At 37.6% G+C, this 117,491-nt stretch overlaps 10 protein-coding genes and 3 long non-coding RNA genes across 43 annotated transcripts; 4 read left to right on the plus strand and 9 right to left on the minus strand.

The window, feature by feature from the left end:
- Positions 1-14,106: 14,106 nt before the first annotated feature.
- Positions 14,107-58,735, plus strand: LOC126633534 (disease resistance protein RUN1-like). Of its 28 annotated transcripts, none has more exons than XR_007627086.1 (8): positions 14,107-14,708; positions 15,481-16,579; positions 16,662-16,961; positions 17,148-17,996; positions 18,087-18,693; positions 18,810-19,059; positions 29,630-29,660; positions 43,835-43,870. XR_007627086.1 is itself a non-coding variant. In XM_050304175.1 (8 exons), exons 1-8 carry the CDS (start codon positions 14,197-14,199, stop codon positions 58,577-58,579), a joined length of 3,555 nt encoding a protein of 1,184 aa, XP_050160132.1. In that variant the 5' UTR covers positions 14,107-14,196; the 3' UTR covers positions 58,580-58,735. The 28 variants fall into 28 exon arrangements, 24 of the variants coding, with proteins under 24 accessions (XP_050160132.1, XP_050160136.1, XP_050160137.1 ...); XR_007627088.1 differs by having other exon boundaries at positions 18,810-18,895; positions 29,466-29,660; XM_050304175.1 differs by lacking the exons at positions 29,630-29,660; positions 43,835-43,870 and adding exons at positions 43,641-43,686; positions 58,524-58,735 and having other exon boundaries at positions 18,810-18,895.
- LOC126633542 (uncharacterized) lies at positions 34,692-35,395 on the minus strand. Its single transcript, XR_007627091.1, has 3 exons — positions 35,289-35,395; positions 34,941-35,053; positions 34,692-34,811 (listed from the first exon to the last, which is right to left on the minus strand). It is a non-coding gene; the product is annotated as an uncharacterized LOC126633542 (long non-coding RNA).
- On the plus strand, positions 36,513-38,581 carry LOC126633539 (SH3 domain-containing protein 2-like). 2 transcript variants are annotated; one of them, XM_050304191.1, is made up of 6 exons: positions 36,513-36,687; positions 37,085-37,207; positions 37,292-37,361; positions 37,456-37,607; positions 37,884-37,975; positions 38,069-38,581. In XM_050304191.1, the coding sequence occupies exons 1-5, from the start codon at positions 36,640-36,642 to the stop codon at positions 37,890-37,892; spliced, it is 402 nt and encodes a 133-aa protein (XP_050160148.1). In that variant the 5' UTR covers positions 36,513-36,639; the 3' UTR covers positions 37,893-37,975; positions 38,069-38,581. The 2 variants fall into 2 exon arrangements, with proteins under 2 accessions (XP_050160148.1, XP_050160147.1); XM_050304190.1 differs by having other exon boundaries at positions 38,072-38,581.
- On the minus strand, positions 42,775-57,967 carry LOC126633540 (uncharacterized). The gene is made up of 2 exons (XR_007627089.1): positions 57,820-57,967; positions 42,775-42,983 (listed from the first exon to the last, which is right to left on the minus strand). It is a non-coding gene; the product is annotated as an uncharacterized LOC126633540 (long non-coding RNA).
- Positions 44,080-45,089, minus strand: LOC126633541 (uncharacterized). Its single transcript, XR_007627090.1, has 2 exons — positions 44,794-45,089; positions 44,080-44,403 (listed from the first exon to the last, which is right to left on the minus strand). It is a non-coding gene; the product is annotated as an uncharacterized LOC126633541 (long non-coding RNA).
- On the plus strand, positions 47,184-49,598 carry LOC126633537 (disease resistance protein RUN1-like). 2 transcript variants are annotated; one of them, XM_050304188.1, is made up of 3 exons: positions 47,184-47,398; positions 47,633-48,174; positions 48,563-49,598. In XM_050304188.1, the coding sequence occupies exons 1-3, from the start codon at positions 47,351-47,353 to the stop codon at positions 49,482-49,484; spliced, it is 1,512 nt and encodes a 503-aa protein (XP_050160145.1). In that variant the 5' UTR covers positions 47,184-47,350; the 3' UTR covers positions 49,485-49,598. The 2 variants fall into 2 exon arrangements, with proteins under 2 accessions (XP_050160145.1, XP_050160144.1); XM_050304187.1 differs by having other exon boundaries at positions 47,623-48,174; positions 48,563-49,595.
- Positions 58,736-60,645: 1,910 nt separating the features above from the next.
- Positions 60,646-63,586, plus strand: LOC126633538 (SH3 domain-containing protein 2-like). Its single transcript, XM_050304189.1, has 10 exons — positions 60,646-60,888; positions 61,286-61,408; positions 61,493-61,562; positions 61,657-61,808; positions 62,085-62,186; positions 62,464-62,664; positions 62,778-62,840; positions 62,965-63,117; positions 63,207-63,281; positions 63,378-63,586. Exons 1-10 carry the CDS (start codon positions 60,841-60,843, stop codon positions 63,492-63,494), a joined length of 1,104 nt encoding a protein of 367 aa, XP_050160146.1. The 5' UTR covers positions 60,646-60,840; the 3' UTR covers positions 63,495-63,586.
- Positions 63,587-66,915: 3,329 nt separating this feature from the next.
- LOC126633299 (B-box zinc finger protein 21-like) lies at positions 66,916-68,880 on the minus strand. Its single transcript, XM_050303874.1, has 3 exons — positions 68,402-68,880; positions 67,805-68,251; positions 66,916-67,578 (listed from the first exon to the last, which is right to left on the minus strand). Exons 1-3 carry the CDS (start codon positions 68,585-68,587, stop codon positions 67,306-67,308), a joined length of 906 nt encoding a protein of 301 aa, XP_050159831.1. The 5' UTR covers positions 68,588-68,880; the 3' UTR covers positions 66,916-67,305.
- Positions 68,881-78,391: 9,511 nt separating this feature from the next.
- On the minus strand, positions 78,392-83,803 carry LOC126633284 (uncharacterized). The gene is made up of 7 exons (XM_050303857.1): positions 83,407-83,803; positions 80,786-82,723; positions 80,446-80,500; positions 79,828-79,976; positions 79,452-79,538; positions 79,042-79,170; positions 78,392-78,728 (listed from the first exon to the last, which is right to left on the minus strand). The coding sequence occupies exons 1-7, from the start codon at positions 83,473-83,475 to the stop codon at positions 78,654-78,656; spliced, it is 2,502 nt and encodes an 833-aa protein (XP_050159814.1). The 5' UTR covers positions 83,476-83,803; the 3' UTR covers positions 78,392-78,653.
- Positions 83,804-85,415: 1,612 nt separating this feature from the next.
- On the minus strand, positions 85,416-88,236 carry LOC126633285 (agamous-like MADS-box protein AP3). The gene is made up of 8 exons (XM_050303858.1): positions 88,013-88,236; positions 87,685-87,925; positions 87,449-87,515; positions 87,299-87,360; positions 87,011-87,110; positions 86,276-86,317; positions 85,958-85,999; positions 85,416-85,833 (listed from the first exon to the last, which is right to left on the minus strand). The coding sequence occupies exons 1-8, from the start codon at positions 88,086-88,088 to the stop codon at positions 85,804-85,806; spliced, it is 660 nt and encodes a 219-aa protein (XP_050159815.1). The 5' UTR covers positions 88,089-88,236; the 3' UTR covers positions 85,416-85,803.
- A 1,487-nt stretch (positions 88,237-89,723) lies between these two features.
- On the minus strand, positions 89,724-95,352 carry LOC126633207 (V-type proton ATPase subunit a3-like). The gene is made up of 18 exons (XM_050303778.1): positions 95,116-95,352; positions 94,978-95,022; positions 94,642-94,764; positions 94,460-94,567; positions 94,170-94,280; positions 93,903-94,076; positions 93,533-93,670; positions 93,145-93,252; positions 92,918-93,025; positions 92,644-92,792; positions 92,156-92,309; positions 91,906-92,066; positions 91,611-91,817; positions 91,081-91,264; positions 90,895-90,978; positions 90,619-90,812; positions 90,378-90,437; positions 89,724-90,283 (listed from the first exon to the last, which is right to left on the minus strand). The coding sequence occupies exons 1-18, from the start codon at positions 95,269-95,271 to the stop codon at positions 90,079-90,081; spliced, it is 2,469 nt and encodes an 822-aa protein (XP_050159735.1). The 5' UTR covers positions 95,272-95,352; the 3' UTR covers positions 89,724-90,078.
- A 6,440-nt stretch (positions 95,353-101,792) lies between these two features.
- Positions 101,793-104,335, minus strand: LOC126631243 (protein EXPRESSION OF TERPENOIDS 1-like). 2 transcript variants are annotated; one of them, XM_050301416.1, is made up of 3 exons: positions 103,148-104,335; positions 102,211-102,609; positions 101,793-102,018 (listed from the first exon to the last, which is right to left on the minus strand). In XM_050301416.1, exons 1-3 carry the CDS (start codon positions 103,803-103,805, stop codon positions 102,002-102,004), a joined length of 1,074 nt encoding a protein of 357 aa, XP_050157373.1. In that variant the 5' UTR covers positions 103,806-104,335; the 3' UTR covers positions 101,793-102,001. The 2 variants fall into 2 exon arrangements, with proteins under 2 accessions (XP_050157373.1, XP_050157372.1); XM_050301415.1 differs by having other exon boundaries at positions 101,793-102,609; positions 103,148-104,334.
- Positions 104,336-112,862: 8,527 nt separating this feature from the next.
- LOC126633198 (probable cysteine protease RD19C) lies at positions 112,863-115,128 on the minus strand. The gene is made up of 4 exons (XM_050303769.1): positions 114,555-115,128; positions 114,335-114,454; positions 113,426-113,669; positions 112,863-113,342 (listed from the first exon to the last, which is right to left on the minus strand). Exons 1-4 carry the CDS (start codon positions 115,005-115,007, stop codon positions 113,065-113,067), a joined length of 1,095 nt encoding a protein of 364 aa, XP_050159726.1. The 5' UTR covers positions 115,008-115,128; the 3' UTR covers positions 112,863-113,064.
- Between the last annotated feature and the right edge of the window lie 2,363 nt (positions 115,129-117,491).

Raw genomic sequence — 117,491 nt, forward strand, 5'->3', positions numbered from 1 at the left:
TGTTCTTGAAATTTTTCTTCGATTGGAGGTTACGATTGAATTTTTTTTTAGAAATTGAGATTACGTTGAAGGCCGATGCCATATTAGAATGTTATATGAAGAATATATGATGATTTGTATGAAGGCCGATGCCAGAATTTGTAATTGTGTGAAGATTGTGTTGATTCTTGAAGGCCGATGCCGATGTTGATGATTTTCTTTGATTCTTGCCCAGTTTCTTCGTTCTGTGTTAATCATTGATCTTGTTAGTTGATTGCGTGCTTGAATTTGGGTGATTCTTGTTTGGGATTTTTCTTGCCGCCTCAATTCGAATCTGGGTTTTTCTTGTTGACTTGTATTTGGGTTGATTGTTGTGATCATCATGACTTCTGTAAAAATTGAGAGTCTACTGGGTATGCTTACTATCAAATTGAATGATGATAATTTCATCAAATGGAGTTATCAATTTTGTTCTGTTCTTCGTGGATATGATCTTCTTGATCATTTCACTGGCGACTCTGTCTGTCCCCCTAAATTCGTTCTCACCCCTGAGTTAGGTGTTACCAAGGAGATTAACGATTCATATAAAGAGTGGATTAAGACTGATATGGCTTTGTTAAGTCTTCTCATTGCTACATTAAGTGATGACGCAATTGAACATGTTGTGGGATGTAAAACTGCCTGTGAAGCCTGGACTGCATTACAAGACAGATATATGCTAGTTTCTAAAGCTAGTGTAAACCATTTGAAGGCTGAATTACATACTATGCAAAAAGGGGGTGATACTATTGATAAATATCTTCTGAGGTTAAAAGCTCTGAAGGATCAGTTACAAGCTGCTGGGGAAAAAGTAAATGATAATGATCTCATTATTGCTGCTTTAACAGGATTACCATCTGATTATGATATGATCCGTACTGTCATATTAGCTAGGGATTCACCAATCACTCTTAAAGAGTTCAGAGCACAGTTAATTGGGGCTGAGAAGACTATTGAGACTCGGGTGCATTCTTTAGTTCAGAATATGGCTGCCATGTATGTTAATGCTCCTCCTCCGCATGGTACTTCTGTGCATTCTGGTATGTCTAGTTCTTCCAGTCGTACTTCTCAACCCTCTTCTACTGGAAGTGCTCAGATCTATAATAGTGGCTATCGGTCTAGTGCTAATAATTTTCAGTCCACGAATCAGTTTGGTGGTGGTTCTCAGGGTCATAGGCCTGTCCACTTTAACAATTACAGACCCAGAGGTAATGGTGGTTATAAATCAAGGTTTAATGGTCCGCGAAATGGTAATTCTTGGCAGTCTTGGTCTGGTAATTCCTCCAACAGATTTGACCCGATTCCAGAATGTCAAATTTGCTCCAGAAAGGGCCATGTTGCAGTGACTTGTCTCTATCGCAATGAGGGTAATAATACTCAATATCCTCAGGAATGTCAAATCTGTGGAAAACGTGGTCACATTGCTCTTAATTGTAGACATCGAGGTAATTATGCGTATCAGGGCAATCAACCTCCTCCTTCCTTGTCTGCCAATTATGCATATCAAGGTTTTCCTTCTATTTCTTCGTCTGATATGCCACTGTTTCAGTCACCTCAGTTTCCTATGCATGTGAATTCCACTTCCTATGGTGCTTCCCTTGGTTCTTCTTCTCCAGTGGGGTTTCAAGCTATGAGTACAGAGTCTTCTGGTGAGGTTGCATCTACAGACTCATGGGTTGTTGACACTGGGGCTTCTCATCACATGACTCCGGATGTCACAGTCCTTAATCGAGCTACACCTTATGAGGGTACTGAGAAGATCATTGTTGGAAATGGTGACGGTTTGGAAGTTACACATATTGGCAATGGAATTTTACAAACTCAGTCTCATGCTTTACATCTTAAACAGATTTTACATGTTCCTATGTTAACTGTTAATCTTCTTTCAGTCAAGAAGCTATGTAAAGATAATCACAGCTGGTTTATTTGTGATGACGTTCAATTCTTTGTGCAGGACAAGGCAACAGGGGCAATCCTCCACCACGGAAGGAGTAGCAAGAATGAGTTGTTCAAGATTCCTGTGCACATATTTCCTACACTACTTAATACAGGGGTCCAGCCTTCTGCATTTTTGGGACATGCTGTCAAACGTTCTCTCTGGCATCAAAGACTTGGTCATCCTTCTAATGACATTTTAGTTGCTATGCTTAGAGATTCTGCTATATCTTGTCCTTCGGATGAAGTTGCAACCGTGTGTTCTCACTGCCTCAGTGGTAAAATGAGTAGATTGCCATTCTCCGATAGGATAGATAGGGTTGACATTCCTTTTTGTAAGATCCATAGTGATGTTTGGGGGCCTTCTCCAGTAGTATCACTTGAAGGTTACCGATATTATGTTTCCTTTATAGATGAAGCTACTAGGTTTGTATGGATCTATCCCTTAATCAATAAATCAGAAGTCTTTGGTGCATTTGTCAAGTTTTGTGCTTATGTTGAGAATCAATTTCATACAAAAATTAAAGTATTCCAATCTGATGGAGATGGAGAGTTTCTTAGCAATGCCTTTAAGAATTTCCTGGATACCAATGGCATTTTACATTTTGTTTCCTGTCCATACACTCCTCAGCAGAATGGATTGGCTGAGAGGAAGCATCGACATCTTATTGAAACGGCTATTACTTTGTTATCAGTTGCCAACCTTCCTCACAATTTATGGTTTTATGCAGTTTCTCATGCAGTGTTCTTGATCAATAGAATGCCCTGTAAAGTGTTACACATGTCTTCACCATTCAAACACTTGTTTCAAAAGACACCAGATTTATCTAGCCTGAAGGTTTTTGGTTCAGCCATATACCCTTATCTCCGACCTTTCAATACGAATAAGTTGCAATCTCGATCTTCACAGTGTGTATTTTTGGGATACTCTCCAGGATATAAGGGTGCCATTTGTTATAACCTTGCAACAGGGAAGATACTCATTTCTAGGCATGTCATACATGATGAAACTCTTTTTCCATTTCGTGTTTTGTCCGGATCTTCTAATAAGGATTCAGGTCAGCAATGCCATCGAGGCAATAATAATATACCTATAATTGTTCAGTTGCCTTCTATTCAGTCTTCTGCACCAGTGGGTGAGCATGTTGTTGGAATGTCATATGGGTCATCCCTTAGTCCAGAGGTACACCATGATCATCGTTCTGGATTTTCTCCTGGTGATGCTGCAAGTTCATTCAGTAGTGCACAGGAATCAAGCTCAAATGCTACTATTTCCAGTTCTCCTGCCTTGTTGCCTGTCCTTCAGCCTACTCAGCTTGAAGTTGTTCTACCATGTCTCAATTCTTCTCATTCCGGCATTCAAACAAGATTACGAACTGGCACCATCACTAGAAAAGATTATTCAGCTCTTAATGCTATTTTTCCAGAAGTTCACTCCTTAACTCTTGTTGATGATGATCATTTTTCAGGAGGATTCACTTTCCTTGCAAATATTATTGATGCCTCGGAACCATCAACCTTTCGACAAGCATCTCAAATTCCTCAATGGCAGAAAGCAATGCAGGAAGAATTTGATGCTCTGCAAACTCAAGGTACATGGGTTCTTGTTCCCAATTCTGGCGATAAGCATGTTATAGGCAGCAAATGGGTATACAAAATTAAGCGGAATAGCGATGGTTCAGTCTCCCGATATAAAGCACGGTTGGTGGCACAAGGCTTTAGTCAAGAAAAAGGGCTTGACTATACAGAAACCTTTAGTCCAGTTGTTCGACATACCACTGTGCGATTGGTTCTAGCATTAGCTGCAACACATAAGTGGGATCTTCGGCAGTTGGATGTCAAAAATGCTTTCTTGCATGGTGAATTACAGGAGGAGGTTTACATGAAGCAACCTCACGGATTTGTCAATTCCCAGTTTCCCACTCACGTGTGTAAGCTAGTAAAGTCCTTATATGGTTTAAAGCAAGCTCCTCGAGCTTGGAATGCTAAATTTACCACTTACCTGCAAGCAATTGGCTTTGAAGCTTCGGTTTCTGATTCCAGTCTCTTTGTCAAGGTTGTTGATACTCATGTGGTTATCCTTATTCTTTATGTGGATGACATTATCATCACAGGGTCTAATACTCAATTAATACAATCTATGATTCATACTCTTGGTGAAGTGTTTGACATTAAAGATATGGGGAAGTTGGCTTATTTTCTTGGTATTCAAATTACATATAAGTCTAATGGTGATTTGTTTCTCAATCAGGCTAAATATGTGAAGGATCTTATTCATAAGGCAGGCATGGATGATTGTAAGCCATGTTCCACACCATGTAAGCCTCATAATCAAGTCTTAACATCTGAAGGTGTCTTATTGCCTGATCCTACTCTATATCGGAGTCTTGTCGGAGCTCTTCAATATTTAACCTTCACACGTCCTGATATAGCCTTTGCTGTGAATACCGTGTGTCAATATATGAATGCTCAAACAGACATTCATTTAGGGATGGTTAAGAGGATTCTGCGATTTTTACAAGGTACTATGCGGTGCGGTTTAACCTATATCTCAGGAGGGTCGTTACACCTACATGCATACAGTGATTCTGATTGGGCTGCAGATTTGAATACTAGGAGATCCATTACTGGTTATGTTGTGTTTTTGGGTGACAATCCAATTTCTTGGCAGTCGAAGAAACAGTCATCCGTTTCTCGCAGTTCTACCGAAGCTGAGTATCGTGCGTTAGCTCATACTACTGCAGATATTGCTTGGATCAGACTTCTTCTTAAAGATCTGAATGAATGCTTGTCCTCTCCTCCTGTTTTATTTTGTGATAACCAATCTGCGATTGCTCTTAGTTTGAATCCGGTTCAACATTCTCGGATCAAACATTTGGAGACTGATTTTCACTTTGTTCGTGAACGTGTACAAAGTGGGGATTTATCAGTTCACTATCTCTGCACTAAGGATCAAATTGCAGATGTTTTAACCAAAGGACTTCACGACCCTGATTTTCTTCGGCATTGTTTCAATCTTAAGCTAGGATACCCTAGCTAAGATTGAGGGGGGGTATTGGATATACATACTATATGCCAAGTCAGCATGCTACCTAGGCATATTTCATAAGTCATTGTAATTGAGATATAGTATAAAAGTAGGTCTCTCTGTGATATTTTGGTAAAGTCGGTCATTGTAAGAAAACAGTTATTGGAATACAGAAAGTCTCTTTCTTTCTTCTTCTTCAAGCTTTTACCTTTAAGCATTCTAATCTTTCATAGATATCTTCTGCATCATTCAATTCATTGTGTTAAGAGTGGTAATGGGGGTGGCGGTGGAGGCGGAGGAGGCTATGCATGGGGTTGGGGTGGTGGTGGAGGAGGAGGTGGAGGTGGAGGTGGAAAAAGAGTAGGAGCTGTTGGTGGGTGGGGATGGGGCGGAGGAGGAGGAGGGGCAGGGTGGTGGAAATGGGGTTGTGGTGGTGGAAAAGGGAAAGGTCAAGGAGGAAGAGGCCGCAGAAACAGTAACCATGTCTACGGCGGCCCGAAGAGGAGGTTCGACGAGGAAGACTACGTGCTCGGAGAGTTTGCACAATGCATGCGGAAGGGACGATGCAAAGGCATGAGATTGAATTGCCCTCTTCACTGCGGATGGCCTTGCTTCTACGACTGCCAACACATGTGCAATGCTCACTGCCGACGACGTCGTACTTGATCATCATTGGCAAATGCATTACTCTTGCTAATGTTTGATGCTTCCTGATTAATTAAAGCGCCATTAATCTCTAACAGTCACATTAATCCGAAGCACATATTCCCGAATTAGTCGATCGATATCTATCTGTTGTTTTTGTGCCTCGTTCCTCTTTCTTTTTTTCGCTTATCCTAATTTTTTTTTTTTGCGTTGTTCAATTTTGTGTGTGCTATGTATACTCTGCATGCATCCATGCAATGTAATACGCGACGTAGTGTATCCCGAATCTCTATATTTAGTCTTGACGCATTTATATGCATTAATAAAATCTTAACCCTTTGATGAATCCAAAAGAATATAACTATTCTAAATCAGCATAATCATACTAAATTGAAAATTCACCTTTCGTATCACTTGCCTCTTCCCATCAATATTCACAAACCCTAATGATTCAATTTTTCCTTTCACATCCCCATGACCCCAATCACATTTTACAAACGTTCATCCCAGATTTGCCATGGCTGCTGACATATATCTCCAACAATCCAACGACTCAACTCCAACCCCAACCCCAACTCCTCCTCCCTCATTTCTCGTCCCTCTCACCCACACTGGCCTCTTCTGATCCCGACATCTTTTAGTCTTTGAACTTAATAATGTGCACCATTATTCGTTTTCATCAACACTGTCTTTTTTTCCCAACTAATGTGTAGAATGTCTAATATACGAAAGAGATACGTGTGGAAACAAATATATATAAATATATATATATATATATATATATATATATATATATATATATATATAAATGATCCAGTTCAGTTGGGCTGCTTGCAAGAAAGGGCAATATGTGTAGAGATCTTCCCTTGCTTTTAGGAAGCATAAATTACCTCAAAAGTCTATTTAAGTCTACCTTAAGTAGATGATTAAATCAATTTTAGAGAGCAATTATTTAACCCTACAAGAAAGAGAGAAAGCTAGAGGATATTTGTTTCCCCTTCCCTAGGAATCTTCTTCATTTGCCCATGCAAATGACCGTCTTTCGTTGATTTCTTCGTCTTCATGCCGCACCAAGGTAAGAGAAAATTAATTTTCCTTCTCTTCTTAATTTTTTGGAGCCTCGAGGCTTGAAATTTGGCTCGACGCGGGTTAAGTATGTGTTAAAATTGTGGCTACATGACCACGATGTTACTGTCGTGGGTGGGTTGGTGCGGCAGCGGCTCGGCTTGAGCCGAGGGCTGGCGGCGTAAGCTAATCCCAGCAAGTCCTTGGCTTGTGCTAGGGCTAGAGCGCTGGGGCGCTGAACTTGGGCCCATGCGAGAGAGAGGAATAGAGGCTCAGCCTCCTTCCTTGGCTGGGTTTGCGGGCCTTTGAGCTTGGCCCGTGTGAAAGATAAGAGAAAGAGAGGCGCGAGGGCGCTAACCCTCTCTAATTGGATTGGGCTAATGGTCTTGTTGGGTCGAGGGGATAGCAACATCTGGCACACTGGGCCTTCTGGTGCGCTGGGCTGCCTGGCGTGTTGAGCTGGTCTTTGGGGCAACCACCTGGGTTATGGCCTGGTGCCCTGCTCCATGTAATTTTTTTTTGTGCAACTAGCATGCCTTCTTTAAGCCATATGAGTGATGATAGTGTGCCGCTGTTGTACCGTCAAGGAAGATCCTTGAGTATAGTAGGTTATTTCAAGGCTGCTAACATCAAAATTAGTTTCGACGACTCGTTTAGAGATTTCCTTGTGGCATACTGGCATGCCATTCCATTTGAGGTGCGTGTGAAGCGTGTTAAGAAGGGTAGCAGTCGTGAGCCATGTAGTAGAGCTCGGAGAGCTATCAAGTTTCACCCTTACTACTTCGTGTTGGTATTTATTTTTCCCATGCCGTGTTTTTTCCAAGAAGTACTTTGTTACATGAAGTGTGTCCCCACTCAATGTTCTCCAAATATAGTCCGCGGGATGATGAGATTCCTCAATTGAGCCAATTCTTTGACTTGGATCTAACTGTTAACGAATTCTGGTACTTCTTTGACATAGGTCGTATTGATGGAGTTGGGCAGCTGTGATCCCACCATAGGTTTTTCGATCATTCGAGTAAGGGGGATCATGATTGGGCCAAGAAAACTTTGGAGATAAGTGGAGAGAGGGAGTCTCATTCTTCCTTTGAGTTGCGTGTTCCGACGATTTTCATCACCGATAAGTAAACTGCTTAGTCTTTAGGCTACTTTGTGCTTTTGCTGAGCTGTTATTTGATTTATTCATTATCCTCTTCTGTCTATGTAGATTCAAATTTTGGCTCGACTCCCAAGACTTCTCCAGATATGAAGAAAGTGCACATTGTTTTAGGTATCCCTGTTGAGTACCATGAATGGCGTTGGCTGCTTAGTCCTCTTCGCCAAGAAAAAGATGGGTTACCCCAAAAGAAGAGATAAAGCAGATCAAGGTTGAGGCATTGGCTCGTTCGATCATTGTCGTGGAACCTGTTATGAATGAAGGTGGAAAGAATAGACATTCCCCATCTGCTCAAGAGATGCTGGTTTAGAAAAAACCGAAGACTTCTTCTGCTGCTTGTGAGGGTCCGTCTGCTGTCAAGAAACTTGTGATTGACTTGACTTATCCCAATGGGAAGAAATATGAGGCTGCTAAATCTGAGCCTGTGACACCTGCCATGTCGAAGATGGCTAGTACTATTATTGATAGGATTGCTCAGCGTAGAGGTTCCTTCATGTCCCTAGTGCTGAAGTCTATACTAAGATGTCCGTTAGGAGTCAAGTCTGGTTCACCTTTGGAGAGGCTTGCTATTATAAAGAGCGATAAGGTGGACTATGCTGCTAAAGTGGCGCCAAGGCATATTCATCTTGCTGTTGAGGTTGGTTCGTCTGTTGAGAATAAGAGATTGCTTGCGTAGTTATGAGAAATCTACCAAGCCTATTTTTTGGAGATTCTGTTGATATTTGTGCATTTTTTAAGCCTGACCTGCTTGAAGACATGGACGTGTGTGCCAAATTTGTTGATGGCGTCAGAGAGGTTGTTTACCCAAGTTCCTTTGCGAAGCACACGACCCAGTATAGAAGGCCTGCTCTGCTTGCCATGATGCAGAAAATGGCAATTTTGGCAACCAAGTCTATACTTCTTGACCAAGAGAATACCAAGGTTGCCAAGGAGATGGGAATGACTATGGCAGTTGAGGCTTATTTTTCTGCCGAGTAGATAAAAAAGTTGGAGTCTGAGCTCATCGCTTTGAAGGGGTCTAATATCTCTGCCCCCACTTCTCTGCAGCTTGAGACCGCTCGCCAGGAGATCGTTGACTTGAAGGCAAGGCTTAACGTGATCTAAGTTAAGTATGAAAGTGCAGAGAAAGAGATTGGTCATTACATACCTCAGATTCAAGATCTTGAGTGTGCCGTTTCAAGGCTTTGTTCTGCTGCCTACCCAAAGGATGAAGAGTTGATTGTTGCTTATAATCAAGTAATCCACTTCCAGAAGATCGCCGATAAGCTTGAACCCTAAGTGTTGGAACTCCAAGGTGTGCTGAAGATGAACGAAAGTCTGAAGAAGGAAGTGGATGGGCTGCAGCGTGTCCATGTTGGTCTGCTCGAGGAGAATGAGCAGCTGAAGAGTGAGAAAGTTGGACTAGAGGCTTTGCTTGTTCAAGATCAGGCCAATTTAGACTAAGTTTGTCTCCCATGTTCTAAATTTTAAAAATACCAAGCATTTAAGAGACGTCCACTCAGGTATGTTCGTCAATACATATGCATTAGCACACCACCGAGTGCATTAGAATATGGAATTCAGTTTTGGTGTTGCATGCATTAAAGTAGTTTGTGTGGTTTTGGTTATTGTTGTCGCTGAGCATGAGTGGTTTTTTGTAGTTGCTGAGGGTTATATTGTGAGCAGAATTCATACGACAGTTTTCATATACGGCACATGTATTCGGCAGCACTGCATTTAGAAAGAGAAAGTTATATTTTCTTTACTATTTATTCAAAACTTATATGTTGCATGTTCTGGGTTCTAAAGTGAGTCGGCATCAGAGTTTTTATTTGAGAAAAATTAGTTTTGTGTCCATGTGTTTTCAAAGAAAATATTTTAGTTTTTAATCACTGATTTTTCATTGTGTTTCAATTAGAAATCAATTATGAGAATGTGCCTTATGATTTTTGTAATTGGTTGATTTCAAAAAATCATTACATTTCATGCATTTTGCATGATCGCGTTAGTATCTTGCAAAGTTCGAGGAGATAGTGATTGACGACCGCGTTAGTATAGTGCCACTTCCACTTGAAGGTTGAAGAGAGATCGAGTAGCAAATCGCAGTGAAAAAATTGCATACTAGTATGTGGGTCTAGTTGATGAGTTTTGTAAATCTTTTTATACTCATTTCTCTTATTGTTTGTCCTGACTTAAAAGTATGAGGATTTTCTCAGTGATGAGTTTTACCTTGTTAAATTCTACATCATGTGTACACATGTTATTTATCTTTTTAATTGCAAATGTGTATGATAATCTTTCATTTATTTTCTTGCAGTGTATCTTAGACATTCATCAACATATAGAGTTTACGATAGAGGACTTTGCTACCATATTACTCAGTGCATTGATTAATTTGTAAAGCGCTCATTTATCCTAATTATAAAATATAATATGTACAAGACATTAAAAAAATGGAAATGTCTTTCAACAGTTTGGATGTCATGTATGGCCATATCCTTTATTTCCATAGTAATGTTATTCATACCATATTTTTATACCACATTTCTATACCACCTTAGATGACATCTGACGTGGACAACCACATCATTTGAAAAACTTGCAAAACCCAAGAAAATGAAGGAAAAAGACTCATCGTATATCATAATCATCATTTAATTAACTGGTTTTTCTTAATTATTAGTTTATTAAATAATAAACTAAATTAAAAAATCTGATTAATTCAAATGATGTGGCTGTTCATATAAAATGTCATTTAAAATAATATGAAAATGTGATTGTAAACACGGAAAATTCCTGAAACGAAAGAGACAAGAACAACATGCACAAACAAATATTTGTATTTGATGATTTTGGGTTACAATCTCTCTCTATTTTGATCCTCTGATTCGATCTCCGTAAGGTGTGTATTTGTGGATGTTTCGTTGATCCAAGGGTCATTGAAGCTTGATCTTGGATGAACTGTTGGAAGTTTCTTCAAAGGGCCGTGGGCTTGATCTTTGAAGGTGGATTTGAGCGGATCTTCAAGGAGCCGTTGGGGCTTGATCTTGAAGAACAGTGATGAACGGATCTTCAAGGGCTTTTGGGCTTGATCTTGAAGAACAGTGATGAACGGATCTTCAAGGGCTTTTGGGCTTAATCTTGAAGAACGGTTGGATGTGTGTGGATTTGTCGACGTTTGTTGATCCAAAGGGCCGTTGGGGCTTGATCTTGAATTGGTGGAAGTTATTCAAGGGCCGTTGGGGCTTGATCTTGGAAGAACGATGAACGAAGAACGAAGAATACTTTCTTCAAGGGCCGTCGGGGCTTGATCTTGAATTGGTGGATGATCGTTGATCCAAAGGGCCGTTGGGGCTTGATCTTAGGATGAACGAAGAACGAAGAACGAAGAGAGCTTTCTTGATTCTTCGGGATTTGCTTGAGAGCTTCGGAGTTTCAGAGCTTCAAGGTGTAATATCCTCCCAAATGAATGAAATTGGCTTGTATTTATAGAATTTTCCAAGGCCTAATTTTGAATATAATATTCCAGATGAAATAAGTCGTTTCTGCCAAGTGTTGACACGTGTCCTATTTGATGACTTTTCCAACTCATTTCAATTTTCGTTGAGTCACACGCTACGTGTAAAATTTATGTAATACATGAGCGTTGACACTTTGATTTATCGGTCAATATTTATTTATCAAAATTTCGATGTCTACAGTGATACAAAAACATAGTATGAATAGTATTACTCTTATTTCCACCATTCTTATCAACTGGATGGGGATAGATTGTCTTTATCTCACAAACCCATAACGTGGCAATCGTCCATTAGAAAGGTCATGGACGTTTTGAAAATCGTGGCAAACATTGAATGAGTAATGACGCCTTTAAAAATAAAATTTAGTTATTTGAAAGAATCTCTAATAAAATAAAGTAAGGAATAATCAACAAAAGTAGCAGTACACCAAATTGGACTTTTATCAACGTTGAAATTTATATGAAAGTAGATCTAAGTTGATATTATTCATCCAATTTTTATTTATTTATAAATAAACGATATTGTTTACATTAAATAAAAGAAGTTGGCTAAACATCACAATAAATTAGCAATAATATGATTCAAAAGAGATCTTTCCAATTGCTTGACCAAAACAAGCATTGACTTGGCTGTCCATCCATCAATAACAGGTCCACATCTCAACTAGGGGTGGGCAAACGGATACAGGAACCGCGGGTAGGGGCGGGTACGGGGCGGTTCCAATTTTTTGAGAATAGAAACGGGGCGGGGCGGGGCGGGTCGATTAGGATTTAAGGGGCGGGCCGAGTTCTAGGATTTGAAATAACGGGGCCCCGGATGGCCCGTTTCTAACTATATACAATCTCTAACCCTAAACCATTATCCATCGATTCCATCCCACTCTCCAAAACCCACCCCCAAATTTCATTCCTTCGAAATCCCAAACAGGGCCGCCGAGACTCACACTCGTCTCCCCCTCAACAACGACGACAGTCACGACACCACATCACCTCACCATCGGAGAAGACGAAGATTGCGCAGCACTGACCACCCAATCTTGTTCGAATCGGCCGATTCCGCGGCCCTTGTTCGGTTCTGCCTCTGCTCACTCACAGAATCCTAGCTAAAACTTTGATTTTATTTATTTTTCTTAACTTGAAATCCAACATATTGGTCGACAAAGAAGCATTTGTAATTTCTTTTTTTCCCCCAAAAAAGTCTATGTATCTGTAAGTTATATTGCAGTTAGGGTTTTGTGAGTGATGTTGCTAATCTGTGGATTTCAGTTGAGAGGAATAAAATATTAGGCAAGGCATGAAGAAGAAGAGAGGAAGCCTTACAAATTAAATTCATCGATTCTCTTCTGTGATGAGGAAGAGTTTTTTTTTTTTTTTTTTTTTTTTTTTTTTTTTTTTTTTTGTGAATTTGTTGTGGGTTCTTAGAGAATTTGAGTTTTCAACGAGGAAGACGACATCTTCTGTGATGAGGAAGACGACCTCAACGAGGTCATCCCTTTGTTTTTTTTTTTTTTTTGTGAATTTGTTGTGGGTTCTTAGAGAATTTGAGTTTTCAACGAGGAAGACGACATCAACAAGGCCACTGCCGCCGCCTCCTCCTTCTGCTTCAATCTCAGTATGCCCAAAATCGGGAAAAAAAAAGACCCGTGGACCCGTCCCGAACCGGCCCGTTTAAAACGGGCCGGGTTAGGTCCGGTTCCTAGATTCAAAATCCCTCTACCCGGCCCGCCCCGCCCCGTTACATTTTTAAACGGGTAGGTCCGGTTCCTTCAAATTTGGGCCCGGCCCGCCCCGTGCCCAGCCCTAATCTCAACCCAAATATAATGACGTCAAAGGAGGGGAAAATGAGAAGGAAACTCTGGAGGGTAGAAGGAAGGAAAAGGAGAAAAGGAGAAAATGAGAAAGGGAGAACGCAAAAGTAGAACGGGAAGGAGGAAAATGAGAAAAGGATAAAAGGAGAAAATGAGAGGGGAAAATGAGAGGAAATTTCAGAGAATATAGAAAATGAGAAGGGAAAAAAAGAAAAGCAGAAAAGAAGGGAAAAGGGGAAGGAAGCTTAGGAGGGTAGAGGTAAAGAGGGAAATGCAAAAAACATAAAGAAGGAAAGTCGCCTTCATCATTATGTTTACTAACGGAAATGAGCAACCACATTGTAAATTATATTTCGTATAATGAGAAACCAATATTCTTACCCCGAGGATATAGACACACAACTTGTTGAATCTCATTACCATACAGCAAGCATATAACTGCACAACAATTCGATCAATCACCTTAAGTTCAACGACACATGTACCAAGATTCAAGTTTTTCCAAATTTTCCTTATGAAACTAACTGAACATTACAAGTGCCACATTATTATACGGTTCTATCAAGTTTTAATTATTGTCTTATAACCACATCATCTTTAGGACAATCAATCTTCCAGTTGAATATATAAACCTTCGGTATGGTGATATTGGAAACACTAGTTGGTGGGTTGATTGGTAGAAATGGTTCCAACACTTCAAGGATGAGAAATGAGTATTGAGCAACGATCAAAATATGTTGTATTTTATCACAAAAGATGTTTGTGCAATTAAAAGTGCATTTTATCACAAAAAGATGAGCAACGATCAATATAATTGTTATTTATAAAATCACACATACAGCAAGAAGGAATCTTTTTGTTTTCTTTTCATCTCTGCCATAGACATTTGCATATTTCCCCTGCTCATATGGGGCCGACCTTGACTTACAGAATCGCTTTTAAGTATATGGAAACTACCCGATTACATATTTCCCCTGCTCATAGACATTTGCATTGCACCTAGCAAACACCAGTTTCTTTGTTTGAACATCGATCCACATCAATGACTTTTGTGAGAACATCTCCAGAAACCTCCTCTGATTCCAACACTTTTCGGAGTTATCGCTACGACGTGTTCTTGAGCTTCAGAGGCGAAGAAACTCGCAAGACTTTTACCGACCACCTCTACACAGCCTTGAACAACGCAGGATTTCTTACGTTCCGAGACGACGATGAACTTGAGAGAGGAGAAGATATAAAGCCAGGACTGCAGAAAGCGATCCAGCAGTCACGAACTTCTGTTGTCGTGTTTTCGAAAGATTACGCGTCATCCAGGTGGTGTCTTGATGAGCTTGTGCTGATCCTTGAACGCAAGAGGACCACCTCGGACCATGTAGTTTTACCAGTCTTCTACGATGTCGATCCGTCCCACGTAAGGAAGCAGACAGGAAGTGTTGGAAAAGCATTTGCTAGAAGCCAGAAACATCAGTCGCCGGAAAAGGTGGAGGGATGGAGGAAGGCACTTGCAGAGATTGCAGACCTAGCAGGCATGGTCTTACAAAATCAAGCTTATGGGTAACTTGCATTATCTCCATTTCTCATCTCTTTCCTGGGTCAATTTGATGTATGATCCATAGGGACCTAGATTTTTATATGTTTATTAATTCAATCTCAGTAGTGAATAATAATCTCAATTTAGGTCAACTTAAAGAAATCACACTCAACTCAACTTGGTTTGGTATAGCTGTTTTTTGAAAAAAAACTGCTGTGAGAATAAGCGGCCGTGCTGTGAGAATAAGCGGCTGTGAAATAAAGCCAGTAGAGTGTTTGGTAAACTTTTTTGTGAAAGTGCTTTTGGAAAAAAAATCAGGATGATAGTGTGTCTTTTCATTAAAGGAGCACTGTAGCTCCTTGTGCTTTGAAAAAACTGGTTTTTTTTCAAAGCAGCAAATAGCAGCTTCAGCTTTTCCTTTGATTTTCAGCTTATTCTCACAACAGCTTCCAAAATAAGCCTTTTTTTTTTCAGTTTACCAAACACAAAAATGACCCTCAGCTTTTTTTTCACAGTGGTTTTTTTTTTAAATCACCTCAATCCCAAACGGGGCCTTAATCTACTGGTTTCCAGTTGCTTAAATTTTTTTTAAAGCTGGTGTGGAAAAAAGTTAGGATGTGATCTGTGATGTATTTGTCTATAGTTCGTATAAATTATGCGCTCTATTCCTTTTTTTTTTCAATTTAATTTTGTCAGCAGTCTTTTTTTTTTTCTTATTTAAACAAAGGCAATCAACATATGTTTTAATTATCTAATTTCCCCAATTCATTTTTCATTTTGTTTGCAAATTCTTAGGTACGAGTCAAAGTTTATCAAAAAAATTGTTAAAGTGATAGGAGAGAAGTTAAGTCGCACACCATTGAGTGTTGAACCAAAATTGATTGGAATTCAATCTCAAGCTGAACACATCAATTTGTGGTTACAAGATGGATCAAGTGATGTTGGTATATTTGTTGTGTATGGCATGTCTGGAATAGGGAAGACAACCATTGCAAAACATGTTTACAATTCAAACTTTAGAAGCTTTCAAGGAAGTAGTTTCATTGAAAATATCAAAGAAACAGCAGATCAACCAAATGGCTTAGTTCAAATACAAATGCAACTTCTTCGTGATATTTTGAACGGCAGAGAAGTGAAAATACACAGTGTTAGTGAGGGAATAATTAAGATTGAAAGGACCATAAGCTCTAGAAGAGTTCTACTTGTTCTTGATGATGTTGACCAAATAGACCAATTAGATGCAATCCTAAGGATGAAAGATCAGTTTTATGCGGGAAGTAAGATACTAATAACAACTAGGCGTGAAAGCTTGATAAAGGCACATCAAGTTACAGAGGTGCACAAAGTTCAAACTTTGGATTACAATGAATCATTAAAGCTTTTCAGTTGGCATGCTTTTGGCCAGGACCATCCCATAGAAGAATACATGGAGCACTCAAAACAGCTAGTGCAACATAGCGGCGGACTTCCATTAGCTCTAAAAGTTTTGGGTTCTTCTTTATCAGGGGAAAGTATAGGTGTATGGGAAAGTGCATTGGAGAAGCTAAAAGTTATTCTTGATGGTGAAATCATGAATAAACTAAGAATAAGCTATGAAAGTTTAAAAGATGACCATGACCGGAAATTATTCCTCCACATTGCTTGTTTCCTAATAGGAAGGAACAAAAGCTACATTGTTAGAATATTCGATGGATGTGACTTCTATACAATCATTGGCATTCAAAATCTCATTGATAGATGCTTGGTGACACTTGATGAATACGGCAAGGTGGAAATGCATGACATGATTCGTGCTATGGGAAGAGAAATTGTTCGCCAAGAATCAGAAGAGCCTGAGAAACGTAGTAGATTATGGTGCCATAAGGATTCTTTGCAAGTATTGAGGAAAAAGAATGTAAGAAACATGCCTTTTATGTCTATATATGTATTTCTTCTTGTGAAAATTATGCATATTAATGTCTTTTTTTTTCCTTTAGGGTACAAAAAAAATCCAAGGTCTTGTCCTGGATATGCGTAATCATCCTGCAAACAGTCCAATAAACACAAATGAGATAGTCTTGGAAACCAATGCATTTGCAAGGATGCGTAATTTACAACTACTCCATCTTAGTCATGTACGACTGGATGGATGTTATGCAGATTTCCCTACAGGATTAAGATGGTTGTGTTGGCTTGAATTTCCTTTGGATTCTATACCAATTGATTTTCCTTTGGAGAACGTAATTGTTCTTGAAATGCAATACAGTAGCTTGAGACAAGTATGCAAAGGAACAAAAGTATGTTACTCTATGCATTTCAATTCATTTTCCTTATTGTGTTAGTTTTTTATTTGTTAGTTTTTTATTTGTCGACCAACTCCATGTGTTAAAATGAACTACTATGTTTTCTTTAATTCGATGACTAATTTCTTATATTAGATACTTATTTCATTCTTCTTCTTTTTTTTCCCTCTGTTTCCACAGTTTCTTCCATCATTGAAGATCCTTGACGTCAGCCATTCTCATGGCCTTAGTGAAACCATTGACTTCTCACTTTTCCCCAATCTAGAGGAATTGATTCTTGTAGGTTGCACAAGCTTGAAGAATGTTCATGAATCCATTGGAAACCTGGAGAGACTTGTGTACTTGAATATGAAGGATTGCAAGAATCTTAGGAAGCTTCCGAAGAACATGTGCATGCTTAAATCACTTGAAACACTCATTTTATCTGGTTGCTCAAATCTTGATGAGTTTCCAGTGGAGATGATGAAGAAGATGGAGTCTCTGAAAGTTCTTGAGACAGATGGAATTCCAATAGGTAAATTGTGGCCAAAAAGAAGCTCAACTATCTTGAGTTCTTTTCCATACTCTTTAGTAGAGTTAAGTCTGAAGGGGTGCAATCTTTCTGATGATGTTTTTCCTACGGATTTAAGTAATCTATCCTACTTGCGAAGACTACATTTAAATGAGAATCCAATTTGCAGTCTTCCAGTTTTCATCAAAGGTTTGAGGAGGATCGATGAACTCTCCTTCAAGGGTTGTGATAAGCTCGAATCGCTTGTGGAGTTGCCGGAAGTACACCAAATAATGAGTATAGTCGGATGCATATCATTAAAAAAAATATCTTTTCATTCCCCTGAGCGATTGTATCCAATACATGTGGGTGACAACTGGAATCTTGTTGAGTGGGGCTGCTATTACAAGTTAGAGCCTATTGATATAGTTGATGAGGAAATGATCAAACTTTTGGGCTTGTGCAACTTGGAATCCATGCCAGCTGTTCGAATGAGTTATCCACACGCATTCAGGGATCCAAAAGAGCTCCCCGTCCAGGTGCGCCTCTCTTTCTCTCTCTCATAAGTCTTAAATATGTAATGGGAAAGAAATGATTGAGTAATGTTGTGATGACTGGCAAATACATAGGGACTATATCATCGTGGTATATTCAGCACGTTTTTTGTTGGGAATGAGGTTCCAGGCCGGTTCAGCTATAAAAGTACCAAGTCCTCGATATCTTTTATTGTCCCTTTACTACTTACTAGTCACAGAATTCGAGGCTTGAACATCTTTGCTACCTATGCAAAGGAAAATTCAAATAATTATTTTACTAGACCTAGTATTGCTCCAATAATGATCAAAGTGAGAAACAAGAGTAAAGGCATGAAGTGGATCTATAGCCCAATATTCTATGGTATCCCAGGTGACGGAGAAGATATGATATGGTTGAGCCATTGGAAGATGGAGAATAAAACAATATTGCAATGTGGAGATGAAGTGGTGGTTTCGGTAATAACCGGACCACGTGACTTGTTTTGGGTAAAGGAGTTTGGTGTTGAGCTTGTGCAAGAGCACCGAGACAATATGAGTACTCAACACAACACCAAATCAGATCCTCATTATCCATTTGTTATCGGTGGAGATTTGAAGAGGTTTGAGTGCAGACCGGGAATATACTTCCTTGGCAATTATGGAAGAGAAGATATTGGTGACATTGATATCCTCACCATGGACTCTGATGAAGAAGACACAAGTATGTTGTGTTGTTGTATTGCATTGAATTATACTTCATCCAAACACTTCCAGGTGTGTCTGTATTCATTTCAAAAATGTTTCCAATAAATTTTATGTTATTTGTATGTTTTTCAGACAAAGAAGGGCAAGAGGATGAACCTGATTACACAATTGCAAAGACAAGGACATCTAGCAATAACTGCAGCCTGAGAGGCTGGAAGGTGCACCTCACAGCTGTTGGCTTCTTTTTCTCGCTTGCTCTAGTAGGTTGGTCCTCCATCTTCCAAAAAAAGAAGCGACACTCGTCCACAAGCCCACCATGAGTTTGTAATTTGACTTGATATAGATATATCTTTGCATTCCTTGCTTTCAAGATGTTTTCTACCTTCAAAACTTCAGGTTCAGAGTTAAGCACTCTTAACCGCTTCAGAGATAAAAGCCTCTTGTAACTAGATGCCGAAGTTCAAATGTGTTCAACGCCATCAAATATAGCATAAAATACATCTAGCATTAGCGATATTAGCGATACTAGCAGGTAAAGGAAAGACTTTGAAACAGGTATCTTTAGCAATAACGGGCAAGATTTTTTTTTTTTTGGGGGGGGGTGGGGATTATTTCGGCACTGGGGAAAACAAAAACATCCTATCTACTTTTAAATGACAAAGTTACAAATCTTAATTGTCGTTTACAACAAAATCATTCTTAAAGACTCAGCTCCCCATTGAAATTGTGTAAATTGCATAAATATCAATACAACAGATATTAGATAGAATAATATATATCAAATTAATTAACGACAGTCCCTTCAAAAAATAAAAATAAATAAATTAAAGACAGGCAATTTCTTAGCCTGAGATCCAAGGACTTTACAGCTGGTTCAGCCTTGCATCGTTACTACACTACAAAAGCTGGTTTCTGCTTCTTCAACCTGAACAAACAGGAAGTATAGGAGGAAAGGCCATAGTCTCTGGAGCCATGAAATTTTCTATCTTCTCATGAACATTGTAATTGCAATAAGCATTCTACAATCTGACCTAGTTTGCTCAACAGATGCTCCAAGATATTCCAAAACAAAGTCACAGCAGTTTCACATAGGGAACCGAAGAATCTATGGATACCTTATCATGCAACTCTTAGAGGCTCTTCTGTCAACAATCTTCCTCTTCTAAGCACGCAACTTTTTAAACATTAAAAGGCCCCTCTCTGCGAATAATCAAATAGTGCAAAATCATAATCAATAATCAATAGAAGTTCAGGATCGATTAGGTTCCAAGCCCATTATTGAAAATCATGTTCATCCACTCTACACATCCAAAGCAGCAAACTAACTAGGATACCAGGTTGGGAGGATACAATCATTAACAATTTCAAAAGCTTTAAATGCAATTTGAATGCACGTGTTTTGAACTACAAGAAATCTTATAGATTGGGTAGATATAGTATATCACATTCAAATGCAATTATTCATGTAGATGAAGTATGAGATGCCCTAATTGTTTTACCAGAAGATGCTGGGTCAATTGTCTCAAAAAATTATTTCGGTAATTGTTGGTAAAACTCAAAGTTATCCAAAAGTTCGAGGTCAGTATAAGTTTGTGCATCAACATCAGATTGTGTCTCCTATCAGACTGAAGGAATAAAATTACTCAATTTGTGCAAATAGAAATATAAATTTTATAACACATCCAAGAGATAATTAAAGCAGATCTCACATGCTGCACATCCAAGTGGCAAACAAATCAAAATTTTAAATAAAGCTAATGGCGCATGAAGAGTATTGAAACACTCACAGCCCTCGCACACAGGTTGCATGGTCTTTTCTTATAACAATAAAAGGAACAAATTCATCGAGTCACATTTGGGCCATTAAAAAAAGCTACAAATTCATCTTTCTATGTCTTTATCTCACAAACCCATAATGTGGCAATCGTCCATTAGAAAGGTAACGTACGTTTTGAAAATCGTGGCAAATATTGCTAAAAATAAAATTTAATTATTTGAAAGAATCTCTCATAAAATAAAGTAACGAATAATCAGCAGTAGACCAAGTTGGACCTTTTTCAACGTTGAAATGAAATATGAAAGTAGATCAAGTTGATATTATTCATCCATTTTTTTTTTGAATAAATGATATTGTCTTACAGTAAGGAAAGGGAGTTCGCTAAGACCATCTCCAATGGTGACCTAAAAATTAAATCAGATACACTGGAAAAAAATGCAAAACTCACTGGAACAACACTGGCGTGGAAGAGAAAAAAAAGCTAGGTTCGAAAATAAGCAGAAGGTGAGAATGGAGAAAGAGAGAAGCCAACGGAAAGAAAAAGCTAAGAAGAGGTTGGAAACGAAACAATAGAAAGGGATATGGATGATACATCACGTGTTTTTATATGTAAGTGAAGGGAAATATTATTTTTTAAGTTATTAACTTTTTAACACACATATCCCACCATTTATATAGCAACACGTGGTGTACCATCCCGTATGACGATCACACTGAAAAATCTATCGTTAAATTTAAGGGTGTGATATCCACACATCCTATTTTACTTCTCACACACCTTTTTTATTTTTGACCGTTGGGTCGGATGAATTGGAGAAGATCAACGGATAAAAATTATCAAGAATGTGTGAGAAGTAAAATAGCGTGGGTGGATAACACATCCCTAAATTTACTGTGTATCGCATTTTTTAATATTTTTTTGATCTTCCCACCGGTTATACATGGGTTTAAAAAATTAAGAATGTATACATTTTTATTGTTTGTTGTGCCATAAACAATGTGGCCCGGTTTTAATCATATTTTTTTAATAAATTTTTTGTTTTCCCACCAGCTATCATGGGTTTAAAAAATTAAGAATGTATAATTTTTTTTTATTGTGGTGTCACAAACCACGTGGCACGGTTTTAATCACAGTTTTTTAATATTTTTTTGTCTGCCCACCAGCTATACATGACTTAAAGAAATGTTTTTTTGGGTCTATAGATGGAACGACCTATTTTATAATTGTTTGTAAATTTTAAAGACATTTGCATTGCACCTAGCAAACACCAGTCTTTTGTTTGAACATCGATCCACATCAATGGCTCTTGTGAGAACATCTCCAAGAACCTCCTCTGATTCCAACACTTTTCGAGGTTATCGCTACGACGTGTTCTTGAGCTTCAGAGGCGAAGAAACTCGCAAGACTTTTACCGACCACCTTTACACAGCCTTGAACAACGCAGGATTTCTTACGTTCCGAGACGACGATGAACTTGAGAGAGGAGAAGATATAAAGTCAGGACTGCAGAAAGCGATCCAGCAGTAACAAACTTCTATTGTCGTGTTTTCGAAAGATTACGCGTCATCCAGGTGGTGTCTTGATGAGCTTGTGCTGATCCTTGAACGCAAGAGGACCACCTCGGTGTTAAAAGTTAATGCTTTACTTAAACTGTTTCTGCTTTACTGAAACTGATTCTGTGTAAAATGGCTGACTATTGCCTTTATCAGTAGACCCATTCTCTTTATCAGATCTCTGTTTTAAGAAAAAGCATCAGCCCTCTGTTTCCAAAGCTCTCTGCACTCTGTTTCTTTGATTTTCAATTTTTATCATTTTATTCAAGTTTTATTAATGATGAAAGATTGTCTAAATACCAACATGGTATCAGAGCCAATCTGATCAAAGAGTGGGGCGTTTTTTTGATTCTCAAAAAGGGGGAAAATTCTAAGTGAAACCCTATAATCAAAATTTTTCAAATTCATGGCTGGTTCAAGTAGCAGTGGTGAGATTCGAACTCCTATCTTCAGTGGAGTAAACTACAACTTCTGGAGGACAAAGTTGAGAACAATTTTTGTATCTCATGATTTGTGGAGCTTGATTGAAGATGGCTATGTTGTACCTCCAAGCACTATGGTTTTGACAGAGACTCAAACAAGGGAGTTGAAGGTAAACATCAAGAGAGATGCAAAAGCTCTTGGGGTCATCCAAAATGCTATCTCAGATGAAATTTTTCCGAGAATCTCAAATGAGACAAGTGCCAAATCAGCTTGGGATGTGCTGGAGAAAGTCTACAGAGGTTCTACTAAGGTAAGAGCTGTCAAACTCCAATCTTTGAGAAGAGATTTTGAGTATATAAGAATGAAAGATGATGAATTGCTAGATGATTACCTAAGTAGATTGTCTGAGATTATTAATCAAATGAAAAGCTATGGTGAAATCTTGTCTGATGAGAGAATAGTTCAGAAGTATCTAATTAGCTTGCCAAGAAAGTATGACAACATAGTTTCAATCATAGAGGAGACTAAGGATTTGTCAACTTTGAGTGTTGAAGAATTGATTGGTTCTCTCAAAGGTTTTGCTCAGAGATTATCTAGGCATGACAACAATGATGTAGAAAATGCTTTCCAAACACTTACAGTGAATCCAAAAACTCAAGCTAGTTCAAGTCAAAGCAAAGCCAACTCCAACAAGAATTGGAAAGGCAAAAACAAAGCGTGGGAAGGAAAAGGTAATTTTGAAGAGAAGAAAAAGGTTGAGAAGAGTTTGTATGTTTCGAAGTGCAAAATTTGTGACAAAGCTCATTCCGGTGAATGTTGGTTCAAAGGAAAAGTGAAATGCCACAAGTGTAGCAAATTCGGGCATATGCAAAAGGATTGTACCTACAAAGATAATCAGCTAGCTCACTACACCAAAGCAGAAGATGAAGTGACCAATATGTTTTATGTTGGTCATGATACAACCGTCCAAGAAGAAGCTAAAGTTTGGTTTGTGGACAGCGGCTATAGCAATCATATGACGGCGAATAAGAACATTCTCCATAATGTTGACACTACAAACCTAACCCAAGTGAAGATGGGAAATGGGCAGCTAGTCGATACATTGGGAAGAGGTACTATTGCCGTGCATACGAAGAATGGAAAGATGTTCATCAAGGATGTCATGTTAGTTCCTGATTTGAAGCAAAATTTGCTAAGTCTTGGACAACTCATTGAGCATGGCTACTACTTATATTTTGGAGACAATACTTGCAAGATATATGATAGGAGGAATCGTCAACAACTCGTGGCTAAGATTGAGATGAGGAAGAGTAGAAGTTTTCCACTCACAATTGAGTATGCAACTCAATCAGCACTCAAGATGGAAGTGCAAGAAGATTCAAAGCTATGGCATAAAAGGCTTGGCCATTTGAATTTTCAAAGTCTCAAGAAGCTACAAGAAAAAGAAATGGTGCATGGGTTGCCGAGTATCCAAGAAAATGAAGAAATCTGTGAAGGGTGTGCACTTGGGAAACATCATAGAGATTTATTTCCACATGGTAAAGCTTGGAGAGCAAAAGTTCCATTGGAATTGATTCATACAGATGTTTGCGGACCCATGAAGACCTCTACTCAAGTGGGAAACAAGTATTTCCTAATCTTCGTGGATGATTATTCCAGAATGACTTGGGTATACTTTCTAAGACAGAAATCAGAAGTGTTCTCAATCTTCAAGAAGTTTCAAGCTATGGTTGAGCGACAATCTGGGTATCTAATCAAAGTTCTTAGAAATGACAGAGGAGGAGAGTATACATCCACATAATTTGATAAGTTTTGTCAAGATATTGGCTTGGAAAGACAACTTACTGTCAGTTACACTCCACAACAAAATGGAGTAGCTGAGAGAAAAAACAGAACCATAGTCGAAATGGCTAAGGCAATGTTACATGACAAGGGAATACCTCAATATTTGTGGGGTGAGGCAGTTAATACAACGGTCTACTTGATGAATAGGCATCCAACAGTGGCAGTTGAAGATAAGACACCATTTGAGGCATGGAGTGGAAGAAAGCCTTCCGTGAATCATTTAAGAGTGTTTGGGTCAATCTGCTTTGCTTATGTTCCGAAAGAACTAAGACAAAAACTTGATGAGTCAAGTGAAAGATGCATTTTCGTAGGCTATGCTTCATACACAAAAGGGTACATACTCTACAATTTAAAAAGGAAGAAAGTTGTGGTTTGTAGAGATGTTCTTTTTAGTGAGAAATCTTCGTGGGATTGGAATCAAGCAACCATCCGAGAGGAATCTGCACAAATCAGAATTGAAGAAGAAAATCAACCAAATGAAGAGGAAATTGAGCAAGAAATTCCACAATTATCACCTGAAAACAGTCCTCAAGCTCACTCTCCTACACTTTCAAGTCCAAGTTCAACGCCGGTTCGGTTAAGGAGCTTAAATGAAGTCTATGAAAGCTGCAATTTTTGTGTTGAAGAACCAGAAAACTTTGATGATGCAGTGAAAGAAGAGACTTGGAAGGCTGCAATGCAAGAGGAGATCAATGTCATTGTGAAAAACAAGACATGGGAACTAGTGGACAGACCTTGTGACAACTCCGTCATTGGAGTGAAGTGGATTTATAAGACTAAGTTCAATCAAGATGGTTCCGTTCAAAGGAACAAAGCTAGATTGGTAGCAAAGGGTTATTCTCAGAAACCCGGGATTGATTTCCAAGAAACATTTGCACCGGTAGCTAGGCATGAAACAATCAGAGGCATTATTTCCGTAGCTGCTCAGAAGGGGTGGTTTCTACACCAACTTGATGTCAAGTCGGCTTTCCTAAATGGAGTCCTAAAAGAAGAGGTGTTCGTTGACCAACCTCAAGGATTTGTTCTTAAAGGACAAGAGCACAAGGTGTATAAGCTTAAGAAGGCACTTTATGGCCTGAAACAAGCTCCGAGAGCATGGTATGGAGAGATCGACTCGTATTTCAATGAAAGAGGTTTTCAAAGAAGTGAGAATGAACCTGCCCTCTATGTCAAAACAGAAGGTATTTCAGCCGATATTATGTATGTTGCAAGCTTGTTGTCCAGATTTATGCACAAGCCTACTTGCATTCACTATGGAGCTGCAAAGAGGATCCTAAGATACATACAAGGTACACTTGACTTTGGTATTATGTATGAAAGGAATGTTAAGCCCAAATTGTATGGGTTCTGTGATAGTGACTGGGGAGGTAGTGTGGATGACTTGAAGGGCACATCTGGCTATACCTTTACATTAGGGACTGGTGTATTCTCTTGGGCATCTAAGAAACAGAAATCAGTTGCACTATCAACGGCAGAGGCTGAGTATGTGTCGGCTTCAATTGCAACTTCTCAAGCAGTGTGGCTGAGAAGAATTATGCAAGATTTTGGTGAGAAACAAGAATCAGCAACTCATATCCTTTGTGACAATAAGTCAGCTATTGCCATGAGCAAGAATCCTGTCTGTCATGGTAAATCAAAACATATTGCTCTGAAGCATCACTACATCAGAGGTGCTGTGGAAGACAAGGAAGTGGATGTGGTCTACTGCAAGACAGAAGATCAAGTTGCTGATATCTTCACCAAGGCATTACCAAAGGACAGATTCATCTACTTAAGAGAATTTTTGGGAGTGAAGTAGCAAAGCATTAAGAGGGAGTGTTAAAAGTTAATGCTTTACTTAAACTGTTTCTGCTTTACTTAAACTGTTTCTGCTTTACTGAAACTGATTCTGTCTAAAAGGGCTGACTGTTGCCTTTATCAGTCGACCCATTCTCTTTATCAGATCTCTGTTTTAAGAAAAATCATCAGCCCTCTGTTTCCAAAGCTCTCTGCATTCTGTTTCTTTGATTTTCAATCTTTATCATTTTATTCAAGTTTTATTAATGATGAAAGATTGTCTAAATACCAACACTCGGACCATGTAGTTTTACCAGTCTTCTACGATGTCGATCCGTCCCACGTGAGGAAGCAGACAGGAAGTGTTGGAAAAACATTTGCTAGAAGCCAGAACCATCAGTCGCCGGAAAAGGTGGAGGGATGGAGGAAGGCACTTGCAGAGATTGCAGACCTAGCAGGCATGGTCTTACAAAATCAAGCTGATGGGTAACTTTCATTATCTCCATTTCTCTTCTCTTTGTTGGGTCAATTTGATGTATGATCCGTAGTGACATAGATTTTTATATATTTATTAATTCAATCTCAGTAGTGAATAATAATCCCAATTTAGGTCAACTTAAAGAAAGCACACTCATATCAACTTAAGGATTAGTCATTTTCCATGTTAATCTACTGGTTTCTAGTTGCTTAAATTTTTTTGAAAGCTGGTGTGGAAAAAAGTTAGGATGTGATCTGTGATGTATTCCTTTTTTTTTTTTTCAATTTAATTTTGTCAGCAGTCTTTTTTTTTTCCATATTTAAACAATGGCAATCAACGTATGTTTTAATTATCTAATTTCCCCAATTCATTTTTCATTTTGTTTGCAAATTCTTAGGTACGAGTCAAAGTTTATCAAAAAAATTGTTGAAGTGATAGGAGACAAGTTAAGTCGCACGCCATTGAGTGTTGAACCAAAATTGATCGGAATTCAATCTCAAGCCGAACACATCAATTTGTGGTTACAAGATGGATCAAGTGATGTTGGTATATTTGTTGTGTATGGCATGTCTGGAATAGGGAAGACAACCATTGCAAAACATGTTTACAATTCAAACTTTAGAAGCTTTCAAGGAAGTAATTTCATTGAAAATATCAAAGAAACAGCAGATCGACCAAATGGCTTAGTTCAAATACAAATGCAACTTCTCTGTGATATTTTGAATGGCAAAAAAGTGAATATACACTGTGTTAGTGAGGGAATAATTAAGATTGAAAGGGCCGTAAGCTCTAGAAGAGTTCTACTTGTTCTTGATGATGTTGACCAAATAGACCAATTGGATGCAATCCTAAGGATGAAATATCAGTTTTATCCAGGAAGTAAGATACTAATAACAACTAGGCGTGAAAGGTTGCTAAAGGCAGATCAAGTTACAAAGGTGCACAGAGTTCAAACTTTCGATTACAATGAATCATTAAAGCTTTTCAGTTGGCATGCTTTTGGCCAGGACCATCCCATAGAAGAATACATGGAGCACTCAAAACAGCTAATGCAACATAGTGGCAGACTTCCATTAGCTCTAAAGGTTTTGGGTTCTTCTTTATCAGGGGAAAGTATAGGTGTATGGGAAAGTGCATTGGAGAAGCTAAAAGTTATTCCTGATGGTGAAATCATGAATAGACTAAGAATAAGCTATGAAAGTTTCAAAGATGACCATGACCGGAAATTATTCCTCCACATTGCTTGTTTCCTAATAGGAAGGAACAAAAGCTACATTGTTAGAATACTCGATGGATGTGATTTCTATACAATCATTAGCATTCAAAATCTCATTGATAGATGCTTGGTGACAATTGATGAACAAGGCAAGGTGGAAATGCATGACATGATTTGTGCTATGGGAAGAGAAATTGTTCGCCAAGAATCAGAAGAGCCTGAGAAACGTAGTAGATTATGGCGCCAAAAGGATTCTTTCCAAGTATTGAGGAAAAAGAATGTAAGAAACATGCCTTTTATGTCTATATATGTATTTCTTCTTGTGAAAATTATGCATATTAATGTCTCTTTTTTTTTCCTTTAGGGTACAAAAAAAATCCAAGGTCTTGTCCTGGATATGCATAACCATCCTGCAAACAGTCCAATAAACAGAAATGAGATATTCTTGGAAACCAATGCATTTGCAAGGATGCGCAATTTACAACTACTTCATCTTAGTCATGTACGACTGGATGGATGTTATGCAGATTTCCCTACAGGATTAAGATGGTTGTGTTGGCTTGAATTTCCTTTGGATTCTATGCCAATTGATTTTCCTTTGGAGAACGTAATTGTGCTTGAAATGCAATACAGTAGCTTGAGACAAGTATGCAAAGGAACAAAAGTATGTTACTCTATGTATTTCAATTCACTTTCCTTACTTTGTTAGTGTTTTATTTGTTGACCAACTCCGTGTGGTAAAATGAACAATTATGTCTTCTTTAATTCGATGACTAATTTCTTATGTTAGATACTTATCTCATTGTTCTTTTTTCTTTTCTTTTTTTTTCCTCTGTTTCCACAGTTTCTTCCATCGTTGAAGATCCTTGACGTCAGCCATTCTCATGGCCTTAGTGAAACCATTGACTTCTCACTTTCCCCCAATCTAGAGGAACTAATTCATGTAGATTGCACAAGCCTGCAGAATGTTCATGAATCCATTGGAAACCTGGAGAGACTCGTGTACTTGAATATGAAGGATTGCAAGAATCTTAGGATGCTTCCGAAGAATTCGAGGCTTGAACATCTTTGCTAAAATTCAAATAATTATTTTACTAGACCTAGTATTGCTCCAATAATGATCAAAGTGAGAAACAAGAGTAAGGGTCTGAAGTGGATCTATAGCCCATTTTTCTATGGTATCCCAAGTGACGGAGAAGATATGATATGGTTGAGCCATTGGAATATGGAGAATAAAACAATATTACAATGTGGAGATGAAGTGGTGGTTTCGGTAATAACCGGACCACGTGACTTGTTTTCGGTAAAAGAGTTTGGTGTCGAGCTTGTGCAAGAGCACCAAGACAAGATGAGTATCCAACACAACACCAAATCAGATCGTAATTATCCATTTGTTATCGATGGAGATTTGAAGACGTGGAAGGGCAAACCGGGAATATACTTCATTGGCTGTTGTTCAAGAGAAGATAATGACGTCATTGATATCCTCACCATGGACTCTGATGAAGAAGACACAAGTATGTTGTGTTGTTGTATTGCATTTAATTATACTTCATCCAAACACTTCCAGGTGTGTCCGTATTCATTTCATAAGCGTTTCCAATAAATTTTATGTTATTTGTATGTTTTTCAGACAAAGAATGGCAAGATGATGAACTTGATTACACAGTTGCAAAGACGAGGGCTGCTAGCAATAATTGCAGCCTGAGAGGCTGGAAGGTGCGCCTCACAGCTGTTGGCTTCTTTTTCACGCTTGCTCTGGTAAGTTGGTCCTCCATCTCTCAAAAAAAGAAGCGACACTCGTCCACACGCCCACCATGAGTTTGTAATTTGACTTGATATAGATATATCTTTGCATTCCTTGCTCTCAAGGTGTTTTCTACCTTCAAAACTTCAGATTCAGAGCTAAGCACTCTTAACCACTTGAGATCTAAAAGCCCCTTGCAACTAGATACTAAAGTTCAAATGTGTTCAACGCCATCAATTATAGCATAAATCCAGCATTAGCGATACTAGTAGAGTAGCAGTAAATAAGTAAAACAAAAAAAATGCTTCTACACATGGTAAGGGAAGGATTTTGACATAGGTATCTTTAGCAATAACGGGCAAGATTTTTTTTGGGGAGGGGGGTGGGGTTTATTTCGGCACCGAGGAAAACAAAAACATCCTATCTGCTTATAAATGACGAAGTTACAAATCTTAATTATCGTTTACAAAGAAATCATTCTTAATGACTCGGCTCCCCATTGAACTTGTGTAAATTGCATAAATATCAATACAACAAGTGTTAGAATGAATACCTAATACTTAGCATGGGTTATAGCATGGGTTGTAGTTGTTAGACCTTGATGTAATCAGCTAGGGTTTAGACTATGTAAAGTATGGGTCTAGGCATGGTGTGAAGCATGATGTGTGTGTCTTCTTAGTGACACACATCACCACATCACCTCATCACCTTTTCATTACTTGTATAAGTTCATTATTCTTTGTACCTTTGAATATCAATATACAAAATCTTCCAAACAATCACATGGTATCGAGCAGGCTTCCTAAAAGAACACGTTCTCTGAAAAAATGTTTGAAATGGAAGAAGAAAATATTCTTGTTGATCTAACTGAGATCATTGGTTCTTCATCAACTCCTTCAAGCGAAGTTGATGGAAATCCTAATCAACGTCTTTTTTCCACACTTCTAACCGAGTTTAACTATCTTACGTGGTCCAAGACTATCACTTTAGCTCTTGGAGGAAGATCTAAGCTCATCTTTATCAACGGAACTGTTGTAGCTCCCAAGCTTGGTGATCCCAAGTATGAAGAGTGGTTCTGTAAGGACCAGCCCGTCATGTCCTGGTTGCTTAATTCAATGGGCTCAAAGATATTCGAGATTTTCAGTTTCTCAGAATCAGCTTTTGAGTTATGGAAAGCTATCAAGGAGATGTATGGAAATCAGAATAATGTAGCCAGGATATTTGAGCTGCAGAAAGGTCTTTCTGTCCTAAATCAAGATGGAAAGTCCTTCTTCGAGCACTTAGGAAATTTGAAGTCCATGTGGAATGAGTTGAATCTCTATCGTCCTCACACCACATATCCAACAATTCTTCTTAAGCGAGCTGAAGAAGACAGTTTTTCAGCTCTTGTCCAGTCTAGATTCTACTTATGAAGACATGTGAAGCCACATATTGATGATTGTTGAACTACCATATCTCAATACTGTGTGCACCACATCCAACGAGAAGAAATAAGAAGAAAGGTTATGAGTACCAAGATCAGTGATCCTGAGTCCAAAGCCTTTGCTGCAAGTGACAGGAAGTTTGAAAAGAAAAACTTCAAAGGAAGGAAAAGATAGATGCTATGCAGTCATTGTGGGCAGAAGAATCATCCCAGAGATACTTGTTGGGTGTTGTACCCGCATCTTAAACCCAACTTTGCCAAGCAAACCAAACCTGATTGCAGTGCTAGTCAAGTCTCTCACTCTAAGACTGCCTTAACTGCTGAGAACTTCACATCAAATCCTTCAGCTCTCTTAAGTGAGTTTGCTCTCTCCACTCAAAGGAAAGATGGAAGTAACCCTCATAAGGGAAAAAATGAAGTTAGCTCCACTGAGCTAATTGAACAGTTTGCAAAATTTCTCCAGACCAAAGTGTCATCCTCCAATGATATGTCAGGTATCCTAAACTCCTTTATTGTTGCACTTGCTTCCAGAAATCTTGCAAATGTTTGGATAATAGACTCTGGAGCAACTGATCATATGACAAATATAAAAAGAGATATGCATGAGTTTAAAGATGCAATTATACCACAGTTTGTTTCAGTTGCTAATGGAACTGATGTATTAGTTTTGGGTGAAGGAAAAGTGAAGATATTTGATGAAAATGTTCAATCAACTGCTCTTTATATGCCCTCCTTTCCATTTCAGCTTCTGTCAGTGGGAAGACTGACAAACTCTTTAAAGTGTGATGTCATATTCTCGCTATTTAATGTGGTTTTCCAGGATCGTATCACGAGGAAGAAGATTGGTGAAGGTGTTTACAAAGATGGTCTCTATATGCTCTCGGTGTAACCTTTTAAAGCTAGAGGCCTTCAAGTTAGTTCTTTGCAGAATCATCTACTATGGCATAGACGATTAGGACATCCTTCTAATCTTGTGCAATCACATCTCTTCAAAACTTCAGAGAATGTGATGACTCAAGATTGCGAAGTCTGTCATTTTTCAAAACAAACAAGGTTGCCTTTTGACTCCTCATTAACCAAGTCATGTAAACATTTTGAGATCATGCACTCTGATGTTTGGGGACCTGCACCCGTGGATTCTTTTGATGGTTTTAAATATTTTGTCACCTTTGTTGATGATTTCTCAAGATGTACTTGGTTGTATTTGTTGAGATCAAAGAATGAAGTTATTAATGTATTCCAGGAATTTTGCAACCTTGTTACAAATCAATTCTCAACCCAACTCAAAGTCTTCAGGTCAGACAATGGTACCGAGTATATGTCCAATGCTTTCACTCGATACCTAACTGATCATGGTATAATTCTTAAGGGCAGGAAAATCCACTTGTCTCATCTTCGAGTGTTCGGATGTGTTTGTTTTGTTCATATTCAAAACTTACATCGAGATAAGTTGGATCCTAGAGCTGCAAAGTGTTTTTTCTTGGGGTACTCATCTGTTCAAAAGGGATATAAATGCTATGATACAAAGCGCCGGAAACTCATTGTTTCCAGAGATGTGAGCTTTGATGAGAAGGTTCCTTTATGTGCAAATACTAGAGATGAAGAGCTTCTGGGGGAGGATTTTTTTGGTCAAAGTTTCATGCCGATCGTGGAAACCAACATATTGCCTGATCAATATTTAGTTCTAGATCAACCAAACAATAATGAAACTTCGATTGATCCAGCTGAGTTTGATCAATCATCTGACATAGTTGTTGAAAATGAACCAACTGAAGGTACTGACCAAGATCACGTTTTGCATGAAGAGAATCATGCCCCTACTCTTGAAGTGATCACTCCAAGGAAAAACCCTAGTAGAAACCAAGGAAAGCCAGCATGGTTTAAAGATTATGTAGGTTATACCTCAAGATACCCTATGGAAAAGTTTCTTGAATACTCAAGAGTTTCTCCTTCTCATGCTGCGTTTCTAAGCAAAATAGCTGCTTCATCTGAGCCAAGCTCCTTTCAAGAAGCTAACTCTCAGTTGATCTGGAAATCCGCTATGAATGAAGAGCTTAAGGCTCTAAATGAAAACAAAACCTGGAGCATCACCAAGTTGCCTAAGGGGATGAAAACTGTTGGGTGTCGATGGGTGTACAAGACCAAGTTTAAGAGTGATGGTTCAGTGGAAAGGCATAAAGCAAGACTGGTTGCCAGAGGTTTTACTCAAACTTATGGTCTCGATTATAAGGAGACCTTTGCACCCATGGCAAAGATGAACTCAGTAAGAGTCATTCTCTCAGTCGCTGTCAATCATAATTGGCCCTTATTTCAAATGGATGTCAAGAATGCTTTCTTGCATGGAGAGTTTCAGGAAGATGTGTACATGCAATTGCCTACGAGACATCCACAAGAAGGAAATGGCATGGTCAGCAAACTCCACAAGGCCATATATGGCCTCAAACAATCCCCTCAAGCTTGGTATGCCAAGCTAAGTTCTGTGTTAGAGGGTATCGGTTTTAAAAAGAGCAATGCAGACTCCTCACTGTTTGTGCGAGATAGTTCAGAAGGTAAACTCGTCGTCCTTATCTATGTCAATTATCTCATTGTTACTGGTGACAGCTTGACAGAGATTCAAAGACTTAAGGGCATTCTTCACAGAAAGTTTGCCATCAAAGACTTAGGAACTCTGAAGTATTTTCTAGGGATTGAAATTGCTTCTTCTAGTAAAGGTTTACTCTTGAATTAGCGCAAGTACATATTGGATTTACTTCAAGAGTTCAACATGCTTGAAGCAAAACCAGTGGTGACCCCAATAGCATGCAAGGAGAAACTGAGATTAGATGGAAAATTATTGACAGATATTGGTTTGTACCAGAGATTGGTAGGGAGACTTATCTACCTCACAATTACTCGTCCTCATATTATGCATGTCGTGAGTCTAGTCAGCCAGTTCATGCATGCTCCTCGATCAACTCATTTACAAGCTGCTCGAAGGATTTTGCGCTACTTAAAAGGCACTATAGGTACTGGGATTGTTATGAGAAAAATTGGAAATACTCATATTGTTGGGTATGCAGATGCAGACTGGGGTGGCTCCAACATTGATCGAAGGTCTACTACTGGATTTTGTACATTTGTTGGAGGAAATTTGGTGACATGGAAAAGCAAAAAACAAAACGTGGTGGCTCGATCAAGCGCTATGGCATCTGCTACCTGTGAGTTAGTTTGGTTGCAAGGTCTGCTCAACGAATTAGGGTTCAAAAGAACACTACCTATGCCTCTTGTTTGTGATAATCAAGCTGCCATTTACATCGCTTCAAATCCTGTCTTTCATGAAAGAACCAAACATATCGAAATGGATTGTCATTTTGTTCGAGAAAAAACTCAATCTAATGTCATTCAACCTATGTTTGTTCGAAGCAAAGATCAACTGGCAGACATCTTCACCAAGGGATTGTCTCGTGTTCATTTCAGCACACTTATGATCCAGCTTGGCTTGATTAATATACTAGCCTTCGCTTGAGGGAGAGTGTTAGAATGAATACCTAATACTTAGCATGGGTTATAGCATGGGTTGTAGTTGTTAGACCTTGATGTAATCAGCTAGGGTTTAGACTATGTAAAGTATGGGTCTAGGCATGGTGTGAAGCATGGTGTGTGTGTCTTCCGAGTGACACACATCACCACATCACCTCATCACCTTTTCATTACTTGTATAAGTTCATTATTCTTTGTACCTTTGAATATCAATATACAAAATCTTCCAAACAATCACAACAAGATATTAGATAGAATAATATATATCAAATAATTTAACGATAGGCAATTTCTTAGCCTGAGATTCAAGGACTTTACAGCTGGTTCAGCCTTGCATAGCTACTACACTACAGAAGCTGGTTTCTGCTTCTTCAACCTAAACAAATTATTGAGGTCAAGGAGTATAGGAGGAACGGCCATAGTCTCTGGAGCCAAGAAATTTACTATCTTCTCATGAACATTGTACCTGCAAAAGCATAATGCAATAAGCATTCAACAATCTGACCTAGTTTGCTCAACGGATGCTCTAAGATATTCCAAAACAAAGTCACAGCAATTTCACATAGGAAACCGAAGAATCATGTTCATCCACTCAACACATCCAAAGCAGCAAACTAACTAGGATACCAGGTTGGGAGGATACAATCATTAACAATTTCAAAAGCTTTAAACGCAATCTGAATACATGGCAAGTAGGGCTAAACATGTGAACAGAAAAATCAGTGAACATAATCACATCGAATAAGTCAATTTTGGCCTAGATTGAAATGAAAAAAACAAGGAAATGCTTTGTGTATCGATTTGTTTATGAAGGAAATAAAACCTATTTCATGGAAATAAAACTTGTGGTTACCTTTGTCTTCCTCTGCCATTTGTCTATCGATTTGTTTCTGAAAATGGCTATTCTACAAGATACAGCATGACAGTTCTTAGTTAGACCAAGTAACCGGCATGGAAATGCTTTCTGAAGAAGAATCTGAACTCAAGAGCTTTGTGCTAGAGAGACTTCAAAAAAATGAAGAAAAAAAAACACAGAATATGGGTAAGAATAAACATCGATCAGACAATAATTCACTGTATAAATCATTTTTTTCAACTTTAAAGTGTGGCTTAAAAAGAAGCTTTAAACAAGTAGCAATAATTTCATATTGAAAAATAAAACCTATTTCATGGATATTACAAGAGCCATTATTTTGAAAAACACACCTTTTGGTTCTTCATTGCTTGACTTTTAAGAAGATCTTCGTTCTTGTGACGATTCAAATTCTTTAAAATATCTCTGCAACGGAATAAACAAAACCAATCTAGGCCAAAATTGACTTGTTCGATTTGATTATGTTCACTGATTTTTCTGTTCACATGTTTACCCCTACTTGCCATATAGTTTTAGTTTTGGGGTGTTAGCGCATAGTGGTCTTCTCTTTACACACCAGTTTCAATTTTATTCTTCGTAAATTAAGAGACCGTTTGATAATCATTTCGTTTTCAATTTAAAAAAATATAAAAAACTAAATAAAGTTTTCAAAATTTGACCTAGAATTTTCGCTTTTGGTTTTCAATTTTAATTTTTTTTAAAACAACTGAAAACTAAAAATAGTTACAAAAAGAAATTTTCAGTTTTTAATTTACAAAAAAGTAAAAACTGAAAACTCTATACTATAGACTAAAAATTAAAAAGTGAAATCGAAATGGGCTCTCAACAAAATTGAAAAAAGACTGGGCTGAATTACTGAATTCAAAGCAGGGCTTATTAACGTTACGAGGCCCAATGGATCTATATAAATATTTTTCGTTTTTTTTTTAACAAACGATATTATTTATATGGACCTAATTTTACAGTAAGCTAATAATAATGTGGTTCAAATTTGTTTTCGCAAGAATCGAACCTAAAACTTCTCACTTACAGATGAAGACCACTAAACCGTAGTCCTGATAGGCTTGTTATTTTATTTTATATTTGAAGAAAAAAGAAAGAAAGCAATGAAAAGCTGTACATAAAATAAATACAAAAAGCAAAGAAATGAACGAGAGTGGGAGACTAACGTTTAATTCAAGATAAAGAAAGAAAGGTAATCGCAAGACGGCGGCGGCGACGTGGCGGTCAATAAACGGAAAATAACAGACAAATCAGCCTCCAGATCAAGTCTCGAAGCACAACTCTAAAAAATCGAGACTACCTACAGCTGAGCTCCGACCAACCGTCGATGGATGCAATCCGGAAGCTCAGAGATCAGGTCGCCAAGCAACAGCTGGTTCTCCCTCTCATTTGATTCCGAATTTGTATTTCTGTATGGATTTTGATATGAACATAATCTGCGTTGATTGCGAGATGCTGAGATTGCTTAATGAAATAATGTTTATATAATTGTTCGAGTTGAATTGGATCGATTCGAATTCAAATAGAATTTCACTATTTCTGAGCTGTTTGGGGATGTGTTGGAGTGCAATGTTGATGAATTTCTGAAATTTTGAGCTAGGTGGTGCTAATTACTTATCCATTTTTGATGTAATTGGATGCTTAATTTTTACATTTTCGGAAAACTTGAAGCGAAAATGGCATATAATTCAACGTTCCATGCTTCATTAATGCATATGAGTTAGTCGAAGCTTTATCGAGTTTGCTTTTGATTATTTTGTGAACACCGTCAGGCTGTGTTCAAACAATTTTCTGGTGGCATATACGGGGGATCGGATAATGTTGCCTCGGATGAAAATGAATTTCAACAGCATCAGAAACTCGAGAAGCTGTACATATCAACTCGTGCTGCCAAGGTTGCTACGCTTATTTTTGTCTGTGCTTTAAACGAGCATCACGTTAGTTGTGTTACCTATCGTTTTTTGCTTCTTCTTTAACAGCATTACCAAAAGGAAATTGTCCGCGGAGTGGAAGGTTACATTGTGGCCGGTTCAAAGCACGTTGAAATAGGTATGTTGCTTGAAATGCGTTGTCTTTTCTTGGGAGTTTGGATATGAATTCATGTTGGTTTTATCAGTTGGCATACATAATACTTTTTCAACAGGTACCAAGCTATCAGAAGATAGCAGGAAATATGGTTCTGAAAAGACTTGCACCAGTGGTAACACATTGTCGAGAGCTGCGCTGAGTTTTGGAAGAGCTCGGGCCCAAATGGAAAAAGAGTGCGGAGTTCTACTTAAAGCCCTTGGCACACAGGTTTAAGTCAAATTATTACTAACAGAGGCTATTAAGTAAAAATCAAATATTGCCAGGGCCGGCTTCGTACAAATGGAATTTCAACTGACTAATTTTCGTGTGCATTTGATCATTTCGAAAGAAATTTACAGCAAAAATTGTTTTCATTTCCATGTCGTGGTTCAAGAATTGGACTACTTTTTGTGTTTCTATGCATCGTATGACAAACTGGCTCACCATTTCTTTCTATAGGTATGCATAATAACTCTTTGTGTGCTTATCAATTTGCCTGTGTAGGTTGCATAGCCTTTATAGTGGGAGCGCCCATGGAGGATGCTCGACATCTTGCTCAACGTTATGCTAGAATGCGGCAAGAAGCTGAAGCTCAGGTATATGCAGTTTCTTCTGTTTCCTACCAATTTTATTCTACAGTGATTTTATATCCAAAACAAGCATTGACTTGGCTGTCCATCCATCAATAACAGGTCCACATCTCAACCCAAATATAATGACGTCAAAGGAGAGGGGAAAATGAGAAGGAAACTCTGGAGGGTAGAGGGAAGGAAAAGGAGAAAAGGAGAAAGGGAGAAGGGAAAATTAGAACGGGAAGGAGGAAAATGAGAGGAAATTTCGGAGAATAGAGAAAAGGAGAAGGGAAAAGAAGAAAAGCAGAAAAGAAGGGAAAAGGGGAAGGAAGCTTAGGAGGCTAGAGAAAAAGAGGGAAATGCATAAAAATAAAAAAATAAAAAAGGAAAGTCGCCTTCATCATTATGTCTACTAACGGAAAGGAGCAACCACATTGTAAATTATATTTTGTATAATGAGAAACCAGTATTCCTACCCCGAGGGTATAGACACAACTTGCTGAATCTCGTTACTATACAGCAAGTTTATAATTGCACAATAATTCGATCAATCATCTTAAGTTCAACCATACATGTAACAAGATTTAAGTTTTTCCAAACTTTCCTTATGAAGGTAACTGAACATTACAAGTGCCACGTTATTATGCGGTTCTATCAAGTTTTAATTTTTGTCCCATAACCACGTTACAAGTGCCACGTTATTTATTTTATCCTTTATTTTATCTTTATTATTAAAATTTAAAATTTTCTAATTTTTTTTATTAATTTTTTTTTATAAAATCACACGTAAAACAAGAAGTAATCTTTTCTTTTTCTTTTCATCTCTGCCACTAGCGGCCGACCATGACTTGAAGAAACGCTTTTGGGTGGGTCAATGTATGGGAACGACCCATTTTATATGTTACATGGTTGTGCAATTAAAAGTGCATTTTATCATAAAAATGTGAGCAACGATCAATATAATTGTTATTTATAGAATCACACAAAACACAAGAAGGAATCTTTTCTTTTTCTTTTTCATCTCTGCCACTACCAGCCGACCATGACTTAAAAGAAACGCTTTTTGGTTCAATGGATGGAACGACCTATTTTATAATAAGAAAAATTAATTAATAAAATTTAAAAATTGTAAGTTTTAATGATAAAAAAATATTGTAAATAAATAGTACATAATTGATTTTTTTTAGTAAAATTATAATTTTTTATTAAAATTTCGTTCAAATCCCCTTTATAATATTGTTTGTAAATTTTTCTGGAAGTAGATGGAAATGACCCAATTACATATTTCCCCTGCTCACAGACATTTTCATTGCACCTAAAAAACCAGTTTTTTGTTAGAAAATCGATCCACATCAATGGCTCTTGTGAGAACATCTCCAGGAACCTCCTCTGATTCCAACACTTTTCGGAGTTATCGCTACGACGTGTTCTTGAGCTTCAGAGGCGAAGATACTCGCAAGACTTTTACCGACCACCTCTACACAGCCTTGAACAACGCAGGATTTCTTACGTTCCGAGACGACGATGAACTTGAGAGAGGAGAAGATATAAAGCCAGGACTGCAGAAAGCGATCCAGCAGTCACGAACTTCTGTTGTCGTGTTTTCGAAAGATTACGCTTCATCCAGTTGGTGTCTTGATGAGCTTGTGCTGATCCTTGAACGCAAGAGGACCACCTCGGACCATGTAGTTTTACCAGTCTTCTACGATGTCGATCCGTCCCACGTGAGGAAGCAGACAGGAAGTGTTGGAAAAGCATTTGCTAGAAGCCAGAAAAATCAGTCGCCGGAAAAGGTGCAGGGATGGAGGAAGGCACTTGCAGAGATTGCAGACCTAGCAGGCATGGTCTTACAAAATCAAGCTGATGGGTAACTTTCATTATCTCCATTTCTCATCTCTTTCCTGGGTGAATTTGATGTATGATCCGTAATGACCTAGATTTTTATATGTTTATTAATTCAATCTCAGTAGTGAATAATAATCTCAATATAGGTCAACTTAAAGAAATCACACTCAACTCAACTTAAGGATTAGTCATTTTCCATGTTAATCTACTGGTTTCCAGTTGCTTAAATTTTTTTGAAAGCTGGTGTGGAAAAAGGTTAGGATGTGATCTGTGATGTATCTGTCTATAGTTCGTGTAAATTATGCGCTGTATTCCTTTTTTTTTTTCAATTTAATTTTGTCAGCAGTCCTCTTTTTTTTTTTCTTATTTAAAAAGGCAATCAACATATGTTTTAATTATCTAATTTCCCCAATTCATTTTTCATTTTGTTTGCAAATTCTTAGGTACGAGTCAAAGTTTATCAAAAAAATTGTTGAAGTGATAGGAGACAAGTTAAGTCGTACGTCGTTGAGTGTTGAACCAAAATTGATTGGAATTCAATCTCAAGCCGAACGCATCAATTTGTGGTTACAAGATGGATCAAGTCATGTTGGTATATTTGTTGTGTATGGCATGTCTGGAATAGGGAAGACAACCATTGCAAAACATGTTTACAATTCAAACTTTGGAAGCTTTCAAGGAAGTAGTTTCATTGAAAATATCAAAGAAACAGCAGATCGACCAAATGGCTTAGTTCAAATACAAATGCAACTTCTTTGTGATATTTTGAACGGCAGAGAAGTGAAAATACACAGTGTTAGTGAGGGAATAATTAAGATTGAAAGGGCCATAAGCACTAGAAGAGTTCTACTTGTTCTTGATGATGTTGACCAAATGGACCAATTCGATGCAATCCTAAGGATGAAGGATCAGTTTTATCCTGGAAGTAAGATACTAATAACAACTAGGCGTGAAAGGCTGCTAAAGGCAGATCAAGTTACAGAGGTGCACAGAGTTCAAACTTTGGATTACAATGAATCATTAAAGCTTTTCAGTTGGCATGCTTTTGGCCAGGACCATCCCATAGAAGAATACATGAAGCACTCAAAACAGCTAGTGCAACATAGCGACGGACTTCCATTAGCTCTAAAAGTTTTGGGTTCTTCTTTATCAGGGGAAAGTATAGGTGTATGGGAAAGTGCATTGGAGAAGCTAAAAGTTATTCCTGATGGTGAAATCATAAACAAACTAAGAATAAGCTATGAAAGTTTAAAAGATGACCATGACCGGAAATTATTCCTCCACATTGCTTGTTTCCTAATAGGAAGGAACAAAAGCTACATTGTTAGAATATTCGATGGATGTGATTTCTATACAATCATTGGCATTCAAAATCTCATTGATAGATGCTTGGTGACATTTGATGAACACGGCAAGGTGAAAATGCATGACATGATTCGTGCTATGGGAAGAGAAATTGTTCGCCAAGAATCAGAAGAGCCTGAGGAACGTAGTAGATTATGGCGCCATAAGGATTCTTTCCAAGTATTGAGGAAAAAGAATGTAAGAAACATGCCTTTTATGTCTATATATGTATTTCTTCTTGTGAAAATTATGCATATTAATGTCTTTTTTTTTTCCTTTAGGGTACAAAAAAAATCCAAGGTCTTGTCCTGGATATGCGTAACCATTCTGCAAACAGTCCAATAAACACAAATGAGATAGTCTTGGAAACCAATGCATTTGCAAGGATGTGCAATTTACAACTACTCCATCTTAGTAATGTACGACTAGATGGATGTTATGCAGATTTCCCTACAGGATTAAGATGGTTGTGTTGGCTTGAATTTCCTTTGGATTCTGTACCAATTGATTTTCCTTTGGAGAACGTAATTGTTCTGGAAATGCAATACAGTAGCTTGAGACAAGTATGCAAAGGAACAAAAGTATGTTACTCTATGCATTTCAATTCATTTTCCTTATTTTGTTAGTTTTTTATTTGTTGACTAACTTCGTGTGTTAAAATGAACTACTATATTTTCTTTAATTCAATGACTAATTTCTTATATTAGATACTTATTTCATTGTTATTTTTTCTTCTTTTTTTTCCCTCTGTTTCCACAGTTTCTTCCATCGTTGAAGATCCTTGACGTCAGCCATTCTCATGGCCTTAGTGAAACCATTGACTTCTCACTTTTCCCCAATCTAGAGGAACTGATTCTTGTAGATTGCACAAGCCTGAAGAATGTTCATGAATCCATTGGAAGCTTGGAGAGACTCGTGTACTTGAATATAAAGGATTGCAAGAATCTTAGGAAGCTTCCGAAGAACATGTGCATGCTTAAATCACTTGAAACACTCATTTTATCTGGTTGCTCAAATCTTGATGAGTTTCCAATGGAGATGATGAAGATGGAGTCTCTGAAAGTTCTTGAGACAGATGGACTTCCAATAGGTAAATTGTGGCCAGAAAGAAGTTCAACTATCTTGAGTTCTTTTCCATGCTCTTTAGTAGAGTTAAGTCTGAAGGGGTGCAATCTTTCTGATGATGTCCTTCCTACGGATTTAAGTAATCTATCCTACTTGCGAAGACTACATTTAGATGAGAATCCAATTTGCAGTCTGCCAGTTTTCATCAAAGGTTTGAGGAAGATCGATGAACTCTCTTTCAAGGGTTGTGATAGGCTCGAATCGCTTGTGGGGTTGCCGGAAGTACACCAATGGCTAAGTATAGCCGGATGCATATCATTAAAAAAAATAACTTTTCATTCCCCTGAGCAACCGTATCTAGTACGTGGGGGTGACAACTCGAATAACTGTAATTGCTGTTACAAGTTACAGCCTTTTGATAGAGTTGATGTGAAAATGATCAAACTTATGGGCTTGTGCAACTTTGAATCCATGCCAGCTGTTCAAATGCGTAATTCATACACATACAGGGATCCAAAAGAGGTCCCCGTCCAGGTGCGCCTCTCTTTCTCTCTCTCATAAGTCTTAAATATATAATGGGAAAGAAATGACTGAGTAATGTTGTGATGACTGTGGCAATTACATAGGGACTGTATCAATTTGGTGTATTCAGCACTTTTTTTGTTGGGAATGAGGTTCTAGGCCGGTTCAGCTATAAAAGTACGAAGTCTTCGATATCTTTTATTGTCCCTTTACTACTTGCTAGTCACAGAATTCGAGGCCTGAACATCTTTGCTACCTATGCAAAGGAAAATTCAAATAATTATTCTACTGGACCTATTATTGTTCCAATAATGATCAAAGTGAGAAACAAGAGCAAGGGTTTGAAGTGGATCTATTGCCCATTATCCTATGGAATCCCAGGTGACGGAGAAGATATGATATGGTTGAGCCATTGGAAGATGGAGAATAATACAATATTACAATGTGGAGATGAAGTGGTGGTTTCGGTAATAACCGGACCACGTGACTTGTTTTTGGTAAAGGAGTTTGGTGTCGAGCTTGTGCAAGAGCACCAAGACAAGATGAGTACCCAACACAACACCAAATCAGATCCTAATTATCCATTTGTTATCGGTGGAGATTTGAAGACGTGGAAGTGCAAACCAGGAATATACTTCCTTAGCTGTAGGAGACGAGAAGATACTGACGACATTGATATCCTCACCATGGACTCTGATGAAGAAGATACAAGTACGTTGTGTTGTTGTATAGCATTGAATTATACTCCATCCAAACACTTCCGGGTGTGTCCGTATTCATTTCAAAAACATTTCCAATAAATTTTATGTTATTTGTATGTTTTTCAGACAAAGAAGGGCAAGAGGATGAACCTGATTACACAATTGCAAAGACGATGGCAGCTAGCAATAACTGCAGCCTAAGAGGATGGAAGGTGCGCCTCACAGCTGTCGGCTTCTTTTTCGCGCTTGCTCTAGTTGGTTGGTCCTCCATCTCGCAAAAAAAGAAGCGACACTCGTCCACAAGCCCACCATGAGTTTGTAATTTGACTTGATATAGATATATCTTTGCATTCCTTGCTCTCAAGATGTTTTCTACCTTCGAAACTTCAAGTTTAGAGCTAAGCACTTTAACCGCTTGAGATATAAAAGCCCCTTGCAACTAGATACCGAAGTTCAAATGTGTTCAACGCCATCAAATATAGCATAAAATACATCCAGCATTAGCGATACTAGCATAGTAGCAGTAAATAAGTAAAACCAAAAAATGCTTCCACACATGGTAAGGGAAGGACTTTACATAGGTATCTTTAGCAATAACGGGCAATATTTTTTTGTTTTTGGGAGGAGGTGGATTATTTCGGCACCGGGGAAAACAAAAACATCCCATCTTAGTTGTCGTTTACAACAAAATCATTCTTAAAGACTCGGCTCCCCATTGAAATTGTGTAAATTGCATAAATATCAATACAACAGATATTAAATAGAATAATATATATCAAATAAATTAACGACAAGCAATTTCTTAGCCTGAGATCCAAGGACTTTACAGCTGGTTCAGCCTTGCATCGCTACTACATTACAGAAGCTGGTTTCTGCTTCTTCAACCTGAACAAATTATTGAGGTCAGGAAGTATAAGAGGAACGACCATAGTCTCTGGAGCCATGAAATTTACTATCTTCTTTTGGGCATTGTACCTGCAAAAGCATAATGCAATAAGCATTCAACAATCTGACCTAGTTTTCTCAACAGATACTCCAAGATATTCCAAAACAAAGTCACAGCAATTTCACATAGGGAACCGAAGAATCATGTTCGTCCACTCTACACATCCAAAGCAGCAAACTAACAATTTCACATAGGATACCAGGTTGGGAGGATACAATCATTAACAATTTCAAAAGCTTTAAATGCAATCTGAATACATGGCAAGTAGGGGTAAACATGTGAACAGAAAAAATCAGTGAACATAATCAAATCCAATACGTCAATTTTGGCCTAGATTGAAATGAAAAAAAAACAAGGAAATGCTTTGTTGTTTTTGAAGGAAATAAAACCTATTTCATGGAAATAAAACCTGTGGTTACCTTTGTCTTCCTTTGCCATTTGTCTATCGATTTGTTTCTGAAAGTGGCTATTCTACAAGATACAGCATGACAGGTCCTAGTTAGACCAAGCAACCGGCATGGAAATGCTTTCTGAAGCAAGAATCTGAACTCAAGAGCTTTGTGCCAGAGAGACTTCAGAAAAATGAAAAAAAACAACATAGAATATGGGTAAGAATAAACATCGATCAAACAATAATTCACTGTATAAAACATTTTTTCAACTTTAAAATGTGGCTTAAAAAGAAGCTTTAAACAAGTAGCAATAATTTCATATTGAAAAATAAAACCTATTTCATGGATATTACAAGAGCCATTATTTTGAAAGACACACCTTTTGGTTCTTCACTACTTGACTTTTAAGAAGATCTTCGTCCTTGTCACGATTCAGATTCTTTAAAATATCTCTGCGATGGAATAAACAAAACCAATCTAGGCCAAAATTGACTTATTCGATTTGATTATGTTCACTGATTTTTCTATTCACATGTTTACCCCTTACTTGCCATATGGTTTTGTGGTGTTAGTGCATAGTGCTCTTCTCTTTACACACCAGTTTCATTTGTATTCGTTGTAAATTAAGAGACCGTTTGATAATCATTTCGTTTTCAATTTAAAAAATATAAAAAACTAAATAAAGTTTTCTAAATTTGACCTAGAATTTTCGCTTTTGGTTTTTACTTTTTTTTTTAACAACTGAAAACTAAAAATAGTTACAAATTTTTTTTTCAGTTTTTAATTTACAAAAAAGTAAAAACTGAAAACTCTAAACTATAGACTAAAAATTAAAAAGTGAAATCGAAATGGGCTCTCAACAAAATTGAAAAAAGACTGGGCTGAATTACTGAATTCAAAGCAGGGCTTATTAACGCTACGAGGCCCAATAGATCTGTATAAATATTTTTTGTTTTTTTTTTAACAAACGATATTATTTATATGGGCTTAACCTTACAATAGGCTAACAATAATGTGGTTCAAATTTATTTTTGACGAGAATCGAACCTAAAACTTCTCGCTTACAAATGAAGAGGAATACCACTAAATCTAGGGGTGGATTTTTTTGCCAAATTACCATGCCAACCGAATTGCCAACCGTGCCATACCGATTTTGTGCCAAATGTTTCGTACCAATCGGTAATGGTACGGTATTGTACCGTACCGAAATTTCATGGTACGGTATTGGTAATGGATACCATTACCACGGTATAACCATACCATACCGAAAATACAATATAATATATAATTTATAACTTATATAATAGATAATTATATAACACATATTTATAATATTCCAATAATTTGAAAATAAAACCCTACTTATATTAGCATTGTTGTTGGTGACTTTGATCTCTTGAAATTGTGGAAATCAAACACAAAAGAGTTCTTAATTCTTTCACAAATATCCAAAATATCTTTGTAACCGCCACTTCTACTTTTGCTAGTGAAAATGCATTTAGCCTAGGGAGGAGGGTTGTGGACCCTTTAGGGTATCATTTTATCCTAAAATAATGGAGGCACTAGTGCGTACTAGTGGTTGGCTTAGGGCAAATGAAGTAAACTTCTACAAGGAACCAACAGAAGATATGCTTCAATTTTACAAGGAAATGGAAGAAGAGAAAACAAGAAAGATATGCTTTAATTTTTTAGTAAATTTGTTATTAAATGGTTTTCAACTTTAATTCTTCTTGCTACTAATTAATATGTTTTCTTTGTTTGTAATGTAGGCTTGACACAAACTCAATCTTCTACAAGTTCAATGTTTCCTCCAAAAGCTTCGACATCTTAAGCTTGAATAACTGATCAATGAATTCTACTTTTTGAAGTTTACTTCCAACTTTCATTTGGTTTGAAATTTTAATTTCTATTTGGATTGTTAACTTCTATTTGTTTTGATTCGTAACTTCTATTTGGATTGTAAGATTAATTTTCATGATGAATCTTGATGCATCTTTTGAATTATTATGTGTGTTTATTGTGAATGATGAATAATAGATGAATTTAATCTATAATGTATGAGATAAAGGTACAAAAAAAAGTTTTTCCCTTGAATTGGGTTAAAAAAACAAAAATAGATTTTGTCCCAAAACAAAATGGCAATTACTATTGCCATACCATGCCAACCGAACTTTTGGCAATACCGAACTTTGGTATACCGAAAGTTTGGTACGGTAATGGTAATAGATTTTACCAAACCGAAAGTTTGGTACTGTAATTGGTACAAGGGGTTTGGTACGGTAACCGTACCGAACCCACTCCTAACTAAATCATAGTCCTGATATTTTATTTAATATTTTAAGAAAAAAGAAAGAAAGCAATGAAAAGCTGTACATAAAACTAAATACAAAAAGGAATGAAATGAAGAAGAGTGGGAGACTAACGTTTAATTCAAGATAAAGAAAGAAAGGTAATCGCACCCCGACGGCGGCGACGTGGCGGTCATTTAACGGAAAATAACAGACAAATCAGCCTCCAGATCAAGTCTTGAAGCACAACTCTGAAAAATCGACACTACCTACAGCTGAGCTCCGACCAACCGTTGATGGATGCAATCCGGAAGCTCAGAGATCAAGTCGCCAAGCAACAGCAGGTACTCTCTCTCTTGTTTGATTCCGAATTTGTATTTCTGTATGGATTATGATATGAACATAATCTGCGTTGATTGCGAGATACTAAGATTGCTTAATGAAATAATATTTATATAATTGTTCAAATTGAATTGGATCGAATTCGAATAGATTTTTCACTATTTCTGAGCTGTTTGGGGCTGTGTTGGAGTGTAATGTTGCTGAATTTCTGAAATTTTGAATCTAGCAAACACCAGTTCTTTTTGTTAGAAAATCGATCCACATCAATGGCTCTTGTGAGAACATCTCCAGGAACCTCCTCTGATTCCAACACTTTTCGGAGTTATCGCTACGACGTGTTCTTGAGCTTCAGAGGCGAAGATACTCGCAAGACTTTTACCGACCACCTCTACACAGCCTTGAACAACGCAGGATTTCTTACGTTCCGAGACGACGATGAACTTGAGAGAGGAGAAGATATAAAGCCAGGACTGCAGAAAGCGATCCAGCAGTCACGAACTTCTGTTGTCGTGTTTTCGAAAGATTACACGTCATCCAGGTGGTGTCTTGATGAGCTTGTGCTGATCCTTGAACGCAAGAGGACCACCTCGGACCAAGTAGTTTTACCAGTCTTCTACGATGTCGATCCGTCCCACGTGAGGAAGCAGACAGGAAGTGTTGGAAAAGCATTTGCTAGAAGCCAGAAAAATCAGTCGCCGGAAAAGGTGGAGGGATGGAGGAAGGCACTTGCAGAGATTGCAGACCTAGCAGGCATGGTCTTACAAAATCAAGCTGATGGGTAACCTTCATTATCTCCATTTCTCTTCTCTTTGTTGGGTCAATTTGATGTATGATCCGTAGTGACATAGATTTTTATATATTTATTAATTCAATCTCAGTAGTGAATAATAATCCCAATTTAGGTCAACTTAAAGAAAGCACACTCAACTCAACTTAAGGATTAGTCATTTTCCATGTTAATCTACTGGTTTCCAGTTGCTTAAATTTTTTTTGAAAGCTGGTGTGGAAAAAAGTTAGGATGTGATCTGTTTTGTATTTGTCTATAGTTTGTATAGATTATGCGCTGTATTCCTTTTTTTTTCAATTTAATTTTGTCAGGCAATCAACATATGTTTTAATTATCTAATTTCCCCAATTCATTTTTCATTTTGTTTGCAAATTCTTAGGTACGAGGCAAAGTTTATCGAAAAAATTGTTAAAGTGATAGAAGACAAGTTAAGTCGTATGCCATTGAGTGTTGAACCAAAATTGATTGGTATTCAATATCAAGCCGAACGCATCAATTTGTGGTTACAAGATGGATCAAGTGGTGTTGGTATATTTGTTGTGTATGGCATGTCTGGAATCGGGAAGACAACCATTGCAAAACATGTTTACAATTCAAACTTTAGAAGCTTTCAAGGAAGTAGTTTCATTGAAAATATCAAAGAAACAGCAGATCGACCAAATGGCTTAGTTCAAATACAAATGCAACTTCTTTGTGATATTTTGAACGGCAGAGAAGTGAAAATACACAGTGTTAGTGAGGGAATAATTAAGATTGAAAGGGCCATAAGCTCTAGAAGAGTTCTACTTGTTCTTGATGATGTTGACCATATGGACCAATTAGATGCAATCCTAAGGATGAAAGATCAGTTTTATCCGGGAAGTAAGATACTAATAACAACTAGGCGTGAAAGGTTGCTAAAGGCAGATCAAGTTACAGAGGTGCACAGAGTTCGGACTTTGTATTACAATGAATCATTAAAGCTTTTCAGTTGGCATGCTTTTGGCCAGGACCATCCCATAGAAGAATACATGGAGCACTCAAAACAGCTTGTGCAACATAGCGACGGACTTCCATTAGCTCTAAAAGTTTTGGGTTCTTCTTTATCAGGGGAAAGTATAGGTGTATGGGAAAGTGCATTGGAGAAGCTAAAAGTTATTCCTGATGGTGAAATCATGAATAAACTAAGAATAAGCTATGAAAGTTTAAAAGATGACCAACAACAACAACAACAACAACAAAGCCTTTTCCCACTAAGTGGGGTCGGCTATATGAATCCTAGAACGCCATTGCGCTCGGTTTTGTGTCATGTCCTCCGTTAGATCCAAGTACTCTTAAGTCTTTTCTTAGAGTCTCTTCCAAAGTTTTCCTAGGTCTTCCTCTACCCCTTCGGCCCTGAACCTTTGTCCCGTAGTCACATCTTCGAACCGGAGCGTCAGTCGGCCTTCTTTGCACATGTCCAAATCACCGGATCCGATTTTCTCTCATCTTTCCTACAATTTCGGCTACTCCTACTTTACCTCGGATATCCTCATTCCCAATCTTATCCTTTCTCGTGTGCCCACACATCCCACGAAGCATCCTCATCTCCGCTACACCCATTTTGTGTACGTGTTGATGCTTCACCACCCAACATTCTGTGCCATACAACATCGCTAGCCTTATTGACGTCCTATAAAATTTTCCCTTGAGCTTCAGTGGCCTACGACGGTCACACAACACGCCGGATGCACTCTTTCCATCCAGCTCGTATTCTATGGTTGAAATCTCCATCTAATTCTCCGTGCTCTTGCAAGATAGATCCTAGGTAGCGAAAACGGTCGCTTTTTGTGATCTTCGCTAGATTGCTCCGGTCATTAGTGTGGATAAGTATATAAATGGATAGAGATAGGAAAGCAAACACAAGATGTACGTGGTTCACCCCGATTGGCTACGTCCACAGAATAGAAGAGTTCTCATTAATTGTGAAGGGTTTACACAAGTACATAGGTTCAAGCTCTCCTTTAGTGAGTACAAGTGAATGATTTAGTACAAATGACATTAGGAAATATTGTGGGAAAATGATCTCGTAATCACGAAACTTCTAAGTATCGGAGTGTGGTGTCATCTTGACTTGCCTTATCTGTCTCATAGGTAGATGTGGCATCTTCTCTGGAAGTACTCTTCCTCCATCCAGGGGTGGTATCTTTAACTGGTGGAGATGCACAAGGTAATGTATCAATTTCACTTGAACCTTACTTGTAGTTTCAGGCTTGGTCAAGCGCGATACAAACCATGTAGTAGGAGTCCCACAAGTCGCCGAGCTAGGGGGTCTGCTGAAAGAGGTGACAGACAAGGTAAGCAATCAGAGCTCCGACTGATTGTTCACCTTCTCCCCATCTTGCAGCAGCATGAAGGATAAAGAGAAGAAAAATGAGAAGAGATGATATGAGATACTTTTGCTTTTGAAGAAGTAACTTTCCACAGGCTTATTCTTGAACTGAGCTGGAGGGTTTTTTGGTTTCCTCCAGAGTATAAGGCCGACTGAAGAATTTGAGGGTCAAAACAAGTCCATCAAATCTAGAGTACGTTCCACCCTGCTGATATGGGATACTTTTGCTTTTGACAGAGTAATGGATGTATCGGCACGTGTGCTGTTACGCTTGTCTCCACATGCTTCCTTGTATCCTTCGCACTTGCCCTATCTGTTCCTCAAGCAGATGCGGAATCTTCCCTGGAAACATAAGATGTTGAAGATGAGTACTCGAGAGCAATGCCAGGTAAGTAATCAGGTAAGGGGTTCCAGGCAGTCAGTTCCTGGCTGGAAGCTTGATTCCAAGTGCTGACTGATTGCTCTCTTTCTCCTTGTCTTGCAGGTAAAAACAAGGCCAAAAGAAAAGACAGGGAAAAAGCATGATATGGGATACTCTTGCTTTTAACCCTGATGATATGAGATATTCTTGCTCTAGTATAGCTTGTTTGCAGAGGTATTATCGGGGGGAAAGAAAGCTGAATATTTCGAAAGGCTTCGTTGGGAGTGCCCTCTCAGATATGATGAAGGGTTGAACATTTTTGCAGGTCTGCCTGTCCGTTGGGGATGGAGGTCGACATATATAGGAGTCTCCCTAACAACAAGTAGTAATGCTATTCCTTTACCCTGCTTGGTCATAGCACGGTACTGGGAGCTGTCAGTTTCACATGTTTTAACTCTGTCAGAGCACTTTGAAAAAGTGGTCTGTGGTATCTGGCTCTCGAGATTCGGAGAACGATGCCTCTTCGATTTTTGAGAAAGCAATCATGCTGGGGGTCTGACTCTCGAGATTCGGAGAGCAGTGTCTCTTCGATTTTTGAGGAAGTAATCATGTTGGGAGTCTGGCTCTCGAGATTCGGAGGGCGGTGCCTCTTCGATTTTGGAGCAAGCAATCTTGTTGGGAGTGTTGTCTCGAATGTGAGTAAAGGTTGGGCATGTTTGCTAGTCTACCTTGCCACGAAGCACAAAGGTTGACACACAGGGACTTTCCAATTATCCAGCAATGGTACTGTTCCTTTACCCTCTCTTCGATTTTGAGAAAGTAGTCATGTTGGGAGTCTGGCTCACGAGATTCGGAGGACGGTGCCTCTTCGATTTTGGAGCAAGCAATCTTGTTGGGAGTGTTTTCTCGAATGTGAGTAAAGGTTGGGCATGTTTGCTAGTCTACCTTGCCACGAAGCACAGAGGTTGACACACAGGGACTTTCCAATTATCCAGCAGTGGTACTGTTCTTTTACCCTTGTGGGTAATAATATGGTAGCTAGACCTTCAAAATTTATGGGTCTAAACTTTGTTAGTGCTGTTTCTTTGCTATTCTTTTACCTTTCTTGGTCAGAGCGATGTAGTGGGAACTGCAAGCTTCACGTGCTCAACTTTGGCAGAGAACTTTGGCAAATTTATCTGTGGTACCCATGAGCTATTGTTGCGTGTGGGAAGTGGGTGATTGAACAGTAAGATTCATGTGCTTTCTACTTCACCAGAAGTCTTCAACAGAATGCCCATAATTTCTACAAAGCTGAGTGTGCGTGTGACAGGTGCTGACAAGGCTAGAAAAGTAGGTGCCTCTTCGGTTTCTGAGATCGGCCCTCGTGGTCTCTGAGCAGCCCAGCTTTTGAGAAAGCGAGCGCCTCTTCGATTGATTCGGAGAACGATGCCTCATCGATTTTTGAGAAAGCAATCATGCTGGGGGTCTGGCTCTCGAGATTCGGGGAGCAGTGTCTCTTCGATTTTTGAGAAAGTAATCATGTTGGGAGTCTGGCTCTCGAGATTCGGAGGGCGGTGCCTCTTCGATTTTGGAGCAAGCAATCTTGTTGGGAGTGTTTTCTCGAATGTGAGTAAAGGTTGGGCATGTTTGCTAGTCTACCTTGCCACGAAGCACAGAGGTTGACACACAGGGACTTTCCAATTATCCAGCAATGGTACTGTTCCTTTACCCTCTCTTCGATTTTTAAGAAAGTAGTCATGTTGGGAGTCTGGCTCTTGAGATTCGGAGGACGGTGCCTCTTCGATTTTGGAGCAAGCAATCTTATTGGGAGTGTTTTCTCGAATGTGAGTAAAGGTTGGGCATGTTTGCTAGTCTACCTTGCCACGAAGCACAGAGGTTGACACACAGGGACTTTCCAATTATCCAGCAGTGGTACTGTTCCTTTACCCTTGTGGGTAATAATATGGTAGCTAGACCTTCAAAATTTATGGGTCTAAACTTTGTTAGTGCTGTTTCTTTGCTATTCTTTTACCCTTCTTGGTCAGAGCGATGTAGTGGGAGCTGCAAGCTTCACGTGCTCAACTTTGGCAGAGAACTTTGGCAAAGTTATCTGTGGTACCCATGAGCTATTGTTGCGTGTGGGAAGTGGGTGATTGAACAGTAAGATTCATGTGTTTTCTACCTCCCCAGAAGTCTTTGACAGAATGCTCATAATTTCCGCAAAGCTGAGTGTGCGTGTGACAGGTGCTGACAAGGCTGGAAAAGTAGGTGCCTCTTCGATTTCTGAGATCGGCCCTCGTGGTCTCTGGGGAGCCCAGCTTTTGAGAAAGCGAGCGCCTCTTCGATTTCTGATATCGGCCTTCGTGGTCTTTGAGCAGCCCGACTTTTGAGAAAGCAAACGCCTCTTCGATTTCTGAGATCAACCCTCGTGATCTCTAAGCAGCCCAGCTTTTGAGAAAGCAAACGCCTCTTCGATTTCTGAGCAGGCGCCTCTTCGATTTCTGAAGCTCCGTCGAGTGCAGATTTTTATAGGGGCTGGCATTAAGTTCCAAAGCACACTTGAATCTCCACCAGTAGAAGCTTCATTCTTGCACTTCTAAGATCTTGATTTGTCCGACCTCTTCTCTCTTCAACACCTTTGAAAATGTCTGGCCCCTCCGACCGTCGTTTTGACTTGAACCTTGTTGAAGAGGCAGCCCCGCCTTCTCCAGACAACATATGGCGCCCATCCTTCGTCTCCCCTACTGGTCCTCTTACCGTTGGGGATTCCGTGATGAAGAATGATATGACCGTTGCGGTAGTGGCCAGGAACCTTCTCACTCCCAAAGATAACAGACTACTTTCCAAACGATCTGATGAGTTAGCTGTTAAGGATTCGCTGGCTCTCAGTGTTCAGTGTGCAGGTTCTGTGTCTAATATGGCACAACGCCTATTTGCTCGAACCCGCCAAGTTGAATCATTGGCGGCTGAAGTGATGAGTCTCAAACAGGAGATTAGAGGGCTCAAGCATGAGAATAAACAGTTGCATCGGCTCGCACATGACTATGCTACAAACATGAAGAGGAAGCTTGACCAGATGAAGGAAACTGATGGTCAGGTTTTACTTGATCATCAGAGATTTGTGGGTTTGTTCCAAAGGCATTTATTGCCTTCGTCTTCTGGGGATGTACCGCGTAATGAAGCTCCAAATGATCAACCTCTGATGCCTCCACCTTCTAGGGTTCTGTCCAGTACTGAGGCTCCAAATGATCCCCCTCCGGTGCCTTCTCTTTCTGGGGCTCTACCGACTGCTGAGACTTCTCCTAAGCAACCTTTGTGAAGGCTCCCTCTTGTGTGTTTATTTTGACTCATGTATATGTACATATTTGTAGCTTATCGGGGATATCAATAAATAAGCTTTCCTTCATTTCAACGTATTGTGTTAAATACACCAAAGCCTTCTTCGCTAAGTTCTTTGAATTTTCTTTTGTTGAAGCTTGTATGTTGAAGCTTTCTGAGTGGAGCATGTAGGTTGGGGTAGTGTTCCCTTAATTTCCCGAGTGAGGAAAACTTCTCGGTTGGAGACTTGGAAAATCCAAGTCATTGAGTGGGATCGGCTATATGAATCTTAGAACGCCATTGTGCTCGATCCTGTGTCATGTCCTTCGTTAGATCCAAGTACTCTAAGTCTTTTCTTAGAGTCTCTTCCAAAGTTTTCCTAGGTCTTCCTCTACCCCTTCGGCCCTGAACCTCTGTCCCATAGTCGCATCTTCTAATCGGAGCGTCAGTAGGCCTTCTTTGCACATGTCCAAACCACCATAACCGATTTTCTCTCATCTTTCCTTCAATTTCGGCTACTCCTACTTTACCCCGGATATCCTCATTCCTAATCTTATCCTTTCTCGTGTGCCCACACATCCAACGAAGCATCCTCATCTCCGCTACACCCATTTTGTGTACGTGTTGATGTTTCACCGCCCAACATTCTGTGCCATACAGCATCGCCGGCCTTATTGCCGTCCTATAAAATTTTCCCTTGAGCTTCAGTGGCATACGACGGTCACACAACACGCCGGATGCACTCTTCCACTTCATCCATCCAGCTTGTATTCTATGGTTGAGATCTCCATCTAATTCTCCGTTCTTTTGCAAGATAGATCCTAGGTAACGAAAACGGTCGCTCTTTGGTATTTCTTGATCTCCGATCCTCACCCCTAACTCGTTTTGGCCTCCATTTGCACTGAACTTGCACTCCATATATTCTGTCTTTGATCGGCTTAGGCGAAGATCTTTAGATTCCAACACTTCTCTCCAAAGGTTAAGCTTTGCATTTACCCCTTCCTGAGTTTCATCTATCAACACTATATCGTCTGCGAAAAGCATACACCAAGGAATATCATCTTGAATATGTCCTGTTAACTCATCCATTACCAACGCAAAAATGTAAGGACTTAAGGATGAGCCTTGATGTAATCCTACAGTTATGGGAAAGCTTTCGGTTTGTCCTTCATGAGTTCTTACAGCAGTCTTTGCTCCTTCATACATATCCTTTATAGCTTGGATATATGCTACTCGTACTCCTTTCTTCTCTAAAATCCTCCAAAGAATGTCTCTTGGGACCCTATCATACGCTTTTTCCAAATCTATAAAGACCATGTGTAAATCCTTTTTCCCATCTCTATATCTTTCCATCAATCTTCGTAAGAGATAGATTGCCTCCATGGTTGAGCGCCCTGGCATGAACCCGAATTGGTTGTCCGAAACCCGTGTCTCTTGCCTCAATCTATGCTCAATGACTCTCTCCCAGAGCTTCATTGTATGACTCATTAGCTTAATACCCCTATAGTTCATGCAATTTTGTACGTCGCCCTTATTCTTGTAGATAGGCACCAAAGTGCTCGTTCGCCACTCATTTGGCATCTTCTTCGTTTTCAAAATCCTATTGAAAAGGTCAGTGAGCCATGTTATACCTGTCTCTCCCAAAAGTTTCCACACTTCGATTGGTATATCGTCTGGGCCTATTGCTTTTTTATTATTCCTCCACATTGCTTGTTTCCTAATAGGAAGGAACAAAAGCTACATTGTTAGAATACTCGATGGATGTGATTTCTATACAATCATTGGCATTCAAACTCTCATTAATAGATGCTTGGTGACACTTGATGAACACGGCAAGGTGAAAATGCATGACATGATTCGTGCTATGGGAAGAGAAATTGTTCGCCAAGAATCAGAAGAGCTTGAGGAACGGAGTAGATTATGGCGCCATAAGGATTCTTTCCAAGTATTGAGGAAAAAGAATGTAAGAAACATGCCTTTTATGTCTATATATGTATTCCTTCTTGTGAAAATTATGCATATTAATGTCTTTTTTTTTCCTTTAGGGTACAAAAAAAATCCAAGGTCTTGTCCTGGATATGCGTAATCATCCTGCAAACAGTCCAATAAACACAAATGAGATAGTCTTGGAAACCAATGCATTTGCAAGGATGCGTAATTTACAACTACTCCATCTTAGTCATGTACGACTGGATGGATGTTATGCAGATTTCCCTACAGGATTAAGATGGTTGTGTTGGCTTGAATATCCTTTGGATTCTATACCAATTGATTTTCCTTTGGAGAACGTAATTGTTCTTGAAATGCAATACAGTAGCTTGAGACAAGTATGCAAAGGAACAAAAGTATGTTACTCTATGCATTTCAATTCATTTTCCTTATTGTGTTAGTTTCTTATTTGTTGACTAACTCCATGTGTTAAAATGAACTACTATGTTTTCTTTAATTCGATGACTAATTTCTTATGTTAGATACTTATTTCATTGTTCTTTTTTCTTTTCTTTTTTTTCCTCTGTTTCCATAGTTTCTTCCATCGTTGAAGATCCTTGACGTCAGCCATTCTCATGGCCTTAGTGAAACCATTGACTTCTCACTTTTCCCCAATCTAGAGGAACTGATTCTTGTAGATTGCACAAGCCTGAAGAATGTTCATGAATCCATTGGAAACCTAGAGCGACTCGTGTACTTGAATATGAAGGATTGCAAGAATCTTAGGAAGCTTCCGAAGAACATGTGCATGCTTAAATCACTTGAAACGCTCATTTTATCTGGTTGCTCAAATCTTGATGAGTTTCCCTTGGAGATGATGAAGAAGATGGAGTCTCTGAAAGTTCTTGAGACAGATGGAATTCCAATAAGTGAATTGTGGCCAGAAAGAAGTTCAACTATCTTGAGTTCTTTTCCACGCTCTTTAGTAGAGTTAAGTCTGAAGGGATGCAATCTTTCTGATGATGTCTTTCCTACGGATTTAAGTAATTTATCCTACTTGCGAGGACTACATTTAGATGAGAATCCAATTTGCAGTCTGCCAGTTTTCATCAAAGGTTTGAGGAGGATCGATAAACTCTCTTTCAAGGGTTGTGATAGGCTTGAATCGCTTGTGGGGTTGCCGGAAGTACACCAAATAATGAGTATAGTCAGATGCATATCATTAAAAAAAATAACTTTTCATTCCCCTGGGCAACATCATCTATCACGTGTAATTTACAATGACAACCGGAATCTTGTTGAGGCGGAGTGTTTTTACAAGTTAGAGCCTATTGATAGAGTTGATGTGGAAATGATCAAACTTTTGGGCTTGTGCAACTTGGAATCCATGCCAGCTGTTCGAATGCATCATCCACTCACAAACTGGGATCTAATAGACGTCCCCGTCCAGGTGCGCCTCTTTTTCTCTCTCTCTCATAAGTCTTAAATATATAATGGGAAAGAAATGACTGAGTAATGTTGTGATGACTGTGGCAAATACATAGGGACTGTATCAACATGGTATATTCAGCACCTTTTTTGTTAGGAATGAGGTTCCAGGCCTGTTCAGCTATAAAAGTACCAAGTCCTCGATATCTTTTATTGTCCCTTTACTACTTGCTAGTCACAGAATTCGAGGCTTAAACATCTTTGCTACCTATGCAAAGGAAAATTCAAATAATTATTCTACTGGACCTATTATTGCTCCAATAATGATCAAAGTGAGAAACAAGAGTAAGGGTCTGAAGTTGATCTATGACCCTGAGTTCTACGGAATTCCAGGTGACGGAGAAAATATGATATGGTTGAGCCATTGGATGATGGAGAATAAAACAATATTACAATGTGGAGATGAAGTGGTGGTTTCGGTAATAACCGGACCACGTGACATGTTTTGGGTAAAGGAGTTTGGTGTCGAGCTTGTGCAAGAGCACCAAGACAAGATGAGTACCCAACACAACACCAAATCCGATCCTAATTATCCATTTGTTATCGGTGGAGATTTGAAGATGTTTGAGCGCAGACCGGGAATATACTTCCTTGGCAATTATGCAAGAAAAGATATTGATGACATTGATATCCTCACCATGGCCTCTGATGAAGAAGACACAAGTATGTTGTGTTGTTGTATTGCATTGAATTATACTCCATCCAAACACTTCCATGTGTGGTCCGTATTCATTTCAAAAATGTTTCCAATAAATGTTATGTTATTTGTATGTTTTTCAGACAAAGAAAGACAAGAGGATGAACCTGATTACACAATTGCAAAGACGAGGGCTGCTAGCAATAACTGCAGCTTGAGAGGCTGGAAGGTGCGCCTCACAGCTGTCGGCTTCTTTTTTTCGCTTGCTCTAGTAGGTTGGTCCTCCATCTCCCAAAAAAAGAAGCGACACTCGTCCACAAGCCCACCATGAGTTTGTAATTTGACTTCAAATGTGCTTGCTCTAGTAGCTAAGTACTCTTAACCGCTTGAGATATAAAAGCCCATTGCAACTAGATACTGAACTTCAAATGTGTTCAACGCCATCAAATATAGCATAAAATACATCCAGCATTAGGTTCCAAGCCCACTATTGAAAATCATGTTCATCCACTCTACACATCCATAGCAGCAAACTAACTAGGATACCAGGTGGGGAGGATACAATCATTAACAATTTCAAAAGCTTTAAATGCAATCCGAATACATGGCAAGTAGGGGTAAGCATGTGAACAGAAAAATCAGTGAACATAATCAAATCCAATAAGTCAATTTTGGCCTAGATTGAAATGAAAAAAACAAGGAAATGCTTTGTGTATCGATTTGTTTATGAAGGAAATAAAAGCTATTTCATGGAAATAAAACCTGTGGTTACCTTTGTCTTCCTCTGCCATTTGTCTATCGATTTGTTTATGAAAGAGGCTATTCTACAAGATACAGCATGACAGGTCTTAGTTGGACCAAGTAAACGGCATGGAAATGCTTTCTGAAGCAAGAATCTGAACTCAAGAGCTTTGTGCCAGAGAGACTTCAGAAAAATGAAAAAAAAAACATAGAATACGGGTAAGAATAAATATCGATCAGACAATAATCACGTATAAATCATTTTTTTCAACTTTAAAGTGTGGCTTAAAAAGAAGCTTTAAACAAGTAGCAATAATTTCATATTGAAAAATAAAACCTATTTCATGGATATTACAAGAGCCATTATTTTGAAAAACACACCTTTTGGTTCTTCACTGCTTGACTTTTAAGAAGATCTTCGTTCTTGTGACTATTCAGATTCTTTAAAATATCTCTGCAACGGAATAAACAAAACCAATCTAGGCCAAAATTGACTTGTTCGATTTGATTATGTTCACTGATTTTTCTGTTCACATGTTTACCCCTACTTGCCATGTAGTTTTGGGGTGTTAGGACATAGTGCTCTTCTCTTTACACACCAGTTTCAATTTTATTCTTCGTAAATTAAGAGACCGTTTGATAATAATTTCGTTTTCAGTTTAAAAAACATAAAAAACTAAACGGAGTTTTAAAATTTTGGCCTAAAATTTTCACTTTTGGTTTTCAATTTTAAATTTTTTTCAAATAACTGAAAACTAAAAATAGTTACAAAAAGAAATTTTCAGTTTTTAATTTACAAAAAAAGTAAAAACTGAAAACTCTAAACTATAGACTAAAAATTAAAAAGTGAAATCGAAATGGGCTCTGAACAAAATTGAAAAAAGACTGGGCTGAATTACTGAATTCAAAGCAGGGCTTATTAACGTTACAAGGCCCAATGGATCTATATAAATATTTTTCGTTTTTTTTTTAACAAACGATACGATTTATATGGGCTTAATCTTACAGTGGGCTAACAATAATGTTGTTCAAATTTGTTTTTTGCAAGAATCGAATTTAAAACTTATCACTTACAAATGAAAAGAAATACCACTAAACCGTAATCTACTCGTTATTTTATTTTATATTTTAAGAAAAAAGAAAGAAAGCAATGAAAAGCTGTACATAAAATAAGAGTAAATTGTAGCTATGGTCCCTGAACTTTACTCAAATTGGAGCAATGGTCCTTCAACTAAAAATCCATTACCATTGGTCCTTCAACTCATTAAAACGTGCAGCTATGGTCCCTCAACTAAAAATCCATTACCTTTGGTCCCTCAATTTTAATTCAACTGGAGAAATGGTCCCTTAACTTTATCCCAATTGTAGCTATGGTCCTTCAAACATAACTCGTTTTGACAAAAATTTTTACGTAGTTGACGAAAATGACCATAATTACACACTTTGATAAGTTGAGGGACCCTAATTAAGTAAATGGTTATTCCAACATAACATATTTTGACAAAATTTTGAAGAAATTAATGAAAAGGACTATAGCTATACATTTTGATAAGTTGAGGGACCAATGATAATGAATTTTTAGTTGAGGGACCATTGCTCCAATTTGAGTAAAGTTCAGGGAGCATTGCTACAATTTTCTCCATAAAATAAATACAAAAAGGGATGAAATGAAGAAGAGTGGGAGACTAACGTTTAATTCAAGATAAAGAAAGAAAGGTGATCGCACCACGACGGCGGCGACGTGGCGGTCATTTAACGGAAAATAACAGACAAATCAGCCTCCAGATCAAGTCTTGAAGCACAACTCTGAAAAATCGAGACTACCTACAACTGAGCTCCGACCAACCGTTGATGGATGCAATCAGGAAGCTCAGAGATCAGGTCGCCAAGCAACAGCAGGTACTCCCTCTCGTTTGATTCCGAATTTGTATTTCTGTATGGATTTTGGTATGAACATAATCTGCGTTGATTGCGAGATACTGAGATTGCTTAATGAAATAATATGTATATAATTGTTCGAGTTGAATTGGATCGATTCGAATTCGAATAGAATTTCACTATTTCTGAGCTGTTTGGGGATGTGTTGGAGTGCAATGTTGATGAATTTCTGAAATTTTGAGCTAGGTGTTGCTAATTACTTATCAATTTTTGATGTAATTGGATGCTTAATTTTTACATTTTCGGAAAACTTCAAGCGAAAATGGCATATAATTCAACGTTCCATGCTTCATTAATGCATAAGAGTTGGTCGAAGCTTGATCGAGTTTGCTTTTGGTTATTTTGTGAACACCGTCAGGCTGTGTTCAAACAATTTTCTGGTGGCATATATGGGGGATCGGATAATGTTGCCTCGGATGAAAATGAATTTCAACAGCATCAGAAACTCGAGAAGCTGTACATATCAACTCGTGCTGCCAAGGTTGCTACTCTTATTTTTGTCTGTGCTTTAAACGAGCATCACGTTAGTTGTGTTACCTATCGTTTTTTGCTTCTTCTTTAACAGCATTACCAAAAGGAAATTGTCCGCGGAGTGGAAGGTTACATTGTGGCCGGCTCAAAGCACGTTGAAATAGGTATGTTGCTTGAAATGCGTTGTCTTTTCTTGGGAGTTTGGATATGAATTCATGTTGGTTTTATCAGTTGGTATACATAATACTTTTTTAACAGGTACCAAGCTATCAGAAGATAGCAGGAAATATGGTTCTGAAAAGACTTGCACCAGTGGTAACACATTGTCGAGAGCTGCACTAAGTTTTGGAAGAGCTCGGGCCCAAATGGAAAAAGAGTGCGGAGTTCTACTTAAAGCCCTTGGCACACAGGTTTAAGTCAAATTATTACTAACAATGGCTCATTAAGTAAAAATCAAATATTGCCAGGGCCGGCTTCATACAAATGGAATTTCAACTGACTAATTTTCGTGTGCATTTGATCATTTCGAAAGAAATTTACAGTAAAAATTGTTTCCATTTTCACGTGTGGTTCAAGAACTGGACTACTTTTTGTGTTATTATGCATCATATGACAAACTGGTTCACCATTTCTTTCTATAGGTTTGCATAATAACTCTTTCTGTGCTTATCAATTTGCCTGTGTAGGTTGCAGAGCCTTTAAGAGCAATGATAGTGGGAGCGCCCTTGGAGGATGCTCGACATCTTGCTCAACGATATGCTAGAATGCGGCAAGAAGCTGAAGCTCAGGTATATGCAGTTTCTTCTGTTTCCTACCAATTTTATACTAAAGTGATTTTACATGTTACATGGTGATCATACATTTCTCGGTTAACTTTTTTTGTTTTCTTTTAAAAGTGTTTGTTCATTTTGGGACAATCATGCATTGGTATTCATAGAGAACGCAAAATCTTAAGATGTTTAATGTAACTTGTTGAGATTGCTTCATTACCTGAAGCTTTGTTGTAATTTGGTTTTTGTTTTTTTTTTATTATTTGTCTATATATACTAACTCGCACCGGGATAGGCTATAGATGTTTCCAGACGCCAGGCCAAAGTACGGGATTCAGCAGGTAATGCTGACATTATCATGAAACTAGAAGCTGCTGAAGCCAAGCTTCAGGAGCTGCAGTCTAGCGTTGCAATACTGGGAAAAGAAGCTAGTGCAGCTATGGCTGCTGTTGAAGGTCAACAACAAAGATTGACTCTTCAGCGGCTTCTTGCGATGGTAAAGGATTGCCTCCCCTTTTTGTTTAAGTGTTAAGACCTTGGCCTGTTCTAGTTACAAGACTGAAAAGGAAATTAATTTTGTAAATTTGTCATTTTTCGTCCCCATTCAAGGTGGAAGCAGAGCGCAACTATCACCAGAACGTACTTCAGATACTTGATCAGCTTGAAGGCGAGGTATGAAATATCCTAAAGTCTTCCTTTCAGCAAGACAATTTCCTTTCCCAAATCATTTGGCTGTAAATTATTCTAGTGTCTTGCTACTTTAAGCAGAGATCATTGACACTATTTGTTGGGACAGATTTTGTCAGAAAAGCAGCGAATTGAAGCATCTCCTAGTCCACCTACAGAGGACTCTATACCTCCGCCACCATCGTATGAGGATCTCAGCCGTAGCTTTGCTTCTGAAACCTATGATGAATTGACAGAATTGAGGGACTATTTCTTAGGAGAGGTATCTTTATGCTAATGTTGTTGTATCCAAGTTTTTTAGTCTGTTCGACTTTTTAGTCTCTACTAATTGTTTCTTTTCGCCTACTGCAGGTTATGTACACCTTCCACGCTGTAACTGATGTGGAGTTAAGTTTGTCATTCGGGGATTATGTTGTTGTCCGGAAGGTTCTGTCATCTTTCCAGCTTGCATGTTTTCATCTTATATTCATGTTCGGATTTTTCTCTTTTGTGTTGAGGTTAAATTTTCTTGCCCTTGAGCAGGTATCAAACAATGGTTGGGCTGAGGGTGAATGCAAGGGAAAAGCCGGTTGGTTCCCCTTTAATTACGTTGAAAAGCGGGAGCGTGCGCTTGCTAGCAAGGTGGCTGCAGTCTTTTAAATCTTTTGGTTGCCTGTTTAATTTGCTTGTGTTTGTGTTTCTGCTCTGGGATTACAACTTCTTTTATATTGGGATTCAGTCGTCTTTGATGATCTCTAGTTGGCTTAGCGTCATCTTCAAGAAAGATGCGATGCATACACATGGAAGGGCTAATACCTTTTATATCCGCTATAGTCCAACCCAATGTCGTCCTGGGCTCTCTCAACACCCTCAAAAGGTTTTCTTCTTCCACCTAAGTCAACTTAGAAGCAATAATAACGGGCAACGTTTCCTACTCACCAAAGTAGGCATACTTGAAGTGCTCGGGTAGTTGCTTGCGTTCCAACTTCAGAGGTTTCTTGACTGACGGAACAAGGTTTCTGAAAGTGAGAGGAAGTTCCTCAAAAACCTGGAACTTGTTGCACACTTTTGACCTTAACAATCGTTGGAAGTGCGTTAAGTGCAGCTTGCATTTCATAACGTTCACTTTCTAATTCGTACTCATCACAGTTTTGAGTAAGGCATGTCTCCAAAGCATCTGAGGATCTAGTAAGCTTGAACAATTTTGGTATCTACTCGAAAACAGTCATATACCTTCCCAGGTTGCTTCATGGCATAAAAAATTTTGAATTCCATCGTCTCCTCAAAGACTGTCATTGTTAAGAGACCTTCTTTCACATCGATCTTAGTCCCTGAGGTAGCCATGGATGGTCTTTCCAAAATAATCGGAATCTCCCTCTCAGGCATAGAAACAACTTCCATATCAAGCACAATAAAATCCGTTGGTAGGATGAAGTGATCAACTCGAACAAAAACATTCTCCAGAATTCTCTGTGGATATTTTACTAATCGGTCTGTGAGTTGTAAGACTACTAAAGTTGGTAGAAGCTCTCCTAAACTTAGCTGTTCATACACTAAAAAAGCATCAAATTTACGCTAGCCCCCATATCAAGGAGGGCTTTTTTAAACGTGTGATAACCAATTTTTCAAGAGATAATAAGTGTAGCATTACTTTTTGTCAATTAAAAAGTGAACCACCCGTTTAAAAAATAAACATCCGTCCAATAAGAATTTGCCAAAATAAGCATGTGAAGCAAACATGGCCCATGGTTGTGTAAATTGATCGAGAATTTGTACGGAATTTAAACTCGCAGATTTTTTTCAAGAAAGCTAACGCTAAGAATTCTATCTATCTAAATTATATTTTATAAATCATATAATGTGGTTATTAATGATTTGATTATCACATAAGTGTTGATTAACGTTCTTATTTTCTATTATTAATAACACATCACACAATTCGTTAATTGATTTAAAAGATTGGTCTATCTAGCATTTTTTTTTTCCAGGTGCAACTGTGCTAGTAGGGTTAGCATTAGGGGGTGCGTTTAGTCTCACAATGGGTTAGTAATAATGTGGTTCAAATTTGTCTTTGATAAGAATAGAACCTAAGACCTCTCACTTACAAATGAAAATGAATACTACTAGACCGTAGTACTAAATGGTTCACTCTTCCACTTCTTTAGTATAAATAATATCCGTTTATTTGAAAGAAAAAAAAAAGTTTTGAAGATTACTAGCTTAGCTTGACATGAAATTCAAATATCCAAACCAAAAGGATTTTTATATATTCTTGGAGATCTCTTAGACAATTAACTGGACCCCACAACAAAATGACCATTTACTCGACAGTCGCTAGGGTTTCTCTCCTCATTTGGCATTCAGTCGACACTCGCTAGGGTTTATCTCCTCATAATCACACTTCACATCGATGTTAATCACACTTCACATCGATGTTAACCACACTTCCCAAAAAAAAAATTAAAACAAAAAGAAAACCTTCTGTTTAATGTTTATCCACCAAGATTTTTATATTTGGACTACCAGTCAAAGTGGATATTTCATACATGATTGGACTTTGAGGTTTTTCCTTATGAACAAATCACAATTTTCGACTAGATATGTCGTATACAAATAACAATTTTCGATGTTCACCAAATAAATAAATAAAATAACAATTTTCGACTAGATATGTCGTATAAAATTTGTATGTATTCAGATTTTGAACTTAAAACAAAGTGTTACGTGTGTATACATTTTTATTTTCGAGATTTTAACGAATTTAATTTTGTATGTATACAGAGACAAAGGCACATAGAACCCAATGGGAGAGTGTCCTCAACTTATATGCATTTTATTTCACTCTCGTCAACAAACACAACACACTTCATTGTATACTCTAATTCCACATGTATACATATCAAATTGTAATTAACAGAATAATTGACTCGTGGCAAGCAATGTTGATGCGTAATATAATCAACAAACTAAATGCGTTTGCAGTGATGTTGGACCGTATGAGGTTTTAATTATACCAAGACAAAACCAAACGAGCTTTCGAGTTTTGTAAATGAAAGTGACGCTGCATTTGCCCATACGACATAAAACATAGTGCCTCAAGACAAAACATGACCATCTCTCTAGAATGAGGATTTTCTCTTCATTTTTTTTTTCAAGGATTCAAAAATCTTTTAATCGTATCCGTTTATTATAAATCGTACGGTTAATTTTTATCAGATACTATATATATTTAATTTTGTATAAAAAATTTAAAATAATTTATGATCACTGAATTGACACGATTAAAAAATCTCCTAGATCCTCATAAAGAGGATCACGAGAGAATCCTCATTCATCTTTCCATGCCTTCCTGTACTTTTTTTTTTGCTTTTTTTTTGTCAATTGCCTCTCTGTACTTATCTTTCCACATCCGAACGTCAACTTCTTTATCATTAACCATCTACTTAAAATTTCTCTACCTTCCATTCCAATGTCACCCCTCTTGATTAGTGACTTCTTTTATATGATCGTCGTAACTTTACCTGTCGATACAAGTTCATTCATGTTATAACATGCTCTAAATTCCTTTTAACATGCATGATGGTATAAATTCATTCCGCGTGATGTTACACAGGCTTAGCCAAGTTCCCCTAGCATGCATGGTTTTATAAATTCATTCCGCATGATTGTGTAAGTTCACTCCCCGCGTGATGTTACACCACTCTGGCTAGGTCAATAACAAATGGACACTGCTTCGTCGCTGAACATTGCAGCAGGAGGTCCTGCTTACACCCAATCTCAGATGAACACGTGTTCAAGTTTTAATCAAAACTTAAACATGTGTTCATCCGGAATTGGGTGTAAGCAAGACCTCCTGTTAAAATGTTCAGACCCAAATCTTATTCATAACAAACTATGTCACTCGTCCAAATTATAACGCATATATCTATAACATGACGTGCCAATATAACCGTCACACATTTAAAATCTTTATCGAAAAAGTACTCTTCAGTCATATCGACTAAATCTTTCCTACCATTTCCCGAAAATCTTTTCACTTCTCCAATTCCACACATTTCAGATACAGAAAGCAAATGAAAAATCACAGAAAGTTGCAGTTGACATTTACATTGATGCTTGCATTCCGAAATAAGTACAAAGGGGGGAGAGAGAGAAGAGGAAGATGAAGGACCCCAACTGAGTTTGTTGAAAGCCTTTAAAACTCCCCTCATACAAAAGTGGGAAGAAGAGACCGAAGTAAAACCACAAGGAAAAAAAAAAAAAACAAACAAACAAACAAACGAAATCCCTGCGTTAAAATTTACTTCAGAAGGATTGAAGGATTGGATCTTGTGAGGCTTAATTCTAAATGGGTGATTTCCGCACACCATTTTTCTTCGTCTGCGCTCCTTCGAGAATCAAGCGACAAAAACATAAAGCGCAGAAGGAGAAAAAAGTGTGCGGAAATCGCTTCCCACTCTAATTTGTTGTATCATAAAGGTCTGAACCTCTTGGAGCCAAGAGACGGAGGACTGATCTGAGGAACTGTGAAGCCATCGTCCATCCAGAGTCTTTTGCCGGCATTCATGTTTGTACCCTCCTTTGTCTCTTTGAACCCGACGAACCCACCGCCCACCTGTGAATACTGATGCGGAGGAGCTTGCGGTGCCTGCGGGACCCACATCCCCATATTTTCCGATGAGAAAGAGTTCAGATTGCTTCCCGGATAGGCATCGGAAAACGGCAGCATCATATCGTTGTCGGCCTGCCATCACCAATCAAAAAAATGCAAAATGTCAGATCCAGCAGGCTAATTAACTAATTGATGACCAATCATATCGTTTCCGCAAACTCATCCTCTCTTATTGTCGTTAGGATGAAATAAATCAAACGAGAATCGAGAGACTAAAATAAACAGAAGTGTGCAGAAATCATTTCTGGACGGAAATTTCAAAATATTATAGCGAAGAACGAGATCAATCAATGCAAACCTTAGAGAAACCAAAGGGGGCAGAAGAAAAATCAAGAAAGTCCTCAACGTGCCAGCCCGGAAGCGTCTCTATCAAGTACTCCGATATGCTACTAGTCGCACCCACCAAATTTCCACCGCCTTTGTTGCCTGCAGCGCTTGAAGTTGAATTCCTGGCAGCAACTGGAGGTGGGTTTGGATTTGAAATTGGAGGGGAGGAGGCGGAAACAGATTCCTTGGTCAAAGGTTGATGCTTTTTGAGATCGGTAGCGGCGGTTTCAGAACTAGCAGTTGCTACAGTTGGCGGCGGTGGAGATTCGTAAAGGGCGGAGGTGGCGGAGAGCTTAATACCTGTTAGAAGAAATCGGTTGTGCTTCAGGGTGTGCTCGTTGGCGTTGTGAATTGAAAGGTCGCACTCCCTGCAGAGAATCGCTCTGTCCTGCTGACAAAACAAGAAGGCTCTTCTCTCCTGTAGATCAAGATTAAGAAACCCAAATCAGAAAATCGAGCGATCATGCGCGCTAACTAGTTAGTAAGTTAATATCTTTCCCGGATGGAGAATTAAAGGGAAGGAGGGAAGATATATATAGTAACAATCGAGCGGTAACCTAGTTAATACCTGACAGATATCACAGACGGGGAACTCCTTAGAGGAGGGGTGGATGAGAGAGAAGCGGTGGTGCTTGGAAGCGAGCTTATTGGCATGGTGGACACGGTGGTCACAGGCGTCGCAGAGGGCGGCCTCGTCGGCGGTGCAGAACACCGAGGCATCGTCCTTGTTACACACATCACACTGGATCTTCATCAGTTTGAAGTTCCAAAACAGGAAGAGAAGCTAAACCTAAGGGAAGTAGGTAAAGAGGGGAAAGATGGAGGCAGTGGGAGTGGAAGTTCTCTGAAGAAAACAGGGGATAATTAAAGAGAACAAATATAAGGAGGGTAAAAAGAACTGGAGAGTAATAATATAATATCTGGGAAATCTTGGGGAGCCATTTATGGCACTCTCTCTCTCTCTCTCTCTCTCTCTCTCTCTAACTTTTACCAGAGCCAGGATGGTGGGAGTGAGTAAGTAAAAGGAAGGGATGCTGAGAGGTTGGGAGGTTGTTGCTTTATTAAATGGTTTTGGTCAGTGAATATTCAACAAATTACAGTAATCCAGTTTTAGCTATATGAAGTGAGTGGGATAAAAGTTCCAAATGTTTTGGGGTTCGTTTGTTTACTATTTTTAGTTATGGATAAGCTTTGGTTCCCGTTTTATTGTTTTTTATTTCCGGCTTTGGTAATCGGTTCCACTTTAGGCCAAAGTTGCATTTTTTGCTTAAGCACCCTCGAGTGGTGGTAATCCTCACTTCGGAAGATTCTCTGAAGTAGGTGGCAAGAGAGGAAGTGAGCAAATCGGGTAGGATTACCGTATAGGACAGTTTTCTCACATGCTAAAATTGACTTACGTGCAACACAAACGCTAATGTGACTAATGTGATAATATAGATGCATGAGAAAGTGAAAATATGTTGCAATTTGTGATAGTTTGAGACATTGTCAAATTGTTATTTTAGTTTTATGTCAATCTGTTTTTTTATATGTATTAGACTCTGTTTATAAAATAAATGAATCACGTGATGACATTGTTGTAACTAAATTTTCTTCTCCTAACGAAGTGCATCTTTCTTCCTTTTGTTTCTTTCTCAAATTGCTCTTAATCAATCGAGAAATAATCGGTTCATCGTGAATTTCAAGTAACGTAATCTATTTTTTATTTTTTGTTTATTCTTTCAATAATACCTTTATACCCCATTTTATGGGACCACCTTATTATACGTACCCATGCTGGCTCGACATTGCAAGTTGCAACTGATACCATGTGATCTCCAAATCTAGGAGGAGGAGGGCTTCGTTTATCGGAACAAGACCTCGAGCCTGCTAACGTTGCTGGCTACTACTTCCTCGCCACCCCACTCCACCACACACAGAAAGTAAACTTGAAAATTCGTTTCATAAATGGTGGTGGTGACAAGACAAGAGAAGATATCATGTGATCTCGGAAAAGAATAAGGGACCTTTCATAGTTCATGCTCATATATAATTGGCGAAAGTGACCAAATTGTGCTTTCCCTTTGAGGTTGGCATGCATGTATATATATAAAAGCATAAATGAACAAAATAAGCTCACGCACGCATGTGAAACTACTAATTCTAGCACTCTTCAATAAGATATATCATGTGTTTTTGGTAATAAATACTTGATATCATGTTCAAATCAACATTAACAGTAAAAAAAAATATCAGTAATGTTTTTACAACCGAAAAGTCAAATCTGATATGGCATGACATGAATTACCCGCTCACCTTTGCTGGCAAAATTGACAACAACTTCAAATCTTTTTTTAAATTGATTATTAAATGCATTTTATTACTTTAATAATAGTTTAATGTAATAAAATAATAATATAATATGACATATCAAATGAAAAGAAAAACTTGTATCAAATGTCACATAAACTGTCAAATTTAAATTTTATGTTTAAAATTTAGCTCTACAAGCACAAAATTAACTAGGCTAAATTGGATTAATGGTCCCCGTGGTGAGAGGGTAATTGGAAGATAGCCCCCGTGGTGAAAAAATTCGGATTTAAACCCTCGTGGTGAACTCTGTTAGGATTTAAGCCCAAAATTAACATTTTCCTCATCTGTCGGTTAACCCATTCAACCTTAATAACCAAAAGAGAAAAAAATCATTCATCCAAGGCTATGAATTTGTTGATCCATGCTTCGATTCCATTCAAAGATCTTTTGTCCATTAATCAGTGAATTCCCTAAATATGCCCATTTGAGAAAAAAATGATTTCAAAGAAGATCCTTCAATTGTCATATTATAGAAGGATTGTGATTTTCTGCTCGCAAAAAGCAAAACGAAAATGAATATTACAATTATAAACAATAGGAGGAGAAAATTGGCGATGAAAATCCAAAATACGTAGTGGTTTCATTTGCAAGGAAATGGGTTTCTTCTGTTGGATGCGTCTATGGAGATTGAAGAAACATGAAAATGGGTTTCTCTTTTGGATGGGAGATGGATTTGGATTTTTTTGGTGCCATTTGTTTTATGGTAAGAATGTTGCTACTTTGATTGCACTCCCTATCTCAATGCTCACACAAATTTTCTTTCTTTTGCTTTTCTGATCAAAAGATTGAGGTTGCAGCTATTCAAATACGAGACGCGGGGAGAAAAATGCAGGACAAATTGAGATTGAACACATACTTCGTGGTTTTAAAATCCAATGAAATCTTTGGGGGAAGGGTGGGATTGTTAATTTTGGGTTAACGGAGAGTTTACAGAAATGTTAATTTTGGGCTTAAATCCTAATAGAGTTCACCATAAGGGTTTAAATATGATTTTTTTCATCACAAGGGCTATCTTCCGATTACTCTCACCACATGAACCATTAATCCAATTTAGCCAAATAACTATTAACTTATTGTGATGCTGGAATATTATTTTATTCTGAAGCACTAAATAATAGAGGTCCTTTGTGGATGCTAGAACCTTTTTGAGCAAATTGATTACATATTTATATATAATACAATATAATGTTGCCCTATAGGGTTCTGGTAGTGGAGTATTACAGAAAACATATTATTTGTTAATGTCATATAATATTACTGTCTAATGAGATATAATTAAGTTACGTTTATTAGGAATTAAGGATTACAATCTAATGAGATCTAATTAAGTTATTTTTATTAGGAATTAAGGATCATGGTGCAGGGGCGGTTGGACTTAGAGACCAAGGTGGTCTCATGATCATATGAAGTGCAGAAAATATACATGTGAAGGCCTTGTAAGGACATTTCAAATGCTTGGTATGAGTCATTTTTGTGCATATACTAAGGGTTTGATGTAATGTCTGCTAAGCATATCTCGACAGATTGTGTTAAAAACACTCGACAAATTCTCTCTATATCAATCATTAGAATGTTTCGGCATATGTCGATATCTGTTGAAATGTGCGCAATTTGATTTGGTTGACGACAACAAGGTCATCAAGTATTCAATGAAATACCTATGGAATAAACTGAAATTTTTTTACACACTTCACGCTCTGTTTCTATCTATAAACTTGTATTTAACACTATGACCCTTAATATTTAAATCTTGAATCCGCCGCTTTGCACTTTGCAATTGGGGCATGGGTGGCTTAAATTTTGAATTTATGAAATCATGCACGTCTTTATGGTAGCATGGACAAGTAGGCCAGATTGAGCCTGCATCTCGGCCGTCGAGTATATGTACATACCGAAAACCTCCTCATGTTGCTAGTACTACTGAAATCTATTTATGCACCTTTGTTTTGTTTTGTTTTTTTTTTTTTTTTTGTGTGGGTGTTTTGTTATATTAAAGGGTTTCGAACTTAGACCTAATTTATATCAATCACCGAACTCATGCCAACGACTACTAACCCTAATAAGTACAATTTGATTAATTTTGCCTTTTCGTTTGGATACAATTTTATGCATCCTTTACCTTGCAGTTCTTCTTTTTTTTTTAAACGAACATTTGACCTTTAATTTTTATACAAATATTTTCTTGGAATGGCAGTATGGGGGCAATACTCGAGAATCCTATATGTCCTTTTATTGCTAAAGATCAACCTTATTTTAATATCAAGAAGGAAGTTGAAACGTTTAATTCAAAAAATTGGTAATAGTTCAAGGGAGTGACCGAATTCGTCCTAATTCTAGACTAACTCCAATAATGACGTGCAAAGTTTTTAACTTTTCAACGTAAAATAACAATCCTCATCCGCAGACATTATAAGTGACATTTATCTATACAAAAAAAAAAAACATGATTGTTGATTAATTAGTAATTAATGAATAATTTAGTAGCAAAAGTACATATTCTTTTGGAAAAATTTGTACGAAATTAATTTCAGCTTTGTTAAAGTTCGATGGCAAGTTGCTATCATGAATAGAATATTGGCCATACCTGTAAGAATTTGAAGTTTTGATGAAAAGAGGGAATCGGTCACCGGGCAGCATCCTACCTATTTCGGACAAGAAACAGTATTCCGTAGATTTTTCCGGAAATAATTTGAAGCTTTATCGTGCTTTGTTCATTCAAATGATTATTCTATGATTGTTAATTTGTTAACTAGTTTGATAAATAAAGTATATATCTAAAAATATCTAGCCCATCAAGTTGACTAGAACCCCATGATAAAGATCTAGCTAGATAGCTACAAATTAACGCACACTACTAGTACATAAAAATGAGGATTCTAAATCAATAAGGTTTTCCTCTCTCAATCTTACGAGAATCGGATAAACGTTTATCCTACACTATTTTATCTTTATTTTACAAAAAGACTATATTTAAAATTTTTGTAACTTTTCAATCACAAAAGAACAACATATTCATTGCGTGAAGACTACTACATATCAACCCATAATATGAATTTAACTTATCACCTTAATGTCAACATCTAAAATGGTTCCAAGTATCCATTAGCCAAGCATAAATGAGAAAAACATTTATTAATCGCTAAAAATATATTTGAAGCACTTTTGCTATCAATTTACATCATGTCATATAGGAATTGGCATTTTGATTGAAAAACATAAATATTGTCTTTTTTATTGTTATTGATGATTTATACTTTTTTTACTTTCTTTCAGAGATGCTCTAAGCAGCATGTATATTTTGAGGGTGTGTTTAGATGAAACAAACTGGATTAGAGAGAAGTGTGTATATTTTGAGTGTATTTTTACTCTTCTTTTGGAGATTCTTGCAGTTATTAACCCTCTGATATGAAAGTCGACAAAATGGATTAAGAGAAGAGAAATGCAGTTATTTCCCCTTGAAGACATAAAACCATTTTACAGGCTCACCAGTAACCATTTTAGAACAAGTCCACCCCTAAGGACTTTGCGCCAACACCCAGCGCATTTATCCACTCAAATGAACAGTAATAGACTGGAGTGAACAGTAATAGGCCAAGACATCTCCACCCCTAAAAAAATGCACTGGCACCCAGCGCATTTTTTGGTGTGTTTTTTTTTTTTAAGTTTATTTCGGATAAGATTTTTAACCAATTTCAGATAAAATTTCAAATAAACTTAAAAAAAATACACACTAAAATCAAATTACATACTCATCAAATAAACTATAAAAAAAAAACACACTAAAATGAAATTACATAAACTCATCAAATACACTTTATTCTTCAACCACAAGTTTTTTGGTATTTTTTTTTCACACAAAAAGTATATGAAAGCTTTGGTAGAAAGTGTAGAAAATATTGAAATGTGGTGTAAGGTGGAAGATGAGAGTTAGGTATTTATAGAAAAAATAAATAATTTTTTTTTAAAATTTTATGTATTTTTTAATATTTTTTCTGTATGTTTTAATAAATTTTAATTAGTTAATTAACGTGGATCGTTGATCTGTGATCGGACGGTATATTTTAAAAGTAAAATTTAAATTTTTTTTACCATTGGAAATCCAACGGTCTAGAAAAACTAGCCGTTGGAAATCCAACGGATATAAGCATGCCACGTCGCTGATGGGATCCGGAGCACAAGTGGGCTGACAGCCCTGTCGGCTACTCGCGGCAGTGCCTGGCCCTGTTTTTGTGCTGGTCCATTGCCTAGCTCGGGCTGGGTACCAGTCAAAATGAGGGGTGGACTTGGTTGACAGGGTGCTGGCCCTGTTTTTGTGCTGGGTCCTGGGCAAAATCCACTGGGGTGGAATTGCTCTTATATGATAATATTTTAATATGATTGTTTCTGATATATGTGATAATTTAACCCAACAGATCCTCTTCAGATCCTGTTAGTGAGGATCATATGAATCCGTGAATCATGTCCATTCATCGTACATCATGCGGTCAGTTTTTGTCAGGTACTGTTTGTGTTTAATTTTAAATACAAAAATTTTAAATGATTTTTTACCGTACGATGTACGATGAACGAACACGATTCACGGATTCCTAAAATCCTCACAAAGAGGATCCGGCGAGAATCCGGATTCTAATTTAACTAGTTGTTTAAAACCATTTTATAGGCTCACCAGTCACCATTTTATATGATAATATTTTTTTTCTTTCTGACATATGTGATAATTTGTGACATCCACATCGCTCAAGGAAATAGATTCTATAAGCTTTATATGTATATTATCATCTCTACCCAGCACGAGGCCTTTTGGGGACTCACTGGCTTCGGATTCCATTGAAACTCCAAAGTTAAGCGAGTTCGGGCGAGAGCATTCCTAGGATGGGTGACCCATTGGGAAGTTCTTGTGTGAGTTCCCAGAAACAAAACTGTGAGGGCGTGGTCGGGGCCCAAAGTGGATAATATCGTGCTACGGTAGAGTCGAGTCAGAGATGTGGTGGGAGCCCGGTCTAAGATGTGACATAATTTAACTGGTTGTTTTGATATAGGCCCTAGAACTTATATTATTGAGTAAATTATAGTTTGCACTCTCAAGTTTTTGTTTAATTTCAAATTCATATAATGTATTTTAACTTTTTTCAATCTCAAACAACGACTATGATTTCGTTCCCAGAAACAAAACTGTGAAGGCGTGGTCGGGACCTAAAGTGGACAATATTATGCTACGGTAGAGTCGAGTCAGGAATGTGGTGGGGGCCCGGGCTGAGATGTGACATAATTTAACTGGTTGTTTTGATATAGGCCCTAGAACTTATATTATTGAGTAAATTATAGTTTGCACTCTCAAGTTTTTGTTTAATTTCAAATTCATATAATGTATTTCAACTTTTTTTCAATTTCAAACAACGACTATGATTTCGTTACAAAAACTTGAGTTTTTGGGTGGGCGGGGGCGGTTGGGTTTTTTGTTCACTTTGTTGTTTGTTTTTAAAAGAGTTTTTTTTTTTAATTTTATTTTGTGACAGTAACAATGTTAAAGTGAGAGTTTATGAGTGGATATATGCCACGAAATTAGGCGCATAGACGCCACAATTCTTTTCAGGGGGTAGAAGATTTGAACTCAGTATTTTAAGTATTCAGAAACTGCAAAATGGGTAGTCAAACAAAATTTATAAATTTGCTTATGTGGAGTTTTATCATTGAGTTTTATTTAAGCAAAAAAAAAAAAAACTATATATAGAGAAACTTGAATTTCAGTGTTTGAAGTCAAATTTTTGGTAATTTAAATGCGGTTAATTATAAATAACTCATATTAGAAAAAATTACACCATAACTAAATAATGGTTTTTTAGCTAAAGTGGTTCCTGAGATTTGCATAGCTCTTTACTTTGGTCCATGAGATTTGAAATAGATAGAATTGGTCCCTAAGTTTGTCCACAATCAATCATTTTGGTCATTCTGTGAAAAATCTCCATAAAATAAGGGTAAAATGACAAAAATGCCCTCAAGTTTGTCAAATCATTTTGCCCTATTATTTTTTAATTTGAGGGTAGTTTTGTCATTTTGATCCTTATTTAACATAATTTTTTACCCAATGACTAAAATGATTGATGGTGGACAATTTCAGAGACCACTTATATTGATTTCAAATCTTAAGGACCAAAGTGATGAGTTATGCAAATATCAGAAACCATTTTGACTAAAAAACCCTAAATAATCTTGCAGGGACATAAGAAGGATCAATAGATAGGTGCTGTTGGAATCATCGTATATGGTATAGAAGGGGCGAATATTTGTATTAGAGTTTGATTCCAATACCTTTCATTTGGACGGGAATTTGGAAGAACAGGATGTGTGCTCAGGCTGGAATATACCTATATATGTATGTATGTAAAGTGTGTGTGTGTGTATATATATATATATAATATAATATAATATGAGGAAGTTTAGATATTTTTACTGGCATGTTGCTTCATAAGCTGTATATGCGCTGGTGCTCTGTGTGTGAGAATATTTTTCTTATAAACCAATAGTATTTAGTACATGTTAAATTTGTAAACTGATAGCTGTTTTTAGTATCATAATCACAATGATCATCGTCTTCAATTTGTTTTCTCTTTTACTTTTTCCTTTTTTTTTTCGATACTGAATTCAAACTAGTAGATAATTGTGTGAGAATAAGAAGTGTTGTGCTACATTTGAACAATAAGAAATTTTGTATGCACTTACAAAAATGTGTTATTTTTTGTCGTAGTCAATAAATTTTAGGATGAAATCTTAATTTTCTTCAAAAGAAAGTCTAAGAGATGTAATGATCTGGTTGTAAAGGAATGAGATTCACTCCGAATTTATGATGTCCAGAACTAGTGGATTGAAATATCCGGATAGTTTAAAAAAGAAAACTAGGACAGTGGAATATACTCCGAACACATAACTTCGAAGTAGATATCAATCCGGCTGTGAGAGGATAAAAGCATGGAAGAAGAAATGAAGTGATGATATTCATATCATGGCGGCAGGCATGGTCGTGGGCGTGGGAAAAGGAGTGAAGAGGGAGATTGAGATGGAGGATATGATGGATTGAGAGAAATCCATCGGATATATACACACTTGTCATGTCAACCAAAACTCAAAAGGGTCGATTATCTCCCTTTGCTTCCAAATTAATTTATAAATTATTTACCACAATAATTTAGTTATAATTTTTTATAATAGACGAAAATATTATTCTAATCAACTAATTAATAATATAAGGTTTTCGATCAGACTGAGGACATATACTGGAGAGATTTCTGGACAGTATGAGGTCCCCCCAACGGGATCCTCTTCGGATTTTTTTTGGTAAGGATTTTGGAGATTTGTAAATAATATTCGTTTATCGTATATTATGCGATCAGTTTTTATCAAGTATTATTTGTGTTTAATTTTAAATAAAAATATTTAAAATAATTTTTAACCGCACGATATATAATGAACGAACACGATTCATAAATTTATGAGATCTCCACAAAAAGCATCCAGGAAGGATCCGGATTCGAGGTCCCCCACCCTTCTTGCATGCCACCGAGTTAGGGCTAGGGCTTGGCTGGCAGCATTCTCTTTGCCTTGCCCAAGTCCCAAGGGACAATTGACCAATACAAGGGCTAGCCTGTCTTTTTCTCCCAATTTTTTTTTTAACTTTTTGATGATTTTATCTACATTTTTACTCCCTCATTTGATAACCATCCGCTGTAGCAAACACACAACTTTGGATTTGTTATTCCAGGTTCGACTCCTGGCAGCGGAACAAGCTTTTTTTTTTTTTTTTTTTTTTTTAATTCAGCTATAGGAATGATCAAGCAGTGTACTTTTAGGTACCGTTTAGTATGTGGGACGGGACGGAGTGGAACGAGACGTTCCATCCCACGTTTGGTGCGCCTAAAACGGATGGAACTCGCTGTTCCACGGAACAAATTTTGAGTGAATTTTCGTTTTACCTCATCCCCTAGAACGACTCGTTCAACATCTGTGGAACACAAAATTATAACCTCTCAATCTCCTTCTTCCTCCTTGTTTCCATCCAAGGGTATCTTTGCTCCCTCTCTGTTCCGTTCCGTCCCGTCTGCATACCAAACGATACCTTATAGAATCACGCTTCCTATTTGGAGACGGGGGAAAGCTTTGTCGTGCCTTTTTGAAAGAACCCACACTTTTTTCTATTCTATAACAATTGAGATTTTAAATTCGAATTCTCCGTCTAAGCGTGCGTTCATATCAACGAGAATGCTTGATTAGGTTAAAATTAAAAAACAATCAGCAGAAAGTAAATGCATTGCTAAATTACAGACCACCTTCTTCAACAGTAGACTAGTTACATGCAACAGAAGAGAAGTGACTTTAACTAGAGAACCCCAGAAGCTGCAGGAAAAATTAGCACCTTCTGAATACCGTCTGTGGCACCTCCGTTATCATTCACAACCGGTGCTCTTTGCCTTCAGCTATTGCGGGATGCTATCCAAATACTGCTTCACGCGTGTTTGGTTCATCTCGAATATGAATGGCATTCCCCGTATCTGCAAAATTCATCATTTGCAGGAAATCGTTTAGTTAACTGTGACGCAATCAAACTACCGCCTAAACATGTGTCACGTGATAATTATGGCAGGAAAACCGCAATCTATTTGAAACACCATGGCTTATCAATGACTTAAGATATAACATACACAATGTATTGAGCATTTTGATCACCAAACCGAAAAATTGATGAGTATAAAAACGAATGTTGAGGTATGACGATCAAGACTTACGCACAGCTACAAGGACACATTGCACAAAAAACAGCTAAGAAACTCAGAAAAACTAAAATTTAGCAAACCAAGAACATACCTCGATCAAGCAACTTGAACTAAGGCTTAGACTTTGTCCAGGGGCTACTTCCTTGCTATTTACCGAGATTGGACACTTCCCAAGATTTTTCAGATGGAAGGATCCATCTTTGTCCATATTTATCATTACCTAACAAATGCAGAAAAAATAAATTTTTACGCTCACTTGGAGACAAACCAAAATGCTTGCCCTGGGTTAGCAAGAAGATGTAAACCGCATAATCTGAAGACACCTAAGTTCGGTTCTGTAATTGTTATCGTGATTTAATGAACTAAATTGTAAATGTCTAAATGATTTCTTTTTTCCACATCATTGAGAACATTACGTAGAACAAACTTTTGGAAGGAAAGGAAAAGGCAAGTAACTGCATCACTGGTATGGTAAGTTAAGGTGGTCAATAATATTATTACCTGTTTTCGAGATATCTTGTTACCACGCCCTTCTCTTCCCAAGTCAATATCAACAACAGAATCGTCTGTTGCTCTACCCAATAAAACCTGCAGATATAGATTACCATTCATTCACAGAATCAACCCATGTCTGACATAAACTAATTGGACCATGAGTTTTAAATTTTCAATTAAATATGCATGTCATAGCAAAACCTAGATGGATCCCTATGGCAAAGTGATTAAGTTTTACACAGAACTCTTGCTCCATAATGCAGCTATGGGGTGAAAATATGGGGTGAAAACTTCCCAACCCCAGATAGCGGGAGAAGAGAAAAGGGTCCGTATGGTCAACCCCAATTGGGTTGGGTAAAAATTTATAGAGCAAATGAAATACCTCAGGCTTCTTAATGTAATGCTTAGAATGACGCCCATACAAAATGGCAAATGCTCCGTGAGTTGCAATGGCTCTTTGCAAATATGAATAAGCACACTGCTCCAGCCTTATGATTCTCCTCTTAGCATCCTCATTCTGATATTTTGAGACTGCACATAGAGAACAGCATAAAATCACAATTTATAAGGCATACTGATGCAGTGAGCCTCCATCAAATATGATGCAATCGCTTTACAGAAAATATTAGTTCCTTGATTAGGAATGTTCTATATGTTTCAAATAATCAACAAATGCAAACATTTTCTATTGTGATGCATTGCAAACTAATGTAGATCAAGAATAATTCCGACATCATTGAGTATAGATACCATATCATCTGTCAGTTAAGCATGAATGCTGCATAATAAACAAACTCTTTTCCATTAACAAAACTCATTGCATTAACGCATACCATTTATTACAGGATTTGATAGGCAGAAGGGAAGTACCAATAAGATTACTTTAATGCATACCATTTTAGAGGATTTGATAGGCAAAGGAGATGTACGGATAAGTCTGTATAAAGAAAACAAGTAATGAGCCGGTCATTAGATGTATGATAGTTTGACCAAGTATTACCTTCCTCGCTAGAATACAACTCCTGGTCATCTGGGTCCAAATCCATATCAAGTACCTGCAGGTGGAACAACAGTCAAAAAAGGTCGTACCCAGTGCACAAGGCTCCCGCTTTACGCAGGGTCTGGGAGAGGTGAATGTCGGCTAGCCTTACCCCCATTTATGGAGAGGCTGCTCCCAAGTCTCGAACCCGAGACCTACCGCTCATGGGCGAAGGCACTTGCCATCACACCAAGTGCGACCTCTAGGTGGAACAACAGTCAATGAAACTAAAAGATGAATTACAAAATTGATAAGCAAATCAAATGTTTATCGACAAGATGATTCGCATTTTAGCACTTACCAATGCCTCTATATCGGAATAACATGGTACATCATCATCGCTCTCGAAAAGCCCCATTTGATCTGATGTCTCAGGGTTTAATTGTGCTTCAGCAATCCCTTCTGTATGTAATGATTTATTGTCTCTAATTGTAGCTGATGGATCAAGCTCCTGTTTAATGACACCCAAATCTGGGTTCTCCACATGAAACTCAGTTGAGTTGTAATTGAGAAGCTTAGCCGATATACTTTCTCTAGTGTCTTCCTTCAGGATTCCAGGTTGAACACTTGTACTTGGATTGGCTGAATAAATTTGATCCAGACCTTCACTAACATGACCTGCATTCTTAGATGCCACTTGAATGGCGTCAGTCTTAGACAGCTCAAATTTCACCCCGAAATTACCTAGTGGAGGTTTTAGACCCTTTTCTTGTAAGAAGTGTGATCCTTTAATCTGAGAGGTACTATGCGGTTCTCCTAGATTTTTTCGCTCTCTGTGCATAAAGCATGACCCTGTGGCATTATTTCTCTTATTAACAGGGAAACCTCTAGTGGACAAAGATAATGGCTTATTCACTTCAGAAGTTGATGGACGATTTGGTAGAAAGATATCATCATTGCATGGAATTTCTGGGTCCTCGGTGTTTAATGTGCAGCAGATAACTCCATCTTTCAATTCAGGATTTTGATAGTTCGAAGCAGTTGAAGATGATAGCATCAGAGTCTCTGAATGGCAAACCATATCTTCATCAGCATTTGGGGATCCTTTATTATCATCTACCACTCCAAGATATGTACTAGAAGGATTCATGGAGTCCATAACTGGAGCTACAGATGTTTCTGGCTCAGATTTGACGATCGTCTGTTCTTGATGAACACCATCTTTCGGTGACCTCAACAGAAGGGAGCTCAAGCCATCATAGTAAGACTTATCAATCACATCTTTTCCATCAGCAGTCATGAGCATGAGCTCCTCGTTCGTAAAGTTTAAAAGCGAATTGGACAGTTCTGCCAAATAACCTTCAGTACTAACAGGAGCTGCTGAACTCTGGAAATCACCACATGGCATTTCAGCATCCACCTCAATCCTAACATGAACTTCAGTCTCTGATGTTCTTGCATTGTCAGCATCGATATTCTCATGAAGTTCAAAAACATCGCCGGTGCATGTATTATTTTCACTAAGATCAACATCGACTGGCTTAGCTGGAAGTGGAGATGAATACTCCAAGTTGTTAAACAATGCACCACCGTCTGAAACAGGTGAATTAAAGGCGTTGTTCCCTTCAAATTCTGTGCACATATTTCCCTCGTTGCCATTAATTTGATCAAGTGTAAATTTCATTCCCAAGCCATCAGCATTGAACAGGCTGCAATCTGGCAATCCCTCTGGATGATTGAATTCATCCACCTCAGATTCATTCCATGTCATAATATCTTCATGTATGTTACCTTGTTCCATATGAAAATCATTCCCATCTGGGTTCTGGAGCATATGAAAGGTATCATCAATGCCGACATTCATCAGATTTTGCATAGCATCCATATCCGACGTCTCAAGGCCAAAAGGGGCTGACATCGGATCACCATTTATGCAATTTCCATAAAGAGGCTCGTCTCCATTTCCATGATAGTTGTTATTACTGGGTGCAACAAGAAAATTAAGGCCCATGGAATTAAATGGCTCATTGCAAATCCTTTTACGCATTGCATAGTAACTACTACGAACACTTTCAGCTTTTCTCTTTCCGGATTCACATTTTTTTTCTTTTGAATTTCCCGACCTGTCAAATGGAACAGCCGTGGTGGAACTCTCAAACTCAATCATGCGAGCAGAAGCATCTTCAGAAACTACTGGATCATACAGGAGAGAATACCACCGATCTTGCAGCTCACGAACAGTAAATCTTTGAGAAAAATGCACTGCACCTTTAGCAAGCGACTCCAACGAAGCACCATCCTGCAAACAGAGCAAAAGAATACAAAGTCCGAATACTAACTTCCTGATAAGCTTTCCTTGTATGATAAATATATTACAAAATCAAAACCAGGGTTTTCTGAAAAGTACCAAATCCTAATTTATTTCCGAAAGGGGAACCCAGGCAGTTCCCCTCCGACGCAACACAGTTAATAGAGGCGAATACTTGTTAATTCGACTAAGATACCGCCTATCTCAGTAGGAAAACCAGCAGTGACAATTGTTCTAGCAGTGGACAACATAATTTCAACTGCATTCACTTTCAATTTTATCTAGCATTTGTCCAATTTACTGATTATGTTCCTCAATTTCAATCTTAAATACGAGGAACGGTAAATCCATAACATATTCGGAGAACATAAACCCGAAATCGAAAGTTGAGGTTCCACCATAAAACCAATTGGCAATATGGGGAGTAGCCCAACCTCTTATAAGCCCATGCAAGGTCCCTCCTCCCATCAATGTGGGACTCATTCTCAATACAACTCGAATTCATGCTTAAACACACTAAAACCCCAAGAATTTGAAAACCCAAAAAAAGCAACATACATCATATGTATAACGAAACAAATTACCAGAAAAATCCAGGTTAATAATACACTGCGAGGATGCAAGAACATTAAATTTTCAGAAAAAAGGGAGGAAATTTAGAGTCGAATTTGTACCTCAACAGCTTTTTTGAGCAGAATATCATCCGCCGGAATCCATTTAGAGAACGGAGCGAGAGCACCCATGGCCTCCACCAGCCTCCCTCCCTTCCTCCCTCTCTCTCCCTCTCTCTCTCTCTCTCTCTAGAGCGTTCTTGTTCACGGGAGCATGGAAAAAGCTTGAAGAAAGAGGAAAATTACGAAAATAGGCGGACGGGAGAAGGCCTTCGTGGCGGCTGGGGGGGTTTAGAGGGAAAGAAAAAAAATACAAGGATTTTACAGAGGTTTTGTGAAACGTGGACGGCGGCGAATTGGGCGGTTGGGGCACCGCGTCGTGGTCTCAGGTGACTCTGTTTTGAGGTGGCGAGGTTTAGGGGTTTAGTTGGGTGGGGCATTAGAGCACGTGCCAACCCACTCAGCCGTATCATCTTACAGGTTGCCTCGGACTCCTATGCTCTCCGTTGACCCAAGAGTGCTCCTCTAGAACCATAAACCGTAATGGTATTCATACATCTATTTTACTTGTCAAATATTCATTTTAATTTTTTGCCGTCGTATCAAATGAATTAAAGAAGATTTATGACGAAAATTAACAAGGATATATGAAATGTAAAAATAAGTGTGTGAATAATACTTTTTGAAATATAAAGTGTCCTTTTTTTGGTTTGAAAGATCTACTTATCTTGATGGACTTTATTTTTTATAGGGAGGCGGTACAGTTTGATGTCTCTAACATTATTCCATTAAACGAGTGATGCAAATTAGCAAAGGAATGTGCTTTCTTTGCGCACTAAATTTCTAAGTGCGGATATACATTGATGTGTTATTTGGGAAGCAAGGTTCTAAAAAACGTTAGGCGCTAATCGGGCAGCGGGCTAGCGCCTAGCGCCAAGACAGATTTAGGTAAATTTCTTGTATATCTTGTAAATAAGTGCATATTGTCACTTACAAAAAATTATACTTTTATGAAATTCATGGATAGGATAATAAAAAAATGATAAAATGCAAAAAGAGTATCCAACAAGTCCAAAATTTAAAAACGCATTAAGCATATATGCCATATAACCATAGTGAGGAGTATTGTAATGTAGGATGACACATGTACAACAAGTTCACAATTTAAAACAACATAAAATGCAAAATAGGAGGAAAATAAGGAAATATAGTAATGTAAGATACATAATCTAAGTTTTTATTTTTTATTTTTTAAATTTCAAAAAAATAAAAAACGCCTAGCCGCCTAGCACCGCCTAGCCTGCCTAGAGTCACCCCAATTTTTCCAGCCATTTTGCACGAAATTGCCTCGATTCCAACCTGCCCAGCGCCTAGGCCATTTTTTAGAACATTGTTGGGAAGTAGACGAAAAACTCCTAGGACCAACAATAAGAGAGTACTAAGAACAAACTCGCGTTGTAACAGGAGGGAGGGTGCTTAACCGTACTTGAACTCCATCCAAATTATGACCCAATAAAGCAAGAGCATTCATCACAAAATACACTTTTGTGGCGTTTGTGACTATAAACTTTTTAAATATTCTACTTTGTGAGAAAAGGAATGTCTTTTGGTACATACGAAAGAATAAAGGTGAAGTGACCAAATTTGTTGTCAAAAGCTAATGGAGAAAAAAAGTTGTGATGGAGTTTTTGAACCGAAAAGGAAGCACATCAAGCAAATCCAATAGCTTTCAATTTTGTTGGGTGTCCACTTTCCCAAAAGGGCTTGTGGGGCCTTCCTATTTTGAAGTTCACACTTGAAATTTTTGAAAAGAAAAGAAAATTTCAAAATCATTATTCTCTACTCTTTTTCTTCTTCTTTTTTTTTCCAACAAAAAAGGACCAGTTAGATACTATAGTTCACCCTTTTGGAAGCCGAGAAGATTTATAGGGATATTTTAACCTTCTTACGCACTAGGAATCAAACCGAGGAGGTATCGTGTGAAATAGGGGTCTAAAATTAGTTTATAACTACTAAATCACCCAATGATGGTTAAGTTGATGTTATTCTTGAAATCCTCTAAAAAAAAGAGAAACAGAAAAATAGGAATTGAATCCAGCAAACATAATTTACATGGACCGTCATCGTGGAAGAAGTTTTAGAGGCTTTGTGTTAGTTTACATGGCCCAAACATTTAGGCCCAACCACATATGCAGCCCACCATAACAAAACGACATCGCGATAGGTAATACTGCCACTACAAGTCCACAACAAACGAGTTTAATTAAATCTTAACAATACATGGGTAATTAACCAAATGTTTAACTAATTACTGCAGTGGTGGTGGAATCTGATGCAGCTCCAGCAGCAGTGCAGTGAAGATTAGTGGGATGCGATTGGTTACTACTTCGCAAATATGGGAGGTCCTCCTCCATTTGGTGAGCAGCCACACACTGAATCATAATCCCCTTCATTCTCTACTTATTCATAGTGTATACCTTCCCTCGCATACTAATTAATTAAACCAAAAACAAAAACAAAACAAAACAAAACAAACAAACAAACAAAACGATTTCAAAGGTTGGAAAAGAGTAATATAATTTGATCAATTACAAGAAAGAGATCAAGTGCATACAAGTTCGTGGAGACTCATGTTCACATCTGCTTGGCTCTTTACCTATAGTGCAATAAACGGAGAAAAATGAGTGATTTCGTTATACAGTACAATTATGTAATCAATATATAGACATCATCATGATATGCGAAACATGTTAATATGTTTGCACTTTGTTGATATCGAATAAAAAATACAAGGCAACTGATAAGACCGTCTGACTCGTATTTTTCTCCCCAAATGAACCTTATATCAACCAAGTAACTTAAAAAACATATAAATTAATTAACAAAGGATTGGCAACCAGGTTTAGATGGTCAATTAGCTAGGGTTAATTACCTTTTTCTTGGTTGTATCAATCTTATTAGAGATCATCCGAACCTGTCCACCATCGTACACATATATAGTTAATGTAAGATTATGAAATTAAAACATCATATCACAAGTAACACACACACACACACAATATATATATATATATATATGCAATGCACAATTCACTATAGAGATCACAAACAAAATTGGAGAAACTCATCTACCCTATAGTCTAACATACACCTATAACTGTAAGAGGAGAGAGCTTTACCAACACATTCGGATACAACCATGACGGATTAATGATATAATATTATGTAAAACAGTTAAAACACATGATATTGTATCAATAATTGAGAATGCCATAGTAGCATCTCGAGGTGTGGGTAAGTCATTCCCCCTTGTAAGAGGCAAGGCGACCGTTGCCCTCATAACCAATATAAACTAAATTCCTTTATCTTCGAATGGTTTCTAGGATGCATATTAAGAAGACATTTTTCAGAGTGCCGAGAGCACGACTCTATCAAATATCGTAATACAAGAAGTTGGATACTTGAAAACATAATATTTCCGATCACTTGTACTATGACATTTAATGTACCGGGTCGTGTTACCAACTTTTGTTATATTAATTGTGACTTGCTCGGATTTTCCTTCAAACTAGCTATATCTGATTAGCTTTGAATTTACCACAGTAATCCCTCTAGAAGAATAATATCAATCAACTAAGAACTACAACAATGGCAACACATGTACAACCTTGCGCTGGCGAATGACGTCGACGGCGGCTTTCATCTCTTCCTCGAGACCACGCAGTTCATCGAAACTCAGATCGTTCAGACAATCCCCAACTCTCTGCCTACATATTATACTCCGATTAAGTTGAAAAACAATAATTTGATCAGCAAAAAATTGACTCCTATGCAGTGTTCTAAAAGTTCTCATCTACTTCTAGGCTCCACTTAAACGCTTAAGCGTTAGGCATCTGCCCTTCGTCCAATTAGCGCCTCTTAGAACCTTGTTCCTATGTAAATATCTATTCGTTACCTGATCTGCCTCCGAAGATTCATGTTCACCTCCTTCAGCTTCTTCAAATGCTGTTGCATTGCCTGCAGTGCACACACATTAGCTACCACAAATATTTACGCATAACGCTAACCAATTAGTAACTTAAAATGAAAAACGAACGAGGAATACCTCGTAGTGCGAGCTCCAAATATCGATTCCAAGAGTCTTCTGGTACTGATCCAGCAATTGCTTTGTTCTGGTTGAGCACAAATTCATCACATAAGCAAACGATGAAACCCAGAAAATCCAATAGTTTGAAGAAAAACCTAGGGTTTTAGGGAGAGAAAATGAGAGGGGAGAGAGAGAGAGAGAGAGAGAGAGAGAGAGAGAGAGAGAGAGAGAGAGAGAGAGAGTGAATGGATTACGTGGTGGAGGGGCTAATGTACTCGTGGACTTTGCCGGAGCTCGAAACCATGATGAGAGAGACCTCGGCGTCGCAGAGGACGGTGAGCTCGTTGGCCTTCTTGAAGAGTCCGTTCCTTCTCTTGGAGTAGGTCACCTGCCTGTTGGTCGAGTTCTCTATCCTCCTGATCTGGATCTTCCCCCTCGCCATCTCTCTCTCTCTCTCTCTCTCTCTCCTCAAATCCGATCTGAAAATATGAATATCTGGAACTCCGAAACGATTAGATTTAATAGAACAAAAATAATTAACAAATAATTAAGAGGAGATTAGGGTTGCAGAAGGGAATTTACCAGAAATAGAAAGGGTTTCGGGTTGAAATTGGGTCGGATATCGATGTGTGGGGACCCATTGATGGAGATGGAGCATCGTACGTCCGCTTTCCGTTCTTCACCAAATCACGGTTTCCGTTCCGATGTGACATCCTACGGCCTACGGGGTTTGATAGATTCAGTCAGGGCTACCCTAGCTAGCTTGATCAGACGAGGGGAGAGAGAGACAGTCTCACCCTAATCACAATTTTTTAGGAAGTTTTAACAAACACTTCTGGTACTGTTCATTTTAATGAAAAATCATATTTTTACCTTTAACTGTCACTATTTACTATACATTTAGAAATAGCTTTTCGTTAAAAATGAAGTTTTTTTTTACTTTTCGTTAGTTTTCCTAATTTTTTTAATGGTAATTAGTAAGGAACCAAACGGCTAGTCTTAAGGTGCACTATTGACTCGTTTGTAAGTACTTTTAAAATTGTTGAAAATCTTTTTGGCGAAAGTGTTTTGGGTTATAAAAGTACTTGAAGTGTTTCATGTAAGAAGTATATTTCGAGAATTCACTTGCAATTTTTTACTGAAAATTGGTTTCAAAAGCATTCTTATAAAAAACATATTCAGTCATTTTAAAAGTACTTCCAAATAAACCCTATAGCTATGTCAAGGAAGCAAAAAAATCTTTAGGCATTGTTGAACTTAATCGTTGGTGGGATGTATTTTCAGAACTATTATAACGGTAAATTTGACTCGAATCTCTTGATCCACGTGATCCAGACACGGAGATCTGAAATAGATCTAGATCCACAAATTATAAGACAAGAGTAACACTGATATATACAATTTAGCCAAACGTCGTTTGCCATTTATTTATTGGCAAGAATAAAAACCAGCGGTCAAAGAGAAAGCATTGGTGGATGCAATTAGATGTTTCAAATTTGGAACCCCTGGATTTTTCCCTGCAGGCGTAGTGAGGGCGTCGTAGGCTGGAGCAAATAGGTTTGGGACAATCACGAAATTTGAACATGTTAACGTTGTTCAAACCTTCAAGTAAAAGTCAATGTCAAATCTCTCACGCGTCTAATCGTATTTGACCCACGTCCAATTTCTTGCCTCGAAAGGTATCTTCTCCAGATCTCTTTCACCAAATCCACATAATCCACCAATCAGAGTTTTTGAAATTTGATCAAACGACTACAAATAAGGAACCCCTTTAAAAATTATAATAACTTTTGCCGTTAGATCAATTTTAAGGGTCCGGATTTATGGATCATGTGGATTTGGTGGCCTAATATATTAAAAAGGTAGTTACATAATGGGCCCTCAACTAGGGAGGCAATGGCCCAATTGCTTCATCGGGCTACTTAGAAGGCCGAGGCCTTACGCTGAGCCTAGACCTGCCTTATAACACCCGTCTCATTGTGTGGAAATGGGCGGTCACAATGTTATGTTTTACGTCCTGTCAAAGCAAGTACAAGTATTAGTAACATAACAAAAATACGTTCTTCGTCATTAATATGTTTGCTCGCCGTAATTGTGGCCTCTCGGGTTCTGCGCTTTTCTTTTCATTTTTATCCATTAATTTTGTTTAATTTATTCAATGAAAAAAATTGAGAAAAAAATGGAGTGCTAGAAAACAAAAAGAATGCTAAAATCATTTCTCGATGGCAGTTCTACTTGATTTGTAAGTGAAAGGAATTGTAAGTCTAAAAAATTGATCCAAAACACAGTACCAAACATGAATTTTCTCTTACATTAATCGAGAAGTTCAATGAATAGATGAATCCTAACAGTTCTGTATTAGTATATTTGTACGTTGAATAATATCAATACATTTCTGTTTGGTTGACAACAAAACATAAGCCCGAAAGAAAAGGAAAGACTATATAAAAATATCATGAACCCATGAGACCCCAGCTATATCTGCAACTAGTAATCGATGACAAGAAAGAGCATGCTCAAAAAAGACTGAATCCAAACTGCATGACAAACCTCCAGCTGTATCTGTATTTTGTACGTTTGTCACACTCGTACCCCCGTTCGAAAATAATTTCTATGCATACAAAAATTGTACAAACGACGGCAGTGCATCATTCGTCCTCCTCGCTGAGCAATGCAAATGAGAAGGGATAGAATTTGTAACCAGAGCCCTCATAGAACTTGTTCTGGAACTCCACCCAGTGAAGCCTCAAGGCATGTAAGAATGCACTCAAGGTCTCCATCACTAGCAGCACTCCGACTGTCGCGCATATAAAGACGATTATGCCAATGATCAGAATGATCACATTGTTGTACCTGTAGTGGTTCCGAAAGGATTCATTACTCCGATAATTTGAGTCTCAGACTACCGTGACGAACGAAAGATGAGTAAAACTGTGAAAGAACTTACCCCCAGGCTAGAAGTAGAACCTTGTCGTAAAATACACTGGACAACTCCGAATGCGCCAAACTGAAGAAAGCAAAACAAGGGCAAACAAGACGGTCATCATCCGGTAGGTGAAACAAAGAACCAGGTGATCATAGAATTTTTATTTTCATCAGCCATGTAATATGTGAACCGTACTGACTTAGATGCCTAATTATGCTTCAAGTCGGTGCTATTAGATGGTTGTAAGTTGTTATTCACTCACCTGAGTGCCCATAAACGTAGATACGAAGCTGTATTAGACACCGCTCCAAGCACAAATTCTATGGTATGTATGAGTTGGTGTACAAAGACTTCGGTGAATTCAAATTCCTCATGACCATGTAAACTTGGGTGGTGCTCCTCGTCAAGAGGGTCCTCGCCGCTGTGAAGCAGTGCGTAGGATTGACCTTGGTGCCTCTGAGAGAAGGTAATAGGGTGAAAAGAGAAAGAAGGAAAAGAATAAAAGCAAAGTAAAGAGGCTGTTTAGTTTCAAGTTTACCTCCTCATGCTGTTTCTTCAAGAAATAAGGCTTTGGAAACAGCATCCATGGTACAGCAACAAGAGCCGATAGCAGTAACAAAATCTGTAATTAAACACACGGAAAAAAAAAAATTGTTAGGAATAGTGTCACTCTCTCGTACTGATTGAGAAATTTTGCAGCGTAATTGAAGGAAGAAGAGCAAACCTGAAGGAATCTTTGCCCCCAAAAAAGCTGATTTTCACCGAGGTCGTCAGTAGGACTCAGGAACATGTATATCATTACATGGTACAAATCGGCTTGTGAACCAGTGCACCATTTCACAATAATTAGGAGAGAAAGGTAGCCAAACAGGCTGTTTAAAAATATCATCTGAGGAACAAATTGGTACCTAAAAGAATATGGTTAGATTGTCAACATTAAGAAAGTAACTCATAATCTTACACATTCACTCTCCGAAAGAGAGTGAACAAGATAGAGGAGAAGAAATACATATCAATTTTCACATTTAAGGTGGACGGGCATGTCATGCGAGATTTACGATATCCCAAACAGTCACACTAAATGCTTTATAGGAAGTACGATACACATAAAGATAATTCTTTTTTTTTCTTTTTGCGCGGAGAGATAAAAGATAAAGATAATTCAATTTCAATTACACACCGATGGAAGTTCCTATTCCTATATATACATATGCATATATTAATGCAAGATCGAGGTTGAGTAGTATAGCTTACCAAATATTCAGTTTATCCGCAAAGAATTTTGCATTAAAGTAACTCAAAACGATTCCAAGATTCATCTGGGCTACTCCAAGTAGGATTGACATCTTCATCTTCAATGAGTTAAGAAATGGTAACTCAGATCGAGAACCATGCCATTTGGGATCCACACCAAACGGATAAGTGTCACGAACCTTAGTCAAACCGACTGTAGTAGCGTCTCTGCCACACAACAGAAACCCAAGTTTAATCAACTCAAATGGGATTGAGAGACCACACATATGTTCAGGATCTCAGGCTGATTGTGTACCTACAAGATGGGTCACGGCACCCATAGGCAGATTTCCCAAATAACTCAAATGGGACCGAAAATAATTCATTATATATCAGTCCTGTGTAAATTGAGAACAGCGCCATCATCATAATAATATAACGGCCACCAAATGTCATTTCTACGATGTCCCCGAGTTTCTGTTGTCAACAAATCGAGTTAATAGAACCGTGTGAAAGTTACAAGAAGCAAATAGTCCGTCTACGGTCACAAAGCAATGCAGCATTACCTGGCTAGAAAACTTCCTCTCCCGGATTATGAAATAGAGTGATGCCAGCAACAAGCAAATACCATGTCCCCAATCTCCAAACATTACAGCAAAAAGGAAAGGGAATGTGATAATGGTGTATACGCCTGGATTAGCCTCCTGATACTTGGCGACCCTGTGAGGATGATACATTAGACAAATTCTTCCCGAAATGATCTCATTCGGAAACATGAATAGTGCAGTCTAAGTAAAATAACTTAAGTAGGTTAGGAAATGGTCTTCCTTTCTGCTTGATGGAAGAGAAGGAAGACAAAAGGTAAAGAACAATAAAAATTATGTTTTACCATTATAAACAGGTTAAAAGAAATAAACAGGTAATTCCCAAACTTCCCCAAAAGACCTCACCCTCCCCCCTCTGCCACCCCTGCTCTCAGTCTACCATCTCTCACGATCCTCCTACCGAGCATTGTGCAACACCTTGTGTAGGCATAACATGCAAAATGACTCACCCGTATGCATCAACAATTTCTTGAAAAGCAGAAGTGAATTTGTTTGTGCGGAAATATGTCGGTGGCGGTTCCTTTGTATGCAAAACCTGGAATATGGCGCCAAGTTGAGAGTTGCTATCTAAGGATGCCCGCTGCAATGTGTTTTGAATCTGTGAAACATCAAGCCTGTGTTAATTGAAAAATTCTTCAAACATACATTGCACTTGCAAATGATTCATGCCAAGTTTTAGCATTGAATACAATTTTGGAAAGTGTTACAGGACAAAGATCAAACCTGGTTTGATGCATATACAGGACACCAACCTTCTGCAACAAGACACATTCTACTCACATCAATGCTTAGCATGTTTAACGTATGGTAAATGGATTTTTCCTTCTTCACCTATCGAGGCATAGAGGAATAAAACTCAGCGATCAAACAAAACTAAACTCAATGACTATGAAATACAAACATGAATGGAGAATTAGTAGCTCGAAGCATAAGTATTTGGAATAACAAACCAGAAGGTTCCACTGCTCATATTGATGGCCAATTGTCTGTAATAAACTGCTTCTGTGCAACAATCCAGCATCTATGGTAGTCTTCAGCTCTGAAAGTTTTCCAGACACCTAGAAATTAAAGTGGTTATAGAATTCAGAATTTAGATTACAGAATAAGTCAGTAACTGTAATTAAAGACGGACACACTCATCTCTTATTGAGCACAGAGTTTGATATTTTAATGATAATAAATCCAGACTATTTAAACTCAACATTTAAGGAAAACCCCTGTATGAAAGATATACACACACACATTAATACAAAAGAAAATTTTCAATCTAAACGTAATTAAGTTGTGGTACAGTAAAGCTGTTGATTCCACATATATAGAGGTAAGAATACTGCATACCTCGTTAATCATCTGAAATTGTTTTCCCAAGTCATCTGTAAATGGGTAACGGTTTGCTCCAAAAGCTTCACATATTTTCAGAATTTTGTTCTTTGCTCTTTCTCCAGAATAGAAGATGATAAACACATTTTTCTCAACCTGTAAAATATTAACTTGTTAATTTCCCGAAAAGAAAAAAAAAGTATTCAATCATCCTGCAGGAAGACAATGATATCTAGGCATACTAGGATTCACATACACGAAAAAAGTACAGCATGCAACAAGATTAACCATCATCTGTGCGTGTGCACTTCCACAATAAGTGAAATAAGACGGACAGTTCGCAAAAGATATATATGAACATGAAATAGTTATGTTATTGAGTATTAACCTTCTCTCCTGACACAGGATCAACGACACGGTCATTGACCACAGCCTGCTTCAGAAACACATTACCCCTGGTTGCACGAAACAGAATCCTTTCAAAAGCCATCGATTTTTCTCTTGGAACAAGACCACTAACAGATCCAAGCTTAACATGCTTTGATAGGTCTGTTGTCATTTCCTACAACAGAAAATACCTAAGCATCAGTCAAAGGATACGATAAAATAATTCATCTTCAACGAAAAAATGAAACCAAAAACTACAAATCTGCACTTGTTCGAGTAATAATGGACTGTCGATGGATCTTTCCATACTATGCTGCACTTCAAGTTCTCTCTGCAGAGCTGCAGCAGTGCTTTGAGCTGAATTAAAAAACTCGCCAGCCTGAAACAAGTAAACAAGTCGAGTTCACTTTATGGATCACATGAAGGAAATCAATGACACAATAACAAATAATTACAAATGAATTAGTTAAGTTGAGGAATTTCTCATGACCGCAACAAACTAAAATGTAAACAACGCTCTCATAGAACTAACTGCAATAACAGTAAAACAAGCCATACCTTCTGCAGAACAAGTTTATATTCTAACAATTCACTGTAAGTGCGTTGTAATTGTTCATTGTTCGCATTAATTTCTAACAGATCGGCTTCAAGTTCACCAAGTTTAACCTAGCAAAGGGGGAAAATGATTCAATGTAGACCATAGAAAACTCCAAAAATATCAACTCAAGTACTGAAACTACCTCCAAGTTATCGAGATCGATGTCATTGCTAATCATGGACCTTGTTGAGGGCGACAAGCCGGCCTTCTTCATTTGTTCATTGAAGAACCGTAACCTCCGAGCCATTTCACCACACCGTTTGATCTGCATCACACAATTTCAAATCCACAAACAAGATTTTCAGATCAACCATATTTTTTGCAAATTTACTCACAAAACCACAGAAACCACGGCAATTAATCGCCGATTTCCAAATACCACATCCAATTACTTTCTTATAACACATTATTTCATATCGTATGAAATTAAATTGGTTCATTAATTCATAAAAATGAAAATAAAATAAAATCTACGCACCTGAGTGGCGTATGTTCGCTGGAACGGGCTCTTTTCCGCATTGAGCTGCAAAAAAAAAACAAAAAAATCCAAAAAATGAACAGAAAATTGAAAAAAAAAATTGAAAAGAGAAAGAGTAAATGCGAGAGCAAAGATTACGTCTTTGAATTGAAAGAGGCCGAGATCGCCGAGGTAGGAGATGGCGTGGCGAGACGACTCGATCGGAATGATGAGTTGCACTAACTGCATTGGCTCCGACCGCAGAAGATCCATCGTCGGACAGCACCCTCCTCCCGCCGCTTCCGTCGTCACCATTTTCCCGGCAAATTTTCACAAATCTGTTATTTTCTCTCTGGGTTCTTCAAACGTCAAACTGTTTTCTTTTTCTTATTTATTTATTTATTTCTGAGTCGTGTACCGCACACCTACCGTTTTTTCCTTTTTTCAAACCTTTTACTTTACGTTGCGGCGTCGTTTTAACTTTGACGTGGCGCGGTGGGCGCTCTCTGGATCACATACGCGGGCAGCTGAAACGCAGCGTTTCGTGGAAGATGAGATAAAACAGTTAACACCTACTATTTCAATGGTACGGTGGCAATTGTCAACGTCGCAATCACGTTTTTATTCTGATTCGTAGGTTGACCTGGACTCTTCGATCAGTCAATTCGAGCCCATGAATGTCCATGGCCCAAGTTTAATTTCATGGCTTAAAAGCCCCTTCGAATTGGATTTGGCAATGATTCCATTAAAAGGGTCCAGGCCCACTACAATTGGCCACAATTTTGAATTTTAATTATTGTGTGTATATCGCCAAAGAAAGTAAAAAATAAATAAATAAAATCATTTCAACACTCCTTTGATAAATAGATCTGCTTTTAGTCAAGTTACCTAAAATAGTGTTTTTCCTTCTTTTTTTTTTTTTTTTTTTTTGTAACAAACGATAATGTCTACAGGTGTTGGAGAGTGGGCTAAGTCTCACAACGGGCTAGCAATAATGTGGTTCAAATTCGCGAGAACTGAACCTAACTCCTCTCATTGACAAGTGAATAAGAATATCATTAGACCGTAATAGTGTATTTTCCCTTACCACCAATGTATGAATCGTTTCCTTATAATTTAGATGAATTTTGTACTGTATATTATTCTGAAACTAGGGTTTTCTCTCAGTATAAGAAAAACCCATCCCTCCCAACAAAATTTCTATAACAAAACAAAAACAAAAAAAAAAAAAAAAAAACGTTTTTATAATATGTAAGATAAGAGACTTTAAATTCAACCAAAACTCGAAAAAAAAAATTCATTAAACATCTTAACATAAAAATGGTGGATGCAATAGATTTGAAAAACATTTGTGTCGAGTACATTTCTTTATATTAGTAGTGTTCTACCACATAAGTGTGCTGAATTGAATGTTAATAAGAGGGGTGTATGCAATTGGGATTTTGAGGGATTTTGATGAATTTTATAAATTATGAATCTTGATGGAGTTTAAAATTTTCATGAATTTATTTTAGTGAATTCTCTCAAAGGAGATGTGAGATTTGTGAATGTTTAAATTCACTATGAAATCTCTTTAATTCCCTCAATTTTTAAAAATCCTATCAATTTATAATTGAATGCACCTAAACTTTCAAAGAATGACTTAAAATCATAATTGAATACCCCTGAATTTGTAAAAAGAATTAAAATCATAAAAAAAAATCTCAATTGAATACACCTCTAGTATTTTTGTAGCCCCTCATCCAAACAAGTAGATAGGCACAAAGTAAACATTTTGATTAGACTAGTGAGTCTCCTTTTGGATGAAAGTTGGACTCTTCATAATTTAGATCCAATAAAGTTATCTCTTTTCGTTAGACATTAAAATGATAAACACACATCCTTTTTCACACCCTTGTTTAATATTATTTGTTATTTTCGATGGTCAAAAACAAAGATCGATGTGTGAGAAGTTAAAATACGTGGGTGCAAATCATTAAAAAGCAAAACAATGATCTCTCTTCGGTGGCCCGTAAGTAGATTTGCATAAGTAAGTGGTGAATTGCCATATAACATTATTCTTCAATTCACAGCGTTACGAGTTCAAACATCATCACCCTTACTATAAATTAAAATAGATATCACTTGTAATAAAATAGATTTACAAAAATTGTAAATAATTAAATGCAAAAACGAAAGAAGGATGCCTTGAAGTCAGTGCCGGCCGGATTGAGGATGATGGCAGGCGTTATGGCCTTCTTTTAAACAAAAACAATCACAAGGATTAGCAGGAGCACCGCAAGTACATACAGATTACATACATACATATCCTATGTATATTCTCACAGTCACACACTGACTCAAACAGAAAACCTAGCAGTAGCAGCTACATATACGTAGCGGTAGCAGACGCGGATGTGTTCTGGACCACCGTCGTAGCTAAACGGCAATCCGCATGCGGCCTGGCCACAACCCTACGCTCCAACCTAGCCCTGCTCACCCTATATCTATATACAATATATAATAATCAAATATTGGAGGAAGAAATGATAAACCCTAGCTGCATTTGTTCCACTTGATGATCTCATAAATTCTACTAGGGTTTTTTTTTTTTTTTTTTTTAACCATCTACATAGCTAGATAGAGAAAAGCGGAGGGATATGGAGATGGAGATGGAGATGGAGATGGACTACGTGCACACGGCAGAGAGCTATACAACTCGATATCATGCCCATTTCGTGTCCCCTAATTAACGATGTGATCACTATTCTGCTCGACCGCTTTATGTGCTTCAACGGCCGAGCGGGTTAGGTAAGTTTTCAAAAGCAGGTGTTCACCTCTCTTTACACTCAAGTTTGAGTCTTTTTCTTGTGTAAAGCAATATATTTTAGACTGTCGTTGTATCAATAGAAATCTTGAAAAATAAGTTCCGCACACACTTTTCAATCTCTTTTTACATACCCTTGTTACGTTTAAATTATCCTTTAATTGATTCAATCTGAAAATAAAAAAACTCATGAGCCTATAACGTTTCCCTTACTATTTATTTTTCTCTTGTGCATGTAGGGATCCATATTTAAAATTTTACTAATAGGGAGACTACTAGTACAGTAGTTCATATATATATATATATATATATACCCCACATACATCACTGGTTACTATTAAACACGCATCTCACATACATCACTGGTTACTATTAAACACGCATCTCTCTCTCTCTCTTCCCACGAGCCCTAATTGACTCGTGATGATCTGATAATTCCGAGCACAAAGCCAGAAAATAAGGGTGATTGATTGCATACATAGTAGTAGTGCAGTTGTAAGTCAGAAAGTCAAGTGGGAAAGACACCCGGAGAATTTAAATGACAAAGTAATTAGCAGTACGTATAAGTCCTTGATCAAACCCTTCATTCAACTTAGGTGGGTCAACACAGAGAAATTTTTAGTTGTAACGGGAACACGGATGATATATCACATGTTTTTATGCAAGTGGAGGAAAATTTTAATTTTTAAGTTATTAACATTTTAACACACATAACCCATCATTTATATAAGGACACGTGGTGTACCACCTCTTGTGACGGTCACACTGAAAAATCTCTCGTCAAAACAAATACTGTTTATTCGTTCCATCTTGATGTGTCAATGTTTTCAAATTTCAAATACAATTAATTTCAGTGATCTCGATATCAGTTTGGTGGCTAATTAAGTTTCCTCTAATCAGTCTGAGCGTTAGAAGGGCAGGCTGTTGTAACAGTATGACAACTTAGCCCTCGTTCAAATGAATTGTTTTTCATAAATATGAACTTAGCTAAGTTGATTAGAACTACGTGCTTATCTTGTGCACCTAAGTTGAAATCATCATTTCTCTATATCTAAGATAAATTTAATGTACAATACGGTTTAATCAAAGACAAAGATTGAAAACCGGTATTATTCCTCTACGACTAGTGACGCTATCTAGCATTACCCCAAGACAATAAGGTTCTCACCTTGCGAGGGTCTCGGAGGAAACGTCTATCGTATGCAACCTTACTTCTACTTTGCAAAATGTTGTTTTCAAAACTCAAAACCATAACCTTTCAGTCACAAAAGAACAATATTTTCGTTGCACTAAAGTTTGCTAGCGTTTTATAAATTTAGAAATTAAAAATCTAGACGTACGAGATTTGGGAAGTCAAATGATGGATATATATAGTCTGGCTGCCTATGTCTCGACTCCGTGTTAACAATCTGATCAATCAAAAACCCTTTTTCCTTCCACGGTTGTTTGACCGTGATCATTTGAATATATATATATATATCTGTGTGTGTGTGTATACTTATATACGTATATATAGCCTTAGATTTGACATTTTAGGTTATACATGAAAGAACCTTTCTTTTTCCACATTTTGCTGAGCCAAACAAAGACCAGTCAAATACTAAACGGGAGGGTCAAAAACTAGGGTTCATCTTTTTTCCTGATGCATAAAGTGAGACACTGCTACGTTAACCTAGTTCTAGGGTTTACAGAGATCTAACCTTAAAGATTATAGGTTAAAAGTACAATAACTACTATCTAAACGTTAAGATCTCGAAATATCCACCGTATAATTATCTATATTCTTATATATAAGCAATATTCATTCCAGAACTCATCCAAATTGCGGGTGAGAATCTTATGAAGAAGCACATCTTCTTTAACCAATACACCCATGCCCACATCCAGAGGTGGATGGAAATAGGGAGCAAGGTAGTCCTAGGATCAAGTCTGGAAAATATACATATGAAGGTCTTCTGATGACCTTCCGAATGTTTGGTATGGATGGAAATAGGGAGCAAGGTAGTCCTAGGATCAAGTCTGGAAAATATACATATGAAGGTCTTCTGATGACCTTCTGAATGTTTGGTATGGTTTTCTTTTGTACCTACTAAATATTCAATGTAATGCATGCATGCTAAGTATATCTCGACATGTTGCGTCAACAGCACTCTACAAATTCTTTCAATATCACTTATCAGATTGATTTGACATATGCTGATATCTATTGACAAGTGCACAACAAGCCATCCAAGTGAATAAACTTATTTTTCTTTTCGTGCACGGTTCCTATCCAAAAAACTTGTATTTAACATTGAGACCCCTCAAGATTCAAATTCTGAATCCGACATTGTCCACACATTTACCTAGTACTTCCCCCTTCAATAATTAAGAATATTTGTTATTTTTATTATGACATCCAAACGCTACCAGTTATACATGCATGTTTACCTCCTTAATTAGCTTTTTTTTTTAAATAAATACCCAAACACGAAAGAAAATCATAAATAAATGAATAAATAAACACGCATACATAAGAAATTGATCATCATCATCAAGTGTACGTAAATATAACAAGGCTATAATGTTTCAAATCGGACGGTGGAGGATGAGGTTGCACACGTTAGGGTCAGAAAAACTATACAAAACAAGGGAAGTTTTGGGGTAAGCTTTATGTTCCCTTCGTGCTTACCAAATGTAGCAGTCTATGGAAGCGTCATTAAAGATCCTATTGAATCATGCATGGAATTTTGTACCTCCGCCTATATCCCCACTATATAGCTATACACATACATATATAAATAATCGAGATCCTCTCTGAATTTTCAAGTTCGAAGCCTCCGTACCCAAAAATTTGGGCCGTTCAAAGGTATATAGAGAGATTCAAACCCTTGATTTGTGTGATGTACGTAGGTCAGTAGAATCAATAAATTAGGATTGTAGAATTTTAAATGAGTGGTCCGGATCTCTTGATCGCTAGCTCCGAACACAGAGAATAAAAAAGGATCTCAAATATTTGTAAATAAACACATCACATGCACACACTTTCAGAGTCTGCATTAAACATTAAGAGCTAATGCCCAGCAAGCTGGCTGGATATATAGGTCTTTTCCATGCATGTCACATCGATCCACGCTTGTCAATTTCAAGTGCCCAAATTATGCAGTTTTGCAGGCAAGTTGTTGGCGTTAATGCCTTTGTATTATCCTTATACGTAGCTAACTAATTAAAGGGTTTGTGCTCATCATACAGATACAGTTCTACACACAGAAACACACAGAAGAGAGACAGATATAGAGTTTATCTTTCTGGAATAGGGAAATGCCTACCCTGCCATTTGTCAATGCATGAGCATTTTGAAAGCCTTTCGAAGGAGGAGAATAACGTACATAGAACGAGTTCACTGCTATCGTAACGTCACAATCCAATAATACAATAACATATGGAAATTTCTTTTCACATAGTGTTGTATTAGTGAACCGAAACAACACTGTGGCAGTAAATCTGTTCAATGTAAGATTTTCTCTAAAAATAGTTGTAGAATGCAAAACTTACCTACAATTTCCGGGACGCCACCATGACATCTCAAACTAATAACAAAACGTCATGTGTAACTTTTAACACCGCATGATTAATTCGAAACACTAGAGTTTAATATGAGTCATTTTTCTAGACCTAGACCTTCCATGTCCCTTCCATCCTTTCTCTCTCCCTTTCTTTTTGTTTTACAGAAGATGATGAATTTGGTAGGACCGAAAAGATCAAAACACGAAAGCATTTAAACTCAGAATATTGTTTGGGTAACCAAACACGAAACCTAGTAATTCATCCGGCAAGGGAACGGATAAACTGGAAAAGCGGCTTCGAGTTCACCGCCACTCAGAAAACCCAGATATGATAACACTACTCATATCTAATCACTAATCTAATTAAGATTTAATTCCAAATAACACATAACATTATCATAAACAAACAATTTATATGCAATGCGCACATATCCAAATGCATGCTGCACAAACCAAGTAACCAAACCACACACAAAAACCCACGATAAACAAATGTTTAATTTAGATTAATTCTAAATTAATTTAGATTATTAACGAGTCACCATCATCATCATTGATAAGAGTTATCTTCATCAAATAAATAACCACGAAAAATCAGAATTGAAATTCGAACAAAAACCAAACATCCCTGTCCATCCAAATATATATCGTCTTCGTCATTCATGAGTCGACATCTCGATCCAATTCTCCAGCCCTAGCTAGCCAGGTCTTCTACTTTGAGTGCATGAGATTAAATTAAGAAATTTAAAACCATGATAATCAGAAAAATAAACATCATCAGCTAGACTAATTAAGCTAGTAGCTAGCTGACAATAAGAGATTTTTGTTAAAAGCAAACAAGCAAATACTGCCATTTTTTTGTTTTCGGTTTTTAAGACCTCGGAGGCGGAAAGTATTGCGTACCAGCCATGAAAGCATTGAGTGGAGCTGGGAAGAGAGAAGGGTCAAGCAACGTAGTAGATGGATTGCCAGAGGTCCCGCCGGCAGCTGCGACCGTTACAAGATCATGTTGCTGATGATGTGGATGACCTCCTCCTCCTCCGCTTCCTCCTCCGTCTTGGTGGTGATCATGACTAGTACCTCGACCGCCCGAGGAGCTCTCACCTCCTCCTCCTCCAGAACTCGGGTAATACTGACCATCGATGCCCTGATCGTACAGAAGTCCCTTGAACACATGCCCTCCGATGTTGACAGCCGTTTGATACGCGAATTGCTCATCTACATCGTCCATTGCACTTACTTTTACGCAGCGGAACACCGCCGGTGAGCTCACTTCTGGTGGAAATGGATTTAACTCCAACCCTAGAATTTGTTCTCCCCCACAACAAAGAGAAAAATAAGTAATATCTCGTTGTTATTAATTATAAAGATTACATAAAACGGGAATATATGTAAATTGTGGTGAAGAAATTTCATGGGACTTTTGCTTCGTCAGGTTTACTAACAAACAGTGAAAGCAAAGAACAAGGATGTACAGAAAGAAAAGCATGGAGAGTGGGTGGCTGTGTGGATCCGATGGAGTTCACTATATTCCCACACGCAAACGATCTGTATCGGATTCGATGGCGGAAAAATTTCCAAATGAAATTTTAAATATAATTTTGTCCCTTAATTCCTCGTTGGATTCACACTTTCAGCAAGATCTACATCTTACTATATATTGTGGTTAAATAAGCAACAAATTTATTTATTTTTTCAAATTTCTTAATAATGTCAAGTGATTAATTCCGAAATTTCAGTAGATTTCCTCCCAAAAAAAATGTTTATAATTTATAATTAAAGCAAAATTTTGGTGCAATTCTTATATATATTTGTTTGTATTGAAAGCCAAAAGTTTTACCTGACGTGTTGGAAGGAATACGAACGCAGGCAAGAGAGTTATCTCTCAGCCTTTTGGGGTTTTCACCTCGAAACTGTATCTGCTGTTCTTGCTGTTGTTGCTGGTTTTGGTTTTGCTGTAAGGCAGAGAATTGTTCCTGCCGCTCCCGTCGTTTCGCGGCGGGAACCCACGTGCTCTTCACGTGTGTTTGGCACTGAAACCCTCGGCTCTTGCAACAGGTCCGGCACCTAAGGTGCGGACAGTCTTTCTTTGCTTGGTTCCCACAGTCCTGGCAGTTCATGCTGCCGCTGCTGCTTCCCAACCCTCCTAATCCTCCTCTCATCATCGTCAGCCTCAACCCCGCCGACAGATCATCCGCCGAAACACCGTCGTTGTTGTTGTCCAGGTGTCTATGGTTGTAGGTAGGATCCACTCCAAACGAGTAGTAGTTCAAATTTTGGTGTGGGTGGTATTGTGACGGCCATATATCAAACCCCTTGTTGTAGATCTCAGCCTGCGCCTCGCCTGATGATCTGTACAAAAACAAGTTCCCTCCTCCTCCTACAGCCGCCGCTTCCGCTGCTGCTCCTCCCACTCTTCCACTCTGATCCTCTCCCCCTTGTTTGTCACCGCTGGTCGGGCCTTGATCTCTCCCTCCTAAGCAAAACAAGCCTGCCATTTTTTTGATGACCTCAATTTTGGGTACAAATCCATATTAATTAACCACAACTTGAGTTTCCTTTTTTGACCCTGTGATCTTATCTGTGCGCTAGTACTGTGCGACCGTGTGTTTTAAATCTCCGCGATCTCCTTGTGGGGTTTTTGCAGCTTTTTGAGGGGCAAATGTTGGGAATATTTTAGCATTAGGGTAAGAATACTAAGCACTAAGAAGAATATTAAGGAAATATTTTTTGGGTTTTGTTGGAGTTGGGTAAGGTGAGTAACTGGAAGGGTTTAGAAATGAATCTAGTGGTGTTGTCGTGGAGTTCGAAGCAATAACAATATTGGCACGGAATTAGAGCCCTGCAAACGCCGCCATGGAAACTGCACCAAGTCTGCCCCTACTGCTGCTCTTTCCCTTCCTTCCTCATTTAAGACAGCTGCCCCAACTTCCCCCTCTCTTTCTCTCTCCTCCCTCCCTTTCCCCCTCTGAACCTGTCCACTGTATGCAAGTTTTAGTGAGAGAGAGAGAGACTCTGAGCGACTGGGTGATCAACTAAACCATCTGTAAGTCCTTCCAGTTTCAATCAACCTTCACACGGCCCGATCCCGACGTCGTATCCTCACTCGACGGTCCTCGTTCATCCACGTGTCGCCTCATCAGCTTTGCCTTATTCGTCATTGCACCGTAAAAACCGCTTACTACTTTTTCTGACCAGTCTCTGTAATTAAGATATTTTTTTTACCCCATTTTGATTTCTCAATCTACCCCCCATCATGAGCAATTTGTTGGTTTATCTACAACATTTTTTATCTTTACGTTATTTTTTCACTCAAATTATATTTTGAATTTTGTTAACATGAATCTAAAACCAAAGGAGAATAGGTAAACGGTTATGTAATGTCTGAACATATAATCTTAGTGTAATTTTTCTTGTAACGTTGCATGAATGGGCTGAGAATCTAAAACGATAATCAACTTATTTCATCTAAGTTGTTTTCTTAAAATGAAACACATCAGCACTATCATTTAAAATTTACCATAACATGTAAAATAATACAAAACGTTATTTGTGTTCCTGACTCCTAAAATTTTCTAATATCACATCCGTATACAGCCTCACACTTCATGACAGACCTATATCTAGAAGCCATGTGTACTTTAAGCGCCCGTGACATTATCCAACGAGTTTCTAAGCAACCCTAGAAAACATCATCTTCTTTTTTTGGGTAACGTAATTTAGATCGAGATTTACGAAATTCTAGGGGGCCGTATTTGTTTTGACGTCGCTGGATGCCTCGTGTCCCACTAAAATTCTTCGGGTAATCATTTTGTGATTGACTAATTGATTCAAAAAATTTGGTGTTTTGTGATTTAATTTGGGCGGTTGTAAAAAAAAAAGGTCAACATCTTTGATGGCAATATTTAACAGAATTAGGCTTGAAGGGCTGTTCCTATGTACTGTAGGACACATGCACCCCAGCTCCATGTTGGTTATATGCCAGCAGGCACCAAATTCAATTTTTTCAAATCCAAATACATTTATCGATAACATTGATAAAAAGTTAAAAACAACTCGATTTTGATTTTCCAAATAATATTGTACTCTACCCTAAATTACAAAATTGGAGATTTGAATTTCCTTTTTTTAGTGGAAACGAGATTCGGACTAGTTGTAGAGAGAGATAATAGGCTCGTTTATAAATATTTTTAAAATAATTGAAAGTGTTTCTGGTAAAAATATTTTTAGAATAAGTCATTTGTAAAAATATAAGTGAATCTTGAAAAAACACATATCTAGTGTTTATTGCAAGCAATGATGGAGCCACCTTGGACCCATGGGGGCAGATGTCCTCACTTAGTTTTTTTTTTTTTTGGGAAAAAAATGTACATATTGGATATAGCAAACTCATGTGATAGACATGACATCAACATTAACTCTTCCAGTTGCTAATGCCACCGTTGAAGAGCATATTCAGACGTGAAATTTTTGAAGAATCAATTGATAAATCAGAAGAGAGATTCATGGATAAATGATAACATGGTTATTTTTATAGGGAGATAGTTAATGGAAATGGAATGGTTAGTAAAGTTGTCATGCAACGCTTTTAAAACATGAAAACGTGTTGAAGGATATTGTAATATGTTATGCGAGAAACCTTACGGATTTAATATATACAAGTGTTTTGTTTATTAAATTTTTGATCTTTTTAATTTGTGACTTTGTTGTTTGAAGATGCCCTCATCAATACAAATCTTTGGCTTCATCTATGTTTCCAATAAGTACTTTAAGTGCTTTAGAAACTCAAAAATATTCTTTAAAACGCTTTTAATCATTTTAAAAGCAATTTCAAACAAACTCAATAGTTATTACTATAGTCAATGTGATTGTGTTCAAGTCCAACGTTTGAATTGAATCTCCGTGACATTTTAGCTGGTACAATATTATATATAGTAGTAAAACGTTTTTAACGTGGGATTAGCGTACCAAATAGTCCCAACGATTTGCAATTGGGTTTAGTCAATATATATGAGACTAAATCGTAGTCTAAATGTTTCAAAATATTTTAATTATTTTAATATGTTACTGTCACTTGTTTTCAATCACACTGTTTTGTTGCATGACCTTTATGGGTAGTAGCGCAAAGAGTATGTATTTGAATAGTGCTTTTTTGCACAAAAATATATGTAGAAATGAGACACAAAGGTGATGCCAAAACATCAACGAGACACAAAGGTTATATAAAGATTTAAATTTTTAAATGAATATCTACGAGTGACAAGAAAAATCTATATGTTACTAAATTGAAGGTATCTTTTCCCCTTTTTAATTTAAAATGTCCTAAAGTTTTATGAAACATTAAAATGTCATAGCTAGAGCACTAACGTGGTATGTTTCATGGTAGATACTAGAGACATTGTACCCTATCCCATGTATGATTATGTTGACAGGTTAAGATATTGAGGAATTCAGCCACATACTTTTTATGTTCTTCTTTGCTACATAATCTTTCATGATATCAAAGTAGATTATTTTAGGTGTGAAGCCAAACGGCTAAACGTGCTTTACGTCATTAGATTTATGTTGTTCTTGTGTTAGGTTTGAAAATTCTCTACGAGCATGTTGAATAATGAATCCTACATTGATGAGATGAGAGATTTTGCATGAGTTTATAAACAAGTTGAGTTATTCTTCATATTGCCAATTGGATGAAGAAAAAAAAAACTATAACTCGTATATAATTCACGAAATTAGTCGGTGATCATTAGCATGAGTTCAGAGGAAATACAATTTTCTTATCGTGCAAAATGTAGTCAGTAAAAAGACCTATCGGTGGCTAATAGGGTGGTAAAATGCATGTCAGTGCATTAGCTATATCGACAAATCATTTAGCCATTGTTTTTTTATTACGAACAATATTACTAAGTTGGAACAAGGAAATGAGAGAATTTGACATCGAAGGATGTAGTGGTCCTGAATTTCTATTTACATTCTTGCGGAGGATGTTAACATTTCAATTAGATTATAATAAAGTCTATTTTTCTGAAAAAAAATAATAATTAATATAATATACTATTTAAGTTTTCTTGTAGCAAGAGTTTTCTACAATAAATAATGGGTTACCAATTCCATGAGGTGGAAAATATAGGTTGGAAGAAACATCAGGAAGGTTAAAATGACTTTATAAATCTTCTCGATCCTCATAATGGTGGACTTCTATAATGAAACCATCAGCTGATCCATAATTATAAAAATAAAAATAAAATGAAAAACTGGGTTTATAAATATAAATTGCCTTTTCACCAAAGACGTTCACGTGAAGCCTCCCAAATTAGTGCCCACTAATTATTGGATTTCCGATTATTGATCGAAATAAGTACAGACTCCGGCCGCCTTAGCCGTACGCTGACCTTGACTCTGGCGAGTGAGGCCCGTCTAAGCAAAGAAAAGCTCCAAATGTCCATCAATGTTGATTAGCTGTACTTTGAATATATTCAGATAAATTAAGCTGCACTTTAGTCAAAAAAATACCCTCAAAATTAGGGTAAAGGGTAGACTAGGGACCCGAGGCAATGGGGGTCTTGTCTCTCCCCCAATCAAACTTTTGAGAAAGAGACAGGGTTTGTTTAGGAATTGCAGATGGGAATGTCAAAAATGTTTTTCGAAAATCGAAAGTGCTTTTAGCAACATTCGGTGTAAATTGATAAAAGTGTTTGTGATTGCAGAATAATGTGTTCATGGGCTATCCAATATGTAGCGCTTTGATATCTCTTGAAATTTTTGTTGAAGCTTGTTTGCTAAATTCGCTTGTGAATATTCGTACGTTCTAAAAAAAATTCAAGCATGTTTCATTTAAGTTGAATTACGTCATTATATAAGTTAACATTACACACCCAGCTTTTTTTTTTTATCAAGTTTCATTCACCAAGTAATGTGTTAGGCTCTCGTTTGTTCAAACTTCAATCCCATCTAGACTTCTTTTATTATAAAGTTATGATGATGTAAAATGGGGCAATAATCTATTGGTCGATTATCAAAAATAAATAATAGAAAGGTTGAGAATAAATCGCGGGAAAAGAAACTAATTGGAGATGATGAATTTTTGTGTGCAAGTCCAATTGATGAGTTTTTGTGTGGAAGTCCCAATTATTGTGTCTCAGAGATTCTTCTTTGTTTCACTCTCGAGCCCAGTGCTTTCTCCTTCAAGTTGACTAGCTTCCCCCTTAACCTCAAATATTCATGCTTAAACTATACCCACGTGGAAACTTGATTACCCTTCTTATTTTATTATCAAGATTTTGTTAAATTATATATATATATATATATATATATATATATGTGTATGTATATATATATATATATATGTATGTATATATAGGTCATTTATGCAAAGGGATTCTCATTTTTTTTTCCCCAAAAATAAGGATTAGGTGTGGGCTCACTCCACACCGAACTTCAACGATCCGAACTGTCTATTTTGTAAGTCTCGATTCATAGATTATCATTGCAAAAATTCAATTCAATCCGAAACCATTTACCTATTTAATTATCATGATAAAATTTTATTGTTTGTTATATAACAAAGTAGTCGTTAATTTTTTTAAACCCAATTAGATGTCTTAAATATTTCCTATTTGGCTAATATTTTGCAAGGATGATCTATGAGGTGCAACTTGAAAAATAGACTGTTCAGATTGTCAAAATTCGATGTGGTGTGGACCCCACAACTAGTCCTCATTTTTATAAATAAAAAAAAATGAGAATCCCTTCCCTTGAAGATTTCCTATACATACATATATATATATATATATTAGTATTTAAAAAATAAATAATTATTGACGCTCCAAAAGAATTATTCAACACTATTCACATACTTATTTTAACCTCATGCACACCCTTGTTAATTTTGTCGTTGATTTTTTTTTTTTCAATTCATATAATCTGTTGGCTGAAAACAAAGAGGGGTATGTGAAAAGTAAATATGAGTGTGTGAATATAGCACTACCGTTCTAATAATAATTATTCGCCAAATTGCACTATGCAATTGAAATTATTCTCATTTTTTACACCAAACGTATGTATTGATTGTATACAATTTCGACTAGTTCATCTTATTATTGGAGAATGTAACAATTCCTCCTTAATTATACATATCGTTTCATTTTTCCTAGTAACTTTTCATTTTGGTTATGAATCTTCCTTAACTTTTAATTTATGTCGATGTTTTCATGTTAATTATGTCAAATTCGAGCGTATTTTGGTCCACGCTGTACAATATAAGCCTTTAAATATGCAATATAACAATAAGTTTCAGTTCATCTTAATTTTTCTTCATAACCCAATAATCAGAATTCCAAATATTTACTAGTTTAGTTTACCTTGTGAATGTAACAATTTGTTGACTTATATGCCTTAGGTTTTTGGCAGTGGTTCAGGTGAGTGTGATACTTGTATATAAGAATTAAGCTGTCTGAGTTTGATTCTTATAATACTATTCTTACACTAGTGTGAGTTCAATAACGGTAAGAGTAATGATTGGAAGAAGATGGACCATTAATCTGAGTAATCTCTAACAACTCATAAAATCTAGTTCGTCCATTTAAATTGAAAAAGTGAGCCGTTGGTTTTTTTTTTTTTTTAATTATTTAAATGAGCTAATTGCTCATTAAAAATATAACACAAAAAAGTTGTGTGTGTGGTGGAAGAGAGAACACCATCATGGCTCTCCTGTTTTTGAACCTTAGTTACAACAAAGAAGAAAGACTTTTTCTCTTCATTTCTGACGTGACCAACTCCTACCTTTTTTTTAAACTGTTGTATGTGCCACCCAAGCATTTTATTCAGCAAAGGGATGATGTATTACTCAGCCAATATTTTTATACCATATGTTTGACACCATTATTATTATTGTTATTTTTAATTCCTATAAATTCATACTATCTTAGGAAAGTATTTCATAATGTATTATGAACTTGTAGTCGCTTGCACTTTCATCTCATACCATCAAATTCATTAAATTACTAAATAAAAAATTCTATTTTTTTTTGTAACCTATGTTGAATAATAAACCTAATCAAAATAATAAACTTCAAATCCTCAATACAAGTATAATTTTTGTTGTGAGTGTAAATAGGCATTACTTGTATGATATATAGTAAGCTTAGGGCTAGTTTGGTATGCTATGCTTTAAAAAAAAAAAATGATTATGTTGTGACATGAGAATAAACAACTGTAAAATAAAGTTGCTGAGTGTTTGGTAATTTTTTTTAAAGTGCTTTTAATATAAAAAAAATAGTGTTTGAGTGTTTGGTAAACTTTAAATTGCTTTGAATATGTTAAATGACTAAAAAGGATATGGTATTTAATGTGATACAATAATTGTCAAAGACAATAATGTAGGGCAAATATTGTAATATTGCAAAACACCGGGGAGGGGGGTGGTATATTTGACATTTGAAAATTTCATTAAATAAGCACTAATTACTATATGCTTTGAAAAAAAAAAAAAACAATTTAGAAGCATGTCAGACTCTGCTTCTATTTTTCTACTGTCATTGACAACAGTTTTTTTTTTAAACACTTTTTTTGTTCTATCAAACACATTTAATGTTCAAGATTTTTTAATAAGCTGCTTTTATTAAAAACACCACCATCTCAAACCGGCCCTTAGTTAAATCTGCCTATTCAACCTAGTATGTTGCCTAGATCCCGTTTAGCCGCATAGGCGCCTCAGTTTACCGTCGGATTGACGTCTAACGTCCCTTAGTTAAGATTATCCAAAATTAAAATTCTAGATCGCCCACTAATTCAACTCATTTATGTTATAACTCATTTAGAGGGCTCATAAATAGATTGAATGTCCAGAGGACAAAGATAAATAACGTTCGAAGTTTAGGGGAAGATGCTGAAGTTTTGCTTAAGTACCTGCCTAATACGTAATTACGTATGTAAAGGTGAGCCCAGTGCCAATAGATTTTTTGTAGGGTGGATCCAGCTTGAAGTTAGGGGTAGGGTCATAGTGGCACTGCATGTGGCCACTGCCCGACATGATTGGAATTTAGATTTTAGAGTGAATAATTAGAGGGTAGGTTCCCCTTTAAAAAGTAGATTTTTTGTATATTAGCCGATAATTAAATGCTTTCATGTCTCACGAAAGGTTACAAATCCTTGAATCCTCCTTTGCCAAAGGAAAAGGATCCTCGCCTGGGAATCTCGGGATCTCGTAATCATAATCGTTCATCATATATTGTACGGTCAGTTTTTGTTAGGTACTATTTATATTTGATTTTAAATTTTAAATTTTAAATGATTTATGACCGCACGATGTACTATAAACGGTCATGATCACGGGATATCCTGGATGCACAAGAAAAGGATCGGGTTCCTTTGCCAAAGGCCTAGAGGAAACAGACACACATGAAATAATGTAGAAGACATATAGGTATTAAAAAAAAAGGAAAGGAACCATGGATGCAAAGGTGCCCCCCTCGGCTTTTGATAAAAATGAGAATAAGTATTCTTAAATTTTAAAGATAGTGGGAAGGAGAAATTCGAAACTCGACATCTTGGATGTACGGAAAAATGCTCATAAGTAATGCCGTTTGCATATCGAATCAATTTTAAGAAGTGAAATGCTAATGAAACTTTCTTAGTGAGACTCGCAATGATCTTTCTATAACCTTACCGTTTAACGTTAATTATCATTATAAAATATTATGCTAAAAATATAAGTGACATAAAATCCGTAGATAATTCTACTTTTAAGAAAGTTTCTTTCGCATTTCTCTTTAAGAAAATGAGTTAAAGATTAATTTTCATCAACATAAGTTGGGCCTACGGAGTATGGCTTATGAAGGAACTGGGCATGCCCAACTGACTACGTAAGCAAGCCCAAAAAAGGATGAATATGCGTTTACAGTTTACACTAAATACCTCGAGAAGTAATATATGGGTTGGAATACTTAGTTAGGGCAACAAAACCACCTTCTCGCAACTAAACTCAAAATTTCTTTCTAAGCAGGTTGTAAGTGGCTTGTAATTCAGCTTGTTAGGAGCATGCACTCATGTACTTGAGGTCTTGTTTTTCAATCACTTTCTTTGTAGATTAGACTAATTTAGTATAGATTGTCATATCGATTGTAAAAAAAAAAAAAAATCCAAGCCTAATTTTGTGTGAACTAGTCTAATTTCAATCCAAGGGTACGTAAACCAATTTCGGGCCCAAATATGTTGAAAGCCTACAAAAAAAAATGTAATCGTAAAAACCGAACTGAATAATTTGGTTTCTCCTTCACAAATTGTAAAAACTGAACCAAATAGTAATTTCGGTTTGATTTTCAATTTTTGGCTAAAAGTAGAACCTAAATGAATTGAACCCAAACATACAAGTCACATGAAACACTCAAAAACCTAAAAAGTGAACCTAAATATGATATTATGATTGTAACGTATAACGTTAAAACAGTACATTTTCTCTTGCTCACGACTCTAGAGTCAAAATCTAGGATTTTGCTCTTTCCGTTCTCGTTTACACAATCACACTAATTATAAAATACTATTTACAACACAAAGCATAATAATTAAGTAAACAATTCCATAAGATCAATATAAATACATAAACATTATACAACTTCAACCATCACTAAACCATGGCATAAACATAAACTTATTAGCCCCATCTATCTGTATTATCTAGGAGATCGGAGCACACAAGTATATTTACAAATCCCCCAAATTCCTAAACAGGGTACAATAATAATACGGTGCCGTCGTAAACTACTTGTTGGATGTACGCAGAGCTGCAACCGTTGAGACCAAGGAATCCACCCCACAAGAATTATAACCCCTGCAGATCTTGTAATATCCCTGCTCTCCCCAGCTCTGTCCCCATGAATTCTTCAAGATCCAGTACGGCTTCTCCTTAAATCGAATCGGAGCAAAACCCGAAGAACCATAACCCACCAGAAGCACTCCGTGATCAATTCGCTTTCCGCAGATGTAAGGGCACGAAACTCCGCCTACGTATGTTTGCATGAACACCGCATTGATCCCAACTGCATCATGCAAACCAAGTTAACGATTCAGTAAACGGAAAACAAAAATGTGAGAATCAATTTGAAGGAATGCGCTGAAGTACCTGCAAGAGGGCCATGATTAACCAAATTTGCAGCGATTTGATCTTCGTCGGTAGAAATAACGCTGAAGTTATTCACGGAAGAAACAACTTTGCTCTTGTCGAATTTGCAGGTGTCATCAGTCCCGGTGTAAGGATAATCTTCCTCTCGTTCTAGCCCGCCAGCCTTGAGTGCGTACTCAAAGGCATTGTTCATCAGCCCGCCATTGCAACCCGAGTCACACGAGCCATATTCTTCCGGATCACACTGCAAATTGTTCAGGCTTGATATAAGATAATGCAATGAGGATAGTCAAATCTATGCAGGATTAAAAAAACCCAACTTCCCAAATTAACACACATCGCCACCACCCTCGACCACGAGATAAACTTACCTACAATTGTTAAACTGCCACAGTGACATTACATGTGTAGGAAAGTTCGTCTTCGCTATCACAAGTACAAGTATCCGCAAAAGAAACTTAACTACACTTGGGATACTGCCACAATAGCATCCCAAGCGTATAAAAATTCTTCTTGTCTACGAATAGTACAAGTCTAAGTTCAGTGTTTTTTAACCATGAATGTCAAACAGTAAACAGTCTCAAAGAACATATATTTCTCGTTGTTTACAATTTCCTCATTAAAAATCAAATTTTCAAATGCATTTAATTGTTTTCAGATAGTAAATGATAATGTAACACGATAGAAATTAGTGAAGCAATTAGCTTAATCTTTCCAGTTTTGTTCTTCTCAATGAGCAAAAAGTTCAAAACTTTAAGCACAGCAAAGATCAAATAATCATTCATTATATAAAGAAAACAATATATATTCATACACACATACATATATACAATATATATACACACATATACACATATACATATATAAATATATACATATACAAGGAAAGTAAAGTATGTAGATTAGAACCTCATGGTCACAGTCAACAAGCTGCTGCTCACTCAGACTGACGAGCTCCCCTGTTTCCAAATAATGAGCTCCTTCCAAAGCTCCCGTCGCACTAAACGCCCAGCACGACCCACAAGAACCCTAATTTTCACCATCGCATCCCAAAACGAAAAATAATAATCCACAGAAATTCCATTTATTTTTTTCAGATAAATAAATAAAATTTTAGAAATATTTGTACCTGGTCCTTCACCGGCGTGACAGCACCTTTGTCGCGCCAATCAAAGTCCGTTGGAAGATCATTGGTGGGAAGAATCGGAGCATTGTTCGCGTCGGCCGGAAGCCGGAGACGACGCTTTAGTCCGAGAAAGTTCCTGCGAAACTCCTTGGGAGTGAGATCAGAGAACTTGGTTACACCGTGGACGGCAGAGGGGTCGAGCGCCTGGTGCCGCTTGGCTCGGCGGAGGTTGGCCTTGAAGACGCCGAACCTGTAGTCGTGCTCAACCTGAGTCGCATAGGTCTTCCCGAACGTGGCTTTGAAGCTGGAGAAGTGCTTGGCGTGGAGGAGATGATCTTCGTCAGTTTCCGAAACGACTTGTCGGATGATAGGGTCGGCGTCGTTGGAAACTGAGGCGGAGGCGAGGGCGGAGGATAGGAGGGAGAGGAGGAGGAGGAGGGAGGCGAGACGATCCATTGTTAGTGGTGAGTGTGACCTTGTGAGGAAGTGAAAGGAAGTGAGTTCTATTGGAGCGGGGAGATAAGCAGATACTTATGGTTGGTGTTTTGTGCGGGTGGGCTTCCGAGAAGATGGGGAATTTGTAGAGACGTGGGTTGTTTTGGTTCGTACGGTTTGTCAGCAAGTTGAGCTAGAAATCGATTTGTCAGCAAGTTGAGCTAGAAATCAAATGGAAGAAAGAGATGGGTTGTTTCCTTTGTTCTACGTACGACTCTAGTATTCATGGTGTGATGGCTACTACTACATTATTGATACTTGTCTTCTATCAATTATTATCTCCACTAAAATTGAGAACTTAGTAGCACGAGTTTATCGTAATGTGACATTTCATATTAATAAAATAATAATTTTATATGAAACAAGTTCATCGTTACATTTACGTGGAGTTCATTTTCCAATAATGCATTGATGTGTGCAAGTTTTTCTTAAATAACAATGTATTATACTATTATTGGATCGAAACGTCACGTTGTAGTAAACTCATTTTATATAGGGAATTTTAACGAAAAGCACCCAGTACTGTTCACTTTAACGAAAAACCATATTTTTACACTAAAAAGTCAATCCTGGTACTATTTACTTTACCCTTTATTTTGTCCTTATCATTAAAACTCAAAGTTTTCAGGCCCTTTTCATTAGTTTTCCTTTTTATATAAGTTGTTTTTCATTTTTAAAGACATATACACAAATTTTTTTACATATTTTTATCTCATTGACACATGATGTTACCATAATGGTAAACCTATGCCATATAAATTATTATCTTAAAGTGACACCCCTCTTTAGTCGATCATGTGACACCGTATGTGTGGATAAGCATTCATATATAAGGCATGGGTCACGAGCACTATCTCGACACCCCTCGAGTTGATCTTGAGTTCAATTCAAGTGATCTCTCTTATCTCGAGTATTATATTTGTTTGTTGTTACAGTAGTCGAGGGGTAATAAGATGGGCACGAGTTTTCGATCAACAAAAAAACTAACTACTGACATGTGTATGACTAAGCATCTAAAATAATTAGAACATAATTCAAAAACACAGCATACACAACTTCATGAACTGACCGACCCTAATAAAGCATTTAAAAAGATTGTCTTATAACTAAGAGATGCTTTCATGGAACGGATTTACCGTTACGTGAGGCTTTAATTTAATAATACATTACCATGTGAAGAAAAACTTACACTTGATTCTGTATTATTAGAAACAGAAAGCCATGCATTTATTCCATGCAAGTCCTGTCTCCTATAATTGCGAGTGCATGGAACTTAACAATTTGAGAGCAATAGCTTCTTGTTCCTCCAAAGATAATGAGTCAGCAATGAACCCGGTTTATCCCTTTTTTTTATCTCCCCATCGCTCTCACTATCAAAGTATATCTTTGGCCTTTTGCGGGGTCGATCTGCAGACGGCTCTCCTTCCGAATCTGAAACATCATCCTCCTCCTGCTCGTCCGTGTTCCCTCTCTTCGACTTAATCTTATCCTTTAAACGCTTCTCGCGGCAGCGATGACGGTATAGAACCTTGTCATCCTTGTCCACCTTCTTCAAATCTTCCCTAAGCTTCCTATAATATTCGTTCTTCTTGTCTACGTTAAAAAAGAGAGAAATTTCAGGGCAATCACTTTCTTTGGAAGAGAAGATCTGACACGAAAATCATGACATCTGACTCGGTCTGTTGATCAAGATGGCAAAGCAAACAGAAAGTGGTCAATTAGTGATCAATTCTATTGAAGATTTGATAATCTTAAACAAACTAAAATAATCGGGGAAAGAACCGCGCCGGCAGGCACTATTGCTTGTTTAAAGTACCTTGGCTAATATATGTAATGTCATGCTAGAATTTTCGTTGCAATCAAAATTCACTATCTTGCATCATTGGTAAGTGAGAGGTCTTAGGTTCGATTCTCGCCAAAAGCGAATTTGAACCACAATATTGATAGTCACCGAATCATACTAAAAGTCGTGGGACTTCAACTCCAATCTGAATTAGGATGACAAACTTCGCTTTCTTTATCAGACAGTAGAAGAATAGTGGAAGCGAATGAATTTATGAGGGCTGGCTTATAGATGGATGGCTTCCTAATTTGTATTGCTACCATGTTTAGCGTTACTATCAATTCTTCATTAATCCATTCATGGTAAATCAATTTGAAATTTCATTCATCTCCTACAACTTATCAATTTGTCCATTTTACTATTTAGGTTTGTCGAAAAATTGCTCAAAGAGCAGACTGTCAGTGTGATTTGAGCTGGTTGTAAATAGTATCCTCTCTTTGTAAATAACACTTTAAAATCATCTCTCAGTGTAAACATATTATATGTAAAATAATATCACCTTAAACGGTCATAAAACCCCGGCATCGTGCAGGGGCTCAGCTGCTATTTCTAGAGGGAAATAATAAAAAAGTGGCAAAGCAGAAAGGACTTTTCCTTACATT

The sequence above is a fragment of the Malus sylvestris genome, chromosome 8 (genome assembly GCF_916048215.2).
Source record: "Malus sylvestris chromosome 8, drMalSylv7.2, whole genome shotgun sequence".
Taxonomy (NCBI): domain Eukaryota; kingdom Viridiplantae; phylum Streptophyta; class Magnoliopsida; order Rosales; family Rosaceae; genus Malus; species Malus sylvestris.

Bases quoted from the DNA above. Each gene is read 5' to 3' on its own strand.
- LOC126633534 (XM_050304168.1), top strand. From the start codon at position 14,197: ATGACTTTTGTGAGAACATCTCCAGAAACCTCCTCTGATTCCAACACT. The intron at 41,339-56,239 runs GTAAGAAACATG...TTTTTCCTTTAG, and splicing joins AAGTATTGAGGAAAAAGAAT to GGTACAAAAAAAATCCAAGG. The intron at 56,540-56,718 runs GTATGTTACTCT...CTGTTTCCATAG, and splicing joins AAGTATGCAAAGGAACAAAA to TTTCTTCCATCGTTGAAGAT.
- LOC126633539 (XM_050304191.1), top strand. From the start codon at position 36,640: ATGGATGCAATCCGGAAGCTCAGAGATCAGGTCGCCAAGCAACAGCTG. The intron at 36,688-37,084 runs GTTCTCCCTCTC...GAACACCGTCAG, and splicing joins AGGTCGCCAAGCAACAGCTG to GCTGTGTTCAAACAATTTTC. The intron at 37,208-37,291 runs GTTGCTACGCTT...CTTCTTTAACAG, and splicing joins TATCAACTCGTGCTGCCAAG to CATTACCAAAAGGAAATTGT.
- LOC126633537 (XM_050304187.1), top strand. From the start codon at position 47,355: ATGCAATCCGGAAGCTCAGAGATCAAGTCGCCAAGCAACAGCAG. The intron at 47,399-47,622 runs GTACTCTCTCTC...TTTTGAATCTAG, and splicing joins AAGTCGCCAAGCAACAGCAG to CAAACACCAGTTCTTTTTGT. The intron at 48,175-48,562 runs GTAACCTTCATT...GCAAATTCTTAG, and splicing joins TTACAAAATCAAGCTGATGG to GTACGAGGCAAAGTTTATCG.
- LOC126633538 (XM_050304189.1), top strand. From the start codon at position 60,841: ATGGATGCAATCAGGAAGCTCAGAGATCAGGTCGCCAAGCAACAGCAG. The intron at 62,841-62,964 runs GTATGAAATATC...TTGTTGGGACAG, and splicing joins TTGATCAGCTTGAAGGCGAG to ATTTTGTCAGAAAAGCAGCG. The intron at 63,118-63,206 runs GTATCTTTATGC...CGCCTACTGCAG, and splicing joins GGGACTATTTCTTAGGAGAG to GTTATGTACACCTTCCACGC.
- LOC126633299 (XM_050303874.1), bottom strand. From the start codon at position 68,587: ATGAAGATCCAGTGTGATGTGTGTAACAAGGACGATGCCTCGGTGTTC. The intron at 68,252-68,401 runs GTATTAACTAGG...CTTGATCTACAG, and splicing joins CCGTCTGTGATATCTGTCAG to GAGAGAAGAGCCTTCTTGTT. The intron at 67,579-67,804 runs GTTTGCATTGAT...TGGTGATGGCAG, and splicing joins CCCCCTTTGGTTTCTCTAAG to GCCGACAACGATATGATGCT.
- LOC126633284 (XM_050303857.1), bottom strand. From the start codon at position 83,475: ATGGGTGCTCTCGCTCCGTTCTCTAAATGGATTCCGGCGGATGATATT. The intron at 79,539-79,827 runs GTATTTCATTTG...CTATATCTGCAG, and splicing joins ATTACATTAAGAAGCCTGAG to GTTTTATTGGGTAGAGCAAC. The intron at 79,171-79,451 runs GTAATAATATTA...TGCATTTGTTAG, and splicing joins ACAAGATATCTCGAAAACAG to GTAATGATAAATATGGACAA.
- LOC126633285 (XM_050303858.1), bottom strand. From the start codon at position 88,088: ATGCTCCATCTCCATCAATGGGTCCCCACACATCGATATCCGACCCAA. The intron at 87,926-88,012 runs GTAAATTCCCTT...TCGGAGTTCCAG, and splicing joins CGAAACCCTTTCTATTTCTG to ATATTCATATTTTCAGATCG. The intron at 86,318-87,010 runs GTTGTACATGTG...GATGGTGGACAG, and splicing joins ACGTCATTCGCCAGCGCAAG to GTTCGGATGATCTCTAATAA.
- LOC126633207 (XM_050303778.1), bottom strand. From the start codon at position 95,271: ATGGTGACGACGGAAGCGGCGGGAGGAGGGTGCTGTCCGACGATGGAT. The intron at 93,671-93,902 runs GTTAATACTCAA...AATATTTTACAG, and splicing joins ATCCTGTGTCAGGAGAGAAG to GTTGAGAAAAATGTGTTTAT. The intron at 92,067-92,155 runs GTAATGCTGCAT...TGTTGACAACAG, and splicing joins AGAGGAAGTTTTCTAGCCAG to AAACTCGGGGACATCGTAGA.
- LOC126631243 (XM_050301415.1), bottom strand. From the start codon at position 103,805: ATGGCAGGCTTGTTTTGCTTAGGAGGGAGAGATCAAGGCCCGACCAGC. The intron at 102,610-103,147 runs GTAAAACTTTTG...AACAAATTCTAG, and splicing joins TATTCCTTCCAACACGTCAG to GGTTGGAGTTAAATCCATTT.
- LOC126633198 (XM_050303769.1), bottom strand. From the start codon at position 115,007: ATGGATCGTCTCGCCTCCCTCCTCCTCCTCCTCTCCCTCCTATCCTCC. The intron at 114,455-114,554 runs GTACAAATATTT...GGTGAAAATTAG, and splicing joins TCACGCCGGTGAAGGACCAG to GGTTCTTGTGGGTCGTGCTG. The intron at 113,670-114,334 runs GTTCTAATCTAC...AACAATTTGCAG, and splicing joins TTGTTGACTGTGACCATGAG to TGTGATCCGGAAGAATATGG.